Source organism: Hibiscus syriacus, unplaced genomic scaffold, assembly GCF_006381635.1.
Source record: "Hibiscus syriacus cultivar Baekdansim isolate YM2019G1 unplaced genomic scaffold, ASM638163v2 tig00112758_pilon, whole genome shotgun sequence".
NCBI lineage: Eukaryota > Viridiplantae > Streptophyta > Magnoliopsida > Malvales > Malvaceae > Hibiscus > Hibiscus syriacus.
In genome coordinates, this window is record NW_024063396.1 from 323,775 (window position 1) to 467,953 (window position 144,179).

A 144,179-nucleotide genomic window follows, 5' to 3' on the forward strand; every position below is an offset into this window, starting at 1 on the left:
ATTTCCTCCCTGATGCAAAGTCAATAGACTACAATGAGCTTCCGTTAATAAGTCTTTCTTCCACTCATCATCATTTGGAATCACTAGCCTCCCTTGATAATATAGGTTCCCATCAGCTTTCACTTTATAATCTATAACCACTCCATTCCTTATATGCTGTAACTTCTTTAAACATTTTTCATCTCTAGCTTGCAATTCTTTAATTAGATCTAGCTATGATGGCTTGAGATTCAATTCCGCACATATGGCACCGTCTCCTCTTCATGGTAGTCTGGCATCCAAAGCTCTTAAGGCTACAAACTTCTTTCGACTTAAGGCATCCGCTGCCACATTCGCTTTCCCCGAATGAAAATTGATCACTACATCATAATCATTTAAGAATTCCACCCATCTTCGTTGTCTTAAATTTAACTCCTTCTGAGTCATCAAATATTTCAAACTCTTATGATCAATATACAAATAGCATCGCTCACCATACAAATAGTGACGCCAGATCTTAAGTGCAAATACTACTGCAACCATCTCTAAATCATGAGTGGGATAATTCTTCTCATGTGGTTTTAATTATCTCGAAACATAGGCCACTACTTTTCTTTCTTGCATTAACACGCATCCCAACCCATTATGAGACGTATCACTGTACACTACAAAGTTCTTGTCAGACTCGGGTTGAACCAACACTAGAGCTTCTGTTAAAACCTTTTTCATCCTTTCCAAACTTTCTTGGCACTCCGGAGTCTATACAAATTTTACCTCTTTCCTCAATAATTTAGTTAGAGGTATTGCTATTATCGAAAAGTTTTTAATAAACCTTCGGTAATAACCAGCTAACCCCAGAAAACTTCGGACTTCTGACACAATCTTTGGAATTTCCCACTCTAAAATGGCTTTAATCTTTTGAGAATCCACTCGAATTTCTTCGGCATAAATCACATGTCCAAGGAACGTCACTTCCTTCAACCAGAATTCACATTTGGAGAGTTTGGCATAAAGCTTATTTTCTCTCAAAGTATGTAGAATGATCCTTAAATACGAACCATGATCTTCTTCTGACTTCGAATACACTAAAATATCATCAATGAATACCACAACGAATCGATCCAGATAGGGTTAGAATATCCGGTTCATCAAATCCATGAAAGTAGCTAGAGTATTTGTAACTCCAAACAGCATCACAATAAACTCATAATGACCATACCTCGTTCTGAATGTCGTATTTGGAATATCTTTGTCTTGAATCATCAATTGATGATAACCAGAACGTAAATCAATCTTCGAAAACACTGAAGCTCCTTTTAACTGATCAAATAAATCGTCAATTTGGGGGAGTGAATAATTGTTCTTGATGGTCACTTTATTAAGTTGCCTATAATCAATACAAAGACGCATGGATCCATCATTCTTTTTGACGAACAAAACTGGAGCTCCCCTTTGTGAGACACTCGGTCTGATAAACCCTTTGTCCAGTAATTCTTGTAATTGGATCTTTAATTCTTGTAACTCTTTTGGGGCCATTCTGTATGGTCACATGGCAATAGGTGCAGTTCCCGACATTACTTCAATATGAAATTCTACCTCTCTATCTGGAGGCAAACCCAGTAACTTTGCAGGAAAAACGTTAGAAAACTCTCTAACTGAAGAAATTTCTTTTATCCCCTTCTCTTTTGCTCTCACAAGCAGCACACTTGCAATAAACCCTTGACATCCCTGTATCAATAACTTCTTTGCCGACATCACTGATATTACATTAGCCAATGGGTTCTATCCTTCACTAAATACAATAACTTCTATATCTTCTAAACTTCTCAACGTTACTCTTTTCAGTCTACAATCAACATTAGCGTAATAACGATATAACCAGTCCATTCCCAGTATCACCTCGAATTTGTCAAAAGGTAATTCCATCAGATTAGCATGGAATTCAATTCCCTGAATATGTATGAGACACCCTCGACATACCATATTAACTCGAGCATTGTGTCCTAACGGATTAGTCACTATTACCTCACTGCTAGTAGATTCTAACGGAATATTCAATTCTTTCACTAGCTTACTACAAATGTAAGAATATGTAGAACCTAAATCAATCAATACAAACACATTCTTGTCATACAACTGAAAGATACCTGCTATTATTTATGGGTCATCTCTATCCTCGCTAGTCTTAAGATTATACACTCGAGCTGTGGAGCATATCTCTTGTGGAATCGAGGATTCTGACTGAGTTCTTCCCCTACCTCTACCTCTTCCTCTCTGTATAGCCGAGGCAGACCTCTCTGACTGAGCAGATTCATCCGCTAACATGGGACAATCCTAAACAAAATGTCCGGTGTCCCCACATTTAAAACATGCTCCAGAAATCATCCTGTATATCCCCGAATGGTTCCTTCCACAATGTGGACATTGTCTGACTTGGATCGGGTTAGATCTCCCAGCTCCAGATCCCATTGATTATGTCTGTTGACCTCTCATCTGATTTGACCCCCTTACAGATTATGCAACTGACTCTGATCTCGCTTGGGGTCGAGGACCAGCATCTCTGCCCCTTTTTGATGGTATCGAACTCGATGATGCACCTGTTCTTTTTTATGTTTGAGCCCGTAAATCTCTGAACCTTTCATTCTAAGCTCTTTCTAGAGCTTTAGCTCGGTTCACCACTTCTTGAAATGAGGATAGATTTAACACAATTAACATTTCCTTCAGTCTTGGACGTAAACCTTCCACGAACCAATCATAAACATCATTTTCTGTAGGAATTAACTCAGCAGCGAAGCGGCTCAACTTGTTGAATTCACATTCGTACTCATACACTGTACGATTCCATTGCTTCAAGTGCATGAACTCTTGCTTCATTTGTCGGATGAATTGATCGCCGATGTATTTATGCTTGAACTCTTCTAAGAAAAAAGACCAAGTTACTTGATCACCGGACATTCTCAATGTAACGTTGGTCCACTAAATCCTTGCTTTCCCTTGGAGCATGGAGACTATTCCATCCAGCTTTTCTGGATCAGAACAATGAAGTCCTTCAAGTATGATTTTTACATTATTAAGCCAAAGGTTCGCAGCAACATGACCTTCTTCGGCTTCACCTCTAAACTCTGGTGCTCGTAAACCCTTCAACTCCTTCGCAACATTCATTCTTGGAGTTGAAGTAATAGAAGGTTGAAAACGCACCAATACCGCGTCCAGTGTTATGAAGAACACATCTTGATCACTTACAGGCACTCCAGAGGGTGCCTGATCTTCACTCTGCCTGGCGAGGGCAGGTGAATTACTGCTTTCAGCGGGCCTATCATCTCCTTCTTCACTTCTAGAGCTACCATGTTCAGACATCTATAAAAACATACTCATATCATTCTATCAGCAAAACAACATACTTATTATTATATCAGATTAGAATTTTTCACTATTTTGTTGGCATGTATACTTTATAGGACACTCTAGACTTCGGTTTATGCCGAGAATCGAATAAACCGTAGCTATGATACCATTAAATGTAACACCCTTAACCCATATCCGACCCGAATATGAGTCCGAAGTGTCACATTAACTTTTCAAACTTTGACACTTAAAGAAAAATAGAGAAATTTTAACTTTCATTAAAACCAAATACATTAATTTACATAAAAGAGACCATAAAATACAAAATCGATAAGAGCATTCGTAATTAACCACTTATTACATGCCAACACTCTATACACAACCAAAATACCTACTTTGTCAATTACTTATGATCATGACATCTTTATTTGCATGCATCTACTTCACTATAACATATATGATAGTAACATTCACATATAAAACATTTATTCTTATAATAATTCCACTTTAATTGATCTTTGGATTGCCCATGGATATATTGAGAACAAAGGTATGTGAGTACATAGAGGTTGTGCACTATGCTGTCACCACAGCTCGTATAATTCCCTCAAGGGGCACTGAATATTTGTCTCGAAGGACCACTATGTCCCGAAGGACCATTGATTGTTCCGAAGAACCACTATGTCCCGAAGGACCACTGATTACCTCGACTCTTGGCATGCCAATTATACCTACAACTCTCATATTACATAACATGGGCTTAATTATAAATATATTTCTCATTTCATATCTCTTTCATCACTATCCATGTAAACACATCAGTCACTTCACATGATCATTTCTCTTATTTCACATACCTGGAAGGATTCTCTAACAATTTCATTCTTTCATATAATATCATATTAAAGCATAAATGAATTATGCATGAAATCACTGTATCCAATATATATATATATATATATGGATGCATGTACATGAATATGAAATTATGAATTCAATTATAAGAGATAGACTTATCGCAAGTCTTATCTCCATACAATTCTATCTAGTGTGGCACTCACCTTGGCCTTGCTTGTTTTGACTTGATCCTAATCCTTTGTTTGTTCCGGAACGAAAATATGTTCTATATCTACATAGTAATACATTGATACTAATCAGTATACTAATTAATATATTCTTAATTATCACTCCTTAGGTTAATAAGAAACCTATTTCCAACTTTTAATGAAGGTATGCATCGATGCACTACACCATGTATCTATGCATCCCTTAACGGGTGCATCGATGCACTATCTATGCATCGGTGCATAAATCCCATTCGATGTTTGTATTTTAAGCAGGTGCATCGATGCACTCCGTATGCATCGATACACTAATTGCATTCGATGTTTATTTATTTGAGAGTGCATCGATACATATTGAATGTGCATCGATGCACACAACCCAAAAATTGTATTTTAAGCCCGAAAATCATCAATTCTTCACTCAATTCCTCTATTTTAAACCCCTATCATGTCATTAAACCCAACCCAACTTATATCAATGAAAATCATCTTTAACCTCAAAATCATATCCCTCATATGTAATTCAAGAATCATACTCAAATTTCAATATGTTCTAAATACAATTCTAAAACTTCATATTTCTTAATTAGCACGATGACAAGTCAAATTAAACTTCAAATTCAACTTATCAACTATTTTCCATAAATTTATTTAAAAACCTATTTTCTTTAATCTCTTATAACTTCCTCACCTTATGGCTTTAAAGCAAATTAAGCTTTTCATAAGCTTAATTAGCATCTAAGGATCAAAACCAGACTTAAATTTCAACTAACAAACAACTTATGAGAAATCCCACATTTGCTATGAGTTTTCACGTTGGGAGGAAATAAGAGAAGAAGAGAATTCTGGAAGCTTATGTTTTGCTTCCTTTTTCCACGTGTAGCTAATATAAATATAAGAAATCTTAATTATTTTCCCTTACAAATGACCATTCTATCCATCAATTCCATCTTCCTTGCAATTTAACCCTATACCAAATTAGAACAATATTCAATCATTCTATTTTAATCACCAAATTCTGAAGTTCTATAATTTAGTCACTAACCTGGTATTGAGGCTGTTACAAATAGTGGATTTTTGGGGGTATATTACCGTGAATGTCATTACCTCCATTTTCTTATGTATTGTTGGATTACCAGCGTTTTGGACTAAAATACCCTTAATTTCCCCCCCCCCCAAAATATCCTTATTCTATCATTGAATAATAAAAATTCTACGAAGGTTAAATTAAAAATTTATCCTTAACTATTTTAGATTTAAAAAAAAGTTTATAATTAAATTTTATATGAAGTTTATGTGTTAAAATAAAATTTTGCCCTTTCATTAAACCTTTTTATATTTTTAATTTTGAAAAAAAATTATATATATTTTATGAATTTAATTTTTTTAAAAATATATATAAATATTTTCCAACTTGTTAAAAAAACAAATATATCATAAGAATAATTTGGTCAATTATACATTTCAATTATCTTTTATTTCTTTAACCAAACACGGTAATCTTACATTCCTGCTAAACCAACCAAACACAAAATACAACATTCCAGTAATCCTATTCTCTGGTAATCTTTTATTTCCACTGGTAATCTTTTATTTCTAATGGTAATCTTACATTCCGTGAACCAAACGCACATAAGGGATCAAGTGCCACATTTCATTTATTGCCTCATGGATCGATGGTTTGTGTGATATAACGTCACGTGTTGTTTTCATATTATTAAAATAATTTGATTTAATTCTAAAATAAGTCCCTAAACTATATAACTTTTCTTCAACAAGTGTCTAATTCTTTTTTTAATTATTCAGGAGTTTAACATTACAAACGTTATCACTTTAGGTGTTCATATTTTAACGGTTGTTAAATTTCTCTATTAAATGACATGTGTCACATTTTGATAATTTAAAAAAATTTATTTATTAATTTTTAAAAAATATTATTATATTTATAAAAACCTTAAACTTTTCTATTTTACACAAAATATTTCACAATTTTTTTATTTGGATAAATTACATGTTTCATATTTAGACTATCAGTTTTGGTTCGTTTTAGTATCTATACTTTCAACTTTTTTAAAATCAGTCCTAATATTTACTTTTTATTTTGTTTTAGTACCTCACTGTTAAAAACTTAACAGGTGATTTGCACGCACATATTTTTATGAGTAAATTACATCATTCAACTATCTTCTCACTTATATTTTGGTCACCAAGGTTTACTTTTTTTAATTCAATTACTTAACTTTCAAATTACTCCTAATTTAATCACTCGAACTTTTAAATTTAATTTTCTTTATTTTAATTATATATTAATAAGGTAATAATAAAAATTTCATGTCACAATATTATTAATAAAATAAATTAGAGTGATTAAAATATGAGCAATTTGAAAATTGAGTAGTTAAATTGAAATTTTTTAAATTTTATTATCAAAATAAGAGTGAGAATACAACCGCGTGATGAATGATATAATTTATTCATAAAAAATGTAATGCCTTAAGTTTTTGCAGTGAGGTACTTAAACTAAAAAAACTAAAATTTAGATATAGTTTTGAAAAACATTGAGAGTTTAAGTACTAAACTCGTAAATTTCCCTTTTTTTGTTTATGGGCGTTGGACTGGTACGCCACTGCCTCAAATAATTGAGTCTAGGGATCAACATGGGACACGGTTCCTACCCGATTGGGTTAGATTTTTTATAAAAAAATTTTGGGGTCGGGATGGGAATTTTAGAGGTTATGTTTGATTTCGTTTTTAGGATGAAAATACTTATCACAATTTGAAAAAAATAATTTTAATTTATATATTTAGAGATAATTACAATAATATCTCTATATATTATTTTTAATTAAATCTATATTTTTATTAAATAAAAAATATTTTTTTAATAAATATATTATTTTAGATTGGGTCGAGTTCGAATTTTATCTCACAAAGTCGAGTCGAGTGGAGGGATGTAAAATTCTGGGGTTGGATCGGTGGAGGATGTACATTTTTTGGGTCGGACCGGGTTGATCGAAACCCGACCCGTCCCCAATGGCAGGCGTACGTTGGAGCTAGGGTGAGCACATGTCCACCATGAAATTTCCTAGATTTCGAATTTTATTCTTTAAAATTCAAAGTTTTCTTTATTAATACATGTGTGCCCACCTTGAAATTATATGGCGGCCATCATGAAATTTGATCGTGTCAACAAATTTATATTATAATATATGTGTGCCCGCCCTAAAAAAAAAGTTAGATCCGCCACTGCCCGTGTCCATCCCTGCTTGAGTCGGTGATGATGAACCACTCCCGCTGCTTCCGGTGTGAAATTTAGACCGTCCGAAAGTTGTCCTTCAACCGAAACAATTGAAAGGATTGATAATATTGCAAAGAGTTTGAGAAACTTGAAGCCTTCCATGACTTCATCAGTGAAATTGTAATAAGTTTGGAGAAATGGTAAAAGCCATGAAATAAGGATCAAGTGATGAAATCACAAGCAGTTCAAGGTAGGTATTTCGCCATATTAGCTATATTTATGAACAAGATCGATTGATTCTAGCTGTCACCGAAAATTCGGACGAAATAGGGATTTAAAATTCATTTCATAGTATCGCCAAAAACCCTATTCAGTATGGTTGAAAATCATTTGCATAAACACCAATGCTATGCAAATCATTTGCTAAATTGGTCATACGCAGTTGGTAGATGGGGATGTTGGAGGGGCTATTGAAGGGGTGTGATAAACTTGGGATACGAGGAGTATTGGGAAGTGTGTGTGACCCGCGGTGACGCCGGTGATTGATGATCAGCGGCTGGTGATGGTAGTGGCAATGGTGCCATCGTAGTCGTCACGTCGCCTAATGTCGTGATTTGGATTGTTGTTAGTCGGGTTTGATTCGTCGATGGGGTTCGTCAAAGTACACATGTCGATTGGTCATCAATTGATCGTCAATTGGTCGTGATTTCATAAGGTTATCGATCATTGGGTGGAGCTTCATCGATAGTAAATAGCGACAGTCGGTGTGAATTTAGGGTTTGAATTTGATATTTTCCAAGTTTTGGATTTTTTTACGTGTTTGAAATTTTTGAGTTTTTTAAATTTAATTTTAATTTTTAAATGAAATTTTTAAAATTACTAGAGCGCGACACATATCTTTAATGAAAAAAATTGAATGGTCGTCCGGCCGAAACACCTAAAGTGATAATATTTGTAACATTAGGTATCTGGATGATTCAAAAAAAATTGAACACCTATTTAAGAAAAAAGAATAAGTTGAGCACTTATTTTATAATTAAACTAAATAATTTAATTGCCTAAACTTTTTTTAATAAAATGTTCAAACTAATGTAATTATTCTTTTATATTAAGCTTAAATAATATGTAACAAAATTATTTTTAAAAAAACTTCTAAGTTATATTTATTTTATTATTTAGGTGTCTGAATTCTTTTTAGTTAATATAAATATCTAACATTATGAATATTATCATTTTAAGCACCTAATCTATAGTTATCGTTAAAAAATTATCTAACAATTATATGGCCTAATTATTTTTATTTTAAAACAAAATTTATATATATATTTAAATCAAATACCTCAAACATTTAACCCAAAATTCAATGTCGTTGTTACCGTCACCACTACAGTCGACGAAATTCACTATCGGCCTGTTTGTTGGAGAGAGAATGGGTGTGAGTTTGTTGGAGAGTATGAGTGCCAGCTATTGCCAGTTGACTTTATGTTATAAGTGTGCATGCATTCTGTAAGCTATAAAAAGTGAGTCTGTATCCTAGTGCTGTAGCCTTTCTAGAAAAAGAAAACCTATTGAAGAAATAGAAAGAAAGTTGACATGGTATCAGCTAGGTGTTGACGTTCCTGGAGGTATGTGTGTTCGTCTTCGGTGATGCAGATGTCACCCTTGGCCATTTCCGATGCTGCTCCTGGCGGCATGTTTACTAACAAAAGAGTCAGCGTGGTCCTCGATGAGTCTAATTACCTCCTATGTAAGCAACAAATTCTTCTCTCCGTTAGGAGTCATCAGCTGGAGAAACTCTTAACTAGCAGCGTTCGGTCGCCCAGTGCCACGGTGGTTCTTGATGGTGGGGCTGTCGTGGACAATGATGACTATGAGGTTTTTGTCGCTCAAGATAGTGCTATTGCGTCGTCGCTGTTATCGACGATCGACCCTTGCATTCTACCTCACCTTGTTGGAACATAGTCGGTGGCGGAGATTTGGTCGAGGGTCACTGCGTTTTTTGCGAGCAAATCACCTACTACAATTATGAGCTTCCATCACAAGCTCAAGTTGCTACGCAAAGAGGATTAGAATATTCGTGCCTATATCGCTCAGGTCAAGGAAACATGTGATGCTTTGGCCGCCTGTAGAGCTCCGGTATCGGAGTACTAACAAATGGTAACGATTCTCAATGGTTTGCCGTCGAAGTATCGTCCGTTTGCTGTTGTTATCAATACTAGTCAGGAGCCGTTCTCGCTTGCGCTTGTCACTGCTATGTTAGTTGATGCTGAGGTGCAACAGCAGACATTCGAGCAGCTTGACCGTCCGGATGTTTCTGCCAATATGGCTAAGGTGTCGATCCCGAATTTAATTGGTGGCCCGCCCCAAATGGTTGCTGATTTGCCTTATTCGATTAGCAATTCTGTTGGTCGTGGTAATTTTTCTGGGTCTACTGGTTGTGGCAATATTTTCGGACGAGGGCGTGCGTTTTCCGGTCAGGCTGGTGGAAGAGGGCGTGGTCAAAATCTTTTTCAGTGCCAGTTTTGTGGGAAGCTACGACATCTCGTTGATCGCTGTTGGTATAGGTTCGATCAAACTTTCCCGGGTTTTGGGACTGCAACCGTTACGAATGGCACTTTGGGGGTGATGCTCGTGACTCCTCAGCTAATGTATGTATGTTTCATTCTTCATCTCCTAGGTGTGGCTACAATGAGGCGTCGTCAATTGCTCTTTTTGGTGGTTATGGGCAAGTCCGTACGTGTGATGAGTCTCGAATGAAGTGGTGTGTTGATTTCGGGCCTCCACATCACATTACCGCCGATGCCAAGGTGGTTGAAGATGGCTTCGAATTTCATGGTGCTGGTAAGCTCGTCATTGGTGATGGTAATGGATTACGAATTAATTGCATTGGTCATTCTACTCTAGCTACCTCTTCACTTAAATTATTTACTTCATGTTCCGACAATTTCTAAGAATCTTATTTCGGTGTATAAGCTCACTAGTGATAATGGCGTGTTTTTGGAGTTTCACGCTTGGAAATGTATTGTTCGTGACAAAGGTATCGGGGCTGTCTTGTTGGAGGGACGATGATGTGATCCTAAATATGGCGGTAAATGAGACGAGACATATCGTGAGCTATTCGAGATCGACTCGATCATGGCTCGATAAATACTCGGATCGAATGGACTCGACTCGAGCTCGAACTCGACTCGAGTTCTTAACGAGCCGAAACAAACTACTCGATATTCGACTCGAAAAGCTCGAGAGCAGCTCGAAAAAAATGTTATATTATAATTTTAGATTTTTTAAAATTACATTATTAAAAATACATTATTGATGAATAAATATTCTTGAATTGAAAATGGTTAAAAAATATTTTTGAATAAATATTCTTATTTACTTTAAATTAATAAAAAAATTATTTATCTAATGACAAATATTTAATATATTTCTAATGATAATATTTCTAATAACTATTTTTTAAAATTGTTGTTATATTTTGAGGTTTTGGGTTCAAATATCATAAATATCAAGGGTTTGAGCATTTAATATCAAAATACTATATTGTACTTACCTCATAACTAATTATGTGATAAGCTTTAGGATTTAGGGTTTAGGATTTAGAGTTTATGTGATGAGATTTAAGGTTTAAGGTTTAAGGTTTAAGGTTTAGGATTTATGTTTTAGAATTTAGGGTTTAGGTTTTAGGATTTATATGTTAGGGTTAGAGTTTAGGGTTTAAGTTATACACATGAAGGCAACATACAAATTATGCAAAATGATGTTATGTGACTCATAAATAAATCATTCACATACTTATACATAAACATATCAACATGAAAAATAAATATACACAACTAATTAAAGAAAACAATCCTAATCATGGACTAAATTAAGAAAAACCTAAATGTGAGGACTAATTTAAGCTAAAATTTAAACAATTGAGGGACTTTTTTGTACAAAATGCATAAATCTAGAGAGCCTAAAGCTAATTTACCCCTAAGGTTACGGTGGCTAAACGATAATTAACCCCCGGAGAAGAAAAAAGAAATGAAAACAGGAATCGGAAGTCAAGAGGAAGATTAGTTTGGCTAAAAAAAGAAGATCTTCTTCTGCTCATACTCTCTTTGTCAACGCCAATAACAACACCGACATCAGCAATGTTATTTTTATTAGATTGGATCCTACACTTTTCCCTCTCATCTCTATTACCATATTTCTATATGATTGTCTCTTAAATGGTGCCTTTTGTTTTCTTTTGTTTATTCTTCTTCTCTTTTTCTAGGGTTGTAGAGGCAGATGGGAAGAACAATGATAAGGCTAAAACTATGCGATCAAAACATTCTGTCACTGAGCAAAGGAGTAAGATAAATGAGAGGTATGTGTCCATCTTTTTATCATTAGTTCAATTCCATGGAAATTGGAGGTTTTTTAGCCTTACCCTTCAACTAGTTCTCTTTGTTTAGGGAGTTAAAGTTATGACAATTGCATAAATCATTGATTGTAATTGCTTAGGATAGGTTGATCCTATGAGAGTTTTGGACTTTATTACTGCACAGCTAACTCACTGAATCATGAATTCAAGATGATTCTACTGAGCTTTTATGGAAGAGATCTCTTTTTGTGTAAAGCCATCTGATTATGTTAGAAAGAAATGTTAAGTTTAGTTTATAAAACATTTAAGTACTTGAAATGGCACTGAAATTTCGGTGATTGTTCCATGTGAATTGACCACAAGTGCACTGAATCCTGTGGAAGTTGATCCTATCAGAGATGCAAATACGACATCCAAAGATATGGATCAGCAACCCGAGTCGACGAACATGGGAATGCTCTGCCAGTTTCGGGTGATAATGTGTTTGGTCATCCACTTCAGAGACTAGTGTCCGAGGTTCAATCAACTTTCCTATCAGCAATGATCTTTTACTATATCCCAGATTCCCAGTAACCCACATTGGTCGGTTTAAGGAAGCTTTGCGCTGGGGATATTATAAAAGGTGAGGATACCCAGGGTATGGGCAGCTTTGTGCTGGGCGCAATGGCGCAGCTCATGAGGTTCTAACCGATGCGCGTCAATTGTTAGTTGAAAACTATTTTTAATTGAGCTTGAATCGAGCTCAAAATTGAGCTTGAATCGAGCTTGAAATTTAGCTTAGTTTCGAGTTTTAATCTGGTTTAGTTTCGAGTTTTAATCGAGCTTAGTTTTGAGTTTTAATCGAGCTTAGTTTTGAGTTTTAATTGAGTTTAGTTTCGAGTTTTAATCGAGCTCTTGAATTTTTTTGAGTTCGAGTCTTTTCGAGTTCGAGTCGAGTTACAATATTATCTTTTGAGTTCGAGTCGAGCTTGAAAATTTTAAGCTCGCGAGTTTTCGAGTCGAGTTTTAGGCTGGACTCGGCTCGTTTACACCCCTAATCCTAACCATACTGCATTGATCAGCAAAACACTATATTAATCAGCCACACAAAGAGAGATGAAAGGACAAAGCATTTAAGTGAATTCAAGTGTATTTAGATAATTGTTGTAATGCTTTTGTAAACCTTTTCATATGCTGTCTATTCTCACTATAAATAGGCACCCTATGTTCATTTGTAAACACAACTTTTGAATATATAGAAATCCTTTGAGAGTTTTGCTTTCATTCTTGTTCTTTTGTAGAACTTTATCGGCTTCAAGACTTGTCTTGTAGTCTTCATCGATTCCACTTGAATATAACGTTCCACCCTCTTTCATTTCAAAACCATATGTTTATATTGTTGGTTCCTAGCTCCAATAGCTAGTGGGTCACAATCCATCTTTTGAATTTCTATTATTCTCCACGCCAAATTTCAATCATCCTTCACCATTTCATTACATCCCTTCAACCAATATCACCGTCACACTTCCATCAATTAAAGTCCACTTCAATTTCATTCTATATGTTGAGAATTTGGAAGCTCGATTCGATCAACCAAAATATGTCAAGAGGGGATGAATTGGCTTTTTTAAATTTTAGGGAAATGAGGAGAAATAATAGGAAATATTTGCACAAAGATTTATAGTGGTTCAACTTTCTCAATGAAGTCTACATTCACTACCTTAGCTCCTCACTAAGGATTTCTAACAAATTCACTAGTTTGTTCTTTCTTTTTCTAGGCTCAAGAGTAACCTTTACAATTTCCCTATCTTTTCAATGGCTAAGCTATAACCAAAACACCTTTTACAAAGGATAAAAGATTGTAAACAAGAAACCTCTCAAAGGAAGGTGTTTACACAATTAAACTCACTAAAAACACTCTATTTACAATAAAAAAAGGGAAAATAAGATTGAAAGAGTTTTTCCCTTGATGTTGATTGCTTGGATAGGTGTTGTAACCTTCTTAAAGTGTCTTGAACTTCATTTTATATGTTGAAATGCGTTTGTGAATGTTTCTAGCCGTTGGAGATTAAAAATCTCCAAAATAAAAATGTCTAGACCAGGGAGTATCGGTATTCGGGCTATGAGTATTGATACTACTCTAATAAAAACTAGTTGTTATATGACCGTTGGATAGGAAGTATCGATACTAGGGTTTGTAATATCAATTCTAGTATTGATACTCAGACAATATCGATACCAATGTTGTATATTGAAATCTGAGCACATTTAAAACCAAAAGGCAGTATCGATACTGCCATGGGAGTATCGATACTTGTTTTATCTTGGGTATCGATACGACAAGAATAATATCGGTACTATTCATGTGGTATCGATACTGTAAGCACAATATCAATACTGTTGAAAACATTTTGATATTTCGATATAACAAATTAAGTTAAATGAATTTTAAGATTTTTCCAAATGATTTTCTAAGTATATTCGATATAACTATTCGAATATCAAAACATTACTCCAAATCTTTCAAAGATCATTTTTAATCCTTACTCAAGTGTAAAATTAAATTTTAATCTTAAAACAATCTCAAAATAATTTTACAAAGTATTTCGAACCATTTCAAAGCCAAAAATTCCAGATTGCTCAGAGGGAATCGATTCTCCCCCAAAGGGGTACCGATTCCCCCTGAATGGTTTGGCTCCGAGAATTCCAGTATGCTCGGAGGGAACCGATTCCCCCCCAGGGGGTACCGATTCCCCCTTGTATAACGGTCGAAATATTTGAATTTTACACTTAGGGAACCGATTCCCCATATGGGGTACCGATACCCCCCACGCTCCAAGCTGTTTTATTAATTATTTTCATACTAAAACGGCTATAATATCTTCTCTAATCATCCCCAACGTTCAGAAGTGATTCAAGGTGTATTTAAGCAAGCTTAGAAGCCATTGATCAATAACAAGAAATATCAAGCAATTAGAATCAAGAGAGAATCAAAGAGAAAGCATCAAACCTCAAGTTTGAGCATTTCAAGCCTATTTTTCATTCAATATTCATTTTGCTTTCAAGAACACTTATTGTGCTCAATTGTATTTATTCTTGAGTGTTCTTTCTTTGTTCTAGAATTATGCAAACATATTTGCCTTGTGAGATTTTTCTTGTAAGTTTGCAAATTTGTATTTCTCTTTGAGAAAAAAGTGTTCTCAAGAATTAGGGTATATTCTTGAGGGAGTTGTAAGGTTATCTCTTTGGCTTCAAAAGAAAGAACAAATTAGTGAATTTGTTGGAAAATCCTTAGTGTGGATAGCTAAGGTAGTGGACGTAGACTTTGGTTGATAAAGTCGAACCACTCTAAATCGCTGTGCAATTTCTTTCAATTTTCTGCAAAAGCTTCCACCAAAATTTTTATTGCCAATTCACCCCCTCTTGGCCGATTCCGTCAATCGATTAACTCAATAATTGGTATCAAAGCCTAACTCATTTGAAGGTTTAATCGCCTCTTGAGTCAATTCGGGAAGAGTTATATCGATAATCAAAGTCATCAATGGCCTTCGCTTCAAACTTCGATTCCGGTCTCGATTCGATGCCCGTCAACAAGCCTCATTTCTTCAATGGAGCTAACTATGCCTATTGAAAGAATAGAATGATGTACTTCATTCAAGCAAGTGACATGGGAGCATGGAATGTCGTAGAAGAAGTATACATCAAACCTCTTACTCATCCAATGTTGTGGAGTGAAGGAGAGACAAGAATGTTCCAGCTCAACTCCAAAGCCATCCATATCATTTTTTGTGCTCTTGGACCACATGAATACGGAAGAGTTTCATCGTGTACAACCGCCAAAGAAATATAGGACAAACTTCAAGTCACTCATGAAGTACCGATGAGGTAAAGAAATCTAAAATTAGTATTCTAACGCATAGCTATGAAAATTTCAGGATGAATGTAACACCCCAACCCGTATCCGACCCGGATACGAGTCCGAAGTGTCACATTGACTTTTCAAACATTTATTCGTATAAAATAGTGAGTAATTTAAAAACTTTGAATACATTTAACTTATTCAAAACGTTTACAAAAATATATCAGAGTTCATACAATTTATATCTTTAGACTACATGCCAACTACACTCTATAACCAGCACATATATTTTCTGATATGACATTTGGTAAGGAGAACTGACCTGTCTTGCTCCGCATTACTCTTTACTCTTCTTGAAACCTACGTGTGAAACAATCACACGCTAAGTCGAAGACTTAGTGAGGCATAACAACTTGTAATGCACTTATAACATATATCAATACATGCATGTTCTGTTCTATCATGTTATACCAATTCCATGCTTTTTTCGTATCATATAAAATCATATCATTTCTATAACATTTATCATACCACTAACATATATTTGTTCATATCTCTGGATTAGCCCATGTACATATGTGAGAACTATCGATATGTGAGTCTATAGAGGTTGTGCACTAATGTTGTCACCACAGCTCGTATAATTGCACCGAAGTGCCGCGTAGAATTGCACCGTAGTGCCATATAATAATGTCCATAAGGACCACATATTATTCCTTAAGAATCATATACATATACTAGGGATCAAGTATGTGTCTTTCAAGACTTCACATATGTTCCACAAAATATATATATATCCCGAAGGACCGCGTAGAATTGCACCGTAGTGCCATATAATAATGTTCATAAGGACCACATATTATTCCTTAAGAATCATATACATATACTAGGGATCAAGTATGTGTATTTCAAGACTTCACACATGTTCCAAAGAATATACATATGTCCCGAAGGACCGCGTAGACCCTTGACTCTTGGCATGCCAACTATACCCCTAGCTCTCATGACACATAACATGGGCGTTATCATTTATTTCATTTCAAATATTCACATAAACTTGTAATTCACTTTCACATATCACGTATCACATAGCTTCTTTTCATATTATCACATAGTTACATAGTTCACTTACACGTAGATCATTTCCATATAATTCACATGTCACATATATCATGTTTTCATATAATTTATATCATTTCTCACCCAATCACATTTATTCATGTAAACATACTTATCATATCTTGTTCACATAAGATCATATACTTCATATAACATATAGAAACACCTAAACACTTTCACGTAGCTTATATCAATTTTCAGAGTCCTTTCATATTACCTGATGACATATATCATATAGATATATAATAACTGATATCATATTATCTACCTTATGCTCCATTTCTTTGTATTCCCTTTTTCATATCAGCATACATTTAAATATTCTTATATGTTCTATCAATATCCTATAAACTTACTCACATTCTCATATATCATATTTTAATATAATTTGTATAGTAATACTCTATAATTGTATCATATAATGATTTTACCCAAGTACTCCTTTATAAAGTTTATATTACATGTTTAATTAGTCTCATGCTATCTTATAAATAATTTCCATTTATTTTATATCATTTTCCTTTTCCACTCACATAAACCATCTATTTATTTAGTTCAATTTCTCATGACTTCCCCAATACTCTTTAATAAAACTTTGTAGCTCTTCACTATAATACATAAACCATAGTTTCCTTTAATTTATCAATCTTCCCTATATTACTTATGTATCCTTATTTATGCCCTCGAATTCATACTATTCTCTTAGAGTCTCCTAACATTTCTCGTATAATCACTTATACCATATCATATAACTTATACTTGATTATCTTATTCTCTCATGTTCATTTCATTTCTTATGACTCTATCATATAACTTATCTCATGTTCTTCCATTATTACATATTAAAGTCTTACATACATCATATAGCATATACAAAGCATATCATTATCTTTAGTCATGCATACATACAATCAATGTAATACAGATAATCACATATAATTATAACCACACATAATCATGTCCATGACTTCATGCATATTACTCTAGGAAATAGACTCATCGCAAGTCTTATTTCCATTAAACACTACATATCACTAGTATGCACTCACCTGGCCTCACTAGTCCATTCCAATCTCTTATCTTCCCTTTTTATCGATCTTACTTGTCAATGATTTCAGAACTCGTTTAGGCTCGATATCTACATAGTAATTCATTGATGCTTATCAGTATACTAATTAGTATATTCTAAACTATCATTTCTTAGGCTAAAATAAAAGCCATTTTCATCTTTTAATGGAGGCATGCATCGATGCACTCCTGATGCATCGATGCACTGAGGGCATTCGATGTTCATTTTATTAGAAATGCATCGATGCACTCCTTATGCATCGATGCACTGACGACATTCGATGTTTGTATTAAAATTAATGCATCGATGCACTTCATAATCATCGATGCACCTTCAACAAATTTCTGGGATTTATCATTGATGCATCGGTGCATAATGAATGTGCATCGATGCACATTACCCAGAAATGTCATTTAAGCACGAAAATCTCTTCTTACCCTACTTGACACTTTATATTTTCCCTCTTTTAATATCTCTAACTTGCATACTCTTACTTAAACTAATTATTATCCATTAAATACTTCTAAAACTTAGAAATCTAATTCTTCATGTAGAATTTAAGAATCTAACCCAAATTCCAACATGTTCTAATTTGAATTCTAACACCTCATACTTCTTAGTTAGCTTACTGACAAGTCAAATTTCACTTCTAATTCTTATTAATAACCCTATTCCAAAATTTCACTTTTCTACTTCCTTTATTTAATTCTTCATACACTCCTCATCTTGTGGTTTTAAGATAATCTAAGCTTTCCTTAAGCTTAGTTATCAACTAAAGATCAATAAGAAACCTTAAATTCATCAAGAATTTGATCACAAGAAAACTCACCTTTGTTTGGCTTCACACGTGAAGAAGAAGAAGAAAGAAATAAGAGAACTCTGGAAACCTCTAAACTTTCTTTTCCTTCATTCCACGTGTATCTATATATACCATATATATTATTATTATATTTTTCTTTTCCTTGCAAATGACCATATTATCCTTTCATTCCTCATTATTTTCAATTTGATCTTACACCTCATTTCTCATATAAGTCTTTAAACCACTCAATTATTTTAATTTAAAATTACCAAATTTTGAAACCTTATGATTTAGTCACTAACCCGGTATTGAAGATGATACAATGAAACCAAATGAAGATATCAAAGCTATGACGGATAGATTTTCAACGATTGTCAACGGTGTCAAATCATATGGAGAGATCATTTCAAATGAAAAGCTTGTGAGGAAGTTAGTCTACTCCATCCCAAAATCGTGGCAATCAAAGAAGACGACAATCATCGAGTCTAAGGACTTAACGTCCTTAACTCTTGAAGAGCTAATTGGGTCACTCCTCACTCATGAAATGATGCTCGAAGATGAGGTGGACCTCGATAAGATTGACGAGACACCAAAGGAGAAGGAGAAGAAGAAAAACATTGAAGTTACTCTCAAATCCACAAAAGATGAGAGTGATTCAAATGACGATGACGATGACGAGGAAATGGCATTGTTTGCCAAACGGTTCAGAAAAATGATGAGACCTTATCGAGGAAGAAAATTCAAACGAAATGAAGGCCTCAAAAATGAACCGAAAGAGAAGGACCCAATCATTTGCTATGAATGCAAAAAGCCGGGGCATGTCAAATATGATTGCCCACAATTGAAGAAAAAGGGTCAATCAAAGAATAAGCACAAGACTCATGTGGCTACATGGAGCGATGAAGAAAGTTTTGATGAAGAGGAACAAGAAGTAGCTAACTTGTGCTTGATGGCATTTGGGGAAGATTCTAAGGTAACCTCTAACTCATCCGATTTTGATGATTTATCCAATGATGAGTTATTAGAGGAATATAATGGGTTGGCTTCAGATTATGAGAAATTATTTTTAAAATATAAAAATGATGTTTCAAAATTGAAAAATGAAAACAAACTCATATCCAAAACCAACAATGATCTTGAAAGTAAAATCAAAGATTTGCAAATCAAACTAGAAGAGTTTGAAAAGAAAAATTTAGAATTGCAAAATTTACTTTCAAAGATCAATGATGATCATCAAAAGAAAATTGATGATCTTAAAACTTCTTTTGATAAAGTTGGAACAAAACATTTTGAAAAAGGTGGAAATTCAAAATCCAACTTTGTTAGAAAAAGTTTTAGAAACTACAATCATAGAGGTCCTCAAAGAACCTCTAATGGAAAAATTGTTAGAAGCATGTGGGTTCCTAAAGAACTCATTACTACTAAAGATAAAGATATCCTACACAAATGGATACCTAAGGGGACTAGGATTTTGGAAACTAATGAATATGGACCTAAAAGAATTTGGGTACCAAAAATCAAAAATTAATCTATGTTTGTAGGGAAAAGAGCATTGCTACAAGGCATGGGAAACAAATTCAAATTCATGGTACCTTGATAGTGGATGCTCAAGACACATGACCGGAGACAAAAGCCGATTCATTGAGCTTAACGCCAAAAATGGAGGAGAAGTGACTTTTGGAGATAATTCAAAAGGTCACATTGAATGTATTATTACAATAGGTAATACCTCTTCCATACAAATTAAAAATGTTTTATATGTGAATGGATTAAAGCATAATCTATTGGGTATTAGTCAATTATACGATAAAGGATTCAATGTCTTATTTGAAATTAATGGTTGTATAATCATTGACATTGCATCTAATCGGATTATGTTTGTTGGTCATAGAATAGGAAACATATACATGGTGCATTTAGATTCTTTTGATATGACTAATTTATGCCTAGTTGCTAAGGATGAGCATGATAGTTGGTTATAGCATAGGAGACTAGGACATGCTAGTATGAGTGTTTTGCAACGGTTAATTCAAGGAGACCTAGTAAGAGGGTTGCCTAAGCTTAAATTTGATAATGATAAAATCTGTGATGCTTGTGCTAAAGGAAAACAAAAGCGAGTTTCTTTTAAATCCATTAATGATGTATCAAATAGTAGAGTTTTACAATTGATCCATTTATATCTTTTTGGGCCAACTAGAACTATTAGCTTAGGTGGAAAACAATATGCATTTGTCTTGGTAGATGACTATTCTAGATATACTTGGGTTCTATTTTTAAGTACTAAAGATGAAACATTAGAACAATTCATCACGTTTTCAAAAGTAATCCAAAATGAAAAAGGCTACTCTATAACTAGTGTTAGAAGTGATCATGGAACTGAACTTGAAAATCTTGGATTTATTGAATTTTGTAACTCTAACGGTATTAGCCATAATTTTTTAGCACCTAGAACCCCTCAACAAAATGGAGTTGTTGAGAGGAAAAATCGAACTTTAGAAGAAATGGCTAGAACCATGCTTTGTGAAAATAATTTGCCAAAATATTTTTGGGCGGAAGCCACAAATACCGCTTGTTATGTTGTAAATCGAGTACTGATTAGGCCAATTTTAAAGAAAACTCCATATGAAATTTTCAAAAATAAAAAGCCTAACATTAGTTATTTTCATACTTTTGGATGTAAATGTTTTATTTTAAACAACGGTAAAGAAAACCTTGGCAAATTTGATGCTAAAAGTGATGAATGAATTTTTCTGGGTTATTCCTTAAATTCTAAAGCTTATCGTGTATTTAATAAAAGAACTTTAGTTGTAGAAGATTCTATACATGTTGTTTTCGATGATAATCCCCTTCCAAGGAAGGATTCTTGTATGAATGATGATGTGGGTGTTATAAATACAAATGACGTTAGACATGACGTTAGAGAACCATCATCAAAGGAAGAAACGAAAAATGAGGAAACTCATGATCCTCTTGAGAATCCAACCATTGAAGAAAGGGAAGTATCTTATCCAAGAGGGTACAACTATGTCAAGGATGGTGAAATTATAGGTGATCCATCCAAAGGGGCAACAACTCGATCTTCTCTTAGAAATATTTGTAATTATGTTGCATTTATCTCATGCATAGAGCCTAAGAATATTAAAGAAACATTAAATGATGAACATTGGATTATGGCTATGCAAGAAGAGTTAAATCAGTTTGAGAGGAGTAAAGTATGGACATTAGTTGAAAGACCTAGTAATAAATCTACTATAGGTACTAGATGGGTATTTAGGAATAAACTTGATGAGAGTGGTAATATAGTGAGAAACAAGGCTAGACATATTGCTCAAGGGTATACTCAAGAAGAGGGTATAAACTATGATGAAACATACGCTCCTGTAGCTAGGATGGAAGCAATTAGAATGTTATTAGTATTTGCATGTTTCAATGAATTTAAATTATATCAAATGGATGTTAAAAGTGCATTTTTAAATGGTTTTATAAAAGAAGAAGTGTATGTGGAACAACCTCCAGGTTTTGAAGATTCAAATTTTCCAGATCATGTTTTAAAATTGACAAAAGCTCTTTATGGTTTAAAGCAAGCTCCTAGAGCTTGGTATGAAAGATTGTCAAATTTTTTAATTGAAAAAGGTTTTTTCAAAAGGGAAGGTTGACACGACATTGTTTTTGAAGCATAAAGGTAAAGATTTATTAGTAGTTCAAATTTATGTTGATGATATAATATTTGGTTCTATTAATGATGTTCTTTGCCAAGAATTTTCTAAGCTAATGCAAAGTGAGTTTGAGATGAGCATGATGGGGGAGCTATCATTTTTCTTGGGACTCCAAATCAAGCAAAGAAAAGATGACATCTTCATCAATCAAGCTAAGTACGTCAAAGATATACTCAAGAAGTTTGGACTGGAAAATAGGAAACCTCATGACATTCCAATGAGCTCTTCAACAAAGCTTGACTTAGATGAAGGAGGTAAATGTGTAGATATTAAATTATATAGGTCAATGATTGGATCTCTACTTTATCTAACTGCAAGTAGACCAGACATTATGTTTAGTGTTTGCTTATGTGCTAGATTTCAATCATGCCCTAAGGAATCACATTTACTAGCTGTTAAGAGAATCTTTAGATACCTTAAAGACACTCATAGTTTAGGACTTTGGTATCCTAGAGACTCTAGCTTTGGCTTGCATGCTTTTTCTGATGCGGATTATGGAGGATGCAAATTAGATAGGAAAAGCACCTCCGGTACTTGCCAATTTCTTGGAAATATGCTAATTTCTTGGTTTTCAAAGAAACAAAATTGTGTTGCATTATCTACCACTGAAGCCGAATACATTTCAGCTGGTAGTTGATGTGCACAAGTTTTATAGATGAAACAATAACTTTTTGATTATGGAATTGAAGTAGAAACCATTCCTATCAAGTGTGACAATACTAGTGCTATTTGTCTCACTAAAAATCTCATCCAATACTCTAGAACTAAGCACATTGAAATAAGACATCACTTCATTAGAGACCATGTCACTAAGGAAGATTAGTTCTAGAATTTGTTGATACTTTACACCAATTAGCGGATATCTTTACAAGACCCTTAGACAAGGAAAGATTTTGGACACTTAGGAGAGAATTAGGTTTGACCAACCTATTTTTACTTAGTGTTTAAAAATAATTTTAACATTTTTAAGAATATATGAAAAATGCTTATAATAGTAATTTTTGATTGCATTCATTGCTATTAGTTAGGGGGAGTTTATGATTCTTAATGAAAAATTAATTTTATGTTCAAATATCGTTTAAAGATTAATTTAATTGTTTGAACATAATTAATTTTCAATATATGAGTTGCCAATACCACTAGAGGAAATTAATTCAACATTTTGGGTGTTTAAAATCGGATTTTAGCATTTTGGTGCAGAGGGAATCGATCCTCTCATGAGGGAACCGATTCCCCCTTTGAAGGGGAACCGATCCCCCCCACAGGGGAATCGATACCCCCTGGAGTTCTGGTTATACACGGACAGAACCCTTACTTTTGTTCAAAACCCTTCTTTTCCTTGCTGTCTTTTCCTCTAAACTCTCTCCCTATCTCCATTCTTGCCTCAAATCAACTTTCTTAATCGGAATTCACTTCAAATATCATCTTCTAAACCTGTTGGAATCATCAAAAACGTGCAAACTTCATTTAATCTCACTCAAATTCGAAATCCTTCAAGGTATTTTTCCAAACTTTTATTTCATCAATTTATAAACATAGAACTAGTTTTAATTAGTTCTAGGATGAACTTTAGATCGGGCATTAATTATGTTTTGATTAAATTATGTTGTTGTTATGAAAACTATACATATATTGTTTCTCAAAACCGTATTTTTCAAAAGTTTTCAAAAACTTTGCCCATTCGGATTGATTTAGAGAACCTTGAAATATTGAGGACTCAATTGAGTTTTGGGATTGATTGAATTGCGTACATGTGTTTTTTAAATTTGCAGGTTACATATTCTATTCCGATTCTTAAACCATGTCAAATCCTAAACGACCTAGGACATTGTCTAGTCGCTCAAGTCAAAACCGACCTCTTATTCCTCCACCCAATCCAAATAACCCAAATATGACCATTATGAACTCTTGTTTCAACATACCTGGTTATGGACAAGATCTATACCATATATACCATACTTGTTTTGAGTCATATAAAATCTGGGAAGAGTGTATCCCTTCGATCCAAGCTATAGAAGATATGGACTTCCAATATCTTCCTACTCTTAAATCCTAGAAGTTTGATAAACTCTTTAAACTCAAACCTTTGGTTTATCATCAATTAGTCCGCATTTTTCTATTCCAATGTGGTATGTGTCCAAAACGAGCTCTGATCTGAAACTATAGGAATTTGATCCTATCTTTTAGGACAATTCATTTTTATTAACTCCGGCACAATCGCTACCCATTTTGGACTAGATAACTCAGGTTTAATGAAAAAGAGACTGTGGATTCACCCTATAAGTCTAAGGATAGTGAGAGTACCCTAAGAACTCATCGTGATAGATTCATTCATTATTTGATCTCTTGGTGGTTTAGACCATCCGGAGGTAGGTACTCCTCCCTTAGGAACATAGATATATGGTGGATATATTGTATCCAACATAAAAAGAAGATTTGTCTACCACAGATCATTTTTAGTGAGTTTCCATAAACATTTTTCCTTCCAATAATATAGAAACCTTGGTTTATGGTTGTCTCTTTAGTAATTTGTTTATCAAACTCGGTCTTTGGGTCAGTGGGTTTATCGTCCCGAACTCAGAACTTTTAATTGTGAAACATTTTGATGTTCATGGATTGTTTTATTTTGGGTGTTTGAATTTGTTGGATAATTGGATATTTGAACTTATATGCTTATATATTTGGTTTGATTTTCACTTTCATTTTGAGCTTAATGTTTATTTTTGCATCATTTACATATTAGTTGCATTATAACCAATTTTTGTCATTTCACATTGTTTATGAATATTGATTATGAAACTAATGGCTAACGTTTCTCTTGCTTGTGATCTTAGCAGCTTATATTATATATATAATCAATTGGCTAAATGATTTCAAAACCTTGTTTAGATTCTTTAAAATGTCTTTTTGATTTAACAAAAAAGGGGGAGAAGTGTTAAATGTGTTTTAAATGATAAATAGGAGAAGTGTTAAATGTGTTTTAAATGATAAATGAGAGAAGTGTTAAAGTAAGGGGGAGTAATTTCAAAACTTGATTTCAAAATCTTAAAATTACTAAAATGTTTTGTTATATCAAAAAGGGGGAGATTGTTGAAAACATTTTGATATTTCGATATAACAAATTAAGTTAAATGAATTTTAAGATTTTTCCAAATGATTTTCTAAGTATATTCGATATAACTATTCGAATATCAAAACATTACTCCAAATCTTTCAAAGATCATTTTTAATCCTTGCTCAAGTGTAAAATTAAATTTTAATCTTAAAACAATCTCAAAATAATTTTACAAAGTATTTCGAACCATTTCAAAGACAAAAATTCCAGATTGCTAAGAGGGAACCGATTCTCCCTGAATGGTTTGGCTCCGAGAATTCCAGTATGATCGGAAGGAACCGATTCCCCCCAGGGGGTATCGATTCCCTCATTGTATAACGGTCGAAATATTTGAATTTTACACTTAGGGAACTGATTCCCCATAGGGGGTACCGATTCCCCCCACGCTCCAAGCTGTTTTATTAATTGTTTTCACACTAAAACGGCTATAATATCTTCTCTAATCATCCCCAACGTTCAGAAGTGATTCAAGGTGTATTTAAGCAAGCTTAGAAGCCATTGATCAATAACAAGAAACATCAAGCAATTAGAATCAAGAGAGAATCAAAGAGAAAGCATCAAATCTCAAGTTTAAGCATTTCAAGCCTATTTTTTATTCAATATTCATTTTTCTTTCAATAACACTTATTGTGCTCAATTGTATTTATTTTTGAGTGTTCTTTCTTTGTTCTAGAATTGTGCAAACATATTTGCCTTGTGAGGTTTTTCTTGTAAGTTTGCAAATTTGTATTTCTCTTTGAGAAAAGAGTGTTCTCAAGAATTGGGGTATATTCTTGAGGGAGTTGTAAGGTTATCTCTTTGGCCTCAAAAGAAAGAACAAATTAGTGAATTTGTTGGAAAATCCTTAGTGTGGATAGCTAAGGTAGTGGACGTAGACTTTGGTTGATAAAGTCGAACCACTCTAAATCGCTGTGCAATTTCTTTCAATTTTCTGCAAAAGCTTCCACCAAAATTTTTATTGCCAATTCACCCCCCTCTTAGCCGATTCCGTCAATCGATTAACTCAACAAGTACTTCTTGCTTAGAAAATTGTTTTGTCTTCAAATTCAAGCTTTATGGACTTTGAATTATTTTTGAATTGAATAATTCAATTTAGGTCAAAACATTTTGCCCTTAAATTTCTTATATCAAATATGTTCAACAATCTCTCCCTTTTTGATATAACAAAACCTTTGAAAATTTGTTTTTGGAAAAACTCTCCCTTAATAAAATTTTTAATGAAAAAGAGAAATATTTTAGAAAATACTAAAGCTTCCCTTTTTCATTATTGAAATTGAATTTTTCAAATGTATACTTCTCCCCCTTTTTGTTATATGAAAAATAATTTAAACTTTAAGGTTCAAAAATAACAATGAAAAGTAAGTTGAAAAATTTTAAGTTATAATTTATTTGAAAAATAAAAAATTCCCCCTTAACAAAAGCATTAAAAAAAGATCGACTTTAAAATTTTGACACTAAAAAACTATTAAATTTCAACATGGATGAACAAATATGTTAGTAACACGTGAAATTCAATAAATCCAAGTCTAAACTACTTTATGCAATATTAAAATGAGATATTAAAGTTCATATGCATAAAACTATTAAAAAATGTTATGCATTTAAAAAATTGATATCAATTGTTAGAGAGATATCATTTGCAATAAATTACATGTATAAACATATAAATTTAAGGTCAAAAATCAAGATTAAAAAAAACATTAAAAACATATTTGACCAAAAATCATTATGATGAACTAAAACTTATGAAAATCATTAAGACTTTAAAATCGTTCATCATAATACAATTTAACATACATGAGATAGAAAACAACACATAATCATTTAATTTTAAAAACGCATGCATGCATATAACAAATAGGCAACCAATTACACAAAATTAAAAGCATTTAAGTATAAAGGTTACTCATTCCTTATCAAGTGTGACTAGAACATTTGAATATCTCATTTTTGTCACCATTACTCCCATATACCTAAAAAAGACATTTATTTGAATTTTATATCGAAATTACTTTGGATCTTTGAACATTAATTCCAATGTCACTTGTCCCCTTAGGAACCTATACTAGTCTAATTTAAAAATGTTTTTCTTTCTTTAAAGTTCAAGTGGAGTCCATCGTGTAACATATCCTCATACATCTTAGCAAAGCTATGTTGTTGAACGCAAACACCGGCATGTTATTGGTACGACTCTGATGTTGTTGGTTTAAGCGTCTCTACCTCTGAAGTTTTGGTCATACGCGGTAGTGATTGCTGCACATTTGATTAATCGATTGCCTACGAAGGTTCTTCATGATATTTCTCCATATGAGAAGTTGTTTGGTAAGGTTCCTTTTTATGACCATTTGTGAATTTTTGGTTGTAAATGTTTTCCGTGTCTTCGACTGTTTCATTGTCATAAATTTAAACTTTCGCTCGGAGCCTTGCGCGTTCTTTGGGTTTAACTTGGATCACAAAGGTTATTTTTTGTTTTGCGAAGGATGGGAAAGTGTATTTATCTCGTCATGTAGTGTTTGATGAATGGTGTTCCTGTTTGTCGTGGATTGTGACAAGGTGTGACTGGTGTGAGTGGTTCGAGTTATTCCTCGGATTTATTTTTGGCGCCAGGGGCAGATCAGGTTTTGCAGCATTGTGGACCAAATCAGTGTGCTGTTGAAGATTCTTCTTGTATGAATAACGTTGTTGATGACCGGAGTCGTAATATTTCGATGGGAATGCCTCTTTCAAGGTAGTGTCATGGTGTTGTGGCTGGTGAGCTAGATGTATCGGTACCAACACCCTCCTTGGTAGGTGAACATGTGTCCACTTCGGCGGTGCCACCTATTTCGGTGGGTCCTGTTCAGTCCTTGAATACTGCTCCTTTGTCTCTTGCTCCACAGTGTGACGATCGTGTGGTTGATGTTCACACTGGTGACCAGCGTGTTTCAACAATGCTGGATAACCAATATGATCGTCGATGTGTTGATCTTATACAAAGTGTGCAGGTTGATGGACAATGTGTTGCATCGATGCGTGTTGAGCAGGCTGTTTCAGAGGTGGCTCCCCTATTGGTGGCAGAGATGGAAACTAACAATGCTGGACATTCTCGAGCGGTGGTGAACGCTCATCCCATGGCTACTCGGGGTAAACTTGGGGTATTTAAATCTCGAGTTTTTTTAAATATTATTTTTATTTTAAAATAAACTTTTAAAAATATATAAAACGTAATCCATGCCAAGTAATTAATTTTTTAACGATGTTACGATGTAGATATTTAAAATGATAGCATTAAATACTTATATAGACTGAAAAAAGTTTAAAAAATGTAATTAAGAATTTTTTTCTATTAAACGTAAATAAAATAATTTCAAATTTTAAATATATAAAATAAAAAGAGAAAGGAAATGAATTCTTCTCTGTTAAGTAAACCACAAACAAACAATCATTACGGTTGTTTTCCTCTTTACTTTACCTTTTATATATTCTTAATTAAAAGTGATTAATGATCAGTTGATCACTGAATTAATAATGGTTAATCATAATATGTTAAGAGTTGTGGGGCACACAAGCATACTAGTTTCTCTTGGATCCTTTAATGATCAGTTTGATTTAATAGGAATTCGAGATTTTAAAATGTTGGAATACAAAGAATCTTTTTTTCTTTAGTTGTCTACGTCTACTTTATACCAAGGGACGATCAATCAATTAATTTATTATATTATTAGCGACGGAGAAAATTGGGGATTTATACCTTTCTTAGCCCATTACAATGAACTTCTTCCAAATTACTTTTGGCACAATTATAAAAATACCTAGGTTAGTGTTTATACACATGGTTATTTTGCATCATATTCTTTTGATTTAAGGCAAGTGCAATGTATTATCTTTTCAAAGACAATTCTCAATGTTTAACATTTTCTTTACGCCGGAGGCTACTTGGTTCATACTGAAGTATTTTACTCTTAATATTTCAATTTTTGATCAAAGCATATCTATTGGATGAAAATTGTTAGTTAACTAACGATCAAGTTATGTAACAAATTTAGAGCTGTGCAAAAAGATTCGATTTGATATGAAAATTTGGATATCCGATTTAGTTTTTTTTAGATATTTGGATCGAATATACAAAAAAATTCGGATAATAGGATCAATAAATTCCAATTTCATATTAACCGAAAATCTGGAAAAATTGGCTTTTAGATTTTAGATACCCTTTGGCCCTATAAATGAGTAACACACTAACTTATTAAAGCTCAAATCCAAAAAAAATTATGATATTTAATTATTATTATTATATGTGAGTAATTAAATATACAAATATAGTAGAGATTCCGAATAAGTTACTTAAGTCACAAAATATAAATATATGAAATTATTTTTTGTCAAATTAATTTTTATATTTGAAAAATAATTCAGACGTTCAAAAATTCAGACGTTCGATTTTTCATATCATATACAAATCATTATTTAGTATCAAAATTTTTGGATTCGATATCTAAATTTGAACACTCCTAAGTGACGTGATAATTTTATATATGTCAAATTATTGATGTGATCATCATTTTTAATGATATGGTACTTGTCACATAATTATTTTTAGTGATGTGACATATGTTATAGACATATATTATATCATCAATTAATATATATGAAAATTTACATCAATAACATGAGTTAATCTATTAATGATTTTCATCTAATCGAGTTTGTTTTTATTAAAAATTAAAATGTTATGGGTAAAATGTTCCAAAAAAAAGAATAGGCAAAGTGACGGGAAAATTTATCACTATGCTTTATTTTTTAGGAAAATTTACTTCATATTTAAGGATTTCATTTTTTATTATGCTAAGGTGATTACAAAGTAATATATGTTCTATATACTCTCAACCATTTGACAATAAGCATTCAATCATCTTGTTGTAGCTGCTGGTGCTCGAACCCGTGACCTCTAGAAACAACAACGATTCCTTTAACCACTGAGAAATTAGTTCGACCTAATTTATAATTAGTCTAATGAGCAATGTATCAATTTAAAAAAAATAAAATTAAGAGTTTAAATCTCAATAATATAAATAAAATAAATTAATAAACTATCATTACAATAATTAATTCAAATTAATCGATTAATTAAAATATAAAAAATTTACAAGGCAAAATCTCAGCTTAGACTCTGTCATTCATAAGGGTGTAAATGATTTGAGTTTGAACGAACAATGTTATGTTCGTGTTCGTTTATTTATTTTTGAAGGTGTTGTGTTCAGTTTATGTTCGTTTAAATTTTCAATATCGTATTCATGTTCGTTTATTTATTTTTGAAGGTGTTCGTGTTTGTTTATTTATTGTTCACGAACATGTTTATTTAATGTTCATGAATGTGTTCGTTTATATGTTCATAAATGTGTTCATGAACATTTTTATTTAGCGTTCGTTTAATGTTCGCGAACGTGTTCATGACCATATTCGTTTAACATTCATTTAGTGTTTGTTTAGCGTTATTTTAATGTTTGTTTACCGTTCGATTATATATTCAATTTTTAATTTCATTTGCAAGCTAAAGAAAATGATAAAATTAGGCCATTGGTGTATAAATTCATAGTTTAAAATGCAACTTTTATTATGTGTTCTGTTTAATCATCATCTTCATCAATATTTAAAATGTAAAAAATAAAAGAAAAAAGAGAATCGGGTAAACGAATTTGTTCATGAACATAATGAACGAGTTGATAACGAACTCATAAACGAGCTTGTTCGTGAACATAAACGAACTTGTTCGTGAACATAAACGAACTGAACACACCTCTGTGTTCGTTCGTTTATTAAATGAACATAATTTTTTTATTCATGTTCGTTTATTAGCTTAATAAACGAACTTAAACGAACGTTATATGAACGGTTCACGAACAATTCACCGAACGCTCTATTCATTTACGCCATTAGTCATTTCACTGTTCCCGGACTACTCTTTCATTTTTTTATATTTAGATTGTTTCATCTAAGCTTGACTTTATTACTGTTCATCTAATACTAAAAATAAAATTTTATATTGATATATATATATATTCTCATAATTTAGTTTAATATTCTTAAAAGTGCTTACTAATAATTTAAAAACAATCTAATATAGAGAATATATAAATTATGGTTGAAATTTTAATTTATTTAAGATTTACTAGAAAGTTAAAAAGACTTTTGTATTTTTATAAATAACATTGAAATAAGATTTCGATGTACGAAAACAAAAAGAAAATACACTTGAATGGCAGTTTATGTAAATATGTGTAATTGTAAGGTATATTCTAATGTTTTCCCTTCCGCAGTTCCGCATCCGCTCACCAAATCCATTTTCACTATATTTTCTCTTATTTTTTATTTGGAAACCCTAAGATACCACCAAAAAAACACACAGATAAGCATTGAGATTTTTTATGCAGCAGAGTTTAATTCAAGTCCCTCGTTTTCACCTTTAATTTTTCTCTCAGAACACCCGTAAGTTTCTTTTGTTTTTGAAATTTGAATTTTGTTCAAATTTCTTTCTTTCTCTCTCTCGATTTTGCATTCCTTTTGACATCGTCTTAGAATATTGAGTTTAAAGTTCTTGGTAATTGTTCCTTACGTTTTGTTTCCTGTTTAAATGCTATAACATCTATGGTTGTCTTTCTCAAGTCTCGGTTTCAATAGTTGTCAGGTATGTCAAGTTGGTCAAATTTTGTTTTTAGAGTTTTGACTTTGAGCTTATTGTTATTGATCGCCTGTTTTGAAATTTAAAACGAAAAGGAATTTGAAACCTTGCAGTTCTTTTCTTTTTGAGCTCGATTAATTAAATTGATGAAAATTGAATTTTCATCAAGTTGTTGACCAAAAGAAAGCAAAAAAAAAAAAATCGAAATTAGTCAACTGATTGGATCTTGTAAGATTATATGTTCTTAAGCAACATGTTTTTTTTTTGTGCAGTGGATTCTGATGCTGGGAGGAAATTCTGAAATGGAGAGCTGTAGAGATGCAACTGCTAGCGCCATTTCGTGTTGCAATGAGTCCATTCATGCGGCGGGCCTTGCCTGTCCTGTAAAAGACAGTGGAGAACTTGATGTTGACTTTCTCCATGATTTTGATTCATACGTGGAAGACATCAGGGACGGATTAATCGTTTCAAGGATGGTGAATGACTCAATCATCAAGGGGATGGTCAATGCTGTTGAGCAGAGGCTGCCGATAGGATTGCTCAGAAAGAGTTGGAATTAGCTAGGTTGAAGGAAATGTTTAAATGCTACCGTGTTGATCTCGATGAAAATGAATCCTTGAGGCCTTTACTGATGAACAATGAACCAAAACTTGAAAGATCAAGTGCATTTTCAAGATTTTCAGATGCTTTATTTGAGCATGACAAGGTACTCGAATCTTTTGGCAGACTTAAAAGGACATTTAAAGGACAGCTTAAGAATCTCAGGAAAGATATTGACGAAATCAGAGGGCATGGTTCCGTTAGGAAGATTAGTTCAGTTTCTGAGTTGGTAGGATTGGGTGGCATTTTGCAAGAGGACGAACCCAAGAAATGGATTGATGTGGAGAAAACACTTGATTCCATAGGAATAACCCTGGATTCTGTTTATGAGCAAATGAGCAATATTGTTTACTCATCAAAGGCTTCACTCAGTCAATGGGAGCAGGAGCAAGAATATCAGGAAGAAGTTGAACGAATGGTGGTAACAACTTGCATTTGGGGTTTGAAGGAGCAGATTGAAGAAAGACTATGGGATCAAAATGCTCAATGGCATGGTAACAAAAATGTAAGTTGGATTGAGAAGATCAATGAGATTTCCAGTTTGCGTCAGGAATTAGATGCCATTTCAAAATCTCTGTCAAATCCTGAAACTGTGACACTGAGTTCTCAGAGTTCATTGGAGATCCATGGCGATTTGAGTAATAGTAAAAAGTCTGAACAGTTGCAGCTAAAGGTTCCAGGAGAACATGATTCATCATCCGTATCACTTTGGGAAGAAAATGGAAAGCATGGAGAATTAGTGATTACCGTTCCAGAAAATTTGGATGCTACACAACTCATACACATGAGAAAGGAGGAACTGATAAATTTTTTTAAGGTTGAGATGACAAAAATGAAGAGGAACCATGACTACAAACTACAAGAGGTGACTGAAAAATATTTTAGTCTTAGACGGGAGTACCTGAAGGAGAAGGGTTCTTCTCTTCCTTCTAGGAAGGATAAGGAGTTTGATGTGTTGAGGAAAAAGATACCAGATGTCATAGTGAAATTGGATAGGATTCTTGTAGAAAATGAAAAAGTTCCTTTATTAGCAAATAATTATGATAACCTCATCATCTTGAAGGACCGATGTGAAACACTTCTTTCAGAAAATCATCAACTGAAGGACTCACTTTCTGATAGGAAAAAGGAAGTTAGCAACCTTTCTTCACAACTTTCTGATGCTGTGGAGAAAATGTCACAGTATTCTTTTGTCAAGGAAAACTTATTTGAAAGGGTAGAAAACCTTGAGTCTGCGATTGAGGGTGCACATATTGAAGCTTCCATTAGTTGGGATGTATACAATTGCTTGATCAGGGGAGCAATCAGCCAGATTAAGTGGATAAGTGAAGATTCAGAGATGGAGCACAGTATCATGAAAGACATTTGTAACCTTATATTAAAAGATGTTTCTTGCAACATGTCACATAACAGTGAGAGTGGATTTAAAGAATCTGATTTGGAACCTTTAGCTATGGATGGACTATGCGCCATCATATTCAGAGAAGCCTTCACAGAAGCCCAGGAGAAACTCCATGACTTAAGTTTGATTGTGTTTGAGAAGGAAAGAATGCTAAATTTGGAAGTTGCAAAGAAGAAAAAATTGCAGCAACATGTGCTCCTATTGACGTCAGCCGTTAATGAAAAGGAGAAGTTACTTAATGAAACAGCGGCTGAACTGGCAAGAGAAAGTGAGAAATATACAGCAGCTTCTCAAGAGCTCGACATTGCAAGGGATCGGTCAAATCAGCATCAAGTGATGGTTTCTAAGTGCAATGAAGAATCCAGTCTTCTGAAAACTAATCTCCGACAAGCTTCGGAGGAACTTGAACAAAAAAAGGGGGAGATATGTGAATTAAATATGAAGCTTGACCAGGCTGTTAAAGATTTGAACGAAAGCAATGATGAGAGGAGGAAGCTTCTTCTTGCTGCCAAAGGGAAGGATGATATTTTATCATTAGTTAAAGCAAATGAAAATCAGCACAGAAAACAGATGGAATCAATAATTATTCTTGTCCAAGGACTTTTTAAGGAATTCACTGCTTTAGAATGTCGAATTTCAGAATATATGAAGAGGAGTAATCTAAGGTACTTCTCTATCACAACTACCTTTTTCCTCCCATTTTCTGATTGATAAATCTTCTTTCAGTGGATTCTGGTAGCAGTTTTGGGATATTTGTGGATATTTTTGAAACTTTCTTGATTTTACGTTCTCTTACGTGTCCAAATGAATAAAAGGTTAATAGTGGAAAGAAACCTTCAATCTGAAGTTATTAAATTGTTGTTTGCTCCTTAACCAAATGAATTTTATCCTAGGTTTTCTTGTCGTGGTTGTAACTGTCGAATGCATTGTTTCCCTCTCAATATATGGTTTGGATTTTGCCTTAGCCCTCGGCTTGCTTAGTAAAGGAAAATAGGCTTAAGCTATGTCTTGTCTCTAGTCTCTATTTCAATACTTATAATAGGCTTAAGCCATGTCAGTCTCTACTTCAAGACTTACTTTCCAGGTTGCTAATCCTCACAAAACTGGTTCATATTGTCAAGAAAGTTTGATTTAGCTCATCCCTTTGACTCTTAACCTATCAACTGATACTGACTTATGAGAACTCTCGTTTGCAGATGGATACTTGTGACACAAATGAGTTCTTGTTTCTATTTGTTTATGGTATCTGTCTGTTCTTTTTTTTTTGATAAAAAAAGGGAGGCCTCATTAAAAACTCCTTTCATAACCGTTAAAACACTAAGGTATATCGACGGATACTGGAAGGAGGAAAAAGTGCCACAAAATTTTATTACTAACCAAGAAAAAATAGTACAAAATGACCATTACAACAACACCTTACAGCAGAAATAAATCTCCTAGAAAAACCAAAAAACACAAGCTCATCCAATTCCTATCTTTGCTAATTCATCCAGCTCACAATTCACAACTCTATTGACATGTCTTACAATAACATTCCTATCTACTACCAAAGACCCAATTTCCTTCACTAGTGAAAATAAATAATGCATGACAAGAACCCAAAATCTTGATCCAATCTAAGGCTTTGCTACAATCACTCTCCAAAATAAGTCTTCCCCTTGAGCTCCAATTCGAATTCATGAAGAATAATAAACGGATTTGATAGCCAACAATTCTGCCAAAATTGGAGGGCCCGAACCAACACTTTTAGAAAAGGTCCCCAACATTGTACTATCTTCATCCCTTGGTAAAACATCTATTCCCCCTTTAGTACAAAACTTATCCACGACCCCATCAACATTTATCTTGAAGAAACCCTTAGGAGGAGGGCGCCAAGACAACGAGCTAGCGAGGGGCTTATTACAACATACCCATGAATCAACTAGAGCAGGATTACCCACAAGACAGTCGAAAGGAATTGGGACAATAGGAAATTTCGCCGAGAACCAAGAAACCAGTCTGTACCTTGTTAAGAAAAACAACAGTGTGTTGTCTAGCTTTCTTCCTTAAAAAATAATCTCATTTCTATACTTCCAGACCAACCATAAAATCGCCCTTGGAATAAACAACCAAATTTTTGAGCGAGGCACCAGCAGCATCCAAACTGAAACTAGAGCAGCCGGACTTTCTGGAACAAGAAAAGGAACATCCCACATCTTCAAAAAAATGGACCATAATTTCCAAACTACCGAGCAAGACACAAACAAATAAGAAACCATGTTCGGAGCCGAATCGCATAGGGGGCAGAGATTGTCCACGATCCCAGGGACTCCACGTTTCAACAACTCAACTTTAACTCCTACCTTCATATGAAAAACCTGCTCGACAAAAACTTCCACCTGAGGAGGGGCCACCCCAAGCCAAACATGGTTTGACCAAGCTAGATCCACATTCTCTTTCTCATTTAATAAGTTTAAACAAGATCTAACGGAATAAACGCCTTCTCCATTTCCTGTCCAAACAGAAGTATCTTCCAAAGAAACATCAACATAAAAATTGCAGAGAATAGAATTTAATTCGAGCCAAAGCTCCAACTCCCAATCCGTAAGGTTTCTCCTCACTTGGATGTTCCAAAACCATCCTGACTGACTTTGTTTTTTGAAATCAGAAATTCTTCCCCATTTGTTAACTGAAAGAACATACATCCTTGGAAATCGGTCTTTTAAAGGCACACTCCCTACCCAAATTATGCCTAAAGTGTATAGCATCCCTTTACCCACTTTTTAACGTAACGAAATGATTTCTAAGATAATCCCCAAAATCATCCTTAGCCAAACAACTTTTAACAACCCCTTTCCAAATCTAAGAAGCTTTAGAAAAATCCGATCTCTACTGAAATAGCCCTCAGATCCACACCGTTCTTGTAGCAAATCATCCTTTTCCACCACGAATTAGATTCGCTTACAAATCTCCACGACCATTTGATCAAGAGCGCTCTATTCAACTAATTAAGATCAGTAATCCCTAAACCGCCTAGATCCTTAGGCTTACAAACAGACAACCAATTGACTCAATGGATCTTTCTCTTATCATTTGAACCTCCCTATAAAAAATTTGCCATAATCGAATTCAGCCTTGATAAGACACAAGATGGCAACTTGAAAATAGATAAAAAAAATAAATAGGCAGTGAGCATAAAACTGATTTAATCAATACCACCCTCCCCGCAAGAGAAAGGGAAGTTGTTTTCCAACCCGACAGCTTCTTATAGAACCTCTGAATAAATGGTTCCCAGAGAGCCACTAAACTCTTCCTCGCTCCAAGGGTTAGCCCAAAATCTTTCAATGAGAAATTGCGTTAATCTCTTCCAAGCCCTTAGTTTCCTCTGAAAATGGCCCAAACAGACTGCAATTATCCTTTCTCCTTCCAAGTGGTTCTAAAGAGCCATACCTCCTCCTCAGCCCAATTTGAGAACCTCTTTTCCCATAGACAGACAAGTTAGCTAAGGGGGGATAGGTTGAATGTTTTAAGCTTTAGTGGGGTTCTGTTCGGTTTTTAATTTTGGGTGGTTATTATGTAAGTTGTAATCTTATGTAATTATGATTTATTAATATATTGAGGTACTCTTTTTCTCCTTCCGCAAGTTGCCTCTTCATAAGAGGCAACTATGAGAGAGGTTTTTAATGAGGCCTCCTATTCTTATAAAAAAGAACCTCTTTTCCCATACTGGTCCAAACCATTCTGATTAGGCCCATCATCTAAAATAGCATAATTATCGAGCCCAAAGGCATTAATTGCCCTCTTTGCCCCCACCGAACGAACCGTTAATTCATTCCTCGACAAAATATGCTGCATGGAGGGTATGTAATCATTGCGTTCTTCCCTCGATTCTCCCTCTCCCTGTCTCGATCCCCTGAAACATTAATCTCGCCGACATTCCTCCCGCTGCCACCTGTCAGATTATCCTGGAGCCAAGACTCCACCCTCTCATTAGACGATCCTACTGACTGATTAGCTTATCTACCTTCATGCCCAGTAAAGTCTTTTGTCTGAAAAGAATCCGATGAGCCTTCTTCCGATTCCTCCTCTATTTCTCTCCTGTTCGATTTGGGAAAATAATTCTCCACCGTTTCAACTTTGATCTTGATCACATAAGACCTTCCATTCGTATTAATTGTCACCGATGGTGGAATATCAAAGGGACTAGCCACACGAAGGAGAAGTTGAGCTACCGAAAATCCTTCTTCTGAAGCGTCTCCTCCTTTATCTCTACCACCGATCCCCACCTTTCAGCCAAACTTCTGAGAAACACTTCACTCCAACAATTCAGCGGAGCTCCCATCAATGAAACCGAACAAAAAGCTAACGGAGCACCCCTGTCAACGAAAATCGGAGCTGGCCAGTCAAGTAACACTTTAAGATCTTCAATTCTTTCCTCCAAAGCTTTATTTCTTTCTTCTAACGACGAAAACGTAATAATACAAGCATTCTTTGAATAACTCCATCTGGCCACTTTCGCATCAAAACCTTAATTAACAATAGCTTCCTGAATGAACTCCATGTCATATGCATCTTTGAGGATACCTGTTAATGACTTCTTGATCTAATCTCTCTCTTCTAAGGGTATTAGGACGTTCATATTCTTACCTTGACAATCCGCCAACAAACTTCTAGCACCTGTCAGAGAATCCCTATAAGACCTTCCATTATGAAACCGATTGAACAACTCCTCTCTGACTTCCATATTCTTGAAGGAACATCTACCCTTCTCTTCGACCTACCATCAACAGCGACAGTCGAGTCTTTCTTCAACTGGGACTTCTGATATTTTGCCACCCCTACCAAAATCTTTCTCCCATCAATCGTTGCGTTATTCATCTTCTGAATAACATTCAGCAGATCCTCCTGACTTTCGAATGAACAAAAGCAAAAGTGAAGTTTCTGTACCTTGGTCTTCTGTTCACAAAAGGAATAAACACCTTGCAAACCTTCCCATGATGCTGAAAACGTTCCCACAAAGCTCTCCTAGAAACTCTTTTGCTAAGGTTATCGATGAAGGCCGACCAGATCATTCCAGTAGGGAATGAACCGTCTACATGACTCGCTCTCATTTCTCTTAATCTGCAAATATCAGAAAATAACAATTTATGATAGTATCTGTCTGTTCTAATTTCCATGCCTTGATGCAAAATAGTTGTTTTTTCTTTTTAATTGTAAACCAACCTGTTGGGGATCCCTTGATGGGTATAGTGATGTACAAATCATATACCCATCAAGTGAAGCTCGTTTGGATGTTAAAAAAAGAAAAAACTTTCGCTCTGGTCTATTTTTTTTATCGGTGTGTTACTGTGTCCTTAGGTTAACCTCATGTTCATATATGGACCCTTCAGCCTTTTTTTAGCTTTTATTCTCTTTGGATTATAGTTCAGTTTGATGTTTTGCACTGATTTCTCATCCTACTGTTTTTATTTTAAGAAGTACCCGCACTAATTTGTGTTGAATTTTCATTTCATTTATTAACGTCAAACTGGTCAATTTTCAGGTTGGAAAATTTAATCTCCCAATCCGGTTCTCTAATTCAGATGGTAAATATCTTGAAAACAAAGGGACTGCAATATAAGCAAGTTTTGAAAGGAGATGTTCTGACCTTGAAAAAGCTGAAAACGAGGTATGTCAGAAGGTTAACCAAGTCAGAATTTAGAAACATTAAAGCATGCCATTCTGAGATGAGTTTATAAACATACAACGTAAATTAAAGTTCTGAATATGTTTCCCATGATTCAAGTATTGACATTCTCTTTTCTGAATTTTCCTCCCTTTTCCGTTAGCAATTGTTTAGGAAGAACAGTGTTGAAAGGGTAGCATAGCAATACGGTAGAGAACGCTCTACATGTTAGTTGATCACCTAACATTATTAAAAGGTGAGAAATGCTAAAAAGAAAGCGGATGAAGAATTCAATCATTTCCATTGAAAAAACAATAAATTGACTGCTAGGACTTTTATCAACACAAATGCTGACTTTTGATTTGACTTATGAAGTATCTCCATTTAAGTTTTTTTTTTGATAAGAAGGGAAGGCCTTGTTAAAAATCCCCTTCATGATTAATGGAGCTCCTAGAGGTGCTCCTTAATCAGCAGAAGAAGGAAAAGAGTGCCTTTTAATTCATTGATAACAAAAGGGATACATAAAGTTAAAAACATCCGAAAACACCCCCTTACAAAGCCAATTCCAGCTTAGCTATCTGCCTCAATATTAGCTGTCCTAGCAACCCATCGAATAACACCCTCCAAATCTTTAACCTATCTGCAATATCTTTGACAATTGTGACATACACATCTGGACATCTATCAGAATTCTTAACCCATTCCACTTCTACCTACTATCACTTTCAATTATCAACCGTCCCTTAATGCACCCTCGAAAAGAATCAAAGAAAGATAAACCCTTCTGAACAGCCTTTAGCTCCATCAAAACAGGTACCCGGGCCAGAAGCCTCATGGAAAGAACCTATAACCAAACCTGCAGTCTCTTAAAATGCCACCTATTCCACTTCTTTTCCAGTCACCACTGGTTGCTGCATCAACATTCAATTTAATGAAGCCCTTAGGAGGAGGGGACCACGGAAACTGAGTGGCAATTGATTTGCTGATGGACAAACATAAATCCCCTAGGGAAGGATCACTGATAAGAGAGTCCTTAGGAATAGAAACCTCTTTGAACTTAGCTAAAAACCAAGTAGCAAGCCTAAATCTTGCTATGAAAAATAAATCGGTCTGGTCTAACTTCCCCTTTTCAAACACAATGGCATTCCTGAATTTCCAAATGGTCCATAGAACGATGCCTGGAAAAGGGCCAAATAGGAGAATTAGACTTCAAGTCTTCCCAAGCTAGAAGAAAGCTTTGTGCATTTTCATGAAACCGAATTGAATCTCCAAAACTTCAGGAATTTATTCCATAATGTCCATGCGACAGAGCAAGAAAAGAATAGATGAGAGGAAGATTCCTTCGCCCAACTTACAAAAGGGCATAAAACATCCAATTTCTGAATAACCTGCCACATAAAAGACTCGACTCTTGAGGCACCATTCCCTTCACATGATGTTCTTCCAAAAGGGAACAGCCTCCAAAACCCGAAGAGCACGACTTAACACACGAATTAAGAGTAGACACCAACCCCATTTCCTCTCCATATCAGACCATCTTTAGATACTTCCGACAGGCTAAATTTAGAGATGATTGACAACAATATGACCACTGTTTGAATTCCGGTCAGTCAAATTTCTCCTCAACTCCATTAAGTTTTTACTTTAGTGGTATACAGTTTATGTACTTGAACTGTTGGACTAAAGGAGAGATCTTTGTATTATTGATTCCAATAGCAATAAAGTTTTTCTATTTGATAGGGTATCATTAATTATTGTGTTTTCCTCTTGTATTGTAGGTCGACCTCTTGGGTGATGAGGTGGAAGTACTTTTTGGCCTTCTCGAGAATATATACATTGCGCTCAATCATTATTCCCCAGTATTAAAATTATTCTGGAGTAGTTGTTTCTTCTTCATTCTACTGAACTTAAATATCATTTGTATTTCTTAGAAGAGCCTAATTATTGTGTCTATGCCCTTCCTAGGTCACGTAGCATCAATATTAGCTATGGTACTATGATTATACAAATTGTATCCCTACTGTGTATCCCCTTAAAATTAGCCGTGCCATAATTTTTGTATTCCTGTCTCTTTTTGCACATGTTTTGGCGTTTCTAAATATATGTTTGCTTGTTTCAGATTATGGAGATGCTGGAGCTTGTTAGAAAAGAATTGAGTGGAGAATCTAGGAAGCCACGTTGATTTATCATTTCACTGGGTAGTGCTTTTAACAAACTTAATGCTCCATAGGAAAAAAGTTGCATCAAAAGCTAATTGGAATTTTTTTTCTGTGATTAGCTGTTGTATAATGTTATGTTACTCGGACACTTCTTTTTTGAAGTACCTGTTTTCGACGCATCCAATATTGGTATGAGGTTAGATTTTCCAAAAGGGAAAACTAAAAATGGAGCATATCCCTGTATCCGACACAAGCCACACTGAGTCCAACTAAATTATTGTAGTTCAAGAGACAGCATGTTCAGGCCACGTAGTTCTAGCATGGATTTTCTGAACCTATTGTTTCATTTTTGTTTGCAGATGAATGGTTGCTTCTTTCCATCCCTCGTGTTTTCTACCTTCTCAGGTATTCAGCATTTGGGAAGGAATCATGCTTATGCAAAAATTTCGCAATCAAGAATTGGATTTTGCGCAGGTGACCTGGAAAGAGGCATTGTTATCTCTGGTGATTATGTTATTCTCTCTGTATAGAAACTCAGAAGGTAGATAGCACGTAAAAATCGTTGACGACGGGCGACGGCTCATTAGGAGAAGTTATTTAGATTTGTTAGCATTTTAATGATATTCTTTTGACATGAATTCATGGATTCTCCTAGCTTTTAAAACGTACCATAGGTTAGCAACTCCACTTCATACAAGTGTTATTTTAAGGTTTCTCTACCATAGCTGTACAGACTTAGTTAGCTAATGGTCTGGCAATCCATGTTCGTGTACTTATATTACTTTTGTCCAGTTGATAACTTGTCTTACACAGATTTTGATGTGCTTGTGTGTTCGTATCATGTTTACATCGTGTTTTTAGACCTGTGTTGCGTAATCTTATCGTGTTTGGCATTTTTGGGTACAAGTGGAATGCCCTTTTTTCTTCTGTCCGACTGTGAGTTGCATCTTTTCTGGTTTTCGAGTTGAATGCATATTTGTTGTGTCTGGTAGTTGATGAATGTATGTTTACACTTATGTTAGGAGTTTGATGGGGATGTCTTTGACATCTTGTTCTCTCTTGGCTAATATACCACACGCTCCACACTCGAGCCTCGGTCCCATTAAGATGACGTTGGTCCGATAGTTATAATTTTTAATATCATCTAAATCTAAAATTACATATCTATTTTAAAATTTGAATCCGTTTTTTATTCACATTAAATTTGATCAAATATGATTTAGATGAATCGACCCTTTAAAAACTTATTTGAATATATAATATGAATATACAATATAAAAAATGTAAAAAGCAGGATGATACATGCAAGTACCTGTATTACTAATATGCATTGCCTTCATGCTATATTTCTTTGATCCTTTTTCAAGTACTCATGTTCCATATATCGATTACATTCATAGGTGTCGATGTTCAATTGCAGAGATGGTACCTGCTGTGATCTTTTTTTTTTGGCTTGAATGGAAAGCAACAAATTGAAACGTCAAATCAGATATGACAAATATTTTAAGAATGATATAGATGTTCATTTGAAAAAGTTTTTGGAAAAAATTGTAAGAAAGAGATTTTACTAAAGAAGGGAATAATGTCATAAGATGATTAGGATAAAATGATGACTAAAATATTTTTATAAATTCTATTAACATATTTTATTACAGATACAATAAATATGATCTTTAATGTGTTGATGCACTGTAGACATCGTATTGAACGTAATGGCAATTCACGTGTTAATAAATATCATAATTTGGGAAAGTCCGCTCTTTAGAAAGGAAGAAGAATTGAGGCAGTGGTGGGTCGGATGCAGAAGTGGGGCTTCTTGGTACGCTTTGTTTCGTTCAATGGGCAATGGGGGCCCAGTACGGTACCATCTTCTCCACTTGAATCTTGATCTGATCTCAATCTTTATATTCTATGGCGCTTCAAATCCCCCCTTCTTTTCAGATCCAAATTACACTTAATTACAGAACCAAACACGCATTTCCGTTACGACAAATTCTTTCAAGATCCATTCTAAACATTCTTCTTCTTTTTAAATTATTTGAAACAAATAGCTTTCCTTTTCCCACAAATTTTATCTGTTTGATGGTTTGTAGATTTTGAAAATGGATTCACAGCCTCCCCCGGGAAGGTCGTCGTCGGTTGGTCGTACCTCTTCATTTTCCGTCGCCGATTCGGGTGGAACGCTCTCTTCCGTCCTTAACGACCTATGCTGGCAAATTGGAAGCTTCTTGGGGTGGTTGGTGGTCGGTCGCGCCGCCCGAATTCGCACCCTTAACGTCCAACAAAGCGACATCTGACCTCGCCCGATCCGATTTCAAATCATACGTTAATTCCATCTCTGATTCTTACCATCGATTTGAGGACATTCGGAATCACATCACCAGGGAGCAAACATTCGACGTCGATAACATTGGGGAAGCCCTCGTAGCTTGTTTAAGGGAGGTACCTGCCCTTTATTTTAAGGAAGATTTCGCTCTCGAAGATGGAGGTACCTTTCGAGCAGCCTGCCCATTCAACGATGTTTCTGAGAACATTATGCTTCAGGAAATTAACCTATTACTTGGACGTTGTGAGGTCCATTTGGTGAAGGAGATTTCTTTGCGGTCCAATTCTTTCTTCGAAGCGCAAGGGCAGTTGGAGGACTTGAATGTTAAGATTGTGGAAGGATGCAACCGGATTCGTGATTTGAAGGAAACTATTCGGTGGTTGACACTGATTTGGTGACCTGCTCGGCCAGACACAGGAGTTGAATGCAATAGAACCATCTGCTGGCTCTCCTACATAAATTGAAGCTTATTCTATCTGTAAACCAAGCATTATCCACTCTTAATTGGTCAGCTTCTTAATTTCCACTTCTCTCTTTTCTCTGTAATTCGCCAAGAAGCTACTTTTGTTAATGCTTCTATATGAATTTGATTTAGTTTTATCGGATGCAGCTTGTTGCATCTGCAGAGTGTGCTGGGGCTTTGGATATTATCGATGATCTGCACCACTTGCTGGTATATATTCATCTATCCATGAGATAAACTTCTTTATTATTATATCTTTTTTGTGGAAAAAAACTATGTTCCATTGCCTGCCTCATAGATTAAGTTGTTGAATCGATTGTAAAGTTTTGCCACTTTATAGCTAGATTTCCTGCCTTTGTTCTTTCTTTATTTTTGCCAGATCCACATTGTTTAATTAAGTAGCTCTTGCAATTTCATTAGCCATATGTTGATTGGAATTAAAATTTTTGTGAGCTTAGAAATTGTTCCTTTTCATAGGATGGGGATGACTTACAGGTTTACATTGCTTTCGTCACCTTCGAGATCATGTAGTTGCTTCTATAGATTCCATAAACAGGTATTTCCCCCACAAAGTGCGATGACATTAATGACAGGAAATATTATTCACAAACTTTCTTCTTTTGAAACGATTCATTAGTTTGTAATATCACCAACATTTTGTACTCCTTTTGGCAGTATTCTTTCCGCAGAATTTATGCGTGCTTCAATACATGATGCTGGGCATAAAGATGCAGTTATATTGTTGAAAGCAAAAGCCAGGGCATCGATTTCCTTGAATGGAGAGGATGTTGGAGTAAGCTTAATTACATTATTTTCTTTGTTTGAATATCGAATACTCGTGTTCTATTTTTTTTCCGCTTGTCTGTTTCATTTTTTTCCCTTCTTTGTAGCATCCTTAAATCTTACATTCTGAGTTCATTATTGAAAATTTCAATACATGATGCTGGGCATAAAGATGCAGTTATATTGTTGAAAGCAAAAGCCAGGGCATCGATTTCCTTGAATGGAGAGGATGTTGGAGTAAGCTTAATTACATTATTTTCTTTGTTTGAATATCGAATACTCGTGTTCTATTTTTTTTCCGCTTGTCTGTTTCATTTTTTTCCCTTCTTTGTAGCATCCTTAAATCTATTACATTCTGAGTTCATTATTGAAAATTTTTATGTTGCTGATTAATTGATGTCTGCTTTGTTTCTGGCCTAAGAATTGAAGCAAATCCTGTTCCTGAAAGTTCCTGAACCTCGGAAATCACTGTTGCTGTTGGAGTTTGATCGAGTTGCACAGGTATAAGACTTCTTCACTTATTTCATTTTGAAGCATTTCACCTTTTCCTTTATCTTTCTTCCTTATTTGTGTTTTTCATTTTAAAGGTTTCTGGCAGAGCATTTTGTGGTTTTTTATTGTCTATTGTCTGCTTGTGGCATTGTCATTTTCTTTCACATTGAGTATATATGGTGAAATTTAAGTCTAGAGTAATTAATTTACTGTATGGAATTAACTTTCATACTCCAACTTTCATTTTCAAGAAGTTGTCATGTCCGGCACATATATAGGAATGTGGGTACTTCTCACCCCAAATATAATGAAGAAGAAAACATTTAATGCAAGTCAGATACAGATTTATCTTGCAGTTCTGAGTCTAAAAATGGGAGAATGGATACAATATTTTCTTGATAACTAATATGATTGTTTTCCATATATTTGATTTTAGAGTTTATCATGATGTAGATATCTTTGACGCTGACTCATAGTTACTAAACTATGTTTGCTAGCAGGTCTTTAAAAAAAACATAACAACAGATTAAAATAAGACTATTCATTTGCTAAAATTTAATGCAGTGGTGGCAAGTTCAACATATAGTGAAGAAAAATAAACTGAAGGATTGCGGATTGATATGTAAACCTGCATAATCACCCAGTGGTTTTCTAAAACTCTAGGAATTTGAAGGCGACCACAACTAGAGAAACTTTATACACACAAACATATATATGGAGGCCAAGGAACCTTTGAATTTGAATGTGAAGGATGTAGTTATATTTAGAAAAATATTTGGACATGTGGCTATATTGTTTTATGCTTGGAAGTCTTCCTTTTACCGACAAGTATTCAGTGATACACATACAATGTCCCATTTACCTGTCCTGCTTGATTCTCATTTCTCTAAATTCAGGATTATAGAGTTCACCGGGATGAAATACATTCAAAGCTTGTTCAAATAATGAGAGAGGTTGTTGGTTCATCTGCGTGGACTACCCCAGATTGTTGAGAGCTGGAATAGGTCAGAAGATGCTGACCTACAGCCCAGTCAATTGCCAAGTCCCTTACTAAGGTAGCTACAATGTTTTAATTCGATTCCAGGGTTCTTACCTTGTTTAACCCCTTTTGGTTGTCTCTGACGGATTCAGTTTAGAAAAAGCACTTTATTAGTGAAGAGTCATGCAAAAAACCTGGGAGTAGAATTCCTAAATGACACCCCAAACTATGCCATTAGGCTTTTTGTTCAAGTGTAAATAGTTCACTTATTTTGTACATTTGACTTGAATTGCGATTGATGAATTGTTCTGATGGGCGAACATTCATTTACAGGAAGTTGGGTTCCTCCAACGTGTTCTATCTCGAACATTGCATGAAGTAGATGTTCAAGCAATTTTCAGGTGAGGCAAATTCAACTCCTAATTTAGTTACCGGATGGTTTGTTTCATTATGACATGATAAAATTGTCTTACAATTATAACCACTATTATCATATATAGCAAACTGTTTAGAGAAACGTTTTTATGAATTTTGAATGGACCTATAGATTCATTTATATTCCTTGTGCTTATTGAAGGCTTGATTTCGCTTCATGATTCAAGATGTAGGTATAATGTTGCCTGTAAATATTTACGAGAAGGGAACCTGTTGTCCTTGATAAAAACAAGCGAATTTCTGCTTGTCCCATCCATTAACGCTTTCTTTTCCCCTTTAATGACATTTCGTTACACTTAGAATCATTGATATTTGCATCAGGAAACCCTAGTTTTTTTATTACTTTATGAATGTTGAAAATGGATGGTTAATTGATGAAATAGGATTGTTCCCTTAAATTGCTTTATCCTCCACAGGCAAGTTGTTGTAATCTTCCATTCACAAATTCGAAAGCATTTTCACGCTTAGAGATCAGCACACCTCAGGCAAAAGATAGGTATTGTACTTTGTTTCAAATTTTGACATGAATTGAAATACAATATTTGGTTTGTCTTGTATAATAGGATTCATTTTCATGACAGACTGCATCGCGATGTTACACACATTCTTGGATGCATTCGGTCTTTGCCGTGTGATAATTCAAATAATTCTGTTACCCCAAACTGGGGTCAACTAGATGAGTTCTTAGCACAAAGGTTTGGGGCTGAATCCAGTTGAGATTTGTTGTTTGTACAGTAATATACACCCAGATTTGAAAGGAGTTTATCAGAGACCAATCCTCAGCCTATGCAAATTGTTTTGTAGAATTAAATTGAGGTAAGGAATCTATGAATCTCCTAGATTCGGTTGTCGAAAGTTTTGTTACGTTAGACAATCGAAATATTATAAAACTAATTCGGAAGAGCCAGAATGTCATTAATCTTTGAACCCTTTCACCATTGTTTGTGGAAATGTGTACTACATGGATACAAGTTAAAATAGTTTGTTTCTTAAAAGCAAGATATGCTACCACTTGTCTCTGCAATTTTAGTCTTGCCTTTCTATGATTATGGCCCGCAAAAGAGGGGAGAATTTCCAGAATGTGATTGTGTTGATTGTTGTCCTTGTTTTTGGATTTAAATTTTATTCGTCAACAATGAACCAAATTTTATTTATAAATATATAGAAACTGGACCAAATTTTTTACCAAGCTCATAATTTGGTTTAAACTTCCAATAACCTAATATATCTTATATCTTCCTTGTATTCGAAAAGGATGTCTGAAGGCTTGTATTCATTCCATATGTGCTTCGTTTTACGACAAATTGTGAATGCATAATTAAGGTAGAACGATATTGCACGTCTCAAAACGGGGAGGCCAATGATGAAAGATCTTCATAAATGGACTTGATACCTGGCCTCTCCGAAACAGATCGGACGCATCTCATCCTATTCCAAGAACCTCCTTCATTCCCTCCTCGCTCCTGGATTCTCCATCTCTTGAGCCAATGCAGAATCAAAGCAATCCGAGCCACTGCCTTCTGCCAGCTTCAATCGAATCCATTCTATCAAACCATCCCTTCTTCCTCCCCTGAATTACATCACCCCCACATTTGCCAGTTAAAAGCTCCAGCAAAATCACTCCAAATGCATAGACATCAGACTTAGGAAAGCAATGGTTTTTTGGTATCAGCCAACTCCGGCGCCTGATATCCCAGGAGACCAGCATCTAACTTGTTCCATATTCCAGCTTGTGTCATAAGACGATGTAGGCAGTAGTCGGCAACGCGAGCATTAAGATCAGCCCGTCTAATAGTATGTTGGTCGCTTTTAGGTTACCATGTGGCACAGCCCGTCGAAATGGAGATAGTTTAGTCCCCGTGCCACGTCGACTGCTATCTTCAGCCTCTGTGTCCATGCCAAAGGCGGAACCTTTTCTTCCCGGTCGATCTGAAAAATTAGATGAGATTGATTAGGAACGATTGAAAGTTGGCCAAACCATAATATCATATCAGTAAAAGATAATTAAAAAGAACATTTCTCCAAGTTTTTACCATAAAAAAAGCTTGCAAGACTTCCAGGTGAGATATAATCTGAAAGAATCAGCTTTTCGTGTTGAGTAGGTCCCCAATAGTAGCCTCTCAAACCGACCACGTTTGGGTGCCGAATATTCGTGAATTCTTAGCCTCCTTGGCGAATTCTTTTCTCTGCTTCGCCACCCCTTCTCGAAGCCACTTCACAGTCAAGAATAATCCATTATCCAGTGTTGCCCTGTATGAAGTCCCATGACTGCTCCTTCCCAAAACTTCTGCCGGAGCCCGTGACAGTTCCTCGGGTGTCAACGTGATCGTATCATCGAGAAAATGCAGCTCACCGACAAGCTGGACCGGTGATCTTACATCCAGTCTTGCAAGGTGCTCGGCTGTCAATGAATCTCCGGACTCTGGTGACCAAGATAAATGGCTGGTCATCATAGGAGAGTAGCCGGGAACTGCCACCATTTTCTCACCTGGATTGATAATTTCGGATGACGATCCTTTCCGCGAAGACTCGATATCGACTGCTGAAACACAGTGGGACCCCCACTCTCGTTCTGACAACACTAGAAGGGTTTCTAGGTGTCGCTTGCTGACATCTTTACTTGTAACTTGCTTCGGAGTTCTTATTGATATACGGATATAATGTTGCATATAGCAAGCAAGATGAGAATGATAAGAGCACCACACACGACACCCCAACCACCCATTTCACAATTGTGTTGATCGGTTTCTTCTTCGATTCAGCGGAGCCATTGTTCGATCCAGAAGGCCTGCTCGGCAAATACAACTTAGAATTTCCAGGGAAGAGGAAGAAGTAGGGAACTTCCTCAGGCTTTCCGGACAACTCCAGAGAGATCGTTGTGGGAAACATTAAGCTTCGAAGGCCGTTAGGGATGTTGTTAGGTAGAGATCCAGTAAAATTATTCTGGGATATATCTAACGAGCTTAGAGAGTTCATGTCAGCCAAGGAAGTAGGCAGATAACCTGCTATGTTATTGCCTGCAAGATTGAGCACTTCAAGTTCAGTCAATGACCCAACTTGGTTGGGAAAATAACCGTTAAGCCGATTATGAGAGAGATCAAGAACATGGAGGTTGGAATCTCTCAAAGGAGTGAACTTAATAGCACCGGTAAACAAATTGTCCTCAACATGAAGTTCTTCCAAGTATCCAAGTTCAGTAGGTCGTTTAAAAAAGGTCCATCTAATTGGTTGAAACCGAGATCAAGGACTCTAAGCTTCGGGTATTGCAGTATCACTTTAGGTAGCGAGCTAGTTAGTGAATTATGTGAAAGGTTGAGATGATTTAATCGCAAAAACTGAGGGGTCAACTCGGGAATCGACCCTGTCAAACGATTCTGGCTAAGATCAAGGTATTCGATATTCCCCACTTCGAGATTCGGGTTAAATTTCCTTCTAATTTGTTATTTGATAGATCAAGTCACACAACTTCCAGTCAGTAACGGAAGTTCCCCCGTGATCCCGTTTGAAGAAAGATTGAGTGTCTGCAGATTTGTCGACATGATCATGGATATCGGCCCTGGAAGATGAACCAGGAAGTATGAGGAATAGTAGAATGCATACAATGAGACAAACAACTAATAAGCACAATACATAAATCGAAAGGAATTCAAGCATGTCACGGTTAGAGAAAAAAAAACTACCTGTAAGGTTGTTCCAACTTAATCGAGCTCGGTTAAAAGCAGAGAATCTCCTTTCAGTAAAACATTAGGAATGAAGCCTGTAAATCTGTTGTTGCTGAGCTTGAGGACCTGAAGATCATAAGCGAAGTTAAATCCGGGCAATTCTCCGGACAGCTGATTATAGCTTAGGTCCAACACCTTCAAACTTCCGACAACTGAAGTTCGGCTTCTCCAACCAATGACCCCGTAAGTTGGTTGTGGCTGAGATTTAAAAACTTGATACTCTCGGAAATGCCTGGTAGCAACTTCTGTGGAGTAGAGCTTTGCAGCATTCATACTGAAATCAACATGGCTGCCATTTGATAGAAGGAAAAATTCCCGGACAAGCTGCCATCCAGCATATTCCCTCGCAAGTCAAGCACCTGAAGACTGGAAATGAGCTCGAACCCTTTCGGTATGCTTTTGGTAAACTGGTTGAAAGATAGATTTAGATAAAGCAGCTCATTCAGTTCAGTTAATGAGGTCGGCAGTGTACCGGACAGGGAATTTCGACTCAAGTCCAAAGATTGGATTGAAGCAAGCCCTGAAATTTTGTGCGGAATAGAGCCAGAGAAGTTATTCCCTGCCAGTGAAAGATTCCTCAAGCCCTCCAGCTTACCAATGCCCGTGGTAAAGCTGAGGAAAAGAGATTATCCGACACATCCAAAACTCGAGACTTTGAAGTCGCCAATATTTTCTGGAATGACTCCGGCAATAGAGTTGTTCGATAACGACAGTTTCACCAGCTTCGTGAGGTTCGATAAAACACTCAAGTCTGCATCAATAGAGAGACCTAAGTTTTCAAGGACAACAACAGCAACATTCCCACCATTACAGACAATCCCATTCCATGAAGAAGGGCAGCCATTGAAATCGATCGACTCCTCATTCCACGAATCAAGGACATATCCCGTAGGATCATTCTTTATACCCTTCTTGAATTCAAGCAATGCCATAATGTCCTGTGAGGGAAGTTGCCCCATGGCAGAAAGGAAATATAGGAACAACACCAAAAACATAAAGATCTTCTTCATATCCACCCCTATCAAATCCCAAGTTACTTAAAAACAAGAAATACTCCCTAATGCGCACAGATTTTCATACAACAACCTTAATTTCAGACAAGCAATTGGCGTTAAACACAAAATACAACCTCAAAAGGACAACCCCTTCACATAAAGTAACAAGGTAATATCATCGAATATTACAGGGAATCCTCAAAGTGTGATGAATAACACAGCAAAAAGAGCACATTTTGACCAAGTCCAAGGCTTAAAAGTGATGATTCTGGTTGCAGAAGGAATTAATGATGGAAGATACCGAGTTTCAACAAGTAACAATCTTTAGCAACACAGAATGAGAGCTAAGCTAATGCATTTAATGACTGAAAATCAGCTGCAACAACTCTGGGCCCCAAACATAGATCTAACGATAAAAAAATGCAGCAATTTTCTTACCAAGATTCCTTCTTCATTCAACAACGTATGCTCAAAAGAAAACTTATTATTATCTGAAAAAAGCTCACGAGTTTTAAGCAAACGAGTGCATTTGCCTACCGAAAAAATGAAAGTGCTTCACACTGGTACTATGAGCTCACTCAAACAAAAAAAAATGGGCATGAAAAAGTAAAATGAAAAGACAAGGGAAAGTACAGCAGAGTTCATTTTGGTCACTTACTTTCAAAAGGTAAAAAGTAATTGATAAATTATCAAAACTGTTATAAGATGATCAATGTTTTAATGTAATACGCGTAATAATTTGATAATTTGATATTATTTATAAATTTTGATAATATATATAATTTAATGATTATTTTAACTTTTAAAATATAATTTAGGCACTCATCTATTCTTACGGTTTCATTTTAGTCACTAAATTATTTTAAAAAATCATATTTAATGTTACGTTTGATTAATTTTTGATCGCCCAACATTAAAAAATTAACAGTGATATTGATATATCATCATAAGATTATATCATGTCATCATTAAAACATTAACAATTTTATTATGTTTACAGGTGGGTGATAAAAAATAGAATAAAAACGCAACAATAAGTATGATTTTAAAATAAATAGTTAAATGACCCACATGAACTAATTGTGGCAGCAAATATGTATTTTATGGTGTATTTTATTAGGATGAAGCTGTAGACCCTTCTGGGAAAACAGTAGAATTTTTGGACTTTGGCTGCTGAGAAGGGCTGAAACCCTAGCTCGTTCCATGACAATGACAACAAAGCCCCCCTCCCCATACCCCAAAAGTGAAAAGAAGGGGGTTTCTTTTTGGTCACTTTGCACCAACAGTTCTCTCTAAGCAAACACGTGAATCTAGTTGTGAGGAGCCAATAAGCAAAAAAGAAAAACCCTAAATTTGTATGGCACTGTTTCATTCAAAGACATCCTTGATATTACAAGCACTCTCCAATAGTTTAATGGGTTTGGAGCTCACAGTGGAACAGCATTGTATTTTACTAGGAGCAAAAACACAAAAACTTTATAGACCTTAGAGAAGGCTCAATCAGTGATTGGAGCCCGCCAGTGCCCCTTTGACCGGGGCTTTTCAAATTTTTTTAATATAATTCTATTAGGATGATACAAAAATAAATGTATGAACTTAATTTATTTATAAAAGAACCCTTAAACTTAATCTATTAGCCGTCTACTGTTATATTTTTTAAAAAATTTAAATAATAAAATAGTATATTTTAATAAAAATCTTAATTTTTTTACAAAAGAACCCCTAAACTTTTAATGAAATTATACAAAAATGAAAAAAAAATTAAAATATCTCATTTCAATCTGTTACCATGGTGGAATACCGACGGAGCGACGGAGATGATGAGTTTTTAGCGAAATTAGACGGTGGTTCGAATGGTGGTGACAGGGTGGCATATGGATGTCGATATCGGTTGAAATATACGAAAAATGGTGACGATGACTTAAAATCCGACGAAAATTTGAACGTATCTCCACGAGCAGATTATGGCAAAAGGTCACAGGAATTTTGATCGGAGGTCGAAGCCGTACCGATGATAGTGGCGGTGATAGTCACCGTCGATTGGCATAAAAGGGAGAAGTGGGGGAGGGAGAAGGCACGTGGTGGGGGGTTCTGCTGGGTGTTGGGTTTTTTCTAATATTTTTGTTTAACTAAATTTTTAAAATTATCAGAATTTGACATGTGTCATTTAACAACGATTTTTAACGACAGACACCTAAATGTATACCTTTAGAAACTTTAGACGTCAATTTTTAACGAAAAAATCCTTAAGCACAAAATTATTTTTCGAAGTAAAATTCATGCCCATATTTTTTTATTAAGTCAATCTATTAGTATTATTTTTTATTTATTTATCTTCTGAATTCTTAAATATGGATTGCATCTTTTAAACATATTCGTATAAGTATTAAATCTTTTAAAATATTAAATCTTAATCCATTTCGAAAGTATTCAAAGAAAGATCTTTCATCTAAGTTTGTAGGATAAAATAAGTGGATATATATAAATAAATAAATAATTGATTGAATGTTAACTTGACCATACTATAATTATTATGGTATTTAAAATCACGTTTGAGAATTTATATATTAATTATTTTATAAAGGAGAGGGAACATATGACACCCAATATACAGTAGTATTTGAGTGAATATTAATCACGTTCGAGGGAATATTAGCATGTTTTTTCTTCTTCTTCTTCCTACTTATAACGATCAAATTCAAAATTTTATTTAAAACATCAAACTCTTCATCATTTTATCAAAAAAGATGGGTTGTTATGTCATTTACGGGAAAATGGAGGAGGAATGAGAATAGGGGTTTGGTGGGGGGATAATTACGGAAGAGGTGAAGGTGCGGGACCCCCCTTTGAATCCCACTTTCGACCAACGGTGGGGATACCAACACGTGGGAATTGATGACGAAGATGACGATGAGAGTCCCGTTTCTCTTTATCATTCATAGGTCAACCACTATACGGAAACTTTCCATTCCAACTCCCAAGGCTGGAACACACTGATAGAAATAGGGTTTCGAATAAAATATATATATATATATAGATTGTGAGTTATTCATCCCGTCAAAATTTAATAAATACTTATTTAAATAAACTTGATTAGGGTTTAAACGACTCAAATTCTTAAAAAATCAAAATAAATTATTTGATACTCTCTTAAAAACTAACGACCAACTTAGAAATATAATATATTAAATTTTCATTTTTAATAAAATAATTTTTTAATAATATTAATATTTCTATAATAATTTTAAAAAATTCAATATAAAATTATCATATATTTAAGATTCAAATTCAAATTTGAAGCACCAATCGAGTTAAGTTTAATTTTTTTTTTCATTTCAAGTTTTTACAAACTTCCATTTAATTTCAAGTCGAACTTAAAAATTTTAAACTCCAAGAGTTTTAAAATAAAATAAAATAAAATATATTTTAAAATTTTTGAGTCTTTGGACTAAACTGAGATTCAAGCTTGGATTTTTTTAAGGTATAATAAATTCGATCAACATACTATATAACTGAAAATGAAATTCTAAATAATATATTTTTTACAATTATGACCAGGACTAATGATGAGAAAGTATAAATAGAGGGCCTTTAACAAAATATATATTTATAAATGCCTTTTCTTTTAGAACAAAGGTTGTGCCCATCAACGGCAAGAAATAGACCTCTAATTATTAAAGATTAAAGTTCTCAAGAGAGATGCAATTTAAGCAACAAAGTCAATGTTAACATTCAAATTGCTACATACAGTAACGAATTCAATACAGTAACGAATTCAGAAATTTAAGAATAGGATCTAAAATTTTAATATCAATTTCTTAAAAATAACAGGTATGCAAAAAATTTTATTTTCTATTTTTCCTTAACGTATTAAACAAAATTTCACCTTTTTTTACTAAATAATGGGAATGCACTTAACCCCTAAGGGATTAGTGCATCCACCCCTGCGGTGGATGCGGTGCAAATGATACATATAATCTATCCTCCTCCAATATGTGCATATATATATATATGATTCCACAAATAAAGCTCATACATCAACATAACAAACGGATGCCTACCCAAATACCTCTTGGTTCTAGGGGGTGTTGTTAAGTGGTGGTATTTAGCAAAGAAACAAATAGGGTCGGAATGCATACGGATTTGACCTTTTCCGGGGATTCAAGTGCGATCCAAGCGCCACATCCCCGCTTGGGAGTCTTTGCTTCACTTCTTCCCACCTCCAGAAACATTGAACTTGAAAAATATTATGTCTCCATCTTGGACCACGTAAGTTTTCCCTTCCTGCCTATATTTTCCAGCAGCCTGATCAAAAGGGAAACTTGTGAGAAACCAGACGTCATTGCAACTAGATGAAACCATGCGAAACTTTACATGTTAAATAAATGGCACCGTACAAACTTTGGATATGAACCACGGATCATCAATTGTAGCTCAAGATGCAATGAGCTTATATCCAACCTTTAATCACACTCCCAAGGCAAGGCTTCTCAATATTACATGTGACATGAGCTTAAATCCTAAACTTCACAGTTCTAGCCTTAGATCACATGTCAAGTCACTTTCTTTCCCCCTTGAATAATTATTCCTTTTATTCTGATTTCCAACAGACACTTTACGCAAACAAAAGCTAAAAGAAAACCATTCATAGGCATACTAACCTTAACAGCTGCCTCACTTCCAAGCTCCTTCAGATCTTCAAATTTCATGACCTGGATGACACACAGAAAACAGTCACTAAAAGACATATATATGTTGCCATAGAAGCTGGTAAGAAAATCAAATGAATAGGTGAAAGGAAATGTTGTCCTTTCAGTTGGTACAACAACGCTCGACATCACAAAAGATTCAATGTTTAAACTTAAGCAATAGAAAAACAACAGTAATCAATACACTCTGAGCACGTTAAATAAATCGTGTTGCAGAAAAGGGGCCACTTGAAAAGGCATAATTGTTGTGTCATAGTTCATCGCAGAAGATAATACAGCAAACTTTAAAAGTTTCTTTCAAGGTTTAATATAATATACAAGAAGTCATGATCTAAGACCCAACCTCAGCACATATAAATCCTCTCTCAAAATCTGTATGAATGGCTCCTGCAGCTTGAGGAGCCTTGGATTGCCGTCTAATTTGCCAGCATTTCACCTGGAAAGGGAAAAACAATCAAATTATTGATGCCATCAATTGATTAAACCCAAGAAGAAAAAAAAAAAAGCTAAAATGCAAGATCTCCAAGAAGTGATCGACTTTAGAGAAAGCTTCAACACTTGCAACTGCATGGACCTTCAGGGAAATTCAGAATAAGGATAGCCATTTAGATTACAACACTGCAATATCAGTATTCTAAGATGTACTGAGTTATCATTGTGGGCAGCTATGGAAGTCAAATGACAACATGCTTATCAAAATAAAGATTATTGACTAGGTAACAAATCCAGAGGACATCACATATGAAAAAGGTCTAAAATTCAATATAATGATCTTAGATCATTTTTAAAAGCAGTAAATACTCTTTGATCCTCAGACAACTTCTTAACATTTAAATAGAACCAACCATTCCCTTAAAATAAATAGGTACCAAGAATTAGGTACCTCATCTGGTCCTGCTGTGAAGAAATATATGAGATTAATAGCCGAGAAACCAGTCTTGATGATCTTTGGAAGAGCACTGTGACCAAAAAAAATTCCTCAGCATCATAAATACACAATAAGAAAAAGGAAAAAAAATCAGGTCAATCATCAAGGCACTAAAGACTGACCATCAGACTTTGACATTTAACACTAAAAGCATTTTAAACCCATAAAACAAAAGACATCCATTTTCATCTAACCTTTGCACCTTGTTTTCCTTGCAATATTTTGCAGCTTCTGCAGGTTCCATATCAGTAAGGTTTCTCTCAAACACGCCGCTAAAAGGAATGATAGGTTCACCACCATGTTCTTGAACCCTGTAAAAGATAATTCTCAATCCAAATGAAAATAAACAAACCCTAATAAGCTTTTATAAGTATGATAAATCAAAAGCTAAAGGATGATTTGTCAACACTGAGAGCTGCTTAAACCCACTTAATTTTAAGCTTTTCAGTTAAATGTATTTTCTAACAGTAACACCATAGTGAATCTAACTGTTGCACTATTAGAGTTTATATTAATCTTGTTATAGTACTTGGGATTTTGTAGCAGTTTATGGCCTGTGCCTATATATGATCTGGTTGTTACATTTAAGTAGGTTTTAGATTATAAATTACAGGGATTATGGACCATTAATTTTTATATTTCTTCCCCTGTTTCTCCCTCTCTTCTACTTCTCTATCAATTTCCTATGGTTCTTCCCGATTCCAGCAAATTTTTGGCGAATCTCGAGCTTCTCTACTTTACCCAATCCTTTCCTACCTCAATAAAAGCCAATAGAAAACCTAAACATTGGAATGTGCCAGGAAACATTAGACAAAATAACAGAAACCAGTGCGATATCATCTTGCTATGTTTCTTGGCATTATATAGAACAAGAACATGTGAACCCCATCCCCTGAGACATACACACAGAAAAGAAGAGAGCATACCAAGCATGAATCTTCGGTAAGAACTTGTTCTTTTTTCTTTGGTAATCTTTCTCAGTCATGTTCACCTGCACATAAAATAAAATAGTATGATAATAAAATATCTGTCCACATTCCTGAAATTGTTAAAGATAAAAGAAACTACTTTCTCTAAAAAATTAACATTACAAGCCATGACACATCTGAGGCTCTCTCATATTGAAGTAAGCAGCTACAACATATAAATTGGTTAATGGATCAACAACATTAAGCAAAAAGAAAATGCAAAAAGACAAGGCAGCTGGAAATGACAACAGTTTGTAAAGCAAACATATTCAGGTCTTCTACTTGGTAATACTATTGTAAATCTACAGTAAGAATGCAAGACTTCATCTATGAACTCATATTTAACTCTGAAAATTGACAAGGTATCCAGACATCTAGGTTATACCATCACTCATCACATCATTTAAGTAGTAATAGGAAAATCTTGTCACAGATTGCTATACTTAGAACAGAGAAACAGGCAAACAGCAAGCAAAAAACCATAAAAGATAGCAGCAAACCTCACATAACAGATGACAAGAACATATTAAACATACACAGCCATAAGAAAAGGAAAATAAAGGCATTGGTAAGTACAACAGAAGGAACACCAACCAAATAAACAACTGGCTTGGCACTAAGCAATTGAAAAGTATTCAATATCTCAATATCAGCCGCTTTCCAGTCCCCTAGACGAACATCTTTTCCTTCTTCGATCCATGCCTTAACCTGTAATATAACAAGCAAGATTGCTTTTTGGAATTAATATAATCTACCATTAGCAAATTTTGCTCTATAGCATAAGCTCATATCCGATGAACATGATAATATGATTAAATGCATACTTGACTGAGCTATAATAGTCTTTACAAGTTACCATCAAAAACAAAAACTGGATAAAATGTAGACTTTATGTACGGTGACAATTACTCTCTACCGATGACTTTTGACCACCACCACAGTCATGGTCTTCAGTATGTGAGCTTCTGACCACAATTTTTTAAATAACGGTCTTGAATGTTAATTTGGGCCCATCTTTTAGATTGTGGGTCTAAGGCCATGAACCTTATGTGAGGTGATAGCCACTTTTGGATCATGGTCACTGGTGGTCTAAAGTTCTGGAGTAAAGGTTGCTACTAAAAGTAGGAACTCTCAGTTCAACAGTCTGCTATAAAGAGAACAGAACCAGCCTAAAATCCTAAACTTCAATAAAGACTATCTTTTGTAAAGATAAAACCAAAAACAATATCAAGATGTACATAGACTAAAGGGCAGCCACATAGAAGAATAATGAGACAATTTCCTCTATTTACAATACATAAGAAGCAGCAATAGAAAACGTTAATAAAAAATCAGACCCACAAGAATGACATACATAAGATGAGACCTGCAGAAAAAGTAAAAGATCAAATGTCCAAAACCCTACCATTTGACACACTTCAAGCTCTATTTTTAATTGCTTGTCATTACTCCTTTTCATGCTCTTCTCAAGATCTTCTATCTTCCTTTCCATAAATTCAACATCCTAAAGAAAACGAAGTTAGAAAGTAATCAGTACATAAACGAAGTTATTGCATACGAAAAGGTCCTCTTCATCTTCAAACTTGCAAAATGGGAGTTGTCAAGGTGCAACACCCACTCTAGGAGCTAGAATCCTTATATTGCTGCAGATGCAACATGCAAGACACATAAGGACTAGCCAAGTGAAGTAAAGTGCAATATGTATATCTTTGAGTTTTTGTATGTGTCTAATTGTAAAGAATGGAATTTTTATTGGTCACTGTGCATGCCCTTATGGTCCATGTCAATAGCTGAATGCTAAAAAATTGAGAAGTATAGAGTTCAATACCGTTCATTTCTTCCCAGTAAAGATACATCCAATGAAAAGGGTAGGAAAAAAAAGAAGTTGAAGAGAACTTCAATCAGGTGAGCAAGCCAAAAGTGCACCAGGCATGCACCTTATCAAATAGGCATTGTTGTCCAGTGCTAAGACATGCCTTAAAAAGAATGGTAATGTGTGTTTCTTAATCTTCCAATTCCAAATGAAAAACAGGCTAGCTGTATTTTAATTGTATTTTATTAATCAGAGCTCCAAATAACTATTGCAGGAATATTAGAATTCAAGAACAAACCTTTAACCGTAACTCGGCACTAATAGTCTCTAAATCTCTTACAGGATCAACAGAATCGTCAACATGGATGATATCTGAATCTTCAAATGCACCTGAAGGATTGAGTGCAAAAAATAAGATTCCAATGAAATAATTCTTACACCAAAAGCACACAGGTTATAACTATAAAAAAATGGCTTTAAATAACATCAAACCATTTAATAACTTTAACAATCCTTTGTTGTAAAAGAAAAATAAATATTCCTCAACGTATGATAAAAATTTAAATTTTATGCTGCATTGAAGTAAGCAAACATCGTGATTTGTAACATAAAAAAAATTCCAGCTCAAAAGGATAGGCATCTTACGTAAAACATGAAAAATGCCATCAACTGCACGGATATGAGACAAGAAGTTGTTGCCCAATCCTTGGCCTTCATGGGCACCTCTAAACAGTCCAGCAATATCATGAATTTCTAAGAAAGCTGAAACCTGATGCATCCACACTTCTCTAAGTTTTAGGCAGAAACAAGCTAATAAAATAATAGTGAGCTTACATTCAGCCTTTTACATGGAAAAAGGCTAAAACACTAAAAAAAAACCCTGAACAATTTCAGTTTTATTAAGTAAGCCCCGATACTTGAATTGTGCTGAAATAAGCCTTTAGGAAAGGTTGCCTTATATCAAGGGCCAATTTAAGTATAAATTAAAGGATAAGGGCTTACTTGGATATAATACCATTGCAGCGGCTTAAGTGCAAGTAATGCTAATTTTATGCAGACAGGCAAAACAAAGAAGAAAACAGGTTATACCTCACTTTTGGGTTTGAACAATTGGCAAAGCCATTCGAATCGCTCGTCGGGGACATTAACTCGGGCTTCATTAGGCTCGATTGTACAAAAGGGGAAGTTCTCAGCAGGAATTGAAAGCTTAGTAAGCGTGTTGAAAAGAGTAGATTTTCCCACACCTGCAAGTGAAGAAGCGATATTCACAAGATATCAAGCTTTAGCTTCAAGAAATGAAATGAAAAATGAAGTTGAAAGAAGAAAGTTACGATTCCGATCTTGAGGTGAGAAGAGAATCGGCCAAGGATCAGCCTATCGGCTGGTACTTCCTTGGATTTAGATGCTTTCGGAGGCATTGCTTTTAGGGTTTGGAACAGAGTAGATGCGATTGAGCAGCAGAGTGCTGAGGTTATGTTTGTTGTTTTTCTTTTTATCAGAAAGGGGCTTTGAGTCACTAGGAAACCCATCTTATACTCGGTTCAAACCCTAGTCCCGGTTCACTGAGTCTGTACGATCATCCATTGTTGGAGAAAAATTTATGTGCATGTTATGCCAGCCCAATTGTATAGCCTCAAAGCCCAAAGTACTTCACAGCCTCTATTATAACCTAAATACTAACCTCAGGTGAAAACCGTGACGGTCTTTTATGAGATTATGGGTATTGGCTTCAATTATTTAATAAAAAATTATATACACGGATCAAGTGATATCGATGGTAAAAGAGTTTTTTTTTTTGGAGATTCCAAGTTCGAGCACTATGAATATCATGGATAAGACTGCTCAATATCAAATTATTAAGAGTTATCTATGAACAGATATTATCTTGTATTTATTTAATATTAATTAATAAAAAATATAATTTTTTTAAATATTAATTAAATATTTCAATATACTATCTTCTTTCATTTTGATATTTCACACCATGAGTGTCAGTTTTTTTATCCTCCCCTCTGCCGGCAATTTATTTTCTCTTTCATTTTGATCTTTTGTATAATTGTTCTGTCAGTTGTCGAGGAGAACTGAAATTTGGGAATATGAGGTCTGTTGGAAAGTGACGAAGCTAAAGAGTAAGACCCTTGTCTTCACCTTGTTGAAGGTAATTCGGAGTGCATGTGTTTGCTACATTTGGAAGGAGGGAAACAGAAGGGTTTTTGGCGCCGCGGGGTCCAAAACAATGTGGATGAAGTCATCCGAAAGATAGAGGAGGAAGTCCGATTGAGGTTTATGCGTATAAAACAGGGAGTGATCAATGCTAAGTTATGTGAAGACGAGGGTATTATTTGATTGATTGTTGTATATGGGTGATATGTTGTTCAGAGCAGAAAGTATTAACGTTACAGTTGGTTTTTGTAATATCATCAATTAAAAAAAGCAATTGCTCGTTGAATCTAATAAAATCGTCAACGATTTTGGGTATCAAATATTTTTTATCCAGCGAAGACGATTATGTCAAAATTATCAATGGTTAAAGGTGACTTTGATAATTACTTCTAAAATTAACATGTTTTTATAGTTGATTAATTGAAATCCTCTTATTTTTTTAAATTTATCTTTTTATTTCTTAAATAAGCATCTTAAATAACCCACCACAGTCAAGTATCATCCTCTTCCTCTCCTTCACTTGCCTATATTCCTCATAATCCACCCTTGTTTTGTTTGGAGCTCACTACTCGAAGACCAATCACCCACCTACAGCAATGTCAGTAGCGCATCAATTTTCTTTTTCATTCAAGTGGCTTGATAACCGGTGTTAGAGTTGATTCAATTTCTCTCAAAGCTGAAATCATCGTCCAAGTACTTACTAAACACAGTAATTAGATCATCAACCATGATTTGTTGAACGAAGACCACCACGAGAAATTATTGCATAACCTTTTTCACCACTTATGATATGGACCTAACCAATAAAATTAAGAACCTTCGGGGAGGGAGAGAAGCGAACGAATGGCCATACCAAATTACCAAATAATTTTGAATAAAATGGTGGTTCAATTCATATGTTTTACATTCAATGTCATGGACAGCTCAACATGCATAAAAAAAAACTAAACAAATTATAAAGACCACCTAACAGCGGCAGCACATCAACCTATAACTATATGGGGTGTTTGGATGGGGGAATGTGGGATCCCCATGGGAATGAAATTCACATTCCCCCGTTTGATTATCCCGAGAATCTCATTCCTGGTAATATAAGATTACCAATAGTAGATTTTTTTGGATATATTATCGGGAATGTCATTATCTCCTTTTCCTTAGGTATTGTTGGATTATTGGCGTTTTGGACTAAAATGGCCTTAATTTTTTTTTTCTTTCAAAAATATCCTTCTTATGTCATTGAATAATGAAAATTCTACGAAGGTTAAATTACAAATTTATCCTTAAACTATTTTAGATTTACAAAAATAAAATTTTATATGAAGTTCAGGGATTAAAATAAAATTTTACCCTTTCATTAAACCTTTTTATATTTTCAATTTTTAAAAAAAAATTATATAAAATTTTATGAATTTAATTTTTTTAAAGAAAATATATAAATATTTTCCAACTTGTTAAAAAAACAAATATATAATAAGGACAATTTGGTTAAATATACATTCTAATAATCTTTTATTACTTTAACCAAACACGATAATCTTACATTCATGCTAAGTCAACCAAACACAAAATAAAACATTCCCAGTAATCTTATTCCCTGATAATCTTACATTCTCATTGGTAATCTTACATTCCGTGAACCAAACGCACCTTATATGGTATCATGAGGTGGATGGGGCCACTGTTATGACAATAGGGCGAGCCTGGCTTTACTTTTAGTATAATTATACATTTAACATTCCATGCTTACATTTTGTCTATTTAACTCCAACTGTATGGATAAAGTACATTAAATGTCAAAGAACTATGATCAAATATTGTTTTAGTCACTTAATTTTTAAAAATTATAAAATTATCATTAAAATTTTCAAACAATTATAAAATTTTTATTAAGTTTTATCAAAATATTACAAAATGGTAACTAAATTTCATCAAAATATCACAAAATAATTATCAAACTTGTATAATTATTATAATGTAGCAATAATTATTTTTTAGTGATTTAATAAATTTAATAATTATTTTAAAAATTTTATTATTTTAATGACTAAAACAATCATTTTAACATAGTTTAGTAATATCTATTATACTTTATCTTACATTTTTTTACTATAACCTTCAAACTTTCAAATATAATTGAATAGTTGTTCTTATATAAAATAGGATAAAGTATATAAAAGGTCCTTTGATTATAGGATACTATTTTATTGGGTTCTTTGACTATTAGAATTTACAAAATGGCATCCTAACAATAGAGAGTTGTTTTGTTGAGTCATCGACAATTAAAAGTTAAAAATAGTCACCCAACTATTCATATATTACAAACTCATCTTCTTCTTTTTTTGTTAAAAATTTACGATTATTTGAGTTGGACATATGGATGGGCACAGACTCAAACCTGACGAATTATTACTTGATCCGACTCTATTAGGTCGTGTTAGTTTTTTGGAGGATGAGTTTGGGTCGGGTCGGGTCAGGTCAGGTCAAGTTCAAGTTTAAGGTGAAAAATATGCTATCCAAAAAATGTAATTATACCTTATAAGTTTATAGATAATTGCAATGATACTCATTTATATATTATTATTATTATTTAACATATTTTATAGAATAAAATTAATATTTTTTATAAATATAGTTATTTTGGGTCGAGTCGGTTGAGTTTGGGTTTTATCTCAAAAGGTAGGTCGGGTTTCGAGTCGAGTGAAGTCACCCTAAACTCGAGTCAAATCGAGTTTTAGGTGGAGGATGCATATTTTTCAGGTCAGATTGGGTTGGTAAAAAACCTGACCCATGTCTATCCTTAGTTAGACGTTAATTTGCTAACTATAATATGATAAAATTATATTTTAATTATGTTTATTACCATCGTTGTTGCTTTCAAGTATTGGCTCGACAATAAAATACAGTTCAAACGATTTTAGGATCAAATTTCATCATATCTCAATCAACAGGTTAACGTCCAGCTCAGAAGACATTCAATTTTTTTAACCAAAAATGATACTTTTTTAAACATATGAATAGTTAGTAACTATTTTATAACTTTTAATAGTCGGGGACTCAACAAATTAGTATTCTATAGTCGGGGGACTCTACAAAATAGTGTCATATAGTTGGGGTCCATTTTTATATTTTCCCCATAAAATATTGATTAAAATGTTAATTTTAACCTAATTCACGTGAGAGCAAGCACATTTGATCGGGTGATCATGTTGCTTATCTTTATTCTCTCATACTTCCTTAGGTCATGGGTTTAGACCCACTGTGAGCGTTCTCATTCCCATCCCTACCAGATAGGATTAGAATTAAATTTAGAATTTATAAAAAAAAAATTCATGTTGAGTTAATTAGCTGTTAGCTACATTAATTAGTGCTTGGTTTGTTATGGTAGTTATGCAGTTGTGACTATATAATAAGAATGAATGTATTCGCAGAGACAATGAGTAATAGATGAAATATTTTATTTTAACAATTCATATGATAGGATGAATCTATAACACACATAACGTATTGAAATATATCATTAATGTAATACATTAAAATATATCATTAATTAAATTGTTCTTATCAGGTAAACATTAAAAAAATCAAGTATCACTTCATGATTAATCCACTAAATTTGTAAGATAAATTTTTTAAATAGCCACTAAATTATGTTAAAATAATTTTCTTATATGTTAAAATTTCAAAAGTTATATAACGAACATTGAACATTATATTTTTTTATAAAATAGATACGATAATTTTAATTGTCATTAAAGGGATGACTATTGCGGACGCCACTTGCCCCATTTCGATTCACAAATCTTTTGGCTTTCATCTTTGGCGAGCTCTCACCAAAATCTAGTCGACCTTCTACAGCTTCTTAACTTGGTCTATTGCGGATGGTTCCTCTGTTCGCTTCTGGTATGATAAATGGATCCAGGGGCTTCCCCCTCTTTCTAATTTCGATCAAACACGACGGTCGTTAATGATGATCTTCTGGGCAAGATGTTACCATTCAGAATGGTTTTTGGAACTTGACACTTCTAAATCATCTTCTTGTTCTTGAAGCAGTTTAGCACATCCAAAGCATCCATCCTCCTGCTCTTAACGCAGACAACGATCGTTGTATTTGGATCACGATAAAAATGGGAGATTTTCGATCAAATCAGCCTACACTCAAATTTCTAATTCCACCTGGTCTTCTAAAAATAGTGACTGGAATTTTGTGTGGAAACTTCATGTCCCTGAACGTATAAAAAACTTCATTTGGCTCTCGCTCCACGATAGAATCCTCACTAATGTTAACAGATGGAAGAGGAAACTCGTAAACGATCCAACTTGTGTTATTTGTGGCTCATTTGACGAATCAATATTACACATTATTCATGGTTGTAATGAATCCAAACATCTCTGGGACTATCATTGCCAACCAGTATTCTGTCATCTTCTTCGCTCTCCCTCTTGATCAATGGATCCTATCAAACATTGGTTCCTCCTGTCTTTACCCAGGTATAGATATTCCTTGGAATATTGTGTTCTCCTCTCTAATTTGGCAGATATGGAAACTTCAAAATTCCATGATATTTAATGAAGATGACCACTCCAATGCCGACATTTTCCACAGTAGCATCTCTTAGGCTAAATATTATGTTGAAGCATCATACCGAATTGCTCAGCACTCTCGCCATTTCGAAGCTGTCCAATAGTCGCCTGCGCTCAATGATTGGGTTCTCTTAACACAGATGATGTAACATCCTCAATACCAGGTTAGTGACTAGATTAATTTTTTTTAGAAATTGGTGATAAAAGTAGGATAATTGAATAGTTCAATGACTTACTTGAAGATATTTTATGCATCATTGTTAGTAATTATTAGATGAAGTAAAGGGCAAAATGGTCATTTGACATGAAAGATTTTTATTTTCCTTTATAAGATAAGGAAGCCCACGTGGAAGAGAAAAGAAGGTAAAACAAACTTCCAGAGTTCTCTTCTCCTCCTCTTTTCTTCATACGTGAAGGTCTAAGGCAAAGGTGATATTTCTTATTAGTTGATTATTAGTTGAAATTTAAGTTGGATTTTGTTCTTTAGATTATACTTAAGCTTAAGGAAAGCTTAAATTACCTTAAAATTCAAGGATAAGAGAGTTAGATGGAATTAAAGAAAAGAAATGAATCAGTGAAATTTTGATAGAAAAATATTAATTAGATTTCAAGACCCAATTTGACTTGTCATTAGTGAAATTAAGAAGTATAAGGTGTTAGAATTGAAATTAGAACATGTTGGAAATTGAGTGTGATTCTTGAATTCCATATAAAGGATAGGATGTTGAGTTTAAAGAAGTGATTATTGAGTAGAAACGAGTTTAACTGTGTGTATGAAAGTTATGAATATTAAAGGAGGTGAAAGATGAAGAGTTGATATGAAAGAGAGTGAATTTCGTGCTTAAAATGGAATTTTTGGGTTGTGTGCATCGATGCATATTCAATGTGTATCGATGCACTCTCAAATAAATAAACATCGAATGTAATTAGTGCATCGACGCATAAGGAGTGTATCGATGCACCTCCTTAAAATGAAAACATCGAAGGTGATTTGTGTACCGATGCATGGGTAGTGCATCGATGCACATGTTAAGGGATGCATCGATACACTATAGAATGTATCGATGCACTTCAATGGGAAATGGAATAAATCTTTCTTTCAGTCTAAGAAATTATAGATTATAGTATATCAATGGGATACTGATAGTATAAATATATGATTGTGTAGACATCGATCGAAAGCAAAATTTGGATAGGTCGGCAGAAAAAGATACGCAAAGAAAAAAAGAGCTTAAGAGTGTTCATTGAGACCAGTTGATTACATGATAGTAAGTGTACGTTATGTTAAGGAATTAAGACTTGCGATGAGTCTAATTTCGATATTATATGATATAAGTACTAAAGCATAAACATGTAGCGATATGGTGTTAGATGTATGATATATGAGTAAATGCATATGTCTAATTGTTGAATGCATCTTTATGTGTGAACTATGTAAATGCATGTATTTATGATAATAGGTCATGTGATCATGAGATATATGATAAAATATATGTGAAAGTAATATGACTCATATGTGTTTCTATTAGAATGTTGTATGATATGTTAAGTATGTGAAATGAATGATGTGAATACATGTTAGTATAATAAGATAGATTAGATGTTATAATTGAATTAAGGGATTGTATGAGAACATGTATATGCGAACATGTGTTATGAGATAAGAATCATGACTATGAACTATGTGAAAAGGAATACAAGTAAAAGTGAAAAGCTATGTGATAAGTGAATGTGAATTACATGGAAATATGCTATGTGAAAGTGAACTATGTGCCTACGTGAATATGTGAAAAGATATAAAAAGTAATGCCCATGCCATGTGTTATGAGAGCTATATGTATAGTTGACATGCCAAGAGTCGAGGGTTCTACGTGGTCCTTTGGGACATAGTAGTCCTTCGGGACACAGTGGTCCTTCGAGACATAGTGATCCTATGGGACAAATTCTACGCGCCCCTAGTGGGATTTTTATGAGCTGTGGTGACAGGATTGTGCACAACCTCAATGTACTCACATGCCTTAAGTTCTCAATAGTGTGCATGGGCTTTGAAAAGAAAACATAATGTAACACCCCCAACCTGTATCCGACTAGGATACGAGTCTGAAGTGTCACATTGACTTTTCAAAAATTTATTCGTATAAAATAGTGAGTAATTTAAAAACTTTTATAACATTTAAATTATTCAAAACATTTACAAAATTATTCAGAGCTTATACAATATATTCTTTTGATTACATGCCAACTAGAACTTTATATACAAAAATACATATTATTCACCTCTCTTCTGATCTGACATTCGGTAAGGAGAACTGACCTGTCTTATTCCTCTTTACTTTTCTTTCCAAACCTACGTGTGAAACAATCACACGCTAAGTCGATGACTTAGTGAGGCATATAAAACATATAATATTTCATATAACATAAAGCATGCATAAACATATACCATACATAAACATATACCATCATTATCATAATCTCTATCATTATCATTAAGAAACACACATAACATCATATGGTTCATGTAACACATTTCAAACCACTTACCTTTGATAACCATTTATAAACCCATCGTATACATATCACATTCAGTATGCTTGTTTAATCACTTTATTAGCCCATGTACACTAGTGAGAACTTAAGGTATGTGAGTACATTGAGGTTGTGCACACATATGCTGTCACCACAGCTCGATCAATGTCCCGAAGGACCAGTCCATAGATTTCGAAAAACCTAGGTAATCAGTCCATATGTCCCGAAGAACATAGGTAAACAGTCCATATGTCCCGAAGAACATAGGTAAATAGTCCATATGTCCCGAAGAACATAGGTAAACAGTCCATATATCCCGAAGAACATAGGTAAACCCTCGACCCTTGACATGCCAACTATACCCTAGCTCTCATATCACATAACATGGGCATTATCATTTAACAATTCACATTACTTGTCATTTCTCTTCTGTCACATACCACATGTATGTGTAACCATGTATTCCATATCATATCACATGTATCACGTATTGCCTATTCATATGTCATTTCATATAACATATATCATATGTGCATGTAATCACATAGATCGTATCATATAGCTTCATTCATATCACATATTCATATAAGCTCATAGCTTCGTTCACATATACATGTAATCACTTAGTCTATTTTCATGTAATTCTTTTCACTTCTCATATTATTTTATATTCATATCTCACATAGCTCATATCACCTTGCATTGTTTCATATAAACATAGATGTCTTATCTTGTTCGCATATATTTTCCATTTAACTCATAGTTCTTTCACATAGCTCACTATCATATTTTCATATCACATATCTTATAATAGATTATTATATCATCATTTGTTTCCTTTCTACCTATTCATAATCACATTAACATGTAATGCAAGCAATATGTATTAATACATACATGTAATCACATAACTTATACCACATGATTCATGTAGTCATTTAGATCATTGTCTTTTAACACATATCCCATAATCACACAAATCATCACATAGATTACCAATCAAAGCACATTTTAGGAGTTAATTCTTACCATAGTAACTCCATCACTAGCTCATCGCAAGCCAATGTTTATTCAATAATATAAGTACAAATTAAATTGCACTCACCTTAGCCTTGCTTTGATTCGATTATAATCCTTTGATTATTCCAGAACTTGTTTAGGCTCAATATCTACATAAATGTACATTTTAAGGCAATTATTAGATACCTACACTTTGTAGTTGGATACTATCAACTTAAACGAACTTATTAAACCCATATTTTCAATTTTCCTTTAGGGGGTATCGATTCCCTACTGGGGGTATCGATACCCTCATGACATTCTGGAATTCTGTCGTTTGAGAGGGTATCGGTACCCCTTTGAATGGGTACCGATTCCCCCTAACCTAGAAATCATTTTTCAGCAAGAAAATTACTTCATTTCCTCTCAAACACTTCATATATCATCCCCTTTCTTATTCTTAACTTACATATACATGCTTAAACTCCTTACTACTCATTCAATACATCTTTAACTTCAAAATCTAATTCTCTACATAGAATTCAAGAATCACACTAATTTTTCTTCTTGTTCTAAATTCAATTCCATCACTTCATATCTCTTAATTCAACCATTGACAAGTCAAATTTATCTTCCAATTTGAGTAAAGAACTTTATTCCAGAATTTCATTCAAAAACTCTTAATCTTTAATCCCTCCTAATTCCACCATCCTTTGTTTTTAAGATGATTTAAGCTTTCCTTAAGCTTAATTATCATCCAATAATCATAACCAAACCTTTAGTTGAACAAATAATCAACTAATGAAGAAACTTACCTTTGCTTATGGCTTCACGGTGGAAAAGAAGAGAATGAAGAAGAGAAGTCTGGAACTCTCTCATATTTCCCATGTTTATAATACTCAAGAAGGAAGATAAAAATCTTTCCCATGAAAAGACCATTTTGCCCCTTTAGTTCATCCATTTTTGCTATTTAATCCAATATTAAAATTCTTTACTTAAATCCCAAGACTTTTAAATTTCATTTCTAAATTGAACACAAAACTTTCAAAATTTACAATTTAGTCATTGACCCTGATTTGGGATGTTACAAATCTTTCCTCCTTTAAAGAAAATTCGTCCTCGAATTTTCAATGCATGCCTTTATAATATCACGTCTTCTAATATTTTCATGTTGCTTCCCTTAATATTTCCTGCCACCGCTACAACCTACCATTTTCTCATACTCAATTCTTCATATACGTCCACATCTTTATAAGTCCATATAATATTATTCATTATATAGATAGCAACCCCAAATCCTTATTCCTCAATATTATGGATCAATTGATCTTTTCCATCATTCTCTATGTGCTTTGCACATAAATCAAGCTTTTGCTCATTTCTTAATTCTTGTAAGTATTATTATACACACAATCTTTTCATATAACCCTTACATATTTGTTCAAAGAATAATCACCCATTCTCGTTCTTCTAATAATTGAAAATTGTATTATTTCAATATCAACTTATAACTTATATCTCAATATACCTCTTGTCTTACTTGATCGTTTAACCTCCATCTTTGTCTTTTCCTATCCCTTTATTCTTTCATTCCTTCCAACATCACAATCTCCTTATAACATAGATCACATCTTTTCTTCAGGCTCTCATACTCTTTTCATATCGCTTATACTTATCCCTGATTACTGATCTTCATCGCATCTTCATAAATTTGATAATCTGCTTTACTTATACAGAATCTCATTTTTTACCATCTCTTGTACTTGTATTTTCTTCCTCAAAGCTCCTTTTTAAACATACCAATACTTATTTCCTTGCCTACATCATATTTATATGATCAAAACCATATCCAAATCCACATCATACTTAATTAACTTAACTTTATATTTTCTTCAAATCTTAGAACTTTATTATCCATACTATTACAATTAATCAGTCACAACTTTTCCAATTTAGGGCATAAGCCCTAATCAGACTAATCATATTCATCTTCTCAGTTGAAATCCAATCAGTGCAATTTACTCACTTATCCAGCCCACACTCTTATTCATATACAATATTATTCTCTTGTTTCCTCTATTACCTTATATTTCCATGATCAAAACACATAATCGTGTCTCAATTCACACCCTACTTAATTAATTTACCCTGACATCATCTTCTAATCATTTACCTTTGATACACTTACCATCACATAATTATGTTAGTCACCACCAATTATTCCAATCTAAAACATAAACCTTCATTGAACCATTCATATACATTCATTCCAGTCGGAATTATCTCAGCAATAGTTTACTTAACTTATCAAATCCATATTTATTATGATCCAAATATACAACTGTATCCAGATCCACCTCATCTTTGGTTTTTCTGTTCTGACAATATCTCAAAATCTTATAATTCACATACATTTTCCATCACATAATCTGGTTAGTCAACGCTAACTCTTTTCATCTAGAATGCAAACCCTTATTATAGCCACAATCTTGTTTATACACAATATTATCCCTTTGCCTTAAATTCATAAACTTTATCTCCATATCTCTTATACACTTGTCACTGATGCATCTATTCTTGAATTCTCATACAAATACTCACCACATCCTTTGATCTTTTTAACAATCTTATAGTGACACTTTTTCACCATATTCTATCTTATCCACAAAATAACAAAACTATTCCATATCGTGTTTCCGATTCAAAACAATGAAAACTTTCTGTCATTATTCAGATATGATTTCAGCTTTCTGAAATCAACTTTTGATCTTACTAGGCATTTTCTGAGGTATCCGCTCTTCATCCTGCCTGGCCAGGGCAGGTGAATAGCTATCACAGTCAGGAATATCACCTTTCACTTACTTCAAAATTATCACGATCGGATTTCTACTGTATTAAACTATTCTTATTCTATTAGCAAGACAACATACTCCTTACACTATCAGATCAGAAATTTTTCACTCTATGTTGGCATGTACACATTTTATGACACTTTGGACTTCGGTTTATGCTGAGAATCGGCTAAACCTTAGCTCTGATACCATAAAATGTAACACCCCCAACCTGTATCCGACCATGATACGAGTCCGAAGTATCACATTGACTTTTCAAAAATTATTCGTATAAAATAGTGAGTAATTTAAAAACTTTTATAACATTTAAATTATTCAAAACATTTACAAAATTATTCAGAGCTTATATAATATATTCTTTTGATTACATGCCAACTAGAACTTTATATACAAAAATACATATTATTCACCTCTCTTCTAATCTGACATTTGGTAAGGAGAATTGACCTGTCTTGTTCCTCTTTACTTTTCTAAACCTACGTGTGAAACAATCACACGCTAAGTTGATGACTTAGTGAGGCATATAAAACATATAATATTTCATATAACATAAAGCATACATAAACATATACCATCATTATCATAATCTCTATCATTATCATTAAGAAACACACATAACATCATATGGTTCATGTAACACATTTCAAACCACTTACCTTTGATAACCATTTATAAACCCATCGTATACATATCACATTCAATATGTTTGTTTAATCACTTTATTAGCCCATGTACACTAGTGAGAACTTAAGGTATGTGAGTACATTGAGGTTGTGCACACATATGCTGTCACCACAGCTCGATTAATGTCCCGAAGGACCAGTCCATAGATTCCGAAGAACCTAGGTAATCAGTCCATATGTCCCGAAGAACATAGGTAAACAGTCCATATATCCCGAAGAACATAGGTAAACAGTCCATATGTCCCGAAGAACATAGGTAAACAGTCCATATGTCCCGAAGAACATAGGTAAACCCTCGACCCTTGGCATGCCAACTATACCCTAGCTCTCATATCACATAACATGGGCATTATCATTTAACAATTCACATTACTTGTCATTTCTCTTCTGTCACATACCACATGTATGTGTAACCATGTATTCCATATCATATCACATGTATCACGTATTGCCTATTCATATGTCATTTCATATAACATATATCATATGTGCATGTAATCACATAAATCGTATCATATAGCTTCATTCATATCACATATTCATATAAGCTCATAGCTTCTTTCACATATACATGTAATCACTTAGTCTATTTTCATGTAATTCTTTTCACTTCTCATATTATTTTATATTCATATCTCACATAGCTCATATCACCTTGCATTGTTTCATATAAACATAGATGTCTTATCTTGTTCGCATATATTTTCCATATAACTCATAGTTCTTTCACATAGCTCACTATCATATTTTTATATCACATATCTTATAATAGATTCTTATATCATCATTTGTTTCCTTTCTACCTATTCATAATCACATTAACATGTAATGCAAGCAATATGTATTAATACATACATGTAATCACATAACTTATACCACATGATTCATGTAGTCATTTAGATCATTGTCTTTTAACACATATCCCATAATCACACAAATCATCACATAGATTACCAATCAAAGCACATTTTAGGAGTTAATTCTTACCATAGTAACTCCATCACTAAGTCATCGCAAGCCAATGTTTATTCAATAATATAAGTACAAATTAAATTGCACTCACCTTAGCCTTGCTTTGATTCGATTATAATCCTTTGATTATTCCGGAACTTGTTTAGGCTCAATATCTACATAAATGTACATTTTAAGGCAATTATTAGATACCTACACTTTGTAGTTGGATACTATCAACTTAAACGAACTTATTAAACCCATATTTTCAATTTTCCTTTAGGGGGTATCGATTCCCTACTGGGGGTATCGATACCCTCATGACATTCTGGAATTCTGTCGTTTGAGAGGGTATCGGTACCCCTTTGAATGGGTATCGATTCCCCCTAACCCAGAAATCATTTTTCAGCAAGAAAATTACTTCATTTCCTCTCAAACACTTCATATATCATCCCCTTTCTTATTCTTAACTTACATATACATGCTTAAACTCCTTACTACTCATTCAATACATCTTTAACTTCAAAATCTAATTCTCTACATAGAATTCAAGAATCACACTAATTTTTCTTCTTGTTCTAAATTCAATTCCATCACTTCATATCTCTTAATTCAACCATTGACAAGTCAAATTTATCTTCCAATTTGAGTAAAGAACTCTATTCCAGAATTTCATTCAAAAACTCTTAATCTTTAATCCCTCCTAATTCCACCATCCTTTGTTTTTAAGATGATTTAAGCTTTCCTTAAGCTTAATTATCATCCAATAATCATAACCAAACCTTTAGTTGAACAAATAATCAACTAATGAAGAAACTTACCTTTGCTTATGGCTTCACGGTGGAAAAGAAGAGAATGAAGAAGAGAAGTCTGGAACTCTCTCATATTTCCCACGTTTATAATACTCAAAAAGGAAGATAAAAATCTTTCCCATGAAAAAACCATTTTGCCCCTTTAGTTCATCCATTTTTGCTATTTAATCCAATATTAAAATTCTTTACTTAAATCCCAAGACTTTTAAATTTCATTTCTAAATTGAACACAAAACTTTCAAAATTTACAATTTAGTCATTGACCCTGATTTGGGATGTTACACATAATTTGATATAATGATATGTGTTTCTCGTGAAATGATATATGTGACATGTGATATGTATAAGTGATAAGTTAGGATCATATGATAATAATGGTAACAAGTGCATATGTGTAATGGTGATATGAGATGTTATTTGGTTATGTATGATATGATCATAGTAATTATTCATGTATGGTTGTGTTTTGAAATTATATTATACTTTTATGTTCAATATATGCTCATATGATGAAATTGAATTAATGACAAGGAAATAAGTAAGGATAAACATGTTAGTGATGAGTTCAATAGGTATATAAGTATAATGTGTATTACATATGATGTTCATGCAATTGTTAGTTTACTTTATGTATTTACATGTCTCACTAAGTCTATGACTTAGTGTGTAAGTGTCTTACACGTAAGTGTGGATAAGTCAGAAGATCAAGCTTCGGATCCGTAAAGCAGCATATCTCCGCGCAAAGTTCAGATCAGAAATATTTTGTAAAGTATGTCTTGTCATATAATTTAGTATGTTGGCATGTAACTAAGTCATTATATATGTACCCTCTGATGGAGTCTGTTAAGGTTTTAAACATATTTATGTAAAAGAATTACTTTATAGAATAGAAGTTTTAAATTTTCTATGGTTTTTATAAAATTATATGCTTTACAGAATAGAAGTTTTAAATTTTCTATGGATTTTATAAAAGTATATGCTTTGACTGATCAATGTGGCACCTCGAACTCGTATTCGGGTCGGGTACAGGTTGGGGGTGTTACAGATGAGGCAGTCAACCCCCACTCTTCCTTTAGTACAACTGGTGGAATTCTCCGAAACACGGAAGGAACATGGCTAGTGGGCTTCAACAAATTCATTGGTCGCTCTACTATTCTTCAAACAATACTTTGGGGTATTTGTGAAGGACTTAACCTTGCATGGAATTATGGTTATGACAAAGTCCAATGTCAAAAAGATAGTTCAGAGGCTTTCAACCTGATCACCTCTCCTTTTTCTCCGACCTCCCCAATCGCTCTGGTTCGTATGATTAGCCAGTTCACTAATAAAAACTGGTTACTTGAGTTTAATTTGATCAAGTGTGAAGCGAACTTTGCTGCTAATGGCCTAGTCAAATCTGAATTCAACAATGCTGGATCAATACACATCTTCCCGGCAACTCCAACTTCTCTCATAACATTCTCGTTCGAGATCCTCTTGGACTGCTCCATCATAGGTCTAATACCTTTTTAATGCTAAAGGCTTTTGTCTCTTTTATTATTCGAAAAAAAAGAGAGTGAAGTAATATATTAAATCAATAAAATAATCTCAATTATTCCATCAATTATGAATAAAATTTCCTTTTTTTTATAATTTTAACATTTCTTAGTAATAATTCTAAAAAATATTTTTTTAAATAATAAAAATTTGCAATTTATTTTTGAAACAATAACTTTATGAATTTTTTAATTCATAAAACTATTTTATAAATGTTATTTTATTTAGTTATGACTACATTTATAATATATTTTTTGTGATTTAAAATTTTAATTATCATAAAGAGAAATTATTTTTTTATTAAGCAACGTAATTTAATTATTTAACTTTTGTTTAATAAATTTAAGTGTAATTTGAAAAATTATCCATAATTTCAAAATTAAATTCTAAAATTCAATATATATATTTTAAAATAGAATGTTTTATTTTTTTAAAACTCTTACTTAAAAATATTGAAAAAATATATCAAAAGTAAATTTTAGTCACAATTGAGGTACCAAAGAAGATATTCTTGTTGAAGAATTTAAAATTTTATATTATCTTTTAATGATAATTAATGATCGATGTTTATATTTTTAACAAAACTAAAGTTTAATGTTTATTTTATAACTTTTAAAAAGTTGAATGACTAAAAATATCATTTTATCATTGTTTGATGGTCATTTATAATTTTGCCTCATTTTAATTTAATTAGTAATGTATTTTGGTGTGTCGCTTTAATAGTGTTTTTCGATATGTGACATTTATCGTCAAATTTTTCTCACATTATATTAAAAATGTGTTCATACTGCATTGATAATGTGAATTTGAACATTAAATAAATATATTTTTAAATTTTAATGACATTGCCAATTATTTAGTATGTTAGAATGAAAATGTATATATAAAATATATACATACATATATACATATTTATAATTATATTCACATATTTTTAAATATGTTTTACATCATGAATTAATCAAATGATTATAGTGGTAAAAGAAAATATTAATGTCTTTATAGGTTTTGGGTTAAAATACTTACGTCTGCAAGATATATACGTTATCAATAAATTAAGAAAATTTTGAATAAATACTTCTCAACTATTAATAATTTTAAGCTTAATATCAAAATAAGTGCCCAAACTATACCCTTATTCCTAAATAGGTGCCTAACGTTACAAATGCTACCATTTAGGTGCTCGAGCCATCATCGGCGTTAATTTCTTTTGTTAAGTGACACATTTCATAATACGATAATTTTGGTATTAAGTCATTCTATGCTTAATACCAAAATAAGTGCCCAAACTATATCCTTATTCCCAAATAGGTGCCTAAACTATTTTTAAAAAAAAGTTACAATCTTAAAATTTTTATTTTTCTTAAAAATAAGAAATATTATTAAAAAATAAAAAAATCCCCCCTTTCCCCTATACCTCCCATATGCTCCTCCCTCTACCCTGCTCTCTACTTCCATAGTCAAAAGTCAAACGACCGATTAAACAGCTGATCAAATGGTCGGTTACCTCAATCGGCTAAACGATCAATTATTACGATCAAGTTTAACGGATTGAGTATTTGGGATTTTAGGGATTAAAAATTGAAATTTAAAGATTTGTGAATTTTGGGTTTTATGACATGGTAAAGGTTGTGTTAGGTGGTCGATCGCCGACAATGGGTGGTCGAAGATGAGCGGTGGTTGGAATAAATGAGACTAGAATAAGAGACTTTAAGATTTTAGGTTTTTTGATATGTTTGAAAAACAATTGGGAATTTTTCAAAAATAAAATATTTTTAAGTTTTTTTTTAAATAAATTTTCAAATTGACATATTATGACATATGTCACTTAACGGAGAAAATTAATACCACTAATGACCCGAGCACATAAAATACAAACATCATGTACTTAAAATAGTAACGTTTATAACGTTAAGTATATAGATGAATCAAAAAAATAATTTAAACATCTATATATTTAAGAATAAGGATATATTTTGTACACCTATTTTAGTATTAAACCATTCTTTTAACATCATATTCAACGTCAATATCTTAAAATGGTGCGACTGGTACAAATATCAATACCATCAATACTTTTTTTAAAAGAAAAAAGTACTTATACTTAATTAAAATGTTTTAATTAATTGAAAATATTGATAATTCATCTTAAACTCTACAAGTACATCAAATAAAAAATTCTGTAACCAAAAAAAAAAATCTTAAAAGGTAAAAAGTGAAGTATATAAAAAACCAGTGAATTATGTTTAAATTATAATTAAATTTATTAAATGATTATAAAATATTTTTGTATTAATATGAGGTAAGTACAAAATAATATAAATTAAAAGATATCTCTCAATAATTTAACATTCAACACTCACACGCCTGACATTTCTAGTATTCAAACTCGAGATCTTAAGTAATAACAACAATTTCTTTACCACCGATATCACTTGGTTTGTGTAAATGATTATAAAATATTTAACACAATATAATAATAATAATAATTGATAAATTCAATAATATTTAAAAAATTCAAAAAATTAATAATAGCAAATTGTTTAAATATAAATAAGTGATCTCTAATATAGTTTATTCAAATAAAATTTATCTAAAGATTGACTATGTCAACTGTGAGGCCTTGTGATTCCGTAAACTAAACTATTCAATACTCTAGGATAATATTATGGTTATCCGATAAATAAATAAAAAAATAGAAATAAAACCCGAACCTTTGTAACGGCTAGTTCAGTGGTGCGAGGGCCACTATAAGGCTTACCGTTGGAGAGTAGAAGAGGCGCACAGCTGCGGCACGCTCCTCGAAGCCCAAGACCTTTTTTCACGCGCTCACACTGTCTTTCATTCGTGTTTCCCCATTCAAAAGCTTTTTTTCTGATTCCTGCCCTCACATTACTTATTAGATTCTTAGGGTTCTTCTTACCCGTTTGTTTGTTTGATTTTGAAGGGCAAACCAATTCAGTTGATATCATGTTGAAAATCTTCAAGAAGAAAGAATCTCCGAAAGGTATTTCAGATCCACCCCTCATTACTTTCTCTGCTAACTCTGAAAGTTCCATTTCTAAGTTTTCACTGAACGTTTTGCCTTTTTTTTTATTTCCAGATGCTTTGCGGTCGAGCAAAAGAGAAATGGTGGTTGCAACTCGTGGTATGTGTGTTCATTTTCTGTACTTACATTGCTCGAACTTTTCATTTTTCTCTACTGAATGTAAATTCGACATTTGAGTGTTTGATTTTACTGAAGTTCTTTCATTCTCCATCCGTTGGAGCTGAAATTTGACTAATTGTGTTTCTATTTAGGCGTCGAACGGGAGATTGCCTCTCTTCAACTGGAGGAAAAGAAATTGGTGGCAGAGATCAAGAAGACTGCCAAAACCGGAAACGAGGCAAGTTTTAATTATTGACTGCTTTTGATGAAATGTGCTATTGATATTTCTAAAGCCATGTAGTTATGAGCTGCAATTTTGTTGAAAAAAGAGAAAATTGGTTTAGTCGATGAAGTGTTTGATGAAATTCATCAATCTATCAAGGTCAAGGCTATTTATATTCCCGGTTTTTGACTTCAATCTTTTGTAATGTCCGTAAGGAGGTTGTAAAGCTTATCGACTGTTTCAAACCTAGAAGATTTGCTGATTATTTAGGTCAGAATAAATGCACACCTTGTTACTAGAAGCATACCATTTTGTAATGTCAAATCGTGAAAAGGATCCATAAACAGATCATCGTATGCTTATGAAATTTGACTATATATCAAGATGATCTGTCTTGGTTATCAAGAACTCGGCCATTGGAGTTTGCTCAAGTGATTCCCTTAAATCCCCAAACCCCCTCAGCTTTCCTTTACGTGTTTCTCAGGCTGCTACTCGAATTTTAGCTCGCCAACTTGTAAGGCTGCGTCAACAGATAACTAATTTGCAGGGGAGTCGTGCCCAAATCAGAGGCGTCGCAACTCATACGCAGGTTGGGTTTCGTTAATAAATCCTTGGTTGCTGGAATGATTAAAGTATGTTGTATGCCAGTCCCTTGATGTTTTATTTTGTGTGTTCACAGGCACTATATGCCAGTACCTCAATATCTACAGGAATGAAAGGAGCAACTAAGGCAATGGTGGCAATGAACAAGGTATGTGTACTTCAAACCTTGCTTTGATAATTGTTTTACGTTGTCCTTTATCAACTGTGAAGTTCTTTTGACATGGAAATCATTATACATTTATACTTGCATGGTTTCTTCCGAAAAATGACTCATTGTGGCTTGTTATTCTCCGAAATCGGATATTCTCTGTTTATTTTGCAGCAAATGGCTCCTGCGAAGCAAGCCAAAGTAATAAAAGAATTTCAAAAGCAGTCGTCACAAATGGATATGACGGTACTCTTCTTATCTTCATCTTTATATTTTTACCTGGAACGTGATGCGGTGTAGACTAATAACGAGTCTTCTGAACACGGCATGGATTCATTTAGGTCAGTGCAAGGATTGATTCACTTGGCAGTGTTTTATCACCAAGTCTTGTGTTCTTTTCGCAGATTGAGATGATGTCGGAAGCTATTGACGAAACTTTGGATAAAGACGAGGCCGAAGAGGAAACAGAGGAGCTCACCAATCAGGTGCTTGATGAGATCGGTGTGGATATTGCTTCTCAGGTTAGATTCTTGATATTCATCTTATCAAAACATTTCTCTAATCTCGATGCGTCGATAAATGCTTAAACATGTCCCCCATTGTTTTAACAGTTATCTTCAGCTCCAAAGGGTCGGATTGCTTCAAAGAATGCTACTCCCACAGCCGCGGTTAATGCCAGGTATGCATGTCGAATACGTAAGCAAAAACAGAGATGTCTGACTCGATCAAAGCATTGACAAATACACTTGGTGATTTGGTGCAGGGTCGAGCCTACTGATGTTGATGATCTCGAGAAGAGATTGGCCAGTTTACGACGACTTTGATGACAAAGGAAGTGAAATGAATGTAAATTCTATGATATATGAAGAACAGAACTGTAGTATGGTGGGATCTGTCATAATTACTTTGAAACCGAATATCTATAATATCTAAATAACTACACAATTATGCTATTCCTTAGTATTCTTTTGAAATCAAATATTATATTCAATTATCCAATATGCATCAAATAGAAAAATCGAATCCATTTATTAATTGATTCAAGGTAATTTTTGGTGGGATGGCAAACTCGAGAAAAAGGGACGGTAAGATGGAATTTTCACACATTTCTAGTCATTTTAAAAAAAATAACATTAAAATGATATCTATTGTAGATAATATATATGAATGATACCATTTTACAAGTATTTTCATATATTTGACAGTTAAATTCAAGGAAGATGTGATTGTTTTGACATGTACTTTATTAAGTTTAAATGTTAACGTATCCGGTTGTATCTTTTTTTAATTTCAATAAAAGTATTATTTTGATAAATAATTTAGAATTTTTTTAAATAATAGGGAAACTTGTATGCTACAAGTTCTAAGAGCTAAAATATTTTCATTTCTATTGTTTTCTTGAATATTTTTTTAAACTATCAATAACGGATCTATTATTAATCAATTAATCTGAAGCGAATTTTACAGAAACTCATTATAACTCTGTAACTTCTTAAAAAACGATTATATCATACAAAATAATAACAACAATTAATGATATAAATACAAATGAATACTTTTTTATCTTTCCTTTTTTAATAAAATAGAAAATAATCTAAAATAAATAATTTTAATTTTTAAATTAATAATTTAATTTTGATTTAGTTTCTAGAAAATAAATAGGACGCTTAGGTCGTTTGAAAATTTCTTTCAAAAATTTTTTATATTCGTATCGGCCAAATCCCAACGACGGACAATAATTTATTTATTCTTACGTAAGAAGCCAAATTTCAACGAAATCTCCTCATCTATCGAAAAAAGAAAAATCGAAAAACCTTATTAATAAAGTGAAAAAAGAAAGATAGAAGAAGCTCGATTCTCTTGTTTGACCCCAAAACAACGTTATTAAAGGATTCCTAATTTACGCGTATCTCATCGTATTTGGAACATCACACCTTACAATTTTTTCTCTTAACAGCATTCTCTTCATCATCGTCATCATCTTCTTCTTCTTCTTCAAATCCACGTTCCCTTCGAGGTAAATTGAACCTCCTTGTTCATTTTCTTTCTTTTGTTTCCCTGATCCACGTCTTATTTACGATTTTTTGTTTAATTTGCTTGGCAGGAACTTTGGTTGTTAATTCAATTGATTCTGGAAGAATTCGAATCGGTTCTTTGTTGAAGGAGGTGAAATCGGGTTTCTTTATTATCATTTCGGGGGTTTAATTTTGATTTTATATCTGTCCACCAGTAGTATTTGTTTTCGAATTACAGCTTTCGTACCTGGAAAACTTATTTTTCTCTTTTCAAGTTTAAGTTAAGGACGTTTCCCTATCTGCTGTAAATTTTATTAGCTAGGGATTTTAGGGAAAGAGAAGTGTTAATTTGTGCTGAGATGTTGCTAGATATTTGATTAAAAGGCTTTACTTTTAATGGAAAAGGTGGTTAAAAACACTATCTATCATGTAGTACTAGTTTGTTCTCTTTCTCGGATTTTGGAATTTTGAATCATTAATCTTCGTTGTTGTTTTATTGTGGATGTGAACGCATATGATTTCAGTGTATCTAATACTTTACTTTGAGATAGAACTCTCATTTAGTTGCATATACATGGAAGCTATGTTACTCCGACTCGGGAATAAGTGTCAGAAATGATCATGTGTCGTATGATTATTCTTAATATTTCCAATTTGTTCATTTACTTAAGAGATTCATTTATTTAGATAAAATGAAAAGTTTGGTCAACATAGTGCTATTGTTAACAAGTCCTGCACTTTCTTGCCTAGTAATTTTGAATGTTTTGGAGGATTTTAACCTCTTGAGGTCATGTTGCTTCATTTAAACTGAATTGTGTTAATGTATAAGATTTAGTTACCATCTGCTTTGTATTGAATCTCTAAACTATTATTACCAAATTTAAATGGGTATTAATGTTATAATGAGATTTAGAAAAAGTATATTTACATGGTTTGTTTCAATGATTGCAGATATGCAGAACCAGCTTGTTTGCAGCGGGTGTAGGAGCATTCTTCTATATCCCAGAGGAGCTACAAATGTTTGCTGTGCAATATGCAATACGATTACTCAAGTTCCTCCCCCTGGTACACTTAATTTTTTACCCTTGCTTGCAGATATAAAACCGTTAGGTAGTTTCCATAGTTGTGAACAGTTGCCAGTTTTCACTACAATTTACATGATTATTAGTAATTGAAACTCAATATATCTACTTCATAAAGTTGTTAAATTTTTCCAATGTTCTTACTTCTTACTTAGTAGCGTTGAAAACTACTTCCCTTGTTAATATATGCTCTAGAACTCTCTGGTAATTATAATACCGGTGGTTTTCTTGTCTAGATTCTAGAATATGTTCTACATAGACAAGAGGATTAATTACGGCAAGGATACATAACATTAGTCTGGAGTGGCGACTAACGTTCCTCTTATTCAGATATGTCAATGAGTTAAATATATCTGATAAGAATCTTTTGGTTTGATAACCTGTTACATTAATCCTGCAGGAATGGAAACAACTCAACTCATATGTGGAGGCTGCCGAACATTGCTGATGTATGCACGTGGAGGAACAAGTGTAAGATGTTCTTGCTGTCACACCATTAACCTTGCACCAGGTATAATATTTTTGCACGCGATGTATTTTTGGTTGTTGCAATATTAGGAACTGTTGAATTGTTGCTACTAAAGAAGACAGGAAATTCATTTTTACCATTTTATTCTTCATTGACCTTATTTTAGTAGCACTCTATGCTACTTTGAGTGGTCAAAGATCTTCATATGCTTCTAAAATTTGTATTCTTTGGTTCCTTGTGTCTTCTTGATCGGGTTTCCTGGTTTCGTTGGACTGTTGGTATTTTATTCTGTATTTTCCTTGTTTATTTCTTCGTCCTCTCTTTCTTAGTTGGCTTTTTTCTGACTTTCTTCTTTCTTGGATCTCATGATCACGGAAAAAGCATCAAACCAGATTGCTCATATCAATTGTGGGCACTGCCGGACAACATTAATGTATCCATATGGAGCTCCATCTGTCAAATGTGCTGTCTGTCAATATGTTACCAATGTTGGCGTAAGTATGATTGAATTGATTTAACTTTTCATTAGCACATATATTACCAGCATATGAAATATCATAGAATCTGCAGAGATTTGGAGATTTACTCGCTCTCCACTCACAAGAGGCTAAATGGGGGTCATATGAATTCATAGTTTGCTCGATAGTAGTCATTCTTTCTCTTCTTATTTTATTACTTGTTTTCTGGTTGACAAACGCTTTTGATGCAAATTTCACTTTTAAAACGTCTTTAAAATCTTTAGCAATAGTTCCCTATTGTATTTGGTCTAGTTCTGAATATCTCCATTATCTGGTTGGGTGTGGTTGCTGCAATATCTTTGCCCAAATGATGTACAAAAATAATCATACTTTTTTGGGGGTCTTCTATCTCTCTCTCTTTCTGAGCAAATTTGACCTAGGGGGATTACCTCTCAAACTTAACCTTGCTCTCCAGTTTCCTGATTAATTGGTTTACTTCATCTCTTTTCTTGACACCGTGTGCTGTCACCATGCCATGGATATAGAATCATCTCTTTCCTCAAGCAGGCTTTGAGATTCTGAATGGAAAGGGCAATGCTTGTTGGCACCCTTTAATTTGGCATCTTATTATCTGTTTTGTATACATAAAGTGTGACACTCCCAAGTGACGGTTAAAAACTGTTTTGAAGGCAATAGTTTGAGCTTTATACTATTGTCATGGTATTGGATGCCCCCGGTCTATACTACTAAGGTTATGAATACTCGGAAAGTTTGCGAGCTTTAATCAGAAATTGAAGTACTTGTTTGTCTCATATATCCATGAAATCAATACTTGAGCACCATTATGGGATATACAGTGTATACAATTTTTTTCTATAAAGTATTTGGAGGTTTAACCTATTCTTCACTCTATATTTCTCATATATCTTTCAGATGGGCAATGCGAGGGTTCCGTTTTCCGGTAACCGACCTAATCAAATAGCTTCCTCTGGGACTATGCCACCTACTTCATCTGTAAGTTTTTGAAGTTTCTTTTTATTGCCTTTTTATTTGATGTTGTGGATATTTTGAGCTAAATAAACATTTTACCGAATCTATCCTTTTACATACAATCCGCAATTTGCAGAGCCAAACAGTTGTGGTTGAGAATCCCATGTCAGTTGACGAGAGTGGAAATTGGTAATTATAGTTATAATTCTTTAATATATTGTGCTTTTCGCTTTCTTGAGCTTTAGCATATAGAAATCGTTTGGGGCTGATAAATTATGATATCAAATCGCAGGTGAGCAACGTTGTGGTTGGCGTGACAGCAGAAAGAAAATGATTTGATGAGAATTTCGAGTTCGATTACCCCATTTATTTGAGTCGAATGCGCACAAACATTTGTTTTGATTGCCTGGAAATTAGTTGTGTATGATGTAGTATACGTATAGATGTTGAAAATGGAAGGGCAGTTAACATTTAATTTAGGCAAGTATGAGGTAGGGGAAATGTGTAATGTATATTGTGTGCATGAGGAGACCGTGATGTTGAATAACCGGATTGGAATTCGGCCATCCTGTCCGGTTTGGTAATCCATGGGAGTGTCATTTACAGTGGATTTTTGAAAGTGACAGTGTGTGGTAATTCACTGTTTGAATTCATAAACTTCACCAATGATTATTAATGTTTAGGTAAGCTTTTTTGTTATCATTAAAGATTAAAATATTATATATCAAAGTGAACTGACATAACAAATCTTGGAGTAGTTTTATCTGATAAATCAGGTGTTCTTACCTCTCTCTCTCTCTCTCTCTCTCTCTCTCTCTCTCTCTCCACCTACCGTAACTTCTAAAAAAATCAAATATATATTTCAAAAAAAATATTTTAACTTTTCTATTTTCTCATTCTCTTTCAGATTAAAATCATCAAATTTAAGATCGAAATCCCTCAACACTTCATTATATATTTATTAGATAATATATATATACTTTTCGAAAAATAATAAACATAAATAATATTATGAGAATTTTAATGGTATACATAAAATATATTAGGCACGCAATGAAAGGACAATAGTAGTTGGTCGTTTGCCGGTTTTCGTTAAAACTACGTGCGTTCTGTGATTTCGAGTTTTATTTGGTCGTCAACCCAACCCTTTTCATCTTCCCAGTCCGATACTGCTTGCCTTGTCATAAGCCCCAATCTCTATCTTTATTTTATAACTTCGAAATCTAGCACTTTTAATCTTTAGATTGAACTCTTAAATTTAATTATTTAATTTAAAAAATAGGGTAAACTACGTCAAATATCATTGAACTTTTAATTTTATCAATTATAACACTGAATTTTAATTTTGCATTTAATTAGGCCACTTCTCGTTAAGTCACTAATGCTACGCATTCTATTGAGTATAGTCGAGTGAGTCAAAAAATTTCGAGTTATTCGATTTGACGAGTCCTATTTTATAATTCAAAGTTGACTTGAAATTTTTTCTAGTCGAGTCGAGTAGAGTCAAATTTTCGAGTTCCCATTTAAATTTAATTATAAATATTTACAATATGATAGGGAAGCGGTGGCGGATTGATGAACGTTGCTCTTGTTGAAGAATCAAACCTAGAAAGCTCTAGACTCGATTAAGAACAAAGGGAACGAATAGGGGAAGGTGGCGGTAGCAAGTAGGGTTCTTTTATGTGCTGGAATCAAGACAACACGATAAGAATAAAATAAACAAAAGATAAATAAATGAAAGATGAAATAAGATAATAAAGAAATCAAAAGATCTCCCTTATGAAGGTGAACGGTAAAGATGATTGATGGCGTGGATGGATATGTGGATAATAGATGGATAAGTGTCCTATCGAGCCCTCCTAGTCGCAATGAAAAGGCAAACACGATAAATGGCTCTAACCAACCCTCCTAGTCGCGATGAAAAGGCAAATTGGAGTGTGAAGATTAATCTCCCTCACAAGAACTTGAAAGAACTCAAGGGGAAGAAGCTTCGAAGGCACAAGCAATCAGCACTTGCAAAACGAACTCTCGTTGTATTATTAATCAAAGAAATCTGATTTACAAAGTTGAATGAAGCCTCCTTTATATAGGGCTGAATTCTAAAGGTCCTAAATAACTAAAGAATAAAATATTAATAAACTAAACATGTTTTAACCCTAATTCCTAATAAATATAATAACTAAAATATTGTTTTAACCCAACCTTAATTCCTAATAAATAATAAATCTGATCCTAAAAGATAATTAATCATCCTATATTAAATTATATTACAAATAATCAATAAATATTGAAAATTCGTAATATTTACAAATAACGTATTAATCCCGTATAGGATTTCCTGCATGCACCGTCTTCAGTAAAATGACCATATCTTGAGTTCCCGATATCGGATTGATGCGATTCAAGAACCGTTAGAAAGATAAGAGACAGACGGTTGTATCTCCAGAAGACATGTCGACCAAATAATATCAGGATCCCATTAAAAAAGTCGTCTCAAGTGCGCTGCTGTCTGATCTTCTTTTCCAAAGCTTGGACGAGTGGATCATTTGGAAGAGTTATTACTTCTTCCTTTGATGTGAACCTTGTGATGCATGTATCATCCTCCCTTTCTTCAAAAAGATTCGACCTCGAATCTGAAACATTAAAGGGAGCAACATTAGAATAGTTTAATAATTCATTCACATTATGCTTACCGAATAGATATGCTTTGAATCTTCGAGACTTGTTCTTCTAATAGGTTCGAGTAGAAACATTAGTCCAAAGAAGCATGTATTATGGACTCTGGTGCATGTATCATTCCCCCACTCCTCAAAAGGATTCGTCCTCGAATCTGAAAATCCAAAGAAAGAGAATTAGATGTGTTGAAATAAAACTTGTGAAACATTTACCAGGATCAATGTGATGTGTCTTATGCATTTTAGTCGAGGTTTCTTCTTTGTAGGAACTGATTTCTTGTAGTCTTGAAATCCTCTTTTGCATACAAGTCTTGTAATCTGATGTTTTGGTTGAATTTCAACATGGCGCCGGTCACTGTTGGCTTTCTGTATGATTATTTCAGATAATTTCTCCATGGTTTTATTCGTGTGTGGCGAGAATGAGTGTTTAAAAACCATGTCAACTGGTTTGTTAACGTAATCCCTTAAGTCTCCTAAGTGTGGTTCATGAATTAATGATTCCCATGAGGAGATTTGTGGACTGTATAACCTGTTTAGTTGGCAAGGAAACTCATATACAAGATAAAGCTCATTAAAAGCACTTTTAAATGTATGGTAGAAATATCAGAAATATCCGAGTTATCGTGATATACATCTTTGATATGTTCAATTCTCGGAATAGAAGTATGAGTTTGATAGGTAAGAGTATACCTTCGTGGTAGTGTATCGTCTACTGTGTTTTGCTTACCTCGGTATGTTACGCACTTAAAGGAGTTGTGTTTAGTATGGATGACAACTTCACGAGCCTTTCCTTGTAAGAAGGAGAAGAAGTACGTTACAATGTCATTAAAATGAGTAATAAAATATTTACCTTTGGACTCTCGTAAATCGTGACTCTTCATTGGTATGGCATAGTGATTAGGGCTTTCAGGTGGTAACCCGTCAGGAGGGTCACCTAGCACTATTCGACAACTCTTGGCGATGGAAGATGGTGTGGTCCAGTCTCGTGTTGCTTTTACTTTCTCATCATTTACATGGATTCTCTGTGCATGAACTATAAAGCCTGAAGAGTTGTTCAAATCATATTTCGTCATTATGATGGCGTCACGACTAAGGCTTTCCTGGATGTAGCCTTTTTGTAACAAATCCAACTCTTTGGTTTCTTCGAGATTGTATGTTTGACGAGGTATGATGGAACCTTGAATTAGATTGATTTGGCATTGTTTTCCTCTTTTCAGTGGTAATTCGTTAGGTAGATCACCTAACACTTCTCTAAAATCCTGTAAAAGAGATGAAAACACACTAGGCAAATCCTTGTTAATGTTAGAAATCGAAACAATTGATTCCCTAAAGCGAACAAGGATGCAAGGTTGTTTGTAAATAAGGTTCTCTCTCAATTCTTTTGTGCTCACACATAGATTTTGAGTCACTCTTTTCTTCTCACATTTAGGTTCACTCACCTCCCATGGGTCATTATTCTTTTGGCTTTTATAACTAGTGACCTCTTTTTCTTTTGCCTCTTTCTCAACTTTTTCTTTTTTGCTTTCCCTACCTCCTCACAAATTATCATTTGATCTTTAGGGACTGGAAGTGTGTCATTCTTTGCTGGTCGTTCTTTCTCCTTGTCAGGTTGTCTCTTGCTTTTTTAGAGAAGATGGAGTAGAAGATGAGGAAGGATTTGAAGGATTACCTTGGTAAGAGGATGAAGTACCTAGGTAATGTTCACTGAATCTAGATCTCCTTTGGATTTGTGCTTCGATTGTCATTGCTTTCTTTAGTGCGTCTTCAAGGTTTTTGTACCCTTGTAGATCAAGAAGATCAATGATGTTTGAGTTTAAACCGACGATGAATCTTGTCACGGTGACCTCTTCTTTTTCGGTTATGTTAGTCCTATTGAGTAAGGACTGCATCTCCTTGTAGTAATCTTCAACTGAACTTCTACCTTGTCGAAGTCGGTGTAGTCGTTGTTTAACTTCTCGTGTATAATGTGTCGGTAGGAATCGGTTCCTCATGGTTGTTTGAGGTCGGTCCAAGAAGTGATTGTTGGAATTTGGAAGTTCTGGATCTTTTTCCTTGTTGCATCCACCAAGTTCGAGCATATCCTTCAATTGTATGGTGATCAGGTGAACTTGTTTAGCTTGGGGGCAGTCATGGTATGCGAACATGAGATCAACTTTTCCTTCCCATTCGAGTACCTGTCTGGATCGTTGTCTCCTTTGAAATACGGGATCATGAACTTTGGTTTTGTAAAGAGTTTGGGTGCTTGGAAACGTGGTTGTTCTTTCTCGGGTACCAAAAGTTCAGCATTGTTTGGTCTTGGATTATGGTTTGGTAGATTCAGTTGTGGTTCTTGTCGTTCTCTCACGATTTCATCAAATCTTTCAACTTGAGTCGTGAGTCGGGCAAGTGTGGCTAAGATAGCCGTAATTGTCTTGTTGTTAGTGTCGCCCATTCTGAAATCATAACACTCAAAAGAAAATTTTAAAGTAAAATAAAAATAAAATAAATTCAACAAAGCAAGAAACCTCACAAGTCACTCCAAGAAAGTAACACAACGAGAGGCAAGTAAGCCGATCTTGTACTCTTTAAAACTCACTTTACCAAGTAGTCTTTCACAGTTCGTATCGGAGTTTGATTACTAGCAAAGGCGATAAGAAAAACCTAAAAGCTCTAAGAGGCCAAACAAAGGTTAGACTCCAAGCGAACGAGAATGCAAAGAAGGAAGAAGTATGCAAACTCTTTAGTCCTACTAACACAATGAAGATAATGTGTTAGATAATGTAAAAGAACAATAACAAGGAAAAACAAAAGAACTTAAAGCACTAAGAGTCAAAGAAAAAAAAAACCAACCCAGAAACCTGGAAACGCTGGATCAATTTGAGCAACGTTTTTGAGGGGTTTACTGGTGTCAAAAAATTCTGGAAAAATTCTTGAATGTCTTTTGATGCGTCAAGAAACCACCTGTAAAATTTCAGAACCAAATACCTTCAGTAGTATCCAGTAGACTCTGTTGAACTGTGAGTCCTCAAACAATCTGTTTTTCTTGATCGCTTTGTTCGAAGGTGTTGTTGATCTCCAAAAATTCTGATTTTTTGTTTGAATGATCTTCAATATATGAATTTTCAATCTGGAAATTTTTACCACGAAATTCCTCCTGTAAAATTTTCAAGAAATTCGACAAGATTCTAAACCGAATCTGCCGATGAAACTTGAATGATGTATTGAAGGCTCCAATGAACTCCAATTGGGGTGAATTTGGACTTGGGTTTAATCTTAGAATGAATATGATATATGGATAAAATCAGCCCTAAATACCTTCGTTTGCATTTTTTTTGAAATTTTGGCTTTTTTGGCTCTTTTTTTGTTTTTTTGCCTTTTTTTTTTGGAAAAAAATAGCAAACTAACAAGAAGGATTTAAATCTAAATTAAAATTAAATAAAAAGAACCTGAAGCGCTGAATCTTTTGTGAACTAGCTCCGTTGGGGTATCTTGACGATTTGTGTGCAAGAACAAGCAAAATTGCTTGCTTCTTTCCAAGAATCGGCCCAAATCTGATACCAATTGATAGGGAAGCGTGGCGGATTGATGAACGTTGCTCTTGTCGAAGATCAAACCTAGAAAGCTCTAGACTCGATTAAGAACAAAGGGAACGAATAGGGGAAGGTGGCGGTAGCAAGTAGGGTTCTTTTATGTGCTGGAATCAAGACAACACGATAAGAATAAAATAAACAAAAGATAAATAAATGAAAGATGAAATAAGATAATAAAGAAATCAAAAGATCTCCCTTATGAAGGTGAACGGTAAAGATGATTGATGGCGTGGATGGATATGTGGATAATAGATGGATAAGTGTCCTATCGAGCCCTCCTAGTCCAATGAAAAGGCAAACACGATAAATGGCTCTAACCAACCCTCCTAGTCGCGATGAAAAGGCAAATTGGAGTGTGAAGATTAATCTCCCTCACAAGAACTTGAAAGAACTCAAGGGGAAGAAGCTTCGAAGGCACAAGGCAATCAGCACTTGCAAAAACGAACTCTCGTTGTATTATTAATCAAAGAAATCTGATTTACAAAGTTGAATGAAGCCTCCTTTATATAGGGGCTGAATTCTAAAGGTCCTAAATAACTAAAGAATAAAATATTAATAAACTAAACCTAATAATAAAATAATAATAACTAAAAATATTGTTTTAACCCAACCTTAATTCCTAATAAAATAATAAATCTGATCCTAAAAGATAATTAATCATCCTATATTAAATTATATTACAAATAATCAATATAAATATTGAAAATTCGTAATATTTACAAAATAACGTATTAATCCCGTATAGGATTTCCTGCATGCACCGTCTTCAGTAAAATGACCATATCTTGAGTTCCCGATATCGGATTGATGCGATTCAAGAACCGTTAGAAAGATAAGAGACAGACGGTTGTATCTCCAGAAGACATGTCGACCAAATATATCAGATCCCATTAAAAAAGTCGTCTCAAGTGCGCTGCTGTTCTGATCTTCTTTTCCAAAGCTTGGACGAGTGGATCATTTGGAAGAGTTATTACTTCTTCCTTTGATGTGAACCTTGTGATGCATGTATCATCCTCCCTTTCTTCAAAAAGATTCGACCTCGAATCTGAAACATTAAAGGGAGCAACATTAGAATAGTTTAATAATTCATTCACATTATGCTTACCGAATAGATATGCTTTGAATCTTCGAGACTTTGTTCTTCTAATAGGTTCGAGTAGAAACATTAGTCCAAAGAAGCATGTATTATGGACTCTGGTGCATGTATCACAATATTATGACATTATTTTATTCCAATTTAAATGATATTTTATAATCATACATAATACATACACATATATATATATATGTATATTTTTTCATATATATTTCACATATATCATACAAAGTCGATGGACTCGACTCAAACCTGAAAATAAATCTAATAATTACTAAAAAAATTTGAGTTATTCGAGTTGTATTTTACAACTCGATTTGAACATGAAATTTTTTTCGAGTCGAGTTTATGAAATTACAACTTAAACTCAACTAGTGTCGAGTTTTTTTCGAGTCGAGTTGAGTTTTGCTCATCCTTAACTAACGGGGTGTGACATGACTAATGGTTGATGACGTGGCAAGCCGCACCAAAACGTCATTTTTAACGCGCTTGCTTTAATTCTTAGAATATCATATTAGACACTAAACTTTTGGGTGTATTAATTTTTCCACTGAACTTTTAAACATTTTTCTTTTTTACCACTACACTTTTCGCCCGGCCAAGCACTATTGTTCATTGGTCATATGTCGCGGCAAGATTGATACCCAAACGTTTGTACTTCACTTATCTTTCTTCTCCTAGGAATGGTTTTTCAGTAAACTCACTCAAAATCGACAAAAATCCATTTAAAAGTTTAACATATTAATACTCCTATCTCTTTCAATGATCGATTAACGAGGCTAGTTTTTTAGGTATGTTGTTCGTCTTCTCAAAATAGTATTTTTTTTTACTATTTAGATTTTTTAACAAACACTCCAAATCTCATAAATCTAACAAAGTCTCTAGCATTTTAAAAAAATGATAGATTTTTTGTGTTTAATTTTGTCAATTTTGAGTGAGTTTCATGAAAAATTAATCCTATGAGAAGAATGAAGAGTCAAATGTGAACATTTTGGTACCAATTTTACTGCGAAAGATGATTGGTGACAGGTGACGATTAACTGCCGACTGTGGTAGAAAAATACAGTGGTAAAAAAGACAATTGTTTAAAAGTTTAGTGACACAATCGATACACCCCTAAAGTTTAATGTCTAAAATGACATCGTTTTAGGTATCAAACAATCACATCAAAACGACGTTCTTTTGGTGAGGCATGTCACATTAGCAACCGTTAGCCATTTTATCATCCCTTTAGTAACTTAACGACAAAGTAGCATAATTGAACGTAAAACTAAAATTCAGTGTTATAATTGTTAAAATTGAAAGTTCAATGATATAAAAGAGTCAAGATACAAAGTTCATTGGTATCTAGTGTAGTTTACCCTAAAAATTAACATTGTTAATAAATATTTATTAATCTCAGATGCATATCATCAATTGAAGTTTTATTATAAGATTTTAAAATATTTAAATTACTACTGACTGAATTTTAATTTTCTTATCATATAAATAGGGGAATCAAATTTTCAAAATAAATTAGAAAGATTGAATTTTAAAAGTCCGATGACTATAGAAGTTATGGGCATTGTTAAACCTTTTTAATTATTTTATAAATAAAAAGAAATTTAGTACTTAAATTAAGTTCAAGGTGTAATTTATAATTGTTTTTTCTGGTTCGATAGGTGTCTATTTTATTTTAGGCTTAAATATAAGAAAGGTGTCTAACATATGTTTTCGATTTCAGTTTGGTGTCTAATATTTTTTCGTTTCAGTTTGGTATCTAACGTTTCATTCCGTTTGAGTTATGTCGTAATGAATTAATTTCGGCCGTTAAATGACACATGACATTTGTTTGATATTAAAAAAATGAATTTTATCATTAAAATAATAAAAAATTAATTAATAAAAATTGAAAAAATTAAAAATCTTTTTAACTTTTTACCCTTTTAACCCTAACCAATTTCCTTCTCTTCCCCGTCACTCTCTTCCCATTCATTCCCTAACTGCCGCAACTGTTGACGAAAACGGGTAAAGAAAACAAAAGAACACGAGAATTTTACGAGGTTCGGCAATGTGCTTACGTCCTCGGTGCCTAGGCGGCGCTAGAAGTTTTTATTCAATGATATTTTAGGTCTAGGTTACATCTCTATTTATAATAGAAAACCCTGGTACATAATTACAAAATTAACACTGTACCGTACCGCGGGGGCTGCGCCCCCGCACCCCCAACCCACATAATTCGTAACCCCACAACGAGACTTTCTTTGTAAGGACAGTTGATGTTCGCTCCATCTCCTGTCCTCTTTACTGGTATATTTATGAGCCATACCTAACAAATCTCCACCTTGGCGAATATCCTGCCTCTTGAAAATTCAATGTGGGTTGGGGTTACCTTGATTCTTTAACAACTCGAAACATTCAACAAGTCCAAGCAATGCTTGAACTTGTCTGTCGTAACTGGCTTAGTGAACATATCAGCAGCATTTTCATCAATATGTACCTTCTGAAACAAAACCTCTCCAGATGCAACCAACTCTCTGATCTTGTGGAACCTTACATCAATATGTTTAGTTCTAGCACGATACACCTGATTCTTAGCCAAGTGAATAGCACTTTGATTATCACAAAGCAACTGAACTCCACCTTGTTGAACACCCAACTCCTTCACTAAACCAGTAAGCCATAAAGCTTCTTTTGCAGCTTCAGCCGCTGCCATGTACTCAGCTTCAGTTGTAGATAGAGCCACAATAGATTGAACATAGACTTCCAACAAATAGGCCCTCCACTAAGAGTAAGACATACCCTGTCGTAGATCTTCTATTATCCAAGTCACCTGCATAGTCTGAATCCACATATCCTACAACCAAAGGATTATCCCGCTGACTCCCAAAAATAATTCCATGTCCCACAGTACCCTTTAAGTACCGAAAGATCCACTTGACTACTTCCCAATGTTGCTTACCAGGTTTAGACATGTACTTACAAACTTGACTAACAACATGAGCTAAATCAGGACGAGTACATACCATCGCATACATCAAGCAGCCAACAACATTAGAATACGGAACCTTTGCCATATCTTCAGCTTCCTTATCTGTCTTGGGGCACTGTTCTGATGAGAGCTTAAAGTGATTCGCCAATGGAGTGCTAACTGGTTTTGCGCTGCTCATCGCAAACCTTTCTAGCATTTTCTCAACATAACCCCGTTGAGATAGCCGCAGTTTCCTTGAGTCTCTGTCCCTGCAAATTTCCATTCCAAGAATTTTCTTTGCAGCACCTAAATCTTTCATATCAAATTCCTGACTCAATAAGTTTTCAAACCGATAACATCATCCATGTTCTTCGCAGCAATCAACATATCATCAACATACAGTAATAGAAAAAAAAGAACCATCATCAAGGCTCTTAACATAGACACAACAATCATACTCACATCGGTTGTAGCCAATCTTGATCATATAGGAGTCAAACCGTTTATACCACTGTCTCGGAGACTATTTCAACCCGTACAAAGATTTCTTCAATCTGCAAACTAAATGCTCGTTTCCAGGTTGAGTGAAACCTTCAGGTTGCCGCATGTAGATCTGCTCCTCTAAATCACCATGCAAAAAAGCAGTTTTAACATCCATCTGCTCTAATGCAAATCCCAACTAGCCACCAATGCAAGTACTGCTCGGATTGAAGTGTGCCTGACCACAGGAGAAAAGATTTCATCATAATCAACTCCTTTCTGCTGTGAAAAACCCTTCGCTACCAAACGAGCCTTGAACTTCTCCCCTTCTTTTTCTGTTACTACTGGTTTCTTCTTATACACCCATTTGCAACCAATCGGCTTCTTACCCTCAGGAAGGGGAACTAACTCCCATGTGCGATTGTGATTCAAAGACTCCATCTCCTCAACCATGGCTGCCATCCACTTGTCGTTTTCCTGACTAGTAACGGCATCATGAAAAGTAACCGGATCATCACTGCTAACAATAAGTGCAAAAGATACCAAGTCTTCAAAACCCAATCTGTTCGGAGGCTTTATATTCGTCCGTCTCACCCTATCTCTGGCGAGACTATAATCCTACAAATCATCCGTAGTGGAACCACCAGAAGTCGGTTGAGAAGTTTCTGGTTTCTCAACTGGAAACTGCTCGAAATCCACCACTGTCGTGTCTTGCTTCTGCTGCAACATGGATTGTTCATCAAAAACGACATCTCTACTAATCACAACTTTCTTCGCAACTGGATCCCAGAACTTGAATCCTTTGACACCTTTCTTGTAACCCAGAAAAATGCACTCCTTCGATTTTGCATCAAGTTTGGATCTCTCATCAGCAGGTACATGCACATAAGCAGGACAACCAAAAATCCGTAAGTTATCAAAACTAACATCATGACCAGTCCATACCTCTTCTGCAACTTTCCCAGCCAGCGATGCCCTTGGCGATCTGTTGATAAGGTAACACGCCATGTTAACAGCCTCAGCCCAGAAGTGTTTGGGAAGCCCCGCATTCAACCGCAAACATCTGGCTCTTTCATTCAACGACCTGTTCATTCGTTCCGCAACACCATTCTGTTGTGGTGTCTTGCGCACTGTAAAATGCCTCTGAATCCCATGCTCCTTACAGAATTGTAGGAACTGTGAATCTGTGTACTCCGTACCATTGTCAGACCGCAAACACTTGATTTTTCATCCTGTTTGGTTTTCTACCTCAGCTTTCCACAGCTTGAACTTCTCAAAAACTTCAGATTTCTGTTTCAAAAATACACCCAAACTTTCCGTGAAAAATCATCAATAAAAGTAACATAGTACCTAGATCCACCCAAAGACGATGTCGTGGAAGGCCCCCATACATCAGAATGCACATAATCAAGAATCCCTTGAGTTGTGTGCTTCGCAGTCTTGAAACGGACTTTAGTCTGTTTACCAAGAACACAATACTTGCAAAAGTCGAGCTTACAGCTTTTGACACCATGCAACAAGTTTCTCTTGTGTAATTCTGCCATACCACGTTCACTAAGATGAGCAAGGCGCATATGCCACAATTTTGTCGTATCATCACAGGACTCAACAGAGTGAACTCCACCTACAACGGTACTCCCTAACAATCTGTAGATATTCCCTGCAGTCATCTTGCCTTTCATCACAGTCAATACTCCTTTAACAATCCGAATGGTTTCCCTATCCTCGTCAGCCTTAGGGATAAAACCATTCTTGTGCAAAGTGCCCAAGGAAATCAAATTCTTCTTCAAGTCTGGGATATGTCGAACACCACTCAACGTCCGAACGGAGCCATCGTGCATCTTAATTCTGACATCACCAATACCAACAATATTGCAACATCGATCATCACCCAAATAAACCGAACCAGAATTAACCGGCCTGTATGTCGAAAACCATTCCCTATTTGGCGTGATGTGATAAGAACATCCAGAATCAAGAATCCAAGCATCCGTCAATTGTGTCGTTGAAATAGAAAGCATATCACCCTCACTGCAATCAGAATTATCATCCTCGACCACGTTCACAGACTTGGATGAGCCATCACGCTTCTCATCAGTCTGCTTTTTCAACTTCGGACAGTTTCGCTTCATATGTCCCGCCTCCTTGCACTTGTAACAGTGAATCATCTTCTTATCCCTGGATTTGGATCTGGAATTCCGCTTCCCGGACCCTGCCTTCTCTGGTTTCCGTCCACGATCTCGATTACCCTTGACATATAAGCTATCGGATTGAGTGCTTTCCCCTGCATTCTGCTTCCGCTGGTTGTGAGCCAACAAGGCTGCAGTATTCTCCTCAACATTGATAGTCTCTTTCCCATATGTAAGAGTAGTCACCATGTGTTCGTAAGAGGGAGGCAACGAACACAACAGAATCATCGCTCTGTCTTCATCCTCAATTTTCACATCAAGCCGAGCCAGATCAGAAACGATTTGATTGAAGACATTCACGTGTTGCGCCAAATCGTGATCGTCCTGCATCTTCAGCCCATACAGCCGCTGCTTCAGATACAGTTTTGTCGTTAAGGATTTGGACATAAACTGACTTTCCAACTTCCTCCAAATTTCGTCTGGAGACGATAGATGCATGACGTGATACATGACCTCGTCCGCCAAGCATAATCGTATGGTTCCTGCCGCTCGCTGCTGCAATTCTTCCCAATCTTCCTCATCCATCGACGCCGGCTTTGTAGATCGCAAAGCCTTCAAGATCCCTTGCTGCGCCAATAGATCCTTCACCCTCGTTTGCCATAATCCGAAGTTACCCTGACCACTTCGAATTTTGCTCCTGACATCTGATACCAATTGTTGACGAAAACGGGTAAAGAAAACAAAAGAACACGAGAATTTTACGAGGTTCGGCAATGTGCTTACGTCCTCGGTGCCTAGGCGGCGCTAGAAGTTTTTATTCAATGATATTTTAGGTCTAGGTTACATCTCTATTTATAATAGAAAACCCTGGTACATAATTACAAAATTAACACTGTACCGTACCGCGGGGGCTACGCCCCCGCACCCCCAACCCACATAATTCGTAACCCCACAACGAGACTTTCTTTGTAAAGACAGTTGATGTTCGCTCCGCTCCATCTCCTGTCCTCTTTACTGGTATATTTATGAGCCATACCTAACATCAACCTACTTTTCCGATCAACAATTCTCTTAAAATCAAGCAAAAAGCACGCCAATATATATCCATGCTTTCAATTACTATGAACTTAAAGGCTTTTCATTTCATATCCAATGAAGATTCCATGGGCTAATCACATCCAACATAAATACTTACAGAGATTACAACAAATCAACAGTAAAAAAAACAGTAATAAAGGAGAAGAAAACCATTAAAAATTAACTTTATAGACCTGAAAAAGTGAAACCATCTCAGGCATTTGAAATATCGACGATGCATACATTAACTCGATAGCAAAATTAATGGCGGGCCGACAAGCATCATGTGCAAAACAGTGTCAACACATGTGGAAATGTAACACCCTAATCCAGTTTAATCCGAAGATTCATAGATTATAATGTTATACGAGACTACTGAAATAATGACCCAAAATTTTCTTTAAAGCTGTTTATAGTCACTGAAAATAAACCATCCATAATAATGAAAATAAACGTGATAATCTGTGTTTACAATTAATGGGGAGCTCCATAATATATCTCAAAAGAATACAGTACCAAATATAATTTAAAGATACGACTGAATACACACAAAAGTCCATAGATAGTACATGTCCTCTAAAGATGACTCAAGACGTACTTTGATGGTCTCGGCTGGTCTATACTGCTGCACTGGAATTTACGGCGATGATAACTCCCCACGATATGTCCCTAAATGCCTGCACACGAAAACACATTCCGAACGATGAACTTACGGGCTCAGTGCCTTACTAATAATTGTACTACACTACATGCATTCACTAAATGAATTAGCAAGTGGCACATGTCTGAACATGCAAAGTCTCTGATTAAACTACTGAGTAAGTATCATGGTGTGGTTGAGGGTTCTATATCTAGGAGCTCACACACCCCTCTAGCTTTTCTGTGATAACATCGGGTATCTAGGGTGAGATCAGGAGCTGCATCGGAAACGTACACCCGCCAAATTACTCCGTCTAGTTTTGGGGCATATGTGCCCAGTTGGCTACTGAAGTGCCTTGGCACTAACTTTGATATCCACTGACTGTCGTACTCTACTACTGAGGAACTCGGGTGTCCTGGCTGTTTCCTGAGCATTAAACAATGCTAGTTTTATGTAAACCTAGCTGTTACTATTTCTACTGTTCTGTTATTTATTTATGTTCTCTATTGAAGTCTTATTTGTTGTTATTAGAGTATATTTGGGGTACCTCGGGTTTGATCCCTTAATCTTTGGATTATTTATCTAAAAATGGTTGTGGGTATCGATACTGACCCTTCAGTATTGATACTGAACCTTTGGTATCGATACCCACCTGCTGGTATCGATACCCTCTGACTGATGTGGACATTTTAAATAAAAAAAAGTATCGATACTCTGGTGCTTGGGTATCGATACTTGATTGAGTATCGATACTAAATTTGTGTTCGATGTTTTGAAAAATACCCCAATATCGATACCCCTATGGGGAGTATTAATACTCCTGCCCTGGTATCGATACTCAATGAATGAGTATCGATACTACACTTATAAAACTACCCAATTTATGTCTGACTGAAGAACAATATCGATACTGTTCTTACAATATTGATACTGTCGCTACTGGGTGCCCTGCTTTGGCATGAAAATCTTATCTTCCTACCCTAAATGCCCTATTGAGGTCCTCGACTAATATTTAAGTGTTTTATTTTATATTAGGGGTCATAAAGGGGCTGTAAACATGCTGAAAGCACTCAAATGATGCAATTAACGGTCCGTGAAGGCCTGACCCAAATTGAATTACGGAATGAAATATTAGGCACTAAACTGAAAAAAAAAATATTAGGCACCAAACTGAAACCAAAGACATACCTTTGAAACCTTTTATTTTATTTTATTTTATATTTAAGCCTTTATTTTATCTAATTAGATATTTGAACTGTTAGATTCAAATTGGTGCTTGAACTCATCTTCATTATTCAGTTTGGTTCAAAAAAATTAATTTTATGCAAATACCAGTTTAAATCAACAACTATATTTAAAATATCAATATAAATCAATAAATTCAAACTTATTAAAAGAAAAGTGATATTTTTCTTTCTCTGTTGCAGTTACACGCAATTTTCACATTTCTTTTGAGTTCTCACTTTTCTTTTGCTTAAGGGCAGTGGCAGTGGCAGTGGAAGTGCCCCGCTGCTATTTCTGTCTTTTTATTTTTATTTTCTAGTCGATAATTGATTAATTTTATTAGATTTTAGTTATATTTTATCATATTTTTAATAATGCTTTTTCCTTTCTTTAATAAAGGGTATTATGGTTACCTGTACCTTTAAACTCCCGATGCAAGTTTCTTCTATTAATCTTTTTCTTGGTCAACGATTTTATAGATTTCCTTGGTTGATTACTTTCTTGATGTGCGGTTGGTTGTATATTACATTTTGTTAGCTTTCGAAAATATGTGTCGGATGAGATTACGGTTAAGGGAGAATTGTTTTTTCATTTGTCCACTTTAGATACTCTTTAAGTTCTCATCCTCTATGTCTGGTACTTGGGACGTTAGAGTGATATGTCTTTGTATGTCGTTGCCTCAACTATTTACGCCTTTGCTCATCAGGCTATCACTAGTTGCTCATTATTATATATTGTTTATGATTGTCCTGAATATATCTATGATGTTGTTCTACATGATGCCCTTTATGATTAATGCATTCTATGTACCTATTTTTTAAAAAAAAATAATAAATGTAGTTCAAGGAGTTAATTGAACTAAAATAAATTTTAGGCTTAATACAAAAATAAGTGCCTAAATTATGTCTCGAAAAAAGTTTTAGTATCTAAAGAAATTTTCGCTAAAAATAGGAGCCAAATGTTTTCTCAGTTATATTTTTAGGTGTCTATCGTTATATTTTTTATAAATAAAATATTATTTTTAAAAGAAAAAAGAATTTAAAAAAAATTAATTTATTTATAAAACCCAAAGTTTCTTACAAAATAACCCTGGTTGGGTTTTCACATGAGCTTTGAAGCTTCTTCCATGGCAAACGGCGGTGCTACTCGAAGAGAGGACGATTAGGTTTTCTCGGCGTGAGACGACACTTTCACTGGTGTAAGCGGTGACAATCACGATTGGTCGGAGAAGGGTTCGGTGGTGAGGGGCAATAAACGATTTCTTATTAATTTGTGACAATCGACTATCAATTTGGGTGATTGTTGGTCGGGGTTATCGTCATGAGGCGCCGATGAAGGTGGTGGTAGTGGTGGTGACGGTGTACGCTACTGGTGGCGGTGGCGTCGAGGAAGAGTGAAGGGAGAATGGAGAAGAGAGGGGGACGAGGGTGGGAGATTTCTTTTAGAAAAGTTTTTTTAAATATATTTATTTTTAATAAAAATAATATTTTTATTTTTAAATTTTTTTAAATAAATTTTTAAAATTACCAAAACGTGACATATAGGGATGGGCATGGGACTTTAACCCGACGGGTTCTGATCCGATCTGATCGGGTCGGGTTTTTAAATGTGATGTTCGGGTCGGGTTCGGGTTTAGGGTGAAAAATACCTGACCCGACCCAAAAAAATAATTTTACCTTATATATTTAGGTATAATTACAATAATACATCTCTATATATTATTTTTTTCAATTAAGTCACTGTATTTATTGAATAAAAATAATATTTTTAATTATTTTGGGTTGGGTCGTGTTTTTAAGTTATATATCGGGTTCGGGTCAGGTGAAATATTGTCTCATGCGGGTCGGGTCAGATCTCGGGTGGAAGATTCATTGTTCTCGGGTCGGGTGGACAAAAACCCGACCTAACCCGACCCATGCCCATCCCTAGTGACACATGTCACTAAATGAAGATTTTTAATGACAATTAACATACAAACACCTAAAAGTATAACGTTAGAAACATTAGACACTTATTTTTAACGAAAAATTCTTTAGGCACTAAAATATTTTTCGAGACATAATTTGGGCACTCATTTTTATACTTAGACTAAATTTTATATTGAATCTTAAAACTCATCCACCTAATCGGATAAAAAAATCTAAATACCAAATTATACATTGAAATTAAATTAAAGTATCAAGATATATTTCTTTTTAATTTACTTTAATTAAATATTTATTTTCTTTTTTTATAGAAACAACTACTTTTATTTAAAATAGAAAATATCTCAAATTACACTAACGTAAATTAAGCACATAATTAGGAAAATTTCCTATAATTATTGAAACAAAACTAGTAACTTAAGCTCACATAAAAATCATACAAGGAAAGATTAAATCTAACCATGAAACTCGAACAAAGATAGATACAAACAGATCTAATTGCATCGATAAACGAATCACAAAAATGGATCAAACTATTGACAGACTACCAACAAACTGTAAATCAGACTCGAAAGACATGAAAAGCTATACACGAACGCAAATCGGATATCCAAATCCAAATCCAATCCGAGAGTCCAAAGCAGGGAATATCACTATATATCAAATAAGCACCATCTTGATCAGTCGAGATAATATCAAATCAACCCTTAAAAAATAGATAAAAATAACCAAAGAACTGAAAAACATATATAAACGTGGCATAAAGGCAGATGAAAAACGTACAACATAGACAGATTTATTGAAAAATAAAAAAAATAAAAAATAAAGATGTGATAAAAAAGAAAAAGAAAATAAAGAAAACCGTGGAGAACTAGATTTTTAGGGCTTTTCTTTTAGTAGGGTGGCCGATTACATATTCATAGAGAGGAGTAGTTCTATTAAACATTTATATTCTTATATTTACTATTTACGACAAATGAAAATAAAAATAAAAAACCTACTTCAAGTTGGAATCTAAACTTTCATCATGAAATAAAATAAAAGAAGAAAATAATTTTAACATAAATTCAAAATATAAAACTTTTATATTACATCTAAATACAAACACTACTTCAAATACAATACAAATTATTCGCATACAACACAAATATTATCAAAATTATATTTTCAAAATATTTTGATTTTTAAACAGATTTATATATTTTATTATTCATAACTAGTTTATTTTTTTATTAACATGAGATGAATACAATACAATATCTGTTTAAATATAACTCTCAATTATTAGACATTAAACGTTTACACCTCTTATATTTTGATACTCGAATCTAAAATATTAAATCATAACAATTATTCTTTTACTAATGAGATATTGGGTTGTGCAGTCAAATATCTATTTGATTATAATAAAAAATGATTTTTTTACTTAATAATATTCACAAGAAAAGAATATTTTTATTTTTCTTGAAATTAAAAGTAAAAGGGAAAAAGAAGGGAAAAAACGTTTCCTTCATAGAATTGAACTACAAAACTCCAATGCGGTGTTTACATATAACTTAAAAAGGAATGTGATCTGGGTTTGAATTGTTTACCCAACTCAAACCATAGGCTCTTCTACTACGGAAGATTTTGTTTCTCTACAGAGAAATATATTTTACTGCAATATATTATTTTATTTTCTACTCTTTTCATAATTTTGTCGTTCCAAATTGAATGGAACAGTCGAAAATAGCAGCAAATTCTCATATGAAAGAGGTTAGATTCTCTCTCTCTCTTATTTATTTTATATATTTGATTCCCTGTTTTAAATGTGCAGATCTGTTCATGAGGAATTTGGGTCTTTCACATGTTGATTTTTTTTTCTGGTTATTTGCTCAGAAAGTTTTTCATAACCAATATTGATTAAATTTTGTTTTAAAGATATGGAATTAATTTAAAAAATCTGTTCACATTCAGAGCCCTAGGAAAGCATTGCCCTTGAGATTTCATTTTCTTATTTAACTACAGTATTAGTTTTCACTTTTGGACATGGATTCTTCTTATTTTTTCAGTTGTTGGATGGAATTGCTTATTTATGTATTAAATCTTGTCTGAGAATTCATAATCTTATCACTTAGAGATTATGTCTGCCTAGTTTTGTGTTTAGAAATTTTATGGTTGATTTAGAATGAATTCTGGCTTTTAAATCCCTAGGAATGCATTGGGGGTGGGGGCAAGTAGTATAAGTTATTAAGAAAATCCTATTCATGGTGAGTAAAGGTATAAATCACAACTTGCTAGTGACAATGGCTATTCATTCCTATAGAACAAGGCATGACCCAAGATCAGATATCATGGAACTTTTGTTAGGAGTCCTTAACTTGATGTCTTGATATCTTTCTTAACTTGGTTTAAAGCGGCTTTTTGCAATTGCCTGTCATCAACTTAATCAAGTACCTACTGCTGAGTGTGAGATTTAAAGAGCGCTAAAACTGGGTGATATTTCCATTTCTGTTATCTTCTATATGCTGGTAGGTGATTTATGATGTTTGTGTAGATTGAAGGAATTGTACCTAGACTGTGGTTGTTCATCTTGATATGCTTATCTTCCTTGTTTCAAGAAATGCATGCATGTATGTATGGGTATTTGTATGCATTTGAATTTGAATATATATGTACATACATATTGTTTAAATGGGTCATATTGTACCGTTTGCAATACAATACCGTTATTTATGTGCTTAATTTTAGAATGCCTGGTTCAGGCAAACCAAATTATGTGAATTCCTAACAAGAGATGGATTGCAGGATCATTCTTCGCAACATTCCATGAAAAGAGATACTAATATCAAGTACTCGGGAAGTCCTCGTCATCGAAAAGTAAGTTAATGCACGACACCTTTATGTGAACATATATGTTGTACTCCTTGCAATAGCTTGGCCATAATGACTTTTCTGTTTTTTGGTAGAAAGACAACATCTAAAAGTAGGCATTTTAAGTGCAAGAAGAATTTAGGTTCCTGCATAGGTTTTCATAGCAGTCAAATGAAATTTAGTCTCTGTATATGTATTTTGAAAGTTAGTGTTTTGTTGAGACTCACTTTTGCGACCAGAAAGCTAATTATCTTTATTTATGTGGTCCACATTGGGTTACATTGTTTAGTGTGAAATCAACTGAAAATTTCCTAGCTATATGTTTCTAAATTCTGTTGCTTGATGAATGAGATCGTTGATGCTGTTTTTTAGGTGTCAGCAAGATGGGATCCAGATGAAGCATGTCGACCTAAGATTGATGATGCTCCAGTGTTTTATCCTACTGTTGAGGTAATTTTATCTTTTCGGAGTAAAGATATGATGTCAAAATATTCTTTTTCAATATTTCTTTCTGAGAAAAGTAATTGGAGTTTATGACGTTCTATATATTAGGAGTTTGAAGACACACTTGCCTACATAGAAAAAATTCGTGCTGAAGCTGTATCATTTGGTATATGTCGGATTGTTCCGCCACCTTCCTGGAGACCACCTTGTCCACTTAAAGAGAGTGATATATGGGAACATGCTAAATTTTCAACAAGAATTCAGCAGGTTGATTTACTTCAAAATAGGGAGCCAATGAGAAAGAAAAGTAGAAGCCGAAAACGGAAACGGGGAAGGCATTCTAGAATGGGAGCCTCTAGAAGAGGTGCCAATTCTAGTTCTGAATCTATTGTTACTTCCGAGACTGATGAGAAGTTTGGCTTTAACTCAGGATCAGATTTCACTCTTGAAGAATTCCAGAGATATGCAGATGAATTTAAGGAGACATACTTTCGAAAGGACTGTAGTGAGGTATTTAAGTCTGGTATGAATGAATGCGGGAAATGGGAGCCGTCTTGGGAGGATATTGAAGGTGAATACTGGAGGATAGTTGAGCAACCGAAAGATGAGGTTGAGGTGAGCAGTTTTTTCATCTCATTGCTCCTGTCTATTATAAGATTTCATTCGTGTAACCTCTGTTTACTTCTACTGGAGTTTGCTTTCATATTGCAGGTATATTATGGAGCTGACTTGGAAACAGGAATATTTGGCAGTGGCTTTCCTAAGACATCATCTATGTCAACTGGAAATGATGCCGATAAATATGCAATGTCAGGTTGGAACCTAAATAATTTCCCGCGCTTACAAGGTTCAGTGTTATCTTTTGAAGGATGTGATATATCTGGAGTTCTAGTACCATGGCTCTATGTGGGGATGTGTTTCTCGTCATTTTGTTGGGTAAGGCATAAAAACTGCTAGAATTGGGTTCCTCTTAGATCACATGATTAAATGGATTTAAGATATATCTTTATTAATTATAAATGATATTGGTAGATAGAACTGTCCATTCTTGTTTTTGTTATTTTTTTTTAGAAATGTACAACATGCTTCTCATTAGTCATAAACTCAGTTTTGAACTTGTCTGGCAGTATGGTGCTCTATTGTTGTAGGATGATCTAGGGTTGCTTAGTTGCAAGTTACTCTATTAATTTACGTCTTTTACAATGCAATCTTCTATTAGAAACATGCTCACTAACTTGAATTATGCTTTCTATTCTTTTGTGTTTTCCATCTGAATTTTGGAATAGCATTCTGTTGTTATGAACATGCAAAATAATTTTACTGAAAAAATTGTAGATTCAGAATCCCTTTCTGATAGTCTGAATGGTGCTTCATTCCTTAGTTTTTTATTCATCTTCTCATTTTTATTGTATTATTTTTCAATCAGCATGTTGAGGACCACCATCTTTATTCACTAAACTATATGCACTTTGGCAATCCAAAAATATGGTATGGAGTGCCTGGGAATCGTGCTACATCTTTGGAGGCTGCAATGAGAAAGCATCTGCCCGATTTGTTTGAAGAACAACCTGATTTACTCAATGAATTGGTGAGAATTTTTTTTACTTTTATTTTTTATTGTATTTTATCAACTGGAAAATACATCTTGTTGCATTTTATTTATTTGCTTTTGCATATTTTTACTCTTTTTTGTTGTTTCTTGGAGCCATATTTGTCCTTCTCATTGGATAGATGATATACAACCATTACATCATCTCTACTTGAAATTTGTGAACAAAAGCCCGTAAAGCGATTCTTCAATATCTTTGACACTTAATTTTCTTTCATTTCATTTATTTTTTTGCAGATGTTGTTTCCGTTATCCCTAGTCTATTTTCTTTATGTTTCACTACCTTATTACATGCATGAAATTTATGATTCACAGGTCACTCAACTATCTCCTTCAATTCTGAAAGCCGAGGGTGTACCTGTCTATCGAGTAGTACAGCATTCCGGAGAGTTTGTTCTTACCTTTCCAAGGGCGTATCATTCCGGATTTAACTGTGGCTTCAACTGTGCAGAGGCAGTGAATGTTGCTCCTGTTGATTGGCTAGAAAATGGCCAGCTTGCAGTTGAGCTCTACAGTGAGCAGCATCGTAAGACATCACTCTCCCATGACAAGCTGCTTTTAGGATCAGCTCGGCAAGCCATCCAAGCTCTCAGGGAGTTATATGTTCTTGGAAAAGAAACTCCAGGAAACTTGTGGTGGAAATGTGTCTGTGGGAAGGACGGGATGCTTACAAAGGCTGTGAGGGTAGTCTTCTCTTTCTCCCTCTAAAACAACTTGTCTAAATTATATAAATATTCACATAAAAAGTGAAAACCTTATGTCATTATATGATCTAATATATGTGTATAACTGTTAACAGATGAGAAAGCAGATGGAAGAGGAAAGAATAAATTGCCTTCCACCTCATATACCCATACGAAAGATGGACAAAGACTTTGATTTGGAAAGCGAGAGGGAATGTTTCTCTTGTTTCTATGACTTGCATCTATCTGCCTGCAGCTGCAAGTGCTCTCCTGAACAATATGCTTGTCTGAAACATGTAAAAAATTTCTGCTCATGCCAAGATGAAGACAGATTTGTCCTCCTTCGCTATACTGTTGATGAACTGCAAATGCTAGTCAAAGTCCTGGAGGGAGGATTAGATGCTGTCAAGCTATGGGCATCCAGAGATCTTGGATTGGTCTCTGATAATGATTGCGATGCTAATGTGACTAACTTGGTTCAGGATAGTGAGGTATTAAAAGCTGAGCCCGCTCAACTAAGGGAGAGTTTCTCTTGCTCCTCAAGAGTGGAAGAAAAGGTGGATATTAATACTCCTTGCTCATATGGTCATTTTTCTTCAGAAGTAGTGCTGTCAGAGTCTCAGCCTAAATTAAAAGCCTCCCATGTCACCGCCGATAGTCATAACAATGTCTTAAATGTTGGAGTTATTGTCATAGAAAACAGAACAAACTTGGAGCGGGACACCTGTATTGACTTAAATCAAGATATTATATCTGATTTTCCTGCAAGGAAGTCATTGTGTGATTCTGATAGCTCCAATAACAACAGTGGTACTGACGTTGAGACATTTTTGCGAGAGAAAAATTGTGGATTGGATGACGTAAACGAACCTGTTCTGAAGAGACTCAAGAGTGATTGTAGCTCTTCAATTTCTCGAGAATATTCCAACAAGTATCAGCATTCAATTTCAACGAGTCATAAGAATTCTGATGGCTTTGAGGGCAAGAAATTATTTGGCATGGAACTTCAGTTTCCTCGTATCAGTGCAGGACAATCAAATACCTTGATGATGGCAGAAACTGTCAACAGCTCAGATGTAATTGCATCTACAGCTGTCCAAGGTCATCCTTCTGTTGAACCTTTAAATTTTGGGTCCGTCATATTTGGAAAACTATGGTGCAGTAATCAAGCCATATTCCCGAAAGGTACGCAAGAGTGGAACTAAATCCAATTTCTTACTATTTAAATTCAAAGTTTCTTTCCTGCTGGTAGAAGCATTTTACAAATTTACATTCATGCTTCACTTTTACAGGTTTTAGAAGCCGTGTCAAGTACTTTAATGTGCTCAACCCAACAGAGGTTTCTAGCTACATTTCTGAAGTCTTAGATATTGGGCTCCTTGGACCTCTGTTTAAGGTGAGATTACCTCTTTTTTGTCTACTAATTTTGGTATAAAGATATGCCAATAAAACTGAAGCAATCGGTCAAGGTGGGGAGTACAGAACCCAAGGGAAAAAGGGAAGTGAGAAACAAAAAATTAAACCAGAGAGAGAGAGAGGTTTCTTTGACACATAAGCTTACAAACAACCATGAGTGGTCAATGGATATGTGTCACTGAGTTTATGTTGAACCTCACATCTGTTATTTTCTATTTCAGGTTACTTTAGAAGTCTGCCCCACCATAACCTTCTCGAACATGTCGGCAGACAAATGTTGGCAAATGGTGCTGCAGCAATTAAATCAAGAAATTCTGAGGAGAAGAAACCTGGGGGAGAGTGGGTTGCTTCCTTTACAATCTCTGCAGACCATCAATGGGCTCGAGATGTTTGGATTTTTATCACCACCAATAGTTCAGGTATCACTGCCTTTATAAACTTGAAATATTTCTTAGTTAACAGATATCTGGATTAAAAGGCCTTGGATAATCAAATATGATCCTTATGGTTCTTATCTTGATATTGGGCATGTCTTTAACAAATGTGATAATTATCATAAACAAAAATGTCTTTTTTATTAATCCCCTTGCTCTTCATTTCTCTTGGAATACCTGTGCCCAAAGCATTCCAACGTGAGTTTGAAGTTACGATCTTTCAAGAATCCTCAAAACATGTGGAAAACTTAGTAAAACCTAACATGCCCATGTTGGTCGTATAGCTGTATTCAACACTCTACAAGAGACGGATAGTATTGGAAGTATGCATAGAGCATACTCTCATTGCAAGCATGCACTTGTCTAATAAAACAATAGTGCTAGTAATTTTCTTAATGAGTTTTAGTTGTGATATCTGGATTTGGTTATTTATTTGTTAATAAATTGATTTCCTGCAGGCTATTGAAGCTCTTGATCCAAATCAGAAATGCTTGGAGTACTGGAATAACAAGTCCACTCGTGATAACAATGAAGTTAAAAAGTACTCACTTAGATTGAGCTGCTCGGTAGGCGAATCAAAAGCTAAAGTTTTTGGTGTTGATTTGAGTAACCAATGTCACGATGATCCCAGTCAACACTCTGTTGATGAAGTAGAGGTAGTTCTAAGAGGACTTTTCAAGAAGGCAAGTCCTGAAGAGTTAAAAATAATGCACAGGGTACTATGCAGCGATGCACAAAGTGCAGAACGCCGAGTGGCATATGAAAAATTGACGGAGGAGATCCATAAAACATGTCGGTGAACAGCATCTTCCGAAAATAAAGGTAGTTGATTCTGATGAGTAGTAGTTGTTATTTAGGTTTGATTGTTGGATTACCACACTGATTCTTTTAAACAACTGGTATAGTGCTAGTACGGCACAAGCAGGCATTGTGATTGCCAATGTGCTGAGAGTCCCCCATTGTTAATGCCACTAACATATCATACATACATACAACCTTGCTGAATTTTGGTAGCCTTGCTCAAATACATGTCCTTTTACTAAATACTCTCTTGCTTTCACTTTTTTATTTTTTGGTTTGCTCAAGTTTTGGATTGGAAACTCCCAAATGATAATAATAATTAAAATAATGATATTTTTTTTAAAAGTTCGAAATAATGATAAATCCGGTCACCCCATACAGTATTATCGAAGAAGAAGAGTGATAAATCAGCCATACACATATTCTCAATTTATCATGCTTGCATGCATAAGTTCATATTGTTATTGGAGAAGAAGAGTGATAAATCAGTCACCCATACATATTTCTCAAATTATCATGCTTGCATTGCATGCATAAATTCATAGTGTTATCGAAGTAGAGAGTGATAAATCAGCCACCCCGTACATATATTCTCAATTTATCATGCATACATACATACAGTGTTATCAAAGAAGAGAGTGACAAATCAGTCACCCCATACATATATTCTCAATTTATCATGCATACACACATGCAGTGTTGTCGAAGAAAAGAGTGAGAAATCGATCACCTCGTATGTCGTGGGAAAGTAACGGAGGACGTGCAATTTCTCGACGGCTAGTGTTTGCAAGCGTTAATGGCGTAGCTTTTGCCGAGTTCAACGTGTAGTTTGTCGTTGGCCTGGCCACTAGTTCCAGAATTTGTCACTGTATACCTATTGACTAATTAAGTATTTTTTTTATGAGATATTATTGACTAATCAAACATTATGCTTTTTGGCCTTTAATTTATTGACTAATTGGATTTCCTGAAATAGAAAAATCGAGTCCCCGTCTTCATGACATTACACCTAAAGCAACATAACCTAAACAATAGTTTTTTCTAAGGTTATTGTCTTTTTCAAAACCTAAAAAGTGTTTTTTTAATCTCAGAAAATCCTAATTTGGGATTAAAAAAAATATTGCGGATACCGAAATTTAATAATCAAATTTAGCGTAAGATGCGATCTTATTTCAAGCACTGATAGTGAAAATATTATTTAATAATTTTAAATAATTTTAAATAATAAATTTTAACACTTAATCTAGAAACTTTAAATTTTAAATTTAAACCTTAAATTATAAAACTTGTAATCTTAATTAAGAGACAAACATCGTTAGAATTCGTTTGTACGACATTTTTTTTCACAATCAATACATGAAATAATTTTCCAACGAATAAAACATGTTTGAACAAAGTGCAATTATAACCATAAACAATTGTTGTACCCAATTAAATTTATAATTAAAATATATCTCAATATTTTTTTTTAGTTGGTTAATTGCCCATTCGGCTAAATTTGGAGTAATGGAAATTACAGGAAAGATAACAGCCAAAAACCGGTATATGATATTATATTTTACTTGTAAACACCGTCATTTTGTTTTGTTCCTTATCCCCTTTTCAATTATTTATTTATTTATTTACTAGATTTTTTTTATTTAAATACAAGGAAAGAGACCCGTATCGATGTAAATATTTATTGGGAATATATTTATGATAATTTTTCTTTTATTTTTTTCTCATTAAAAATTTGCGAATATATTTATTGTGTATTTATAATTGTATTTAAGAAGTTATATTTATTTAAAATTTGACAAGTTTAAGATTTATTTACATAAATTTTAAGTACAATCACAAATAATACGTCTAAATAATTATAACTAAAATAAAAAAGAACAACACTGTGTGAAGTTGTAACCATAATATATAGGAGTATAAATTTGGACATGTTCTCTATGTATCATGGATTAAATCTTACTAAATACGGAGAGAATATACAAATACCACGAATTCAAGCATCAAACCTCTGATCAAATCCAATCATTTTTGTTTAGTAATTAATACAGTCTAACTAAAGCTGATTGGAATTCAAATAATTGAAATTTAATATTCCTTTCATCTTTTTAGGTCAAGCTCAATTTGAGGTTAACTTTGGAGTGTTTAGTGGAGAATTGCTGAAAGTGTATGAGCGAATAAGCCAAATTTAGAGTTGACTCGTATTAAACTTCACCTCAAATCCCTATATTATCAACTAGATGGTTCAAGTGGTAACCAGTTTGATATATGTTTAAACAAGTTTCGAATTCGAGTCTTTTGTGTATGCATAAAATCTCAGCTAGGAGACTCACCTACCAAAACTAGACCTAGGTTGGTCCGAATTAATCGATGCAAAACCTTGGGAACAAAAGAAAAAAAGCAAAGCACTCTAGGGAAAAAGGTTGCTTTAGTGGAAATGTACATCCCAATAACCAAGCTTGGTTGAGTTTCAAAACCACACCCGCCTTTAAATTTGAACTATTAATAATTCACTCCCCCTCCCATGTCAAAATTTATAGATCATTTGAGGACCAAAGTTGTTATTTAACAATTAATTGATGCTTTATAAATTTCCACCCTTCTCAAAATACAACTTGTAAGCTAAACATTGCCATGGAAAAGGAGATGGAGTTGTCTTCTCTTGTTTCTCTCGTTGCACCTATTCTTCTTCTCGTACTCTTTGTTATTCTCGTTGCCACCTTTGCACTCAGAACCGAACCCAGATCAAGTAGCGTCAAAGGGCTTCCACCAGGGAACTTTGGATGGTGGGTCATAGGTGAAACTCTCGAGTTCATGTTTGGGAACCCGGAAAATTTCGTGCTTTCTCGGATGAGAAAATATTCTCCACATATTTTCAAAACAAAGATTATGGGTGAAGAAACTGCCGTCATATGCGGTCCTGAAGGAAACAAGTTCTTGTTCTCCAACGAACAGAAGCTCTTCACCGCTTTCCGTCCTCAAACCACCCAGAAACTATTCCGATCTTACCAGTCCGCAGCCACCGCATCTGTTCAAATCGCCCGAGAAGAAGAGACGAAAGTATTTCGTTCGCCGGGATTCTTGAAACCCGAAGCGCTCGTGAGGTATTTGGACAAAATGGACGCCATAACGCAGCAGCAAATGAAGAAATACTGGGAAAACAGAGACCAAGTCGAGGCCTTTACGCTTTCGAAGACGTTAACGTTAACACTGGCGTGTCGTTTCTTCCTTGGCATCGATGAACCCGAGCGTATCTCTCTGCTCGTTAACCACTTCGACGACATAACCGTGGGGATGCATTCGCTGCCTTTGGATTTCCCGGGGACCGGTTTTTACAAAGCGAACAAGGCGGCGAAGGCGATCCGGCGGGAGCTTAAAGAAGTTATAAAGGAGAAGAAAGCTGCCATGGTGGCGGGAGCCTCCATGCAAGACGTACTCTGTCATATGATCGTGGCCACCGATGAGGCCGGGAAATTCATGGCGGAGACTGAGATCGCCGATAAGATTATGGGATTGCTGGTTGCCGGATACAGCACCGTGGCTACTGCCATGACTTTCTTCATGAAATATGTTGGCGAAAGGCCTGATATTTATGCCAAAATTCTAGCAGGTAATCACACTAGGATGTTTTAATTAGGCATAACGATTTAATTCTTCTCCCTATCTAGTTCTAACACCGTCCCTGAATGCAGAACAATTAGAAGTGGAAAGTGGGAAAAAGGCAGGGAAGCTCTTGGAATGGGATGACATTCAGAAAATGAAGTATTCGTGGAATGTGATGTGCGAAGTGATGAGACTGACGCCTGCGCTTCAAGGAACATTCAGACTCGCCCTCTCTGATTTTACTTATGCTGGTTACACTGTTCCCAAAGGGTGGAAGGTATGTATATTCCAAGTTTTTTTAAAAAAAATCTCTAAGGCTAAAACTTTTAACATTGTGTGTGTGCGTGTGTTGCAGATATATTGGACAGTGAGCACAACAAACAAGAACCCGGAATACTTCCCAGAACCGCAGAAATTCGATCCATCCAGATACGATGAAGGAAACAAGTTGCCAGCATTTGCGTTTGTTCCGTTCGGAGGGGGGCCTCGAACGTGTCCAGGCAAAGAATACGCACGCCTCGCTATTCTCACATTCGTGCATAACGTTGTGAAAAGGTTTGAGTGGGAGTTGGTGAATCCCAAGGAAAAGATTGTGTGGCGTATGATGCCAACCCCAGCTAATGCCCTCCCCATTCGTCTATCTCCACGTCATTCAACAACCTCCTAGTCTTTTTTATCTTCCCCGGCCCCAACACCTGATGTTGTGATAAAAACATTAAAATCTGTGATTGGATTGTATGTCATAGTTTAAATACAAATCACGTGTTACTGTAATGCATGACATAAATTGATATGACGTTATTGTATCTTAGAATCTTTTACTTTCCTTCTTTCTTTTTCCACTTTCTTCTTTAATTGAAAGGAAGATACAACCGAAAAGAAGGAAGCGTTGGTGTCTTCCCTTTTCATTACAATGGTTGAATAACAATATCCGACCATATCTTATATCTTCAACTTCCTTTCCCCCCCCCCCTTTTTGAATGTCTTAACTTAAGCTCTTAGCCATCAATTTTTAGCTTTATCATATTCAATATGTATTATTTGAAATGCACATCCACCGATACAGTTCAAACTATTTCCATGCTTATCAAACGCCATTTATCTTTTTGATTTTGGAGACATCATTTAAGAACAGTTCGAAAATGGCAAGTGGCCCAGCAATTTCTTTCTTCTCACTCTCCTCTTCCAATTGCTTCAAGTCTGTCAAAAAAGGCTAAAGACCTTGACCTTTGTGATGAAATATAAGACACAAAAAATAACAAATTAAAAAACTACAATGAAATCAAATAATGACTCAAAGGTAATACAGTCTAAAGCTGAACATTGTACTCCTTTGGACATGTTGCTGAATTCCCTATTAAACGAGGTACTAAGTAGAATACAAGTATGTGTCCACTGTCTAGCCTCTAGGATGGATTTTCGAAAATTGAACATGCACATAGAATACCCTAAAGGAACATGAATATGGACCACAATTACTTGACCAAATAAAGTGATAAGACCAAATAAAGTGATAAGACAAAAGTAACATAAAGCTATGTAAACAGAGAGCATCTACATAAAGAATATTGTCTTCTGTAACTCTTCCATGCATCGATCATACTAAATGAAAATTTTTTCTTCTTATTTTTTATTTTGGCACCCATGGAAAAGATGCATGATTATTAACTACAAATAACAAAAGTAACACAAAGTTAATTAACTACCATTGGACACACTCTGCCAAGCTATCCACAAGTGTTCTCCTCAAGGATCAAAACCTATGTTACTCAGACTAATTCAAGGACGAGCATCATATACAAATATATATCTCCAATCTATGCATATAGTTTTATGTTTTAGACAAAATTGTTGATCACATCCACACGTACTAGGGAAGAAATAAGAAGTCGGGGGTAACATAGATCAAACAACACATTTTAATTAAGAAATTTTAATACTGACAATAAAATACTTCAAGGAAAATCCCCACATAGAAATATAGCCACCAAAACTCTTATAAATGCAACTACAAAGTTCAGATTAAAGATAAAAGTGTGCCCACCTAAAAATCAAATTTCGATTCCACGACATTGAATTCAGTTGACTATGCGTAAATAATAAATTTATTCTTTCATTTATTTTTATTTTTATTCTTATTTTATTTTGTTTTGTAGGGAACCCACAGTACTGTAGTCGTACGTAGAGCGATTATCAAGGGATGAAAAGATAAAGCAATTAAAGAGGAAAATATTCTTTTTAATTTATTCATTTCTTTTATTTTATTTCCTTATTTTTAATTTTCTCTCTCCATTGTCTTTTCACATCACATTTAATTTTTCAGTTTACTTTTTCTTTTTTTCACTTACTTATTTACCCCATCCGCTCATTTCTTTTCAACCATCCATTCACTCCATCTTTCTCATTATTTCTTTTAACTTTTCCTTACATCTTCTTCTTCCCTCATTTTCCTCCATAGTCGAAAATCTTCAAACACACAAAGCTCACTCCTTTTTCATTTTTCTTCCTTCAAAACGGTGCGAACGAGACCTATAGAGGCAGAAGATCCTATTACTCAACAGTTCAAAAATGATGAAGCAAATGCGCGATTTCAAAATTTTAAAAATTGAAAGATTTTTTTTGAGTTAGGGTTCATTTTCACAGATGAACATGATAGTTGTTTTGGACCAGTCGTGATGAATATAGTTACTCCACACAAGTAGAACAAGTTTGCGAGGCACACCGGTTCTGTGAATGCATCGTTGGTGAAAGAGTTTTATGCCAATATTTCCAAACTAACATAGCATGTTATTTTCATGCGAGGTGAGTATATTCGATTTACACCAATTGTCATTAATCATTACTTTTATTTATAGGGTGTTGAAGATCAACATGCAAAGTTTGAGAAAAACGTCGACAATGCAACTTACGACTGAGTTTTGGAGGATTTGTGTTTTTCGAATACTTCTTGGAATGTCCGACAAACCAATCATTACAAAGTTATAGGGAACACCTCCAACCGCGTGCCAAGTTGTGAAACCATTTTATGAAGCACAAGCTAATACCAACAGCCCACAATACGACGGTATCTCTCCCCTATTAATGCTCTTATATTCTATTATGGTAACTCGTTCTATTAATGTGGGTAGAATTATTGTTCAACAAGTGCATGAATACTTGGGTAAAAGGCTAGTGCTTTAGTTTTTCCAAATCTGAATACTGTTTTGTGTCGCAAGAAAAAGGTATGTGAGAGTTCTTTTGATGAAATTTTATCTAGAGTTTCGGGTATTACTAGGGCCAGGTTACCATTACTGTTGGATTTTAAAAACCCAAAATCTAATGCCCCTATTAATAAAGAGTCTGCAGATGATGTACCATCCAATTCGAGGCAAGAATGCTGGCCCTCGAAGAAGCTGTCATGCAAACCTATAATCATTTACATGCTTTGCACGGTGATATCAGAAATTTCTTTGGTTATGTGAAACACATAGATAATTTGGTGTAAGCTATGTTTCAGGAAATGATTCCCCACGTGCAACAGAATTTCCCAGGTTTTCCAGATGAAATTATGTCAGCATTCAATGTCAAGGCATCTCCAGAACTAGATGAAGGTGATCCCCCTATTGATGAACCGATTTCAAACCCTCCCTGATCCCCGATTTCATACTCACATATGGTTCTAGATGACAGAACCCCCAGTCCTGTTCCTGCACCTGAACCTTCTCATGCTCGACGCAGCAGTCGTCGTACAAAAACATCAGCTAGACGCATCAACATCTCTCATTACTATTCTACTTCTTCCGATTCCATCCCCGTACCACTTTGCAAGCGTACAAGATAATGAGCTTCCAGCACCTCCACTGCAACACCACCACCGAAAATATGAGGTGCCTCTATTTGCATTCATTTTGCATTCTATTGCATGACATGTAGTTTTATTTCTTAGTTAGTTCTCTTTCAGCATTGAGGACAATGTTTCCCTTAAGTTTGAGGAGGCAATGTTCTTTGTAGAATATGTGCATGATAATATTAGCATAACGTTATGTCATTGCATCAGTAATTGGTAAGATAGTTAGAAAAATTATTTTGGTGATACCCAATGATGATGAACTTTTAGGCTAAAAATTGAATGTAAATGATTGTTGGGAATGATAGAACTGACTCTAGGTCTTGATGCTTTGTGAATTATTCTTACATGATTTGTATGTTCTCTATACTTAGGAAATTTAAAAAAAATTTATGAAGGAACTCTGATTAGTCTTGGCATCGAAATTTGGTATTATGCTTAAATGATAAATCAATGATAACTCCTTTATATATGAGATTGTGAATAAATGTTTCGGCATAGCTGTAGAGGGGCACTCTTATTTCCTGTGGCATTGCCTGACACTTTCTTTAATAAATGGCAGCTAAATGCATATGAGTGAATGAAAGTAGTCACGAGATGACTCTACCTAACTAGATTGGGGGTGGAAGGTATGCTTCCTTTCACTTAGAGTGTGGGAAGGTAGGTGTGATGGGCTGACTCTCCTCATAGCAGCATTAAAAAAATAGTAAAAAGTGAGCATAAATGTGCTTAATGAGTAAATGTTGGGGCAAAACTAGGGGACTTGATTAGAAATTATTTAAATTTGTTAAGTATAGATTGGATATAATCACGCACACACACTACCATAAAGACTCTTGACCTAGGGAAAAGTACTTGAATTCTTGATATGTCTAGAATGTTGAAGCATAATTTTTCTGAGGGTTGAAATCCTATTTTTGTCTTGACTGTTTTGCTATTGAACATTCCCATGACATTCTGTTTGTGTTAAGTGATATCTATTTCTTGAGGACAAGTAATATCTTAAGTTTAGGGGGTGTGATAACTCCTTAAAAAGGCTACTTTAAGGTCTTTTTCACTTAAGTTATTGCTTGTTTAAAAGCCCATTTAGGTAATTTTAGATGCATATAGTTTCATTAGTGGTGGTTGTGTTATTTTATCTTATAAAGGTGTTGTATGAGGGAAATGTGGTTGTTTATGTTGTGCAGAAAATAACAAGCAAGATGTTGAACTGGGAAGGAATGTTGTGACATCACACATTGATGAAGCAAATAGAAATGCCTGGCATTTATGGCACAAAAAAAAGATAAATATATATTTTTATAAAATAACAGTTGGCAAGGCACGTGTCTGATGGTTATAACCGCCTACTGGGGACCACTACCACCTGGGAGGATAAAACTCACGCCCAAGGAGTGAATATAGGGGTATGATGGGTATTTGGAGTGTTAACGCCCATTAATACCCTTGGATATTTTTTATTATTTAATACACCTCATATGAGAGAGAAGAAGATGATACATTGATCATCTTCAGCTAAATTTTCTTCACATTCTCCACCATATCCTTATTTCCATTCTCTAAGTGGTGTTCCTCTATTAACGAGCTTCAAGGAGTGACGAGCTAGGCGTCTGAGAGAAGCTAGCAAGCTAAGGAGAATCGTGCTGGTTGAGGAGAGCTCTGGTTGCGCACGTCGAAGGCTTCTTCTCCCTTCCCCTTTGCTGTTATTTTTCATTTGATATTGGGTTGTTGGAATGAATGAATTTGATAAGATGCATATTAGCCATATATTCTATGATATTTTCCTCATATTTGAATAACTAAAATTGTTTAAATCATGGATTTTGATTATATTTCATATTTTATGGATTATGTTGAAGATTTGGATTAAACAAGTTCAAAATCTAATGAATAGCATGATCTTCATGAAATCCCCAAATTAAGAAGGAAAATCAGAATTCAAGAAGTTGGCAAGACCAGAAGAGGTTTTCACATAAGGCGTGGGCATGACTTATTCATCCTGAGCTATCGTAGAAGAAGTCTATAGTTAAGGTGTGGGCACGTCATACCAGTCCGTATAATCCTAAATTAGGGTTACAAATTTACAAGGGAAAAGGAGTTTAATGACGGCTGAAAGACTCTATTGAATCATTATTATCTTTAGATAATGATGAGGGTATTAAAAAATCCCTATTTTGTTGGGATTCACTTTTGAGAAATTTCCTTATCTAAGCCAGAAGATATTTTTTGTAACCCGTGGGCACGCCTTATAAAAGTATAATTAATCTTAAAGTCTCTCACCATCCAGAAGATGTTTTTGTATAAGAAGTTCCCACGTCTAAACTCAACACCACTTCTGGTTTAGGAAGAAAGATTCAAAGAAACTTTTTAAAATATAAATGTGCCCTATCTTTTCTCTATTTTCTCTGTTCCTTCAGAAGAACGTGCGCCAGTCCTCCCCGCTCCACCCGACCCACGTCTCTGCTTAGTCCGAGAACCAACCCAGCCGACGCACAATACCTTTACCCCAACTCGTTATAGATATTGTGGTTGATGCTCAACATTTTCAGGGGAGTTTTCTACTCTTATTCTTTTATGGTTTTTGAGCATCTACTTTTGATACATTGAGGATTATGTATGGATTAAGTGTGGGGAAGAGTATTTCATATATGGTTTTGCTTTGAACATAATTTTTCTTCAATTTTTGAAAAAAACAAGTATGCTTTAGTTATTGTTTGTGATTTTTCTCTTCGAAATTCCATATTATTTCGATGTTTGTCCTTACATGATTTGGATTGTTGTGAATTATCGAATTAATTTGAAGCATAATAGGGGACTAGCTTGAGCAGTTGAATTCTTATTTGCTACACACTGGTTGATTACTCTTGATGACTAATTGAATGAAAAATGTGTGGAATTTAATACATGTTTACCCTTTATGCTAGTTTTTGAGCCAATGAGCACTCATTTTCAGCATGCTCCATTTCTTGATTGAGTGATTGACATACATAGTTAATTTTTCTAGAACTTGATTTGCTATACGTGTCGAAGACTCTATTTTAGAATTAGATGCATCAAGAACGATAAGGGAATTTAGGTGAAACAATTTTAGCTTTCGTAAAGAGCCTACCCTAATTCTCATCCTTTTTGTTCGAAATTAACCATGGTACAAGCAAATATCAAATCCTTTTTGTTAATTTCCTCTCTTATGAACCTTGAATTGAAGGATTGTATGAGATTCTTCACATGGAAATTTCAAATTATCTTGAGAAGATCGGAAGATGTTAGAACATAGTGATTTGAGTTGCAATCTCTTTCATTTGAAAAAAAACAAAAAAAAATTGTGCAAAGGAAATGAAAAAAAAAGTGAGATTGTGCAATGAAAAAAAAGGTTATGTGGCTTGAAGAGAACATTTGAGATTGAGTTCCATGTGGATAAGTTTGTATGACTCATTCGATAAAATAACTCAGATTCATTTCCTACCAAACCTCACCTAAGCCCCATTACACCCTATTTAAGGCCCTGAGGTTTTTATGCATTCAATTCATTGATTAGTGGTGGGGATGAGATAGGTTAGCAAGCTTATGGTAAAAATCGTTTTATGTTTTGTCTTTAGAGTTTATTGATACCCTAAACACTTTGAGTGTATTGAGTGAATCCAATGTGAGGGTATTAGACCCCACTGTATTTTGATTTCGAAAAAATTGATGGAGTGATTATTCATGTGTGTTGGTTTATGAGAATTTCTCCTATGAATTGTTCGTTCCTTACTTGTGTCTAGATTTGAGTCTTTAAGGCATGACAATTTTGATTGAGGAAGCAAAGGAAGAAGAAGGATTGATGTTGAAAAGAGTTATGAATTTGAACTATTTTATGCTTGAGGACAAGCATTGGTTTAAGTGTGGGGGAATTTGATAAGATGCATATTAGTCATATATTATATTATATTATATTTTCCTTATATTTGAAGAACTAAAATTGCTTAAATCATGGATTTTGATTATATTTCGTATTTTGTGGATTAGGTTGAAGATTTAGATTAAACAAGTTCAAAATCCAATGAATAGTATGATCCTCACGAAATCCCCAAATTAAGGAGGAAAAATCAGAATTCAAGAAGTTGGCAAGACCAGAAGAGGTTTTCACATAAGGTGTGGGCACGACTTATTCATCTTGAACTATCACAGAAGAAATCTACAGTTAAGGCGTGGGCACGCCTTACCAGTTTATATAACCCTAAATTAGGGTTACGAGTTTATAATGGAAAATGAGTTTAATATCGGCTGAAAGACTATTGAATCATTCTTATCTTTAGAGAAATTTGAGGGTATTAAAAAATTCCTATTTTTGTGGGATTCACTTTTGAGAAACTTCATTATCTAGAATAAGACAATCCTTACAAAAGGGGAGCTAGGGTTTTCATAGTTTTCTTTAAGTTTAAGTTTTTCTCTAGAATTATTTACAGTGTAACATCCTCAATACCGGGTTAGTGACCAAATTGTAAAGTTTCAGAATTTGGTGACTAAAGTAGAAGAATGAAATAATTCAATGATTATTTGAATATATATTGAAGGTTATTTGGTAATTATTAAAGGAAATTAAGGGTATTATGGTCTTTTCCTTTAAAAGATATTCTTCCCCCTTTTATAAGAGTGAAAAACGTGGGAAGAGAGCTATCTGGAAGCTTTCTTCTTCTTGCTTTCTCTTCTTCACGTGGGGCTAGCTACAAAAGGTAAGTTTAATTTCAGTTGGTTAATTCTTAAGTTTTAAGCTTAGTTTTGATTCTTTGGGTATTAAATAAGCTTAAGGAAAGCTTATATGGGATTTAAACAATAAGATAAAGGAATTATGAAGGAATTTGCAATATGAGTTTTAAGATGAAATTTTGATATGGTATGGTTGTTGAAGTTTTATGGATGAATTTGACTTGTCATCAATCCAATTAAGAAGTATGAAGTGTTAGAATTGGAATTAGAACACATTGAAAATTTGGTATGATTTTTGAATCTCATATGGAAGATAGGATTTTGAGGTTTAAGATGAAATAAATGAATATAGATTGGTTTAAGTATGTATACTAGAGTTAAGAATGAAAAGGGGATGATATATGAAGTGTTTGAGTGGAAATGAAGTAATTTTCGGGTTGAAAATATGATTTCTGGGCAAGGGGAATCGGTACCCATTAAGGGGAACCGATACCCCTTCAAACGAACAATATTTCCAGAATTTCATTAGGGAATCGATACCCCCATAGTAGGGAACCGATTCCCCCTAAAGGAAATTGTGAATATGGATTTAATAAGTTCGTTTAAGTTGCTAGTATCCAATTACAAGGTGTAGGTATCTAATGATTGCCTCAAAATGTACATTTATGTAGATTCTACGCATAAAGCAATTCCGGAACGTTTGGCAAGTAAGATCGATCAAGGGAAAGATAAGAGATTGGAATTGACTAGTGAGGCCAGGTGAGTGCATATTCAATAGTATATGATGTGCGATGGGAATAAGACTTGCGATGAGTCTATTTCCTTAAGTGTTACACATGAATGCATGATTAAAGGCATGATTTGAATATGCATGTATGTATGCTTGATTATATGGATTGATCTGTTCTTTTATGTGTTAGGTGATAAAGTATAAGTGATTACATAAGAAAGGTTATGAATTATATGAGATATAAGCTATGTGATCATAGTAAAATATAATTATATTATTAAATGATAAGTGAAATAAACTAGATAATATTGATCTATAGGATGAAGTGAGAATAGTACACTAACTATGAGATTTGAACATAAATGATAATATGAACATATAAGAGAAGCTAGATGGGAAAGATTCGTATGTTTAAATAAAACTATAACACATGGGTTGTATGATAAAAATTTATGAAGCTATATGAGAAGATTATAAGAGTTATATGAAATTGAATTAAGTAAACAGATTAGATTATATATATATAAAGAAATAATAGAAGTGAGATGTGTTTATAAGTCTGACATAGATGAATATGAATATGAATTATAAGAGTGTTATATGATTTATATTAGGATAAATCTTGAGAATATATATATATATGTAGATGGATATGAAATGAAATGAGTTATATGAATACATAATTATGTGATGAAATTGTGGATTACCTGAACATGTGAATATATATATATATATGTCTAAGAGAAGGCATAAGATTAAGATATAAGCAATGTGACTATAAGTATATGTGCTCTAAGTGATATGACTTATAGATATTTCTATTATAATGTTACATGATATGTTATGTATGTTAAATGAATTATGTGATGGTATAAGAAATGATATGAAATATATATATATATGTGAAAACAAGTATATGTTATGAGATAAGACCTATGACTATAAGCTACGTGAAAGTGTTCTAGGTGTTTCTATATATTATATGAAGTATATGATCTTATGTGAATAAGATATGATAAGTATGTTTACATGAATAAATGTGATTGGGTGAGAAATGATAGAATTATATGAAAACATGATATACGTGACATGTGAATTATATGGAAATGATCTACGTGTAAGTGAACTACGTGACTATGTGATAATATGAAAAGAAGCTATGTGATACGTGATATGGGAAAGTGAATTACAAGTTTATGTGAATATTTGAAATGAAATAAATGATAACGCCCATGTTATGTGTCATGAGAGCTAGGGGTATAGTTGGCATGCCAAGAGTCGAGGGTCTACGCGGTCCTTCGGGACATATGTATATTCTTTGGAACATGTGTGAAGTCTTGAAAGACACATACTTGATCCCTAGTATATGTATATGATTCTTAAGGAATTCTATGTGGTCCTTATGGACATTATTATATGGCACTACGGTGCAATTCTACGTTGTCCTTCGGGACATATGTATATTCTTTGGAACAGGTGTGAAGTCTTGAAAGACACATACTTGATCCCTAGTATATGTATATGATTCTTAAGGAATTCTATGTGGTCCTTATGGACATCATTATATGGCACTACGGTGCAATTCTACGTGGCACTTCGGTGCAATTATACGAGCTGTGGTGACAACATTAGTGCACAACCTCGATAGACTCACATATCGATAGTTCTCACATATGTACATGGGCTAATCCAAAGATATGAACAAATATATGTTAGTGGTATGATAAATGCTATAGAAATGATATGATGTTGTGTGTGTATAGTGTTTGATTGAAAAAGTATGTGATTACATGATAAACTGTTAATGATGAATTATGTGTATGTATGTATTTACTGTAATTAATCTGATATGATTTTATATGATATGAAAAATGCATGGAATTGGTATAACATGTTAGAACAAAACATGCATGTATCGATATATGTTATAAAGTGCATTATAAGTTGTTATGCCTCACTAAGTCTTCGACTTAGCGTGTGATTGTTTCACACGTAGGTTTCGAGAAGAGTAAAGAGTAATGCGGAGCAAGACAGGTCAGTTTTCCTTACCAAATGTCAGATCAGAAAATATATGTACTGTTTATAGAGTGTAGTTGGCATGTAGTCTAAAGATATAAATGGTATGAACTCTGATATATGTTGTAAACATTTTGAATAATTTAAATGTTATCAAAGTTTTTAAATTACTCGCTATTTTATACGAATAAATATTTGAAAAGTCAATGTGACACTTCGGACTCGTATCCGGGTCGGATACGGGTTGGGGTGTTACATTTAATGGTATCAGAGCTAAGGTTTAGCCGATTCTCGGCGTAAACCGAAGTCCAAAGTGTCATAAAAGGTGTACATGCCAACATAGATTGAAAAATTTCTGATCTGATAGTGTAAGGAATATGTTGTCTTGCTAATAGAATAAGAATAGTTTAATACAATAGAAATCCGATCGTGATAATTTCGAAGTAAGTGAAAGGTGATATTCCTGATTGTGATAGCTATTCACCTGCCCTGGCCAGGCAGGATGAAGAGCGGACACCTCAGGAAATGCCTAGTAAGATCAAAAGTGATTTCAGAAAGTTGAAATCATATCTAAATAATGATAGAAAGTTTTCATCGTTTGGAATCGAAAACACGATATAGAGTAGTTTTGTTATTATGTGGATAAGATAGAATATGGTGAACAGGTGTCACCATAAGAATGTTCAAAAGATCTAATGACGTGATGAGTACGTATAGAAGAACTCAAGGATAAGTGCATCAGTGACAAGCGTATAAGATGTATAAGTCAGAGCTTATAAGTTCAAAATGAAGGAATAACATTGTGTATAAGCCAGAGCATTTATATGATAAGGGTTTGCAGTTAAGACGGAAAAGTTAGCGTTAGCTAACAAGAATATGCGATGGGAATGTACTGGAATTATAAGATTATAAGATATTGTCAGGATATGATAACTAGATCTGCAATGGATCTGGATATAGTTGCATATTTGGATCATAGTAATGTGTTATAGTAAAGGAAGAGGAAGTAAGAATTTGTATATTTAAGTAAAGCTGAGGATTGATAAGAAGAGTTTGAGAATGTGTATATCGATGATCAGATTATAAGACACAGGAAGTCAGAATGTTGAGTTTGAGCAAAAGAAATTTCAGGATGTATGAGAATATAGGTGAAATTGATAAGTTGAGTAAGCGAATTTTAAGATAATTTCGATTTGAAAGGATGTATGTGTTTGGTTGATTAGGGTTTGTACCCTAGATTGAACATATGTTATTGACTAGCTGTCAGAGTAAAGGTGATAGAGTTATAAGACTGAAGGAAAAGATAAAGTTGAGTTAATTGATTATGATGTGAATTTGAATATGGTTGTATATTCTGAGCAGATAGCTATGATGTAGAAATAGAGATAAGTATTTACATGGAACCTTCAGGAAGGAAAATACAAGTATAAGAAATGATAAAGAATGAAGTTATGTATAAGAAATGGATTATTAGAGTAATGAGGATGCAATGAAGATTGGTACATAAAGATGAGTATAAGTGATAAGACAAGAGTATGTGAATATGAAAGGAAATATATGATTTATGTATAAGGAAGAAAGAATAAAGAAATGAAAAGGATTGATTTAAAGGATCAGATACGATAAATATGGAAGTACAGATGACAATTTTGATATAGAAATAAGACAAGTGTGCAAGGTGATGTGAAAAAGATTCTTTAAAGTGTAGGTTGAATCGTATTTAAGAAGATTTAAGGTCGTATTCTTGGTTAAATGATGATGGAAAATGAATTTGGTTATTATAAAGTATTTAAAGATGAATTTATGATGTTAAGTGATGAAAATTGATGTTACCGTCTATGTGATTAGTGACATTATATGAAATTTCAGAAATAGTCAAAGGAAAATGCATAAAGGAAGGAGAGAGAAGACATAAATGGATTAAAGTTACTAGTTACTGTTTATATGATAAGTGTCAGTACATGAATGTATAAAGGAAAAAGGCAGCTGAAGAAATAAAGGAATGAGAGATTAAGTGAAAGAGGTAGTATGAGAACATTAGAAGATATGTTCTTATTGATATGTTCAGTGAAAATTCGAGGACGAATTTTCTTAAAAAGGAGGGGAGATTTGTAACATCCTCAATACCGGGTTAGTGACCAAATTGTAAAGTTTCAGAATTTGGTGACTAAAGTAGAAGAATGAAATAATTCAATGATTATTTGAATATATATTGAAGGTTATTTGGTAATTATTAAAGGAAATTAAGGGTATTATGGTCTTTTCCTTTAAAAGATATTCTTCCCCCTTTTATAAGAGTGAAAAACGTGGGAAGAGAGCTATCTGGAAGCTTTCTTCTTCTTGCTTTCTCTTCTTCACGTGGGGCTAGCTACAAAAGGTAAGTTTAATTTCAGTTGGTTAATTCTTAAGTTTTAAGCTTAGTTTTGATTCTTTGGGTATTAAATAAGCTTAAGGAAAGCTTATATGGGATTTAAACAATAAGATAAAGGAATTATAAAGGAATTTGCAATATGAGTTTTAAGATGAAATTTTGATATGGTATGGTTGTTGAAGTTTTATGGATGAATTTGACTTGTCATCAATCCAATTAAGAAGTATGAAGTGTTAGAATTGGAATTAGAACACATTGAAAATTTGATATGATTTTTGAATCTCATATGGAAGATAGGATTTTGAGGTTTAAGATGAAATAAATGAATATAGATTGGTTTAAGTATGTATACTAGAGTTAAGAATGAAAAGGGGATGATATATGAAATGTTTGAGTGGAAATGAAGTAATTTTCGGGTTGAAAATATGATTTCTGGGCAAGGGGAATCGGTACCCATTAAGGGGAACCGATACCCCTTCAAACGAACAACATTTCCAGAATGTCATTAGGGAATCGATACCCCCATAGTAGGGAACCGATTCCCCCTAAAGGAAATTGTGAATATGGGTTTAATAAGTTCGTTTAAATTGCTAGTATCCAATTACAAGGTGTAGGTATCTAATGATTGCCTCAAAATGTACATTTATGTAGATTCTACGCATAAAGCAATTCCGGAACGTTTGGCAAGTAAGATCGATCAAGGGAAAGATAAGAGATTGGAATTGACTAGTGAGGCCAGGTGAGTGCATATTCAATAGTATATGATGTGCGATGGGAATAAGACTTGCGATGAGTCTATTTCCTTAAGTGTTACACATGAATGCATGATTAAAGGCATGAGTTGAATATGCATGTATGTATGCTTGATTATGGATTGATCTGTTCTTTTATGTGTTAGGTGATAAAGTATAAGTGATTACATAAGAAATGTTATGAATTATATGAGATATAAGCTATGTGATCATAGTAAAATATAATTATATTATTAAATGATAAGTGAAATAAACTAGATAATATTGATCTATAGGATGAAGTGAGAATAGTACACTAACTAGGAGATTTGAACATAAATGATAATATGAACATATAAGAGAAGCTAGATGGGAAAGATTCGTATGTTTAAATAAAACTATAACACATGGGTTGTATGATAAAAATTTATGAATCTATATGAGAAGATTATAAGAGTTATATGAAATTGAATTAAGTAAACATATTAGATTATATATATATAAAGAAATAATAGAAGTGAGATGTGTTTATAAGTCTGACATAGATGAATATGAATATGAATTATAAGAGTGTTATATGATTTATATTAGGATAAATCTTGAGAATATATATATATATATATAGATGGATATGAAATGAAATGAGTTATATGAATACATAATTATGTGATGAAATTGTGGATTACCTGAACATGTGAATATATATATATATGTCTAAGAGAAGTCATAAGATTAAGATATAAGCAATGTGACTATAAGTATATGTGCTCTAAGTGATATGACTTATAGATATTTCTATTATAATGTTACATGATATGTTATGTATGTTAAATGAATTATGTGATGGTATAAGAAATGATATGAAATATATATATATGTGAAAACAAGTATATGTTATGAGATAAGACCTATGACTATAAGCTACGTGAAAGTGTTCTAGGTGTTTCTATATATTATATGAAGTATATGATCTTATGTGAATAAGATATGATAAGTATGTTTACATGAATAAATGTGATTGGGTGAGAAATGATAGAATTATATGAAAACATGATATACGTGACATGTGAATTATATGGAAATGATCTACGTGTAAGTGAACTACGTGACTATGTGATAATATGAAAAGAAGCTATGTGATACGTGATATGGGAAAGTGAATTACAAGTTTATGTGAATATTTGAAATGAAATAAATGATAACGCCCATGTTATGTGTCATGAGAGCTAGGGGTATAGTTGGCATGCCAAGAGTCGAGGGTCTACGCGGTCCTTCGGGACATATGTATATTCTTTGGAACAGGTGTGAAGTCTTGAAAGACACATACTTGATCCCTAGTATATGTATATGATTCTTAAGGAATTCTATGTGGTCCTTATGGACATTATTATATGGCACTACGGTGCAATTCTACGCGGTCCTTCGGGACATATGTATATTCTTTGGAACAGGTGTGAAGTCTTGAAAGACACATACTTGATCCCTAGTATATGTATATGATTCTTAAGGAATTCTATGTGGTCCTTATGGACATCATTATATGGCACTACGGTGCAATTCTACGCGGCACTTCGGTGCAATTATACGAGCTGTGGTGACAGCATTAGTGCACAACCTCGATAGACTCACATATCGATAGTTCTCACATATGTACATGGGCTAATCCAAAGATATGAACAAATATATGTTAGTGGTATGATAAATGCTATAGAAATGATATGATGTTGTGTGTGTATAGTGTTTGATTGAAAAAGTATGTGATTACATGATAAACTGTTAATGATGAATTATGTGTATGTATGTATTTACTGTAATTAATCTGATATGATTTTATATGATATGAAAAATGCATGGAATTGGTATAACATGTTAGAACAAAACATGCATGTATCGATATATGTTATAAAGTGCATTATAAGTTGTTATGCCTCACTAAGTCTTCGACTTAGCGTGTGATTGTTTCACACGTAGGTTTCGAGAAGAGTAAAGAGTAATGCGGAGCAAGACAGGTCAGTTTTCCTTACCAAATGTCAGATCAGAAAATATATGTACTGTTTATAGAGTGTAGTTGGCATGTAGTCTAAAGATATAAATGGTATGAACTCTGATATATGTTGTAAACGTTTTGAATAATTTAAATGTTATCAAAGTTTTTAAATTACTCGCTATTTTATACGAATAAATGTTTGAAAAGTCAATATGACACTTCGGACTCGTATCCGGGTCGGATACGGGTTGGGGGTGTTACATACAGACTTCATCTTTATTTTCTTTTGGTGTTTCTTTTAATTATGCGTAGCTAAATATTTTTGTTCCAACTGGAGGATAATTGAAGTTTTGTTTCTTAAAGGATTGTGAGATCTAAATAATTTTCATTGTTCTTTTACTTCTTCACTGTTTATATATCTTCTGTTTTTATTAAGAATTATTGTCTTGATTGATTGTGCAAAGGGCCCGTTGTTCAATTATCAGGTTAATAAATTGTCATTTAGAACTTTAAATCTGTAATTGTTTAAACGTTATAATATTAGTGGTAAAGTAACATAGTTGATTTTTTATTATGTTATGAAGGTATATAATCTAGTCTAAATGAATTGAGCTTGTGTATTTGTTGGCTAGAATTGGTGGTCTCACTTATGGTTAATGTTGTTGGTGGATTAAATCTTAAGTGCTTGTCTAGAGTAGTTCATTAACAAGGGAAATAATCAAAGAGCTTCTCTTGATTATCAAGAAACTAAGGAGAGACAGGTTGTTAGAGCTTGTCAATGACCATAACCAATTTAGTGAAAAGTAGAAGATTTTATCATTGCATCTATGTTCAATTCTATGAACCAATTCTGAAATTATTACTTTCGTTGGATATTTATTTGATATTAATTTATCTAAAATTTTGGTTGATTATAATTGCTTTTTCTTTTAATTTTTCTAAATTTTAAAACCCTTTTCTTTGTTTTAATTTTCATTAAAATAAGTTTACCCAATCCCTGTGGATTCGACCTTGCTTACCTCTACTACAATTTATATTTCTAAAAGAAAGTATTATTATTTGTTGGATTTGACACCCACCAGAATTTCATGTTTTGTTTTATGGATGATTCAAACCCCACCATGAACTAACCTTATTTGGTGGGGTTAATTTTTTGGATTTTGAATTTGTTTTAATAGTATATTTAAATTTGTCTTTTGCATTTACTTGTTTTGCTTATGAATACTTCATCTTCTAAGTTTGTATGAGGCATGAGATTGTTCATTACTTAGATGAAGACTAGGTGTTCGAGAGAAACTTGGTCATTAATACTTGTAGTATTCGAGAAAAACACAAGTAAGATCCACATAAGCAATGGGGTGTAGTATTTTCTTAAGTTTAGAACCGGCATAGTAGTACTATATCCTAATCCCTTAGTGCTTGAGAGAGACTAAGATAGGATTTCAACGACTAAGATGGGTAATTTTTATCAATAGCATAGGCTACCATAGTTGAGACTGAGAGTAGATGCATTGGCATTCTATTCTATTAGGTTTATTTGACTAGAGTTAGCGGGATCACTTTCAGCGAACCCTGTCAAGCAAGTGAAGTTTAGATAAATCAAATCTGCTTGAGAGATAAGTTTTAGCATCCTTGAATCAATCCCTACCATTCATTTCTTTGGAAGCTTGTTGTGTGAGGATTATCAAACTATCATTTATTTATTATTTTTATCGTTTTTCATTGTCTTGACATTTCTATCATTAAAACTATAGTATGCTTTTTGCCAATACATTTTCATATGCTACCACATCATACTATCAATCCATATCCACCAACATACACTTTTCATTTTCGTTACATTCTCCATTGGTACATATCATCACTAACTATACTTAGATATAGTAGTGTTTTGCTTTGGTTAAACTTTGTAATTTCCACCAATACATGTGGAAACGATACTCACTCATCATTTTATCACTTGAACGATTGTATATACTTGCACATTATTTGCATATAATTTTATAGTACTCACAACACGTAGAGGTGCACAAAAAATCCGAATATCCGATTTTGCGCAAAAAATATCTGAAACTGGATTTGGGGAAAACTGGTTTTTTTAACCGGATCGGATATTTAAAAACCGGATAGTATAACGGGTTTGGGAAAAATTGGACGATCGGTTTTTTTACCGAATTAAAAATCGGTTTGAAAAAAAACGGATAAAAAATCGATTTTTAACCGAAAAAAATCCAGTCTGGGGTTTTAAAAACTAGCCATTATGGGGGTTTTGTAACCGTTTTTGACTGTTTTTTCTATAAAAAAAATCACCATTTGACCACCCTAAACATGTATAAATAGGTTGGGGATGTATTTGGTTGATTAAAACTTTCTCAAATCTTATTACACAATACCTAAACATCTCTCAAATCTTATTTTTGTAATTTTTTGTTCATCATGGCTACAAACCGATTTTTTATATCCGGTTTTTTTCAAACCAAAACCGGTTACACCATACGGCCCTCCGAATCAGTTTTTTTAAAATCCAGTTTTTTGGCTAGGTGAAAAAATTAGATCGGTTTTTATCCGATCCGGATCGGTTTTTTATCCGACTTTGTGCATGTCTAACAACACGCAACATCACCACTCGAGAGATCGACTTGGGAGCATTTCTTGTCTGAGTTTCAGTAGAAGTATATTGGGTAGGCTCACATTGACGACTTGAGAGATTAATTTCTCCATCTGACCTAAAGAGATTGATCAATGATGGAGTACGAGATAGAGTTTCTTCGGTTGAGTCGATATACACCGGAGTTGGTGGCATTTTAGTACCACCGTTGTATGAGGTTCAGGAAGGGCCTTCATTTCGACATTCTCACCCACCTAGTTGTCGACCCACCTAGGATCTTCACAGAGTTTACCTGCTAGGCTAAGAAGATCGAGAGGGTTTTAGGGATGAGATCTAGAGCTTCACCTGTTGCACCAGGGGAGAGTCAGAGGAAAACAAAGTCTTTGTGACCTACTCAGGCACCGGTCAAGAGGGCCAGAGATGTCTAGGGTTCTTGGAGAACATCAGTGGGCTAGTGTTGCAGACTGACTTAGAGTGCAGACCGCAGAGGTAGATTAGGTCCTCGTAGGGGACCCTTAGTGACAACGTCGGTGGCTAATGTCACTAGACCGATGAGGATATCATACCCCGTCTTTCCTACTAGCCGAAAAAAAAATCTCAAAGTTCATATTCAAAATTTTAAGGTCCGTTTGGCTCTATAAAATATTGTCTGTTTTTGTTTTTTGATTTATTTCTAGAAAATAGTTTTCATTTTAAGTTTTTTAAAAATTAGAAAAACATGTTTGGTTAATATATATGAAAAATTTAATTCAAAAATAAAAATTGTGAACATTTATTTGCTATCTAATTTTTTAAAAATAGAAATGAATAAATAGTTATTAATAATTAAATTAAATTAAATTATAATTATGAAAAAAATTCATTACATAAATTTTACATTGAGTTATGCAAAAACAATAAAATTGATAAGAAATTTCATAACACGAAAAATCTATTTAATTTTTTGATCTAATGAATCAAACTGTCAAGACGATTACATGACATTTCACAAAGTATACATGATAATCTACAATGTTTATGTGACAATTCATTATAATGTGGCAGTACACGATGGATAATGATGTGGTAAATGAGTTTAATTGATTTTTTTAATAAGTTTGAGGGATTAATTAATATTTTATAAAGTTTGGGGACTTGTTTATTTTTTTAAATTAAGATATTATTTAAATTTAAAATATAAAATGCAAATAATTATTAATATATTTAATACATTAAATATAAAAATGCTAAAAATTAAATTATTAAAAAAAATTAGTTTAAGTACCATATTGAATGTAAAAAAAGTTTAGGGACCATATTGATTTTTTTTTTAAAATTAGAGTTTTAGACACCATTAAATAAAAAAATATTGTTAAAAGGATTTGGACATACTTAAGTTAAGTTTAAAATCTAGATTTGTATTTTTCTATTTTTCAAATTTCCAAAACATTTTTAATGAAAATACTGAAAACATCTTTTTTATGTTTTCATATTTTCACTTATTTTTGTTTTCATTTTCTATAAATTATTTTTTAATTTTACCACCAAACATGTTTTCTTCAATATTTTTTATTTTCTAAGAAAATGAAATTGAAAATAACATATATTTTCTTAAACCAAACAGACACTTAGATTCACATGAAATACAATGATTATCTTTTATGAATGATATCGAAGACCAACTAATTTTAGATTCAAAGACCTTTGAGAAAGAAATAGTTCTTTACCAATTTTATTTTGTAACTTGGATGTCAAAGTCTGATTTTGGTATTACATTCTTGTTGCCATGGTGTTTTCATGTTTTCTCCATTGTTTGGTTCATTCACTTTCATGAGAAATCTTGCTTCTTGACGATGATGATGGTGATTAAATTCAAAGGAAGAAAAGGGAGCTGCTGAGGTTTTGAATTATAAAAAGAAAGTGAAAAGGGCATAATAAAGAAAAGGTAAGCAATGTCATTTGACCATTTGTTTATAGGAGTATACGTGTCAAATAGCATTTACAGAGGTTCAGACTGTTAATGTAACTACGTCAGCATTCCATTACTCTAGTAATCATCGTTAACGATAAGGGATCATTTTGTTACGAATAAATAATGTTGTGACCAATTTGTAATTTTTAAAACTTTAATGGGGAAAGCAAAAAATTACTCAAACATTAGTGACCGTTTGTATAGTTTACCCTAAAGTTAAACAAGCGAAGGGTTAATTTTTTCCTAGTACTTGAATGCCGTTGATGTCGGGTTTAATAAGCAATAAAATCGGCTGACTTTTTCTCAATAAAATTAAAACAGGCGAAGGGTTAAAGCTATTAACTTCTTTGCCTAACTGATAATGTTGTTGTTTATAACGTTTATGAATAGGCAAATAGATTATGGAGTAATATAATTGAGAGATAAATATCTAAGGGTTGATTTGAAATTTCTTTTTAATTTGGGGTAAGTATAATTTTAGAAGCGTTGGTGGACACTCGATAAACTTTATAACTCATACGATATATTAATACAAACAAAATACGAGTACAATACGAACACAACACTAGCCACGACTTTTTACAAACACTACAAACTAAAGACTTTGCTAAGCTCTTCACCCTATCTCTCTCTTTTTTTTCACTCATACATCACAACTTTCAATTTCAACCATCTAAACCTTTTTATAGGCAGTTCTTAACCTCCTAAAAGTTGCTTGTCTTTGTGAAATTCTATACTAAAAGTTTATCTCTTTTGCAACTTGAATTCTTCTCCATTAGATACTAATTTGTTGTTGCTAAGTGTTGTCTCCATGTATTTTTACTTGTAATTGAACTTTGTCATTGTTTTATCCACACAAGTTGTTAGCCATCTTGCTGTCAAGTAATTTCATTTTCTTTTGCCACATGTTGCTTCTCATCCTTAATTTTTAAGGCTTTCTTAAATACTCTAGTTGCTACCATGGAAGTTGAAGAGATTGTCAACACACCACTTTATTTTTATTTACCACATGTCATTGTTCTATATCATTCAAGAACCATTCATGCCTTGCCAACATAGGTAGCAAAATCAAATTTGAATTCTAACATACAAGATCGGATCAAGTCGGATTTTTTAAAAAAAAATCGGATTTGGGGTCGAGTTGGGTTTTTTTAAAAGGTTATGTTCGGGTTAGGTCGGATTCGGGTTTAGGGTGAAAAATACCCGATCCGACCTAACCCCAAAAAAATATAATTTTATCTTATATATTTATGAATAATTACAATAATATACCTCTATATATTATTTTTTTTCAATTAAATCAATGTTTTTATTAAATAAAAATAATATTTTTTATTATTTCTGGTCGGGTCGGATCGGATTCGGGTTTCATCTCAAAAAACCGGATCGGATTTTGGTCAGGTGGAAGGTATATATTTTTTAGGTCGGTTCGAGTCGGGTGAATGATGTAGAATTTTTGGGTTGAGTCGGGTTGGCCAAAACCCGACCCATGCCCACCCCAGCATAACAAACCAGTCACCTGAAAACCAACAACAACAATCATCTTAATAATGATATATGAGGAGGGACTACTATTGCTAATTATTTGACAATTATATTTTGTGGAAGGTCTATTGGAAAAATATGGTTTTTTTTTTATAGCCACTTATTGTTATTAAGTTGGTGTATACAGAAGCTGTTAACATAGTTGGTTTTATTATTTGTTCTTCAAATTATTAACTTATTAAAATTTATATAAATACTAAAAAAATAATATTCTATAAATTGCTCGTATGATGATAACTTTTTAAGTATAATTAAAAAGTTGTCAAATATTCTAACATTTGTAAATGGAGCAAATTAGGATTGAAGAGTTGTCTTTACCTCTATAATATCCGATCAGGATTAGTCGATCAATAGGTCATGAGTTATACCAAAAAAAAAGCTGTGAAATATTAATTTTAATTGTTTCATTTTATCTTTTAAATATTTTTTTAGAAAGGACACTCTAGCTTTCTATATAAATAAGCTGAGGCAGCCCTCAACACAAGAATATCAGGTATTGCTTAGCATTTTAAAGATAAGAATGGAAGTCCAAGCAAGTGTTTTGGGCAACAGCCTTTGCCTCTCTAAACCTCTCTCTCCTTCAATTCTGTTTCTTCCCCTACGATTACACAAGAGGTGCATTGCTGCTACTGCTCATAACTCGGCAAAAATTGCGCCATTAACGCGTGCAAACGCTAACCATCGAGAAATTGCTCGTCTTTGGGTTAGTTTCCCCCCACCCCAACATATGGGGTGATCGGTTTTTTACTCTCTTCGAGTCGAGTAAGAAAATTTTGAGTTATTCGAGTTTACGAGTCCTATTTTATAACTCGTACTTGATTTGAAATTTTTCGAGTCGAGCCGATTTTTTGAGTTTCTGTTTAAATTTAATTGTAAATATTTATAATATTATAATATTATTTAATTCTAATTTAAGTGACTTTCTATAACCATATATACAATACAAATATATTTCTTCATATTTTTTTCATACATGATATACATATATCATACAAAGTCCAAAAACTCGACTCAAACTTAAAATTGAATCTACTCATTACTAAAAAAATTGAGTTATACGAGTTGCATTTTTCAACTCGATTTGAATTTGAAAATTTTTCGAGTTGAGTCGAGTTTATGAAATTACAACTCAAAGTCAATTTGAGTCAAGTTTTTTCGAACGAATTGAATTAAAAATTTTGATTTTTTGAGTCGACTCGAGTTTTGCTCACCCTACTTTTAATCACACGGTATATGTTGTATGTATTATTGCATGTATTTTAATCACACGGTATATGTTGTATGTATTATTGCATGTATGTAAGCATTTTGGTTTTTAAATTTGGGTAATCATAATAAAATATTTTGATAGTTGGATGACCAACAACTATGTAATTGATTTCCCCCCCCCCTATAAATACCATGAACTAGCCGTCAAACTCAACACAGCAGTACTCAGGTCTTCGCCTACAGAAGATGGGTTGCTCTGCTACTGATCATAACTCAGAGACTAAGGATGGAGAAACCAATCGTCCCTTGGCCAACTTTTCCCCGGACATATGGGGTGATCGTTTCCTCACTCTTTCCTTTCATCCCTCGGTATATATTAAATCTTCATTTCCATATATATGTATATGTTAACTAAACCAAGTTTGATACAATCTCCTCATTTTCCGTATGGTTATATGCAGGAACTTGAATCATGCTCAAGGCAAGTTGAAGTGCTGAAAGAAACGGTGAAGGATATGTTAATAGCTTCTACAGCCGATCCAATACACAATATTTTCTTGATAAATACCCTATGCCGCCTAGGAGTATCGCACCACTTCGAGAGTGAAATACACAAGCAATTAACTCTCCGTTTTGATACGCTGTGCCAACTCACTGACAACAACGATTATGAACTGCACACCATTACCGTCATATTTCAAGTCTTTAGATTCCATGGCTATAATATGTCTTCTGGTAAGAGCAATCTAATATCTAATCTATCCTGCCCTTATATAAAGTAAACTGTGATAATGATAATGCAAAAAATTGGATTTTGAATCAGATGTTTTTAATAAGTTCAAGCACGGGAATGGTGAGTTCAAAGTTAGTGATACGAAAGGGATGATAAGCTTATATGAAGCCACCCAATTCAGAACAAATGGGGAACTTGTTCTTGATGATGCTTTTGCTTTCACAACATCGAAATTGACGTCCATGAAGAGCCAATTATCAAGTCCACACTATGCTGAATACATCGTAAATGCCCTCAACCACCCCTACCACAAAAGCATGCCGAGGCTTGAGGCAAGAAAATACATATGCTTTTACGAAAAGGAAGACGATGCAAGGAACGAAACGCTTCTTAAGTTTGCTAAATATGATTTCAATCGGATCCAAATGATTCTTCAACAGGAACTAAGCAACCTTTGCCGGTAAATAAATTCAATTTTTTTTTTTTTTTGGTAACGAAGATGAGGGTTTTAAATCCAAGAAGTAGTTTCTCATGGGTTGCATGCTGCATGCACGCAGTTGGTGGAAAGAAGAAAACATGGAATCAAGGTTTCCGTGTATAAGACATAGACTCGTGGAGAACTTCTTCGTGGCTGTCGGGTTTTATTTCGAACCACGTTTCGCACGTGCTCGGAGCATAGATGTTAAACTGTTGTCAATCTTAGGGCTCATCGATGACACCTACGATGCCTATGGTACTTATGAAGAACTCCAATGTTTCACCGACGCAATACAAAGGTTTAATTCCCATTTTTCGTATCCAATAATACATCGATCATGAGTTATTGGGTTATGGCTATATCATATTATTAAGTGTTGGTGTGTTCAGATTCGATATTAGCGCCATGGATCAACTTCCAACGGATCACTTGAAGTTAGTTTACGAATGTGTCTTGAAAGTTCTCGATGAAGTAGAGAAGCAGGTGAGAAAAGAAGGGAGATCTTATGCCGTTTCCTACATTAGAAATGAGGTAATTTGAATGCTCCATTATATATATATATGTATGTACGCATGTATTACCTTGACATATGTGTTTAATATCAATAATTCCTCATAAAAATAGACCAAAGAAGTAGCAGTAACCTATCTGACGGAGAGGCGTTGGGCTCACGAACGCTATCTGCCTACAGTTGATGAGTATCTGGAAGCGGCGTTGAAGCCATGTGCAGCGTTCTTATAGTGGCTCAAACAATGGTAGGAATAGAGGAAGTAGATGAAACTGCATTCCAATGGCTCATCAGTACTGATAACAAAATTCATAAAGCCCTCGACAAATTAGGTCGCCTCCACAATGAAATTATGATTACAGAGGTATATATAATTTCAAATCATCTTTTGGTTAGTTATAAAATATTATTATAATATTACAAAGATAAGTAAAGAGTCACTCAAGTTTAACTAGATTGATATTATCATTAACACAATATACAAGAATACTTGGAATTGAGCTTACTTAAACGCAGGACGGTGTCAGAATTTTAGTTCAATGGGTAAAGTATAATTAACAACAGAAAATAGGGATAAAATCAAAATGTAAAGGCCTAAATGAGTAATTATTCCTATAATTTTTAATTGTAAAAGAAAACTGGGGGCGGCAGTGGGCCCCAAGGGCCTACATGGCTCTGTCGCTGCCTAAAAGCTCAATATCCTTAAATTTATGAGTGGGAAAAAATTCTAAATATTGATCCAGAAAATGCATCTTCAGGGAGAAAAAAAGACAAATAAAAGATCAATTAAGTTGTATAAATTAAATTTTATATGATTTCTATATTAACTGATATTTTCAGTGTTTATATTAAAAAATATTTTAGTCGATTCAAAAGTTTTCCTTCAACTTTTATATATATATATATTATAAATTATAAATTATTATATATATATAGGGACGGAGTCATCTTAGGTCTAGGGGCCACTGGTTCACTCTCAAATTTTTTATTATTAGAAAATGTATGGGAAAATATGAAATTAGGGCTTTAAATTTTAGTTTATTTTTATTTTGCCTCCTCATTTTCTATGGTTAATTATACTTTGTCCCCTCATTTTCTATGATTAATTATACTTTGTCCCCTTAAGTTTGAATCCTAACTCGTCCCTATATATATATATAGAGAGAGAGTTTGAGGTTTGTTGTTGAACCCTTGCTTAGCATTAATGCATCGAAATATTTTTCTTACGGAGCAAAGGATGAAGAGAAAAGGGGAGTTGTTTGTGGAACCAATTGTTACGTGAAACAATATGGTGGTACAAGACAGGAAGCCGTGGAAGCTTTCAAGGAAATGATTGAGGCTGCCTGGAAAGACATGAATGAAGCTTGTCTGGACCCAATAATGCCCGTCTCCAATCCAACTGTGATGCGAGTTATTAATTGTGCACGTTTGTTGGAGAATGTTTACGAGGATAACAATGGATTTTCAATGCCCGAATTATCCTTGAAACATCACATCGCCAACTTGCTACTTCATCCCTTACCCCTTTAAGAAATTCCATAAATTGTGAATGCTTTAGTTTCAGGGATTGTTGTGTTTGTTTCATCCGTGATGGAAAAAAATAATAATTTGCTGTATTTCTCTTGCCAATTATTTTGGTCTGAGACTATATATATATATATATTATACGAATCTCCATAATGAATCTTTTGGTCTCGGGTTGCAAGCTTTCATCTTCGTGGGCTCGGTTGGCTTTCATTAATTACTTTGAATTATTCTGTTTGGTTCGTGAGAAAATTGATGCAAATGGACTGGGTTTTGGAGTTTCTGCATATTCGAGCATTAAAGAGTTTTGTAGCCATAATAGTGAGATTACAAGCAGAATGATAAGCAAGTTTGAAGCAAAACGGAACACAGCCTATCCCATTCCACCGCCGGTAAGATCGTGCTGCAGCCAGACAAACACGATTCTGCCAGCAACCCTTTGGCAACTCCTACTTCATGGTTTCAATGAATGTTGAATTCAGTGAAATTTGGAATATTAGGTACATGAAAAGGATAGGTATGTAAGTGCAATTCAGTGTCGGAGTAGGAAGGGCAACTGTCCGAGACCCGGAATTTTTATAATGTATTATAAGACTCAATTATTTGAAATATTTATTATTATATATGTATACTTTATTCCATAATCGAGGATTAATTTATAGATACATTCTTTACCTCCAAATTTTAATATGCAAAAGGAATCATTTATTTTAT

At 34.1% G+C, this 144,179-nt stretch overlaps 6 protein-coding genes, 1 non-coding gene and 2 pseudogenes across 7 annotated transcripts; 7 read left to right on the forward strand and 2 right to left on the reverse strand.

Annotated features, from left to right (window-relative positions):
• The first annotated feature begins 12,625 nt into the window (after nt 1-12,625).
• On the forward strand, nt 12,626-12,774 carry LOC120183370. The gene has a single exon (XR_005521940.1). It is a non-coding gene; the product is annotated as a U4 spliceosomal RNA (small nuclear RNA).
• A 19,188-nt stretch (nt 12,775-31,962) lies between these two features.
• On the forward strand, nt 31,963-42,874 carry LOC120183324 (WPP domain-associated protein-like). The gene is given in 9 exon segments (XM_039188046.1): nt 31,963-32,102; nt 32,591-32,813; nt 32,816-34,964; nt 39,821-39,900; nt 39,903-39,946; nt 41,722-41,810; nt 41,812-41,821; nt 42,063-42,141; nt 42,462-42,874. Coding segments are annotated over 7 exon segments (2,649 nt in total). The 5' UTR covers nt 31,963-32,102; nt 32,591-32,599; the 3' UTR covers nt 42,126-42,141; nt 42,462-42,874.
• A 1,011-nt stretch (nt 42,875-43,885) lies between these two features.
• On the forward strand, nt 43,886-48,539 carry LOC120183335 (annotated as a pseudogene).
• A 384-nt stretch (nt 48,540-48,923) lies between these two features.
• LOC120183336 lies at nt 48,924-52,783 on the reverse strand (annotated as a pseudogene).
• A 3,710-nt stretch (nt 52,784-56,493) lies between these two features.
• LOC120183337 (obg-like ATPase 1) lies at nt 56,494-77,775 on the reverse strand. Its single transcript, XM_039188057.1, has 12 exons — nt 77,625-77,775; nt 61,805-61,959; nt 61,361-61,484; nt 61,014-61,105; nt 60,308-60,406; nt 59,497-59,610; nt 58,861-58,925; nt 58,129-58,245; nt 57,890-57,965; nt 57,350-57,442; nt 56,959-57,009; nt 56,494-56,602 (listed from the first exon to the last, which is right to left on the reverse strand). Exons 1-12 carry the CDS (start codon nt 77,773-77,775, stop codon nt 56,504-56,506), a joined length of 1,236 nt encoding a protein of 411 aa, XP_039043988.1. The 3' UTR covers nt 56,494-56,503.
• A 2,843-nt stretch (nt 77,776-80,618) lies between these two features.
• On the forward strand, nt 80,619-87,610 carry LOC120183339. Its single transcript, XM_039188058.1, has 17 exons — nt 80,619-80,828; nt 80,925-80,969; nt 81,122-81,207; nt 81,677-81,781; nt 81,872-81,943; nt 82,118-82,189; nt 82,348-82,464; nt 82,555-82,621; nt 82,703-82,764; nt 83,843-83,960; nt 84,048-84,119; nt 84,910-85,023; nt 85,441-85,551; nt 85,891-86,003; nt 86,901-86,981; nt 87,094-87,146; nt 87,250-87,610. The coding sequence occupies exons 1-17, from the start codon at nt 80,792-80,794 to the stop codon at nt 87,251-87,253; spliced, it is 1,329 nt and encodes a 442-aa protein (XP_039043989.1). The 5' UTR covers nt 80,619-80,791; the 3' UTR covers nt 87,254-87,610.
• Nucleotides 87,611-106,362: 18,752 nt separating this feature from the next.
• On the forward strand, nt 106,363-113,200 carry LOC120183360 (lysine-specific demethylase JMJ18-like). Its single transcript, XM_039188075.1, has 11 exons — nt 106,363-106,477; nt 107,510-107,581; nt 107,948-108,025; nt 108,128-108,634; nt 108,731-108,955; nt 109,446-109,607; nt 109,944-110,312; nt 110,428-111,496; nt 111,604-111,707; nt 111,949-112,146; nt 112,620-113,200. Exons 1-11 carry the CDS (start codon nt 106,436-106,438, stop codon nt 112,959-112,961), a joined length of 3,168 nt encoding a protein of 1,055 aa, XP_039044006.1. The 5' UTR covers nt 106,363-106,435; the 3' UTR covers nt 112,962-113,200.
• Nucleotides 113,201-115,600: 2,400 nt separating this feature from the next.
• Nucleotides 115,601-117,262, forward strand: LOC120183353 (beta-amyrin 28-monooxygenase-like). Its single transcript, XM_039188067.1, has 3 exons — nt 115,601-116,569; nt 116,652-116,839; nt 116,918-117,262. The coding sequence occupies exons 1-3, from the start codon at nt 115,606-115,608 to the stop codon at nt 117,227-117,229; spliced, it is 1,464 nt and encodes a 487-aa protein (XP_039043998.1). The 5' UTR covers nt 115,601-115,605; the 3' UTR covers nt 117,230-117,262.
• Nucleotides 117,263-140,468: 23,206 nt separating this feature from the next.
• On the forward strand, nt 140,469-143,471 carry LOC120183340 (probable terpene synthase 6). The gene is made up of 6 exons (XM_039188059.1): nt 140,469-140,591; nt 140,684-140,957; nt 141,046-141,415; nt 141,513-141,731; nt 141,823-141,964; nt 143,103-143,471. The coding sequence occupies exons 1-6, from the start codon at nt 140,469-140,471 to the stop codon at nt 143,469-143,471; spliced, it is 1,497 nt and encodes a 498-aa protein (XP_039043990.1).
• The last annotated feature ends 708 nt before the right edge of the window (nt 143,472-144,179 follow it).

Excerpts from the sequence above, each read along its gene's own strand:
- LOC120183353 (XM_039188067.1), top strand. The coding sequence starts at position 115,606 with ATGGAGTTGTCTTCTCTTGTTTCTCTCGTTGCACCTATTCTTCTTCTC. Across the intron at positions 116,570-116,651 it reads TTATGCCAAAATTCTAGCAG|AACAATTAGAAGTGGAAAGT; the intron begins GTAATCACACTA and ends CCCTGAATGCAG. Across the intron at positions 116,840-116,917 it reads CTGTTCCCAAAGGGTGGAAG|ATATATTGGACAGTGAGCAC; the intron begins GTATGTATATTC and ends CGTGTGTTGCAG.
- LOC120183360 (XM_039188075.1), top strand. The coding sequence starts at position 106,436 with ATGGAACAGTCGAAAATAGCAGCAAATTCTCATATGAAAGAG. Across the intron at positions 108,026-108,127 it reads TGTTTTATCCTACTGTTGAG|GAGTTTGAAGACACACTTGC; the intron begins GTAATTTTATCT and ends TCTATATATTAG. Across the intron at positions 111,497-111,603 it reads TCAAGCCATATTCCCGAAAG|GTTTTAGAAGCCGTGTCAAG; the intron begins GTACGCAAGAGT and ends TCACTTTTACAG.
- LOC120183337 (XM_039188057.1), bottom strand. The coding sequence starts at position 77,775 with ATGGAGCAGTCCAAGAGGATCTCGAACGAGAATGTTATGAGAGAAGTT. Across the intron at positions 61,485-61,804 it reads TGTTCAAACCCAAAAGTGAG|GTTTCAGCTTTCTTAGAAAT; the intron begins GTATAACCTGTT and ends TGGATGCATCAG. Across the intron at positions 61,106-61,360 it reads TGGCATTTTTCATGTTTTAC|GTGCATTTGAAGATTCAGAT; the intron begins GTAAGATGCCTA and ends TCAATCCTTCAG.
- LOC120183339 (XM_039188058.1), top strand. The coding sequence starts at position 80,792 with ATGTTGAAAATCTTCAAGAAGAAAGAATCTCCGAAAG. Across the intron at positions 81,782-81,871 it reads GCGTCGCAACTCATACGCAG|GCACTATATGCCAGTACCTC; the intron begins GTTGGGTTTCGT and ends GTGTGTTCACAG. Across the intron at positions 82,765-83,842 it reads TGGCCAGTTTACGACGACTT|TTTACGCGTATCTCATCGTA; the intron begins TGATGACAAAGG and ends AAGGATTCCTAA.
- LOC120183340 (XM_039188059.1), top strand. The coding sequence starts at position 140,469 with ATGGGTTGCTCTGCTACTGATCATAACTCAGAGACTAAGGATGGAGAA. Across the intron at positions 141,732-141,822 it reads TTCACCGACGCAATACAAAG|ATTCGATATTAGCGCCATGG; the intron begins GTTTAATTCCCA and ends TGGTGTGTTCAG. Across the intron at positions 141,965-143,102 it reads TTTCCTACATTAGAAATGAG|AGAGAGAGTTTGAGGTTTGT; the intron begins GTAATTTGAATG and ends ATATATATATAG.